The 123,657-nt window shown below is 41.4% G+C and overlaps 1 protein-coding gene and 3 pseudogenes across 7 annotated transcripts; 1 reads left to right on the top strand and 3 right to left on the bottom strand.

Annotated features, from left to right (window-relative positions):
* Positions 1 to 2,449: 2,449 nt before the first annotated feature.
* Positions 2,450 to 67,740, top strand: Efhb (EF hand domain family, member B). 7 transcript variants are annotated; one of them, XM_006523983.3, is made up of 13 exons: positions 2,450 to 3,353; positions 13,161 to 13,223; positions 14,090 to 14,233; positions 16,219 to 16,399; positions 19,929 to 20,039; positions 28,571 to 28,700; positions 38,791 to 38,874; positions 39,505 to 39,572; positions 43,755 to 43,885; positions 52,114 to 52,321; positions 64,137 to 64,349; positions 64,857 to 65,038; positions 66,665 to 67,736. In XM_006523983.3, the coding sequence occupies exons 1-13, from the start codon at positions 2,505 to 2,507 to the stop codon at positions 66,836 to 66,838; spliced, it is 2,538 nt and encodes an 845-aa protein (XP_006524046.1). In that variant the 5' UTR covers positions 2,450 to 2,504; the 3' UTR covers positions 66,839 to 67,736. The 7 variants fall into 7 exon arrangements, 6 of the variants coding, with proteins under 6 accessions (XP_006524046.1, NP_766085.2, XP_017172868.1 ...); NM_172497.3 differs by having other exon boundaries at positions 2,463 to 3,353; positions 43,755 to 43,909; positions 66,665 to 66,895; XR_003952101.1 differs by lacking the exon at positions 66,665 to 67,736 and having other exon boundaries at positions 52,076 to 52,321; positions 64,857 to 66,602.
* Gm51426 lies at positions 53,544 to 53,637 on the bottom strand (annotated as a pseudogene).
* On the bottom strand, positions 103,738 to 105,927 carry Gm9214 (predicted gene 9214; annotated as a pseudogene).
* On the bottom strand, positions 110,713 to 111,312 carry Gm29770 (annotated as a pseudogene).
* Positions 111,313 to 123,657: the final 12,345 nt, after the last annotated feature.

Raw genomic sequence — 123,657 nt, 5'->3', positions numbered from 1 at the left:
CCCTCTGGTGGCAGAGGCACTGATAACCTGGCCTTGAGTGCCTGAGTGTGGACGAGGGGGCCCTGCTCCTTGTCATCTACAGCACTGGGTGAGGTGGAGAACTTACCCTGGTCATGTGGGTGCAGGAGACTTGGAGGGCTGACAACCACCCGTGCACAGATCCAGGGCTTTGGGTTGGCCCACCCCGGAGCCGGTGAAAGGGCCAACCCTGCAGATCCAAAGCTGCAGGATCTCCATGGCACAGGGCAACACCTGGATATCCGCCGAAAGGAGTCCTGGTAAGGATCCAGTGTTGATGGTATAGCAGAAGCCAGAGGTCTCCAACCAGACCAATGACTCATTGCAATAAACATTTGCAAATAAAGATGTGTGGACTAAAGGGTAGACTATGGAACAGACTGTGACCCACTACAGTTATCACGATGGGATATTTTCTATGCTTTGTTTTGTTTTGTCTATTTAAATTTTTTTTCTTTCTTTTGTAAAGGAGGTTGCAAGGGCACAGGGGAGATCTAAGAGAACGGGGAGATGAGTGGGGTTGGGGTGAACGGTGTGAAACTCACAAAGAGTCAATAAAGGAGTTTTTTTTTTTTTTTTTTTTAAAGGAAAGTTATCCATTTGATTTAGATTTTTCCATTTTGGTGGAGTACAGGTTTTTAAAGATTGTCCTTACGATTCTCTTGATTACCTATGTGTTTGTTGTTTGGGGCCTCTTTTCTTTTTTCATTTTTAAACATCATTATTAAATTATTTTATTTATTTACATTCTGTACTGGCTAGTTTTGTGTCAACTTGACACAGCTGGAGTTATCACAGAGAAAGGAGCTTCAGTTGAGGAAATGCCTCCATGAGATCCAGCTGTGGGGCATTTTCTCAATTAGTGATCAAGGGGGAAGGGCCCCTTGTGGGTGGTACCATCTCTGGGCTGGTAGTCTTGGGTTCTATAAGAGAGCAGGCTGAGCAAGCCAGGGGAAGCAAGCCAGTAAAGAACATCACTCCATGGCCTCTGCATCAGCTCCTGCTTCCTGACCTGCTTGAGTTCCAGACCTGACTTCTTTTGGTGGTCAACAGCAATGTGGAAAGTGTAAGCTGAATAAATCCTTTCCTCCCCAGCTTAATTCTTGGTCATGATGTTTGTGCAGGAATAGAAACCCTGGTTAAGGCACATTCCATAAGTTGCCCCCTTCCCGGTTCCCCCTCCTTGAGCTCCCCTTTTTTAATTACATTTCAATTTACTTGGGGTTAGGGCTAGGGTTGCCACTGGGCTCATGTGGAGATCAGAGAACTCTGACAAGGGAGTCAGTATATGAGCCTTGGTGTCTGAACTGAGGGTGTCAGGTTTGTGGAGCTTTTATCCACTGAGCGATCTCCCTGACCCTTCAAGTCATTCTTTAGAGCTGGAGATTTACCTCAGTAGAGATTTACCTCAGTAGAGATTTACCTCAGTAGAGATTTACCTCAGTAGAGATTTACCTCAGTAGAAGAGAGATCACCTGGCACCCCTGAGGTTCTGGATTGATGCCCAATTTCAACGGTAGGGGAGGGAGCATGGGTGCTTATGTGTGATTGTTTTTTGAGCGGTGGGTGGGTGGGTGAGGGTGGTGATTCCGATAGAGGGTCTAACTAAGTAGCCGTTGCTAGTCTAGAGCACCTTTGTAGACCAGGCTAGCCTGGAACTCACAGTGATCCTCTTGCCTCTCTGACTCTGAGCACTGAGATTATAGGCTCTGTGCATTCCAGATCCTTTAGCATTAAGATAACTCCAAGCACTGGAGAGACTTGTGGGAAAGGAAAGACCTAGGAGGAACAATCACTGCAAGATGATTTTCAGTCAGATCACCAGTAAAGAAGCTGATAGCCATGTGTATCTATATCTCCTTCCCTTTCTCTTTCCGAGTTTCTTTTGCCTTAGGCTGACATTGAACTCATGGCTATCCTCCTGCTTCAACCTCCTGAGTTCTGCAACTGCACCATGGTTTACTAAAGCTCAAAATAGGAGTGTATAACTTGGGAAACGGAAGAGAACTTGGCAAACATCAGGTTTAGTATCCACCTGAATGTGCGAGGGAGAAGTTGGGGATTCGGGGTGAACACAGACTGATGCTAGGGAGATGGCTCAGCCTTTGAAAGCTTTCTCCAGGGCCCGCGACTATCTGGCTTTTGTAACTTTTGCACACACACACACTCGCATACACATAAATGAAAATAATATTGAGAGAGAGAGAGAGAGAGAGAGAGAGAGAGAGAGAGGCACGGGGGGGGGGCGGGGGAGCGGAGACAGAGAGGAGAAACAGAGATAGTGAAGGAGCACGAAACAGAAACTGGGATTCTGGGAAAGAAAAGGAGAAGCCAACAGCACGACCAAGAAAGAAAGATGGGCGGGGCGGGTTACAGAGAAGAATTGCTCGCCAAGCCCCGCCCCAAGTCTGTTTCCCAGGTAACGGAATAAACAGACTCCATCCAGTGTCCTAGGCAGGAAGTAGTCTGCACGGAGTACTGGGAGTATGTGTTCGTTTGTGAGAGTGGGGTCCCCCAAACCTTTGCAAACTTCAGCTTCTCCGTTAGAGATGAGTTCCCTGAGAAGGACGAGAGCACCTGAAATCTCGGAACTTGGACTCACCCCAGAGCAAAAGGACGATATAAGAGACAGGGTACTTAGGGGGTCAAAATCTCCCACGGAGCTGGGGTTTGACTTGAGACTAGAACAAGATCGAAAATGGAGAGAGAGGATGGGATCATCAGAAGCAAAATCGCCACCTTGCCATGCTCTTGGAGTAGGATTAGAAAGACATACTATTTCTGGGACACCCACAGAGATGGGTAATTTAGGACTTCACAAAGGCTCTGCCTTCCAGGGATCAAAACCTCTGGGTGTGTTACCAGGAAGAGTGGGGCCAGAAAACAAGGGCCTTCCGCCTCGCCTTCGCTACGGAGGGACACTACACCCTCCTTTCAGCACAGTACATGCAAGTCCGCTGGCGGCAGAGAGCAGAAGGAGGCCTTTAGCCTGGGGTTCTGCTTGGACGGATGCTGTAGTGGAAAAGCAACCTGTTGTAGGTTTGGAACTGAGAAAAGAACCGGAAAAAGAACCCACCTGTGTCGTGATGAACCCCTACCCAGAGATGCCCCCTAAGGAGGTAGACATCGGGTTGCCACAAACTCAGGAATCAGATGAAGCCAAGAATACAGAGCCTCTAATAGGTTTAGTAAGAGAACCTTCTGAATGTCCATTTGCCCAACAACCGGAAGAGAAAAAGGAGCCCGGCAGCACCGAACCCGGAGTGGAGCCTCCAGGGAACATCAGGCCCATATACTCAGGGAAGTTCTTTGATCGGGTGCCTTGCTGGCCAAGTGTAAGTTCATGTTATTGTGTGTGTTTGTTTGTTTCTCCTAGGGTTTCCCCTGGAACTCGTGGATAGCCATGTCTTTCCTGAGATGTTGTAGTAGTGAGGCTGGTTTGTGTTTTTAGAGACAAATAGCAAAGTTTTCATTGGGATTCTGTCGTAGTTAGGGTTGCTATTGCTATGCTGAAACACTATGACCAAAGGCAAGTTGGAGAAGAAAGGATTTATTCAGCTAATGATTTCATATCACAGTTCCTCATCAAAATCAGGACAGGAACTCTCAAGCAGGACAGACACCTAGATGCAGGAGCTGAGGTAGGCCATGCGCAGGTACTGCTTATTGGCTTGCTCTTTGTGGCTTGCTCAGCCTGCTTTCTTATAGAACCCAGGACTATTGGCACAGGAATGGCATCACCCATAATCTGGGACCTCCCCCATAAATCACTAATTAGGAAAATGCCCTACAGGCTTGCCTACAGCTTGATCTTATGGTAGTATTTTCTCAATTTTCTCCTCTTAAATGACCCCAGCTTGTGTCAAATTGACATAAAACTAGCCAGTAAATATTATTTTTAAAGACTGTAGTTATTATTATTAAGAATGCAATTATATTGTTATTTTGTTGTTGTTTGAGACAGGGTTTCTCTGAGTAGCCCTGGGTCTTCTGGACAACTCAGAGATTCATCTGCCTCTGCCTCAGATAACTGGGATTAAAGGTGTATGGCACCACTGCCCACCACCAGTACAGATTCTAACCCTTTTGATACTGGACTCTTTGCAGAAGTTCCTTAGAAGTCTTCTGAGTCCCTGCCTTCCTTCTCTAGGTGCTAGCTTGCTGCCGTTTACACACCTGTGATTTTTTCCTCATTTCCTTCTCTCTCTACCTTTGACTTTTATTTTCTCCCCATTCTCCATCTCCTCAACCCTCTCACACCCTGACACTACCAAGATTTCTCACTTTCATATGGTGAGTGGGGAGAGGCATGTCTTTTATGTTCATTGTTCACTTGGCATTGTCTGTCTTCAGCAAACTCTTGTAGTCATCATTGTGGGAGTCCAGGTCAACATGAGATGGAAAGTGTATGTCCTTTGCTCTGTAGTTTAAGCTTAATCCAGTGGTGGAGACAGGCAATGAAATGAATATTTCACAGGTGTCAAAAGGGAGATTAAAATTTTTTCTTCCTTTATAGAAATGCATTCTTTATCACAAATCTCATAGAAATGCTTTACAAACAGGATAGGCAAAAGGCTTAAGGGAAGAAAGAATCAGAGCTGGGTGTGGTGGGGATCCAAGCACTTGGGTGGGCAAGACAGAGGGATTGTTATGAATCCCATGCTAACTCGGGCTACAAGGTGAGACTCTGCTCAGAAACCGAAACCAAAACCAACCAAACCAAGAAATAAAAGGAAGGTGTCAATTCACAAATCAGTGGAAGACTGGCTGCTTAGCATGCAACGAAGTTCTGTATTCTAGCTATCTGTCTTAGTTAGGGTTTTACTGCTGTGCACAGACACAATGACCAAGGCAACTCTCAGGACAACATTTAATATGGTCTGGCTTATAAGTTCAAAGGTTCAGTCTATTATTATCAAGGCAGGAGCATGGCAGGTATGGTACAGAGGAGCTGAGAGTTCTACATCTTCATCCAAAGGCAGACAGGACAAGACTGACTTCCAGACAGCTAGATCACACTTCCCCCAACAAGGTCACACCTACTCCAGTAAGGGCACACCTCTTTGGGCCAAGTATATTCAAACCACCACAGTACTGCTGCTTCCATTCCTCAGTAATGTTTGGGTATAGTAAATAAGCCACAGGATAACCAAAACTGTTCCTGCTTCACTTTTGTTTTTGAGACAAAGTGTTGTGTTATAGAACCCAGGCTGACTTCATACTTGCTTCACCCCAAAGAAGAAACTGTTTGTTGGGGTTTGGGAATCACCCTCACAAACCACACAAACACTGATTTCAGTCAGACAGGGATGGTTTATTGTACACACACCTAAGACTGATCAATCAGGGCCGTAGCTCAGAATTTGGGGTCTAAGGCTACAACCCGAACGTTTTTCTATGTATTCGGGCCCTTGGCTTCTGTGCTGGTTGGTCTTATGCCAACCTGACACAAGCCACAATTATCTGAAAGGAGTGAACCTCAATTAAAAAAAAATGCCTACAGGGTTGCAGACCCCTTCAGTTCCAGAGCTCGTGTCTCTAGCTGCACATGTAGCAGAAGATGGCCTAGTCGGCCATCACTGGGAAGAGAGGCCCCTTGGTATTGTAAACTTTATATGCCCCAGTACAGGGGAAAGCCAGGGCCAAGAAGCAGGAGTGGGTGGGTAAGGGAGCAGGGCTGGGGGAGGATATAGGGAACTTTCGGAATAGCATTTGAAATGTATATAAAGAAAATATCCAATAAAAAAACTAAAAAAAAAATGCCTCCAGAAGCTTCAGCTGTAAGGCATTTTCTTAGTGATTGATGGGAGAGGGCCCAGCCCATGGCCTCTCCTTCAGCTCCTGCCTCCACGTTGCTGCCCTGTTTGAGTTCCTGTCTTGCTTCCTTGGATGATGATCAGCAATATGGAAGTATAAGTGGAAATAAACCCTTTCCTCTCCAACTTGCATTTTGGTCAGGGTGGTCATGGCGTTTCACTGAAGCAACAAAAACCCTAACAAAGACAGCTTCCAAAGAGCATAGTTTTAAATTATCTATGTCTGCCACCTTCCACTCTTCCATCCACACATTTACCCTTCCTTCCTTTCTTTTTCTTCTTTTCTTTTACTTTTTAATATTTTCTTTTGAGGCAGAGTCTCATCTTACACTGACGTGAAGGCTAGCCTGGAAACTCAGTGATGCTCATGCTTCAGCCTTGCCAGTTGTCAAGATTATAGTTATGAGCTATCATGTAAGCATCTCTCTCCCTCCCTTGCCCTCTCCCCCTCTTTCTCTCTCAGCTTGCTTTCTTATAGAACCCAGGACTACCAGCCAAGGGATGGCACCACCCACAATGGGCCCTCCCACCCTTGATCACTAGTTGAGAAAATGCCTTACAGCTGGATCTCAAGGAGGCATTTCCTCAAGGGATGCTCCTTTCTCTGTGATAACTCCAGCTTGAGTCACGTTGACACACAAAACCAGCCAGTACACCTGTAATCCCAGCTTTCAGGAGGCTGAGGCACAAGGATTGTCACAAATTCAGGCTAGCCTGGATATAGAATGAGAAATTGTCTTGAAAAACAAAAGAAAGCAAAGCAAAGGAATGAGTAGCTAGCAGTGTTTAAACATGGCTAATAAGGCCAACAGAGAGCTGAGTTCTGCACCCTTCTTTGATTTTTTTCCACCAAATTCCATGCTACACACGGTTTTTTCAACATTGAAAAATGGTCTTTTTTCATTATTTAATAAACAAACATTTCACTATAAATGCAAAGTAATTTTGTTTTGTTTGGGATCAGAACCCATGAGGTTGTTTCCACTGAATTATTGCAGAGGCAAGCTTTTATACTTGCTATTTTCAGTTTATGAGCTGCAGAAATATGAATTAAACTATCATAAGAAAGATTAAGCAGAAAAGTTGCACATCATTATAGGCACAGGGGTTCACAGAAAATGAGGGAGCCTCGAAATGATTGTTAGACTCAGGGACTTATTAGCACTTCAACAAAAGAGAGGTTGAGAAGCTGGTCACAGTGGCTCACGTCTATGAATCCCAACTACGTAGGAACCTGAGGTGAGAGGATGGGATGGTAAATTCAGACCAGTTGGGCAATACAGAGATGGGAGAAGGTGGGGGGGGGGAGGATGGAAGAGGCAGTGAGGAAGGAGGAAATAGAAAGAAAGAAAGAGGGAGAGTGAGAGGAGAGAGAGAGAGAGTTAGTTCAAGGAATGATAAATTGTAGAGATGCATCTAGGAAGTATTTAGGGATAAATAATGCAAGACACAGGCTGTTTTGGTAGAGACTGTGTACTTTACCTTGACATAGCCAAGAGGAGTGGTTCTTAATCTTCCTAATGCTGTGACCCTTTAATATAGTTCTTCTTGTTATGGTGGTGACCCCTAACCATAAAATTATTTTCATTGCTATTTCATTACTATAATTTTGCTGTTATGAATCATAATATAAATATCTGATATCTGATATGCAGATGACCACCAAAGGGGTTGTACCGTACAGGCTGAGAACCATTGGCTTAGAGTCACTGTAGAAGGGAATCTCAGGTGAGAAATTGCCCAGATTAGATTGACCTGTAGTACCTGTAGACATTTCTGTAGAGGAATTGTCTTGATTACTAATTGATAGAGGAGGGCCCAGCCCACTGTAGGCGGCATCATTCCCCAGGCAAGTGTTTCTGTGCTGCATAAGAATGCTAAGCATGAGTGAGTGTGCCATCAAGCAGTGTGCTTCTATCGTTTCTTCTGTCTTCTCTTGACTGTGAGTTCCTTCATCAGAGGTGGTGTGTCAAATAGCAGGTAGGTCTGATTGAGTTTCTGCCCCAACTCCCCTTGACAGTGATAGATTGTCACCTGCAAGTGTAAGCCAAATAAATGTGCTACTCCCCTATGTTGATTTTGTTTAGTGTTTTATCACAGCAATAGAATGAAACCAGAAGTGTGTTTCTGCAGGATCATCTGGATGGACTGTCCTCGGGTGCTAAGAGTTGTTCTTGTTGAGTTGTGGGACACTTCATACAAGCAAGTCAAAATCCTACTTGAAGCAGAACGGGACTCATACTATGTCTGTTGGTTCTTGTTAACTTAACTTCAGCTCAAAATTCCATTGCATATTTTTAAGTGATAAAAATATTTTGATATTAAGTGATAAAGATATTTTGATTCTTAGAGGTTTTTTTTTTTTTTTTTTTTTTTTCAGGGTCTTATGAATCTCAGGCTAGTCTTGGAATTTCTAGGTAGCTGAAGATGACTTTAAATATCTAATTCTCGCCGGGCGTTGGTGGCACAGGCCTTTAATCCCAGCACTTGGGAGGCAGAGGCAGGCGGATTTCTGAGTTCGAGGTCAGCCTGGTCTACAGAGTGAGTTCCAGGTCAGCCAAGGGCTCCACAGAGAAACCCTGTCTCGAAAAGCCAAAAAAAAAAAAAAAAAAATATATATATATATATATATATATATATATATTTCTCCTGCCTTTACCTCCCAAGTGCTAATATTGCAGGTGTGCACTACCATGCCTGGTTTGTGCAGTGCTGGTGGTCAAACCCAGAACTTCATGCATGTCTGATTGACTCTCTACCAACTGAGCTATATCTCCAAGTCCCTGTTCTTTTTATTTGTTTTGGACAGGATTTTGCCATTGTAATTCCTGCTGGCCTTGAACTCTTGGGAATACCCCTGTCTCAGGCTCTTGAGTCTGGGATTACAGGAATGACCAGTCATGCTTAGTTTCCAATCCTTTCAGTTTTTAAAAGAGTAATGTGCACAAATGTAAAAATATCATCCACTTTGAAATAGATAAAGGGGAAACAGATATGTGTTGTGGTTTTGGGAGTAGATTCTTTCTAACTTTGCCAAGAGCAGTGGAAGGACAGATAAGACCCAAGTTACAAATAAGTGGGCAAAAGCCAAGTACTATTTGAATCATTCTCTCGAGGAACTACAAGTAACATGCTAGTAAGTATGAAAATATTTTCTGGGCTTCTGTCAGAGTTTGTTCAATTCTAGAGGCTGACACTGGGAAGTATGATTTAGGGACCAGCCTGGGCGACATAAGATCTGTACTTTAAAACAAATTTATTTGAAACACACATATATTTCATACATTTGGAAATGAAATAATTAACAAGTGAAAAAAACGTTAAGATTGTTTTTGTGGCCAAGCATGTTAATGTTTGTAATTCCAGCACCAAGGTGGCAGAGGCAGGAGGACTGCCATAAATTTGAGTGAAATCCTCAGTCAAAAAAGAGAGAGAATAAAAAGCCCGTTGACATTGCACACACTTGTAATCTCTGTGCTGGGGAGGTGGCAGGCAAGAATTAGAAGTTCAAGGTCATCCTGCACTACAAAGCCAGTTCCAGACCTAAACAAACCAGAAAAAGAAACACAGAGTTGTTGTGGGTAGCCCTGGGGCTCATTATATTTGATGTTAATTCCATTCTCCTGTGAGTGGCTGCAAACTAGGAATGAGTCAGCACCCAGGTGATTTCCTGTAAACCTGCTTCCCACCTTAATTTGTAAAATAAAGGAGAGCTCAAGATAGGGCAGATAAAAGGGAAGGTGGAGAGAGAGAGGGAGGAGAAAAATGGAAGAGGGAAAGGGCGCAGAGGAGGAGGAACATGGAGCAGAGAAGCACATGGCCTGGAGAAACCACAAATTCTAAGGGGTCTCATAAGATGTGAAAGATGGTAGTGTAGCAGTAGATCTGCCCAATCTAGGTGCACAGCATGTCTTCATATTAACTGAGTTGTGTTTTCATTGTGGGGGCATGTTTGTGTTGGAGAAATTTACCACAACAAAATGTTGCCCAATATATTGATTTGAACTCAACTAACCTGAGATAAAAATTTACTGCCTCACAACTCCTGAATGGGGGTTGGACAGTAATATAGGCTGCAGCAGGGTGGATTTGAAACTGACTGGGTTTGAGGGGCCTACAGAGAACAGCAGAGAGACATCTACACCTGACAGAACCTTTCTGTGTTTGCTTCCCTGTATCCTTCTCTCCCCACTCTGCCTCCCCCAACCCCAAACAGAGACACAGACAAGGAGTGTCTTTCTACATTCAGTTCTTCCCTGTGAATAAAGAATCAGGAAACAAAGGTACAAAAGGCTCCGGACCATATAATTCATTGATATAAAGAGAGAAATAGAACCTTTTATTAATACTTGAAGATGGGAAATTTCACCTGTGGTTCGGAACTAGATAGGGAATATAAGACACTGACTCCAAGTAGAGAGAGCAGAGATAATCACCTGCTATGAGCTGGTATTAATTAATAGAAGTCTGTGGCTCCAGGTAGAGAGCACAACAGACAGGATGGCTGCTCTAGGCAGAGAGCTTATTATGGGAAATTTCACCTGTGGTTCAGAACCAGATAGGGAATATTCGTCACTGACTCCAAGTAAAGCAGTGATAATCGCCTTCTATGAACAGGTATTAATTAGTAGAAGTCTGTGGCTCCATGTAGAAAACATAACATAAATATTACAATAGGTATTAAATAAATGTCTGTGGCTCAAGGTAGCAAGCACAAGAGAGAGATGGTATAACAGGATTGCTGCTCTAGGCAGAGAGCTTAACAATGAAAAACTATCTGCTTCTTATAGGCAGATATTAGTGGAAGTTTGAATTAATTGTTTTAAAGATGGTATAAAGATATATTGCTCTAATAAGACTTACAGGATACTCATATTCTGTCTAACATGGGCTCCACAGGAATTTTGGGTTTAAATCCTGGTTTGACAAGCTGCCTCTTATAAGCAGATATAGAAAGGAAAGGGAAAAGGGAAAGGGAAAAGGAAAGGAAAGGGGAAAGGATAGGAAAGGGAAGAGGAAAGGATAGGAAAGGGAAGAGGAAAGGAATGGAAAATGGAAAGAAAAGGAAAGTGAAAAGGAAAGGAGAAAGGAAAGGAAAATGGAAGTATGAATCAACTGTTTTAAAGATGGTATGATAAAGTCTGCAGGAGACTCATATTCTGTCTAACGTGGGCTCCACAGGAATTTTGGGTTAATATCCTGACATGACAAATTAGAAAAGCCTAAATAGGTTAAAATGTGTGTGATTTTGAGTATTGTGGTTGTTTTATTGTTCCTCTGGGACAGAAGGCAAGCTCCAGGTTTTCCTGGTTACCGGCTGAAGGATATACTGATTTGGGGAAAAGGTTTTTTCTTTGTGTTTTTGGACAAGGTGATTAAGGTATTTACACCTTCCAGAGTTCTATGGATCAGATTTGATAGAGGGAGACCCCGAGAGAACTAGATTCCAGAGAATCAAACAAAAAGGTTATTTTGATGATACTAAAACTTTGTTTTGAGACTTATATATTACAGAATATACAGCCTTGGTGAATTTCATCATCAGACATGCTGAACTGACCTGCCTGAACTCCTAATGTCTTGGTTTTTCATCTGGATCCAGTCAGGACACAGACATCAGAGACTAATACAATCATTGATATGGCCTTCTTAAGGCCAACCAACTCCCCCATTTCCTTACCCTTCCCAACCTATAATAACTTAGTGGGTTATTATAGGTTGTCTTTGATACTAAAAATTTTGAAGTACAGGGCTTGGACCTTCTATTGCTGTTATTATAAACAGATCTGAGATGTTTAAGCCTGTGAGTTAAGGGCCAAATAGGGAATTCACGGCTCTGAGTTTATTGTTAGGGACTTTTCAGTTATTTTAATTAGAAATGGCTGAGAGTAGGTAACAGAGAACAGTCTAGATTACTTCACAAAGATAGTCGGTTTTCAAAAATGTCAGAAGTCCACAGAATGTGATGTTTAATGATTATTCATTTGTTGTTGAGACTAGTCTGCTCCTCACAGCTTTCCCTATCTTGGATTCAAAGAAGAAACTGAGCATCTTTGAGTTACTCCAGTTGTGGTGAGACAGCCACTAGGCAAGAATTGCCTCATTTCATCTACAGAAATAATGCTGTCCAAAGAAAGGACACAATTATAGGTTAGGACAGCTTGATTCTGACGAGACAGAGTAGGCTAGTCCTTATTATTCCTGTTTCTCTAAGTCTGTCAGATGGCCCTGGCCAATACGCTGAAGACTCATGCTCCAATGTGTTAAAGTAAGGGACTGTCCAAGTGACCAGTGGTCTCTATAAATTGGCTAAGTTTTGGAAGCTATGTTAGGCTTCCTATATATTTTCAGTTAATACCAGTCCTCCTTGGATTTCTGATGGGGTTGAAAAACTACATAGTCTCCTAGCCAACCAAGGCTTTTTACTTTGAGAGGAACAGTTTTGAGAGGATGGTTTTCAGATGGCATCCAATCTAAAGCCAAGACAGCCAGGTGCAGAACTATAGTCTTTTAAGTAAGGATAGATGACAGAGGTTCTATTTAATTAACAAAGATGATGGATTGGGTGTTAGGTCTCTTTTACTTCATAAATCACAAAATAGTAATAGTTATGTTCAATTATATCTGAGATAAAATAGTCTTTTAATTGGAAAGAGGGAAATGTTGTCGATAGCCCTGGGGCTCATTATATTTGATGTTGATTCCATGGAAGAGGGAAAGGACACAGAGAAGGAGGAAGAAGTAGAAAAGCAGAGTAGAAGCACATGGCCTGGAGAAACCACAAATTCTAAGGGGTCCCATAAGATGTGGAAGATGGTAGTGTAGCAGTAGATCTGCCCAATCTAGGTGCACAGCATGTATTCATATTAACTGAGTTGTGTTTTCATTGCCGGGGCCATGTTTGGGTTGGAGAGATTTACCGCAAAACAGTGTTTCCAACAGGTAAGCACTGCGTAATGTCACAGAATTACTGGATGCATTTCTTTTTTTTTTTTTTTTTTTTCCTTTTTTTGATTTTTCGAGACAGGGTTTCTCTGTGTAGCCCTGGCTGTCCTGGAACTCACTCTGTAGACCGGCTGGCCTCGAACTCAGAAATCGGCCTGACTCTGCCTCACAAACGCTGGGATTAAAGGCGTGCGCCACCACGCCCGACTTTACCGGGATGCATTTCTGCTACTTGTTTGTTTACTATCTTTTCAATTGTCCTCTTGTTTTATTTTAGTAGCATTTGTAGCGTTTTAGGTACAGCCCAAGTTTAAAATACATTCCACTCCTTAACCAGGCTTTCTTGACCCTGAAATGATCAACGCTTTTTTTCCCTCTAAGGCAGGAAAAGTTAAGCCAGTTGGATACAGAGTTGCAACCTGTTTGACTGAGAAGCTTCCCAGGGTGAGCACGTCCCAGTCTTCCTGTTTGTTCCTCAAATATGAGTTGTAGGGAGACTAGATTCTCAGCTTTCTTTATGAAAGGGTGCACAGATGTAACGTGTCTAGTTTTGAATCTTTACTATATTTTGGCGTTATCTATTGATCCATATTCATCCAAGAAAATGAAAATGAAAATAAACATTTTTAGTTTACCAAAAATTCTAAGAGTCAATGTATTTCAGTAGGAATTATGGGATACTTGTAACCTGGATGTTTGGGGGGGGGGGGAGCGGGAGGAGGGTAGGGGATGTCTGTGTGACTGTAAGTCACATGTGCGCAGGTCTCCATGGGAGCCAGAAAACGGCATGGCATCTTTGGCACTAGAGTGCTAGATGGTTCTGTGCACCATGTGGGTACAGGGAACCCAACTCAGGGCCCCTGGAAAAGCAACAACTGCTCGTGTAACTACTTAGTCTTTTCCAGTCCCCTACATTATAGTCTTAAAAATGTTTTAAAATTAATTTTTATTTTATGTGTATGAGTGCTTTGCCTGTACTTATGACTGTTCACCAGGTACATACCTGGTGCCCACAGAGGTCAGAATGGATCATCAGATCCCCTGGATCTGGAGTTTCAGAGCAATGAGCCAACATGTGGGTACTGGGACTGAACCTGGGTCCTCTTGCAGGAGCAACAAACGCTCTTATGCACTTAGCCATCTCTTCAGGCCCCCAAACTATAATATTTAAAGTATTTTTTTCCACCAGTAGACACAGTTTAGATGGTGTGTCCTAGTTTTCAGATGCAGGAAGTCATCACTGGCTAGGGAAGCTGAGTTGATATTTTGAAACTCATGATTCATATGTCTCTTTGTCTCACTTTGCCCAGCTAATGACTCCCCCAGAGGCAAAGAAGTATTTCAACTTCAGATATCCACCTGCTGGAGCAGAAAGAGTATTTTATGGCAGAGCAAATGACCCCCAAATTGCACCTTATTTGACACATGGACTAAGATCTAAAATCTCAATACCGGTAAACCTTTCTCTTTTTTTTCCTCCTACATTAATCATTCATTTACGAAGTTAGAAAGTTGTACAAATCAAGGTGTAAGTGAAATTCATAATTACTATGGGTATTTTCCTTCCTCATTCTGGCTTCTAAAAACACTAGTCTTGGGCAATGGGTTGTGTTTTCAAGTAACTAAGGATAGGCGAAGGAAGCAGCAGTTCAAACCCAGAGTTTACTGATCCTCAGATGGGATGAGGCTGCGACATTCCCATTTTCCCAGTAAAGAAAAATGTTGGAATATCTTATTAGCCATTAAGCGAATAGGCCTGCTCCTTTTGCCCAAGGCCCTACAGAGAGCATATATAGATCTTGAGTGGATCAGAAAATATTTGATGCTGACTGCTGGGATATAACTGTCCTCTAATTGCTTATTTATCTACCTTCCTACCTTTCCTTCTATATTTGTTATCTCCTTTTATTTATTTCAGTTTATTAAGTTTATTTATTTAGTTATTTACTGGTGGGGCTAAAGCTGGAACTCGGGGTAATCTGTATTCTGGGTAAACACTACTGTTGAGACCTATCATCAACCCTCTATCTTTTTGTTTAAAAACCTTTTCCCACATTTTGTGCGTGTGTGTGTGTGCGCGCGCGTGTGTACATGTGCTACAGCACCTGTGTGGGGGACAGATGAGAACTTGGGACAGTCAGTTCTTTCCTTCTATCTTGTGATTTCTGGAGACTAAACTCAGATCATCAGCCTTGGCAGCAAGCTCCCTTACCTGCTGAGCCATCTTGGCCATTAAAAAAAATTCATTGATTAATTTTTAGCGTGTGTGTGTGTGCACATGCACGCATGTGTGCACGCACGTATGTGTTTTATGTGTGGGCATGCATGTAGGGACTTAGAGGACAACTTTGTAGAGTTGATTCCCTCTTTCTTTACATGGTTTCTGGGGATCAAAGTTACACTGGCAGGCTCTTGTGGCAGTATTTTTACTTGCTGATCCATGCCTCAGGGCCTTTTCTGTTTTTGAGACAATGTACTATGCCCAGCATCTATCTCTCTTGTCTTTCTCTTCCTGTCTATCTCTCCCCTGCTTTTTGTTTGTTTGTTTGTTTGTTTGAGGCAGTGATTTTTCTACATAGCCATAGCTATCCTGGAACTTGCTTTGTAGACAGGACTGGCCTTGAACTCAGATCCACCTGCCTCTTCCTCCACAGTTCTGGGATTAAAGGCATGTGCCACACCATGCCCAGTGCTTTCTCTCATTTTTATCTTTTGTTATTTGAAGTTTTTAACTCTGTAGTCCAGGTTGGCCTCAATCTTCCTGCCTCTGTTACTTAAGGACTGGGATTACAGTACTGTGTCATTAGGTCTAATCTGGGTTTTATATGTTTGAGAAAGTTGGTGGAAATGATTTTATGTTCTGTGCTTGTCATACGTGTTCTTGAGTATTTGCATCAATAACCTGGAAACTCCTTCCATAAGTCGTTAGCACCACTGTAGGAAAGTTAAATTTATCTGTCTGTGTATGTATGTATGTATGTATGTATGTACATATGTACATACTTAACTATCTATTTACTTAATGCTGGGGATTGAACCCGTGGTCTTGTACCTGTTAGGCAAGTGCTCTATTGCTGAGCTACTTCTCTAGTCCTTTTTTATTTTCTGCTTTGTGGTTAGAACTTACAGCCTCATGAGCACTCCACTACTGAACCATTCTCCATCTGGTCTTGCAATCTTTCTGTAGTTTCATGCCTGCCTGGAGCTTAGTATCCTGGTACTTCAGTTCCCCCAAGAGCTGGGATACAGTCCTAGCTGAAAGTTCTGCATCTGCTTTGTTAAACTTTTCAGTACTGATTTCATTGTCAGTTCATTGGAAGATGAGCACAGCCAATGATGATGGGGGAAATAGCACTTTAATCGTATTTTCTTCTCATTAGAGTTTTAGTTTTCTTACAAATACTGGTTTCGATACATGAACATTCTATAATTTCTTTAGATGGGATCATTGATAAACCCACAGCCCATTACCACGTTTCAACAGAAAATTAAAGACAAAAAAGAATCTATATATTTTAGCCATCAACGAGCACCATTGGGAAAATCTCATGATCAAACACCAGGATTGCCAAAAGGAATGGATGTGATCAACACAACATTAGGGACACCGACTATCAGAGGTAGTAAAAATAAGGGACAGGAGGAGGTGGGAAATACGTCTTATGAAACTGGATTAAATATGTCACTGATATATTTTCTGTTGATGATGTGAAGGATTGTTAGTGATGAAAGATGAACATAGTCTTCACACAAGGTCAGTGGTCTGCTTGGGCCATTCTCTCCTTCTATCTTGTCCTGTTGACAATGACATCACATCCTCTCTGTCCCCTAACTATAATCTCACGTTTGCATTTTTTGCTTTCAGTTTTCTGCTTTTATTTAAATCTATACTTTTTTTTCTACTTAGTGGGTATCTTGCCATGGTACCTGAAGAGTGTCGCACAGAGAGAGATGACTGAAATACTCCAGGTACAAGTAAAAAGATGGTATCATAGCAGGATCTCTCGCTCTCTCTTCCTTTCTTCTTGTATTCCTCCCTCCCTCTCTCCCTTCCCTCTTGTTAATTTTTCTTTACTTTTAGGTTACTTTATGATACTTACTCTCTGCATCAATTGATATAATGATTCACATATCAAAAGAAATACTGTTTCTGTTTGCTTCATTGCATTCCTAAAAGCAAAACAGATCATTATTACCTCCATTGGACATTGGAACCAACTGAGAGAAACCTGTGGGTTTTGCTATTTATTTATTTGTGTGTGTGTGTGTGTGTGTGTTGAGACAATGTGCTCACAGTAGGTAGCCTTGCCTGACTTGGAACTCATTATGTAGACCACACTGATTCTGAAACTTGGAACTCTTGGAGATCCACCTTCCTCTGCCTCTGGAGTACTGGGATGAAAGGCATTGACCACCATTCTTGGCAACCCACAGGATTCTCACTGTGGTCAGAGATCCTGAAGTACAAGCCCACTATGTGCCAGCAACCTTTCTGTCAGAACACTTGAAGAATATTGTTGTCATTAAGTTCAACTAAATGATCTTCCTTGAGTTATTTACTTACTTACTGGGTTTTTCAAGATAAGGTGTCTCCCAGCCTCAGGCTTGCACTTGACCTGTGTGCCCCTACTTTCCAAGCACTGGGATTACAGATGTAAACCACACTGTGGGGTTTGAATTATCATTTAAGATATCTACTGTCTTAGTTAGGGTTTCTATTCCTGGACAAAACATCATGACGAAGAAGCAGTTGGGGAGGAAAGGGTTTATTCAGCTTATACTTTCCACATTGCTGTTGATCACCAAAGGATGCAGGACTGGAACTCAAGCAGGTCAGGAAGCAGGAGCTGATGCAGAGGCCATGGAGGAATGTTACTGGCTTGCTTCCCCTGGCTTGCTTAGCCTGCTCTCTTTTAGAACCCAAGACTACCAGCCCAGAGATGGCCCCACCCACAAGGGGCCTTTCCCCCTTGATCACTAATTGAGAAAATGCCCCACAGCTGGATCTCATGGAGGCACTTCCCCAACTGAAGCTCCTTTCTCGGGAATAACTCCAGCCTGTGTCAAGTTGACACACAAAACTGGCCAGTACATCTACCCAATGAGAGAAACATATCATAATATGTCTTTATATATTAAACATGAACATCTAAAAATCTCCAAGTAAATTTTTTTTTTAAACTTCAAGTAGTACTTTATAGGAAAGTGTTCTCTACTATGGATTGAATCTTGGGCCCTGAGCAAGCTAGTCAAGTCTTCTATCTCTGAGTTGCATCCTCAGTGATCTTTTTACCTTTTGTTTTAAAAACAGGACTCACTGTGTAGCCCAGATAGATCTGGAGCTTCAGACCTTCCAACTCTGTCCTGTGTGGGACAATGCTGTGCGTGCTGATATGTCTACTACACTAGCCTTTTCGTATTATTTGAACATGATTTTTTTCTCTCTTTTTCTTTCCCTCCCTTCCTCCCTTCCTCTCTCTTCCTCTCCCCTTCTCCATCTTACTCCCCGTACCCACTCTCTCTGGATTCATTACATTGCTGGAGATTGGGCCTGGGGTCTCATACAAGTAGGCAGGTAGTCTATCACCAACTTCTGATATCATGAGCTATTAATTCACAGACTTCAGTTCCCGATAGGAAAGCCAAAGAGGGCTGGTGAGATTAACATAGTAATATATATTGATAGATTGATGGGGAGCAGGGAACAGGGAGTGGGGTTACATTTAAAAGATTATTAGGTAACAGCCAGGTACAGTGGCATGTGCCTATAACTCCAGCATTTGGGAAGCAGAGGTAGGAAGATCAGGAGTTTAACGCCACCCTGAGCTACAAGAGACCCTGTTTCAAATAAGAAAACTTTAATAAAAGGTATTGAGTAAGATGGGCATAGTGGTATCCATTATCTGCTATTCTTGATATATAGTTAATGGCAGAATCAACTTAAGGAAGGGCTAATTTGGTTTGAGAGAATACAGTTCATTATGATAAGGAAGGCATGGTAGAGTTCATGGCAGCCAAGACTTGTAGCTGTTACTCTCACATATTCATGGACCAGGAAGTAGAAAATAAGAATGAGACTGAGCTATAACAGCTCAGCATCCTACTTACCTGGCAACCTGTCCAAACTATGCTACCTAGCAGGGTAAGGATTCAAACTCATGCCTGTGAGAAAGACTTTTCATATAAATTGAAATGGAGCATTGTGCCTATAATCCTAGAACTCAAGTGGCTGAGGCAGGACAATCTCAAGTGTGTATGTAAATGTATGTGTGTATGTAAATACACACACACACACACAAACACACACACTCAGATCCTGTCTGAGACACACAGTTTAGTGATGGAGGGAATGTCTTGTATGCATAAAGGCCCACATTCAATCCCCAGCCTTTGAAGAATAGTAAGTGAAACAAGACAACTCACTGTATATGAATTGATAGTTGTGGGAAGAGGAATTTGTTCTTGACTCTTGGAGTTCCCTGTTATCTCTGGCTATGTTGAGAGTGGAGAATCAGATCAAAACAGACTCCATGTTCCTGCTTCAAGTTACAGCTGCCAAAATTTGCACATGTCACACCAGCATTTCTAATTTGGAATTCAGATTTGCTTGCATTAGCCTAGGAAGTTGGGAACAAATATAAGCCAGAAATGTCTAGAGTCTCAGGATGGAGAATTTAATTGGAGTTGGAGCATGGCTGAGGATAACCCAATGACTCTGGTAGAATTCTGATCTTCAGAATTCTCAGAGCTCTACAGCTAAATGATGCATAGACTTATTCTCTCCTCTCCCTATCTCCCTTCCCTCTCCTCCCTTCCTCCTCCTCTTTATTCTCTGTCTCTTTGTCTCTGTCTCTGTCTCTCCTCTCTCTCCCTGCCCCTCTCTTTTAGGGCAGAGTCACATGTAGCCTAGGCTGGCCTCAAATTCACTATGTAGCCCAGGCTATCCTTGAAGTCCTGGTCCTCCTTCCTCCACTATGTACAGCTCATCTTGTTTTTTGCTGATATTTGTTTAATTGGCAATGTGATCTTCCAGGCATTCTGTGTAGCTTATGAACCCATCAGACCAAACTGATGGTCATTGGCTGTAGTTTATATACACAACCAATAGCCAGGAGTCCTTAATGTTGATCTTGTTGATTCTTTCTTCAGAACTGTCTGTTCGTGACACTGTGAATCCATCGAAATCCTTCGAAGATGTGCTTAAAGAAGGACAGGAAGGACATGATTTGTACACTGTCTCTCACAATGATTATTTTGCAGGTAAGTCTCACCCAGTATGAAGCGGGGCTAAGGATGTGAGACTCTCAAATTTGTCAAGAAAAGCACAGCGCATAATGTTCATGAAGTTGGACACCTCATGGATGATGCAGTTGATCCATACACGGCAGTTTACTATCATTCATAGCATCACAAACCATGGTAGACGAACACATCACATTCTTAAAATATATTCTAAAAATATAGCTAGGCAGGATGGTAGGTGATTATAACCCCAGTTCTCAAGAGCTTGAAAGATGATTGTGGGTTTGAGGTTAGCATGGTGTGCATAGTGAAGCTGTATATTTAAAAAAGAAGAATGTAAGCAAGCTAACGAGCAAGTGCCCCAAATGGTGTCATAGACCTCTAATCCCAGCACCCTTGGAGGCCAAGGCAAACAAATCTCTGTGAGTTCCAGGCCACCCTGGGCTATATAGTGAGATCTTGCCTCAAAAATGAATGAATGAATAAATGGATGAAAAGAAATAGTTGGGTATGGTGACTTACTCCTATAGTCTCAGCATTCAGGAAGCTGAGGTAGGAGGGCTGCCAGATGTTTGAGGCCACTTTGTTCTACAGAGAGAATTCTTGCCAGATGTTTGAGGCCACTCTGTTCTACAGGGAGAATTCTAGTTCCCTCTGGGCTAGAGTGAGACTTTGCTTCAAGACCACAAGAACAACAATAAAAGAAATACAGACATATATGTATTATTAAAATGAAAAAAAATCATAGGGAGGTAGTTCATTGGGTAAGGGAGTTTACCATGCAAACCTGGCCACCAGAGTTTAATCCCCAGAACCTACATAAAACAAAACAAAGCAAAGCGAAACACACAAACAGAAATCTGGTGACCAGAGTTTAATCCTCAGAACCCACATAACCCGCTTGAGAGAGCAGAATATGGAAAGTTGTTTTCTGACCTCTGCATGTACACTGGGGTACACTTCCCACCTCATCATGCAAAGGCACAACAATAATAAATAAAGGGCAACATCAGCTGAGAAACGCTGAGGAAACGCTATGTGTACTTATTTTATTTAGTGGCTTTTAGCTTTAGTGATAACTTATTAGAATGTCGGCCCCACCCCTTGCCACATTTAAGAAAGAATCTTCATTGCCTAGGATGCTTTTGAACTCATAGACTTAAGTAATCTTTCCTTCTCAGCCCCCCACCTAGCTAAGACTGGAGGCATGCAACACCAATCTTGGTCAAGTGTGTAGGATTATGAATTGGACAGATTAGGTTCAAATGTATTCATTCCAGAAGAGGGAGTCAGATCTCGTTACGGATGGTTGTGAGCCACCATGTGGCTGCTGGAATTTGAACTCTGGACCTTCAGAAGAACAGTCGGTGCTCTTACCCACTGAGCCATCTCACTAGCTCCCTAGGTTTAAATTTTCATTCACTCATTTTCTGTCTTAGAACTTGAGTAGTTTATACATCCGATCCTCAATCTGTCTTGGTTCTTGAGTGGCATGGTGACCTTGTGTGAGTTGAGTACATGCAAAAAAGCTTAGTTTAGTGCCTAGAACAACCACTATCAGCTTCTTAGTGATCTGGTCTAATAGCCCCACAGTACTAGGATGAGTTTAAGGGTCAACATACATTTTATAGTGCCGTAAAATACATCTGAATTAAAAATATGTCAGTGTAGTCTTGATAGAATAATGAAGTGATTAGACTCTGATTTGGGTCTTGAGAAAGCCCCGTCTGGAGTCTGCTTCTGTCTTCTTAGCTCCTTAATGTGTTCCCAAGGATGGATAGTTTCTACTTCTGTCTTCAACTGCTGCTGTCCTTGGTCACTTGAACACAGTATCCTTCTCCTGCCCTTGACTTCTTGTCTTTTTTTATGACTCATTATCTTTCTCTCTTTGTTTCTATGACCTGCCTTCCTCTCTTTCCTTTATACTTTCTGTCCTCCCACAGTTTTTATGAAAATAACATTTTGTCTAAAATTTAGTATGTAGCTGAAGGCTGCCTTGACCTTCTGATATTCCTGTCTCCAGCTCTCACGTGCTGTGAGTATAGGAATGTGCCACTATACCTGGTTTTGTCAGAATGCTTAATTTGGAGCTGACCAGGATGACTTATGCAGGAGGATACTAGGAGTTCTAGGCTATCCTTAGCTACACAAGACCCTGTTTCAGAATAGCAACAACCTATAACAAAACAGCAACAACAAACGGTAACCATGACTAAATGTGTGTGTGTGTATGTATGTATGTAAATTGGTGAATGCTTTAAAACTATTTAGAGTAGGGCTGAATACGTTGTTTAGTGGGTAAAGTGCTTGCTGTACAAGTATGAGGAGTTGTTTATATCTTCAGAACTGAGTGAAGCTCAGTAGAGTATTGTGGGTCTGTAATTCCGGTTTGTAATGTTCCTGTCAGAACTCAGGCCAGCTAGCCTAGAAAATTGGCAGAAAATAGCAAAGAAACCCTATTTTAACAAAGTAGAAGGAGAAGACCAACATGCCACCTAAGGTTGTCCTCTGCCCTTCATATGATTGCTGACACAGCACACCCACATGCAGGAACACATGGACATATACATGCACATATATCACACACATTATATGCACACTACACACACACAAGAGTATTAAAACTATACCTAGATCAGCTTTAACGGACAAAAATGAAGTCAAAATTGTCTTCATTTGCAGATTTTTATGGAAGGTACATTAGCCTTTTGAAAGTTACATTATCTATATTTCCTTTTTTTATGGTACTAAGGCTTAAACTCATTGCAGAGAATTTGGATATTAAAAATGAAGAAAAAGCAAATGTTACCTTGTAATGTCCTTAGCCCAAGATAACTACAGTTGATAAGCTGAGCATTTTTCTAGCCTTTATCTATTGAATTTAATTGAAGCATCTAGGTTTAGATAAATAGAATCTGACCCTTCATGGTTTCATGGAATCTGATATACATTTAGGATTGGTCACTTAAGTGACTAGAGCAATGATTGAGTGGTTGAAATTGTGCACTACTCTTTCAGGCCAGATTTTGGTTGCGAGCACTCACATTAGGTAGTTCACAACCACTTGTTACTCTGTCTCCAGGGGTATCCCACCCTTATCCGGGCTGCAGGGGCACCTGCCCTCATGCACCCTTACTCCTACATAAATACATAACTAGAATAAAGATAGGTTTCACGTGAGGGCACATGCCTTTAATCCTAGCACCTGGGTGGCAGAAGCAGGAGGAACTTTGAGTTCAAGGCCAGCATGAGCTACATACTGAGTTCCTGGACATCCAGAATGACACAGTAAGATAATAAACAGACAAGCAAACAAGCAGACGAAGCTCAGAAATGTGTTGCTTTAAATAGTACATCAGGGTCAATGTTCAGTGGCAGCAAGATCAGTAAAGTCTTTAAAATGTACTTACTGATGAAATGATAGATACTTCTTGAATAAATATAAACTATATAGATAGTATTCAGAAAGATTTGTCATAGTTTCTAATTTTTTTTTCCTTTTCTTTTTTGAGACAGAGGTTCCCATGTGGTTCAAGCCATCCCCAAACTCACTGTATACTTGGCATTAAATCCTCTTGCCTCAGCCTCCCAAATACTGAGATTACAGGTGTATACCACCATGCCTGGTTTATGTATGTACTTTAGTGTACAATACATATGTATATATACTTCTATATATTCCCACTTAATTTGTTTTGTCCCATGGAATATTTTGTAATATTTTCCATATTATTATCTACATCAGATTTTCCATTATTTTTATTGAAAGGATTTTTTTCATACAGTGTATTCTGATCACAGTTTCTGCTCCCCCAGATCATCCCCATCATCTCGCCCATCAAACGCTGAGCCTTATTTATCTATATATTTAGAAATCAGGCAAATAAAAAACCAAAATCCAGAATAAAAGAAAAAAATAAGGAAAAGGCAAAAGAAACACACAAGTGTGCATGTGCATGTGTGTGCGACACATGCCCCATAAAAACAGAAAAATTTAAACCATAAATTACAAGCACATGACATTAAGATAAAAAATACTCAAACAAGCCCATGCAAGACAAAAGGTCTACAAAAATACTGTAAGTTTGTTTTGTTTTGACCATCTTCTACTGGGCCTGCTTTTAAGTGTGGTCTACATACCTAGTAAGACTCCACTGGAGAAAGCTATTTTTTCCCTTTGCAAGTGGTTGTCAATTGGAGATAATTTCTTGGTTAGGGATGAGAACTCATGTCCACTTCCAACTCTTAGCCCCGGGACTGATGTAGTTTGAACCTGTACGGGCTTTGTGCATGATGCCCCAGTCTCTGTGAGTTTGCATGTCCATCGGTCCTGTTTTGCCTAGAAGAAGACACTGTCATCCACCCCCTCAGACTCTAATGATCTTTCACCCTCCTCTTCTACATAGATCCAGGAGCCCTGAAGAGAAGGGTTTGATGAAGACATCCCACTTAGGTCTGTGTTCCAAAGTCTCTCACTCTCTGTCCATTTGTGGGTCTTTATATTAGTTCCCATCGACTGAAGAGGGTGCCCGATGATGACTGAATGAGACATTGATCTATGGATATAGCACAATGCCATTGGGGGCTATTTTATTGCTTTATTTCTTTGGCAGAACAATAATGTTTGGTTTTACCCTACGCCCATGGCCTTCCTAGTCTCATGTTCTTGGCCACTTGTGCAGTGTCAGGTACTGGTTCTATCTCATGGAGTGGGCCTTTCATCCTCTCAGATGCTGGTGGGTAACTACCACAAGTATTAATGCCACCATTGCACTGGGGTATTATGTGTGCAAGGCAGCACTGTAAATCTCAAGGTTTGTAGCTCGGTTGCTGTTCACCTTTGTCTTTTGGTAGCATGCAGAGTGCCTTCCGGTACTGTGAACACTGGCTAGTAGGGGTAGAGGCTCTTGGTAACCACTAGCTCTACTTCTCAGTGTTCAGTGAGTTGTGTATATTTTCTCTTCGGCAATTGGGCTTTACTGTCAATCTGTGGAGAGCAATCACTAACCTTGGCAATAGCCTGGGTTGTTTTAGGGGTTTCCTTGGGGTCTCTTTGGACAAAAACACAATTAGATGTAACCCATCACTGGAATTGAGGGTTTCATTTAGTGACAAGAGATGTCCAGTTGAGGCTCTGTCTTCCCTGTTATTTGGTGATACCATTTAGATTTCTTTCATATATGTATGTATTTTAAGAAGCTTCTACTGTGTTAGATTTTTATATGGTCCCTCAAATGTCCCTTAATGTCAGTTGTCCATCCCTTACCCTTTTCTCCGTGCCTCCATTTAATTCTCTCATTCAGATCCCCTCTAATCTACCCATAAGTATGTATTCTATTTCCCTGTCCTTGGAAGATCCTCTTCTTCCTCAATTCCTTAGTCTATATTGAACTTCAGTAATTGTATGGACAGTAACTTGACTATTGAAGTCTTAACATCTCAATCTATAAAAGGTGGCTACAGATGATATTTGTCTTTTTGGGTCTATGTTACCTCACCTAGGATGACTTTTTCTAACTCCACCCATGCATTCAAGAATTTCAGCCGGGCGTGGTGGCACATGCCTTTAATCCCAGCACTCGGGAGGCAGAGGCAGGCGGATTTCTAAATTCAAGGCCAGCCTGGTCTACAAAGTGAGTTCTAGGACAGCCAGGGCTACACAGAGAAACCCTGTCTCGAAAAACCAAAACCAACAAACCAACCAACCAACTAACCAACCAACCAACCAACCAACCAACCAACCAAACAAACAAACAAACAAAACAAACAAAAAAAAAGAATTTCATGATTTCATATATTTTTAAATTTTTATTAGATATTTTCTTTTTTTAATTGGGTATCTATTTCATTTACATTTCCAATGCTATCCCAAAAGTTCCCCACACACTCCCCCACCCACTCCCCCACCCACCCACTCCCACTTCTTGGCCCTGGTGTTCCCCTGTACTGAGGCATATAAAGTTTGCAAGACCAAAGGGCGCCTCTTCCCAATGATGGCCAACTAGGCCCTCTTCTGCTACATATGCAACTAGAGACACGAGCTCTGGGGGTACTGATTAGTTCATATTGTTGTTCCACCTATAGGGTTGCAGACCCCTTCAGCTCCTTGAAGACCTTATCTAGCTCTTCCATTGGGGGCCCTGTGTTCCATGCTGTAGATGACTGTGAGCATCTACTTCTGTATTTGCCAGGCACTGGCATAGCCTCACAAGAGACAGATATATCAGGATCCTTTCAGCAAAATCTTGCTGGCATATGCAATAGTGTCTGCATTTGGTGGCTGATTCTGGGATGGATCCCCAGGTGAGGCAGTCTCTAGATGTTCCATCCTTTCGTCTGATTTCATATTTTTAACTGCTGAGTAATATTCCATTGTGTACATGCATCTTATTTTCTTGATCTACTCATCCATTGATGGACATCTAGTCTGTTTCCAGTTACTGGGTATTATAAATAGAGCAGCAATGAACATGGACTAGCACATATCTTTGAAGCAGGATATGGAATCCTTTGGATATATGCCCAAGAGGTGTACTATTTCATGCTTCCTAAAGAATTTCCACATTGATTTTCATAATGACTGTACAAGTTTGCACCCCCAACAACAATGGATGAGTGTTTCCCTTTCCCCACATCCATACCTCTTTCCCCACAAATGATAACTGCATAAATTATCATTTATTTTATTGATCTTGGCCATTTGACTGGTATAAGATGGAATTTCAAAGTTGTTTTGATTTGCATTTCCCTGATGGCTAAGGTTATTGAACATTTCTTTGTTTCTTGACCATTTGTGTTTTATCTTTGATGATGTCCTTACTTCTGTAGTCCAATTTTTAATTGGGTTGTTTCCTTGATGTCCAGGTTTTTTTTTTTCTTTTAGTTCTTTATTCATTTTAGGTATTGGCTCACTATCTGATGATGTACTTGGTAAAGATCTTTCCTCTTGTGTAGCCTGTTCCTTTGTCTGAATGATAAAGTCCTTTGCCATAGAGAAGAGTCCCAATTTCATAAGGTCCTATTTATTAATTGTTGTTTTTAGTGCCTGTGCTATTGGTGTTCTGTTCAGGAAGTCTTTTCCTGTGCCAATGAGTTCAGGACAATTTCTCACTTTCTCTTCTATCCAATAAGGGTATGTGGCCTTATATTCAGGTCCTTGATTGATTTGGAGTCGAGTATTGTATGATATACATACATATGTATGAAACTTTTTGCATTTTACTACATGGCAGCCATCCAGTTTGCCCAGCATTATTTGTCTTTTTTTCTGGCTTCTTTATTATAACTATCAGGTGTCCAAATGTATATGGGATGACATCTGGGTGTCCAATTCAATTCCATTGACCATCGTGTCTGTTTTTATACCAGGACCATGCTAATTTTTATTTCTATAGCTCTGTAATACAACTTGAGATTGGGGGTGGTAATACCTTGTATAGTTCTTTTATTATTTTGATGGGCATTGCATTGAATCTGTACATTGCTTTTGGTAAGATGGCTGTTTCACTATATTAGTTCTACTGATGCATAAGCCACCTTTTGGTGTCTTATTCAATTTCTTTTCTTAATGTCTTAAATTTTTTATTGCATCTTTTACTTTCTTGGTTAAAGCAAGGTGTGTGTCTGTGTGTGTCTGTGTGCGTGCATACATGTGTGAATGTGTGTAAGGTGTTGTTTTCCTGACTTCTTTCTCAGTCTGTTTTGGGTAAATAGGAAGGTCACTGATTTTTCTTTTTGTGTGTGTGTTAACTTTGTATCTTACTACATTGCCAAAAGTGTTTATCATTTGTAGAAGTTTCCTGGTGGAGATTTTAGGGTCTTTTATTCATAAAATCATATTATCTGCAAATAATGCTACTTCTCCATTTCTTCTAAGTTTTCTAGCCTTTTGGAATATAAATTTCTGAAGCATACTAAGATACTTTTTCTAACTTGTACTATATTTAAATGTGCCTACAATAAACTGCCCAGTGTCAGACTGTCAAAGTTTGAACCAGCACTGACTACTGAGGCATTGTGAACCAGATCTCCTTGCCTCATGTGGACAGTCATTCTGTCAGCTCTGGTAGTCACAGATGGTCTCCTCTCCAGTTATTTTTTTAATATTGATTTTTTTTGTATCATTCAGCTTTCTTGAATTCATTTATTAATCTTATCAGTTTTGGGTGATGTCAATGGTTGTTTTGTTTTGCTTAGAGTTTTTTCCTGAAACTTCGTCTCACTATGTGGCTCAGGCAGGCCTGGAACTCCCCATCCTCCTCTCAGCTTCCCATATACTGAGATTACAGACATAAACCACCACATCTTACAAACATGAACACAAGGAGCTCTGTATGTAACATTCTGTGGTGTCCCAGCATGTGCAGGGAAGGGCTTTTGCCATCTGTAGCTGCGTATGAACAGCTGCCTGCATGGGTATGTTCCAGCCTTTGCCCCACGAGTTCTGTGCCAATGAGAAAACAGTGTGCTTTCCCTAAAATAAACTTTTCTCTCTCTCTCTCTGTGTGGCTTAACTCAGAAGTCTTCTTCCATGCTCCTACCACCCACAGGAGAAGCAAAGAATCGAAAATATAACCCGGCAAGCTTCCATAGGTTTAACTTGTATGGAATCCCAACACCTCACTTTAATGATGGGCGCACCATGGCTAAAGCTTTACATTGGCTCCATGAACTACAAATGTAAGTGTGATGAAACCTGGCCTAGAAGTAAGTCTTAGAGATTTAGCTTTTGAACTTAAGTAACTACCTACTTAAAATTCATTTGGAAGAGATACTAAATATGTTGACATGGTTTAATATAACAATAATAGAAAAAATACATCATGCAATGTCTTCACTTTCAACAGGCATTCTTTTTGGCTACCCCAGAGGTTTGTGCTGTTCTTTAAGTTACTTCATGAATCGGTATTATCTATCTATCTATCTATCTATCTATCTATCTATCTATCTATCTATCTATCTATTTATTTATTTTGGTGACAGGATCTCACTCTGAAGTCTATAGTAGCCTAGAATTTGTGTCAATTTGCCACTGCCTCCCAATGTTGGAATTACAGGATTTTATTTACTTTTTGATGTTGCTTTAGGTATTATTTTCATTTTTAAGTGTATGTTTGTGTGTGTGTTTGTATGTGTGCATGTGTGCACATCTCACATACTGAAACATCATCTTCTAGAGCTAGAGTTACAGGTGAGCCACCATATGGGTATGAGGACTCCAAGTCAGGTCCTCTGCAATGGCCATCTTTCCAGCTTCTGTGGTTTTATAGACGTGGTCTTAGCATGATAACCTTGCTGGCCCAGAGCACACTATATATCAAGGCTGGCCACAAACTTGTGGCCAACCTCCTGGCTACCTTGTAAGTGCTGGGATTATAAATATGAGCTGCCATGCCTGGACCATTATTAAGCTCTAATAATTACTTGCAGATTTTGATCTTTTCTTTAGAGAGAGAGAGAGAGAGAGAGAGAGATATTGAGTGTGTGATGTGTTTTTATATGATGTAGCTGGCCTCAGACTTGCTGTTTAGCTTAGGCTGAGCACTTATCTCATGCTTTTCTTAGCAGCCTAAGTTCTGGGGAAAACTGGACTCATTCTATATATAACTTATTCCTTGGAATTTTAAAATGAGGTCCTGAGTTTTTCACCTATGTTATTTTTTATTCTAAGCCAACACACGAATAATGATTATTCTGCAGATATAAAGTTTCCTGGCTCTGAAGATGTACCATGGTGCTAACGCAATTGCCTAGCTATGCCAAAGGCCCTGAGTTTGATTGGGAGTAACACTCTCTCTCTCCTTCTCTCTCTCTCTCTCTCTCTCTCTCTCTCTCTCTCACACACACACACACATACACATTTATATAGGCCCAACATTCAACTAATAAGTATCCTTAGAAGTTCAGAGTTAGTCTGTGTGTGATGAGTCATATCTGTAAACTAGCAGCCCGAGGTAGAAGGATGATAGTGAATTGGCATGCCAGTCTGGGTTATAGTGGGATTCTCCTCCTCCTAAAGGGAGAATTTCTTATCCTCCTTGATCTCTTGTTAACTTGACACACAAATACACCACTGTGAAGCCACAACCTTTCCCTTCTTGTTCATCTCCAAAATCATTTATTAGTATAGACATTACAATATAGGAGTTACAGAGACAAAGTTTGGAGCTGTGACAAAAGGATGGACCATCTAGAGACTGCCATATCCAGGGATCCATCCCACAATCAGCTTCCAAACGCTGACACCGTTGCATACACTAACAAGATTTTGCTGAAAGGACCCAGATATAGCTATCTCTTGTGAGACTATGCCGGGGCCTAGCAAACACATAAGTGGATGCTCACAGTCAGCTATTGGATGGATCACAGGGCTCCCAATGGAGGAGCTAGAGAAAAAAGTACCCAAGGAGCTAAAGGGATCTGCAACCCTATAGGTGGAACAACATTATGAACTAACTAGTACCCCGGAGCTCTTGCCTCTAGCTGCATATGTATCAAAAGATGGCCTAGTCGGCCATCACTGGAAAGAGAGGCCCATTGGACTTGCAAACTTTATATGCCCCAGTACAGGGGAATGCCAGGGCCAAAAAGTGGGAGTGGGTGGGTAGGGGAATGGGGGGGGGAGGGTATGGGGGACTTTTGGGATAGCATTGGAAATGTAAATGAGGAAAATACCTAATAAAAATATTTTAAAAAAGAATTAAAAAAACATTTTACAAACCTAAAAAGTCTTAAAAATTCAAACACTTTAAAAATTCAGTCTCTTAAAAAAGTGCAAAGTCTATTCTAAAATCAAAAGTCTCTCAATTTTGGGCTCATATAAAAACAAACAAACAAACAAACAACTAAAATAAATACCTTCTTATTTCATGGGGGATGAAGCAGTGCACAATCACAATCAGGTCAAAGTAAATCCAAACTCCAATCACATAAACTACTCAGGGTCCAGTATCTGGGATGCATACACGATCTTCTGGGTTCCTTCAAGGGGCTTAGGCTACTTGTCCAGCTCCACTCTCTGCATCACATACTGTTTGTCTTCTCAGCTCTGGCTGACTCCTCTCCACAGCTGCTGCTGTTCTTGGTGGTTGTCCCTTGGTATTAGCATCTCAGAATACTGCTTTTTTTTTTTTTTTTGTTGTTGTTGTTTGTTTCTTCTGCAACTGGGCTTCACATTCACTAGTAGCTTTTCTTGTGCTCTCTTCATGGTGCAAGACCTCAAACTTCTCCATAACCTTCACAATGGCCTCGCCTCTCCTCACAATGCAGAGCCTCAGTTCCTCTCCATGACCCCTTCATACCTTCAAAACCAGTACCTCTGTCCTGGTGGCAGCCCATGTTAAAGGACATAGAAGAAGGAAACTGCTTTTTTGCCTGCTTGCTCTCACTCTTGCTAGCAAGATCATCTACTTGGTTGCTGCTGCATTCCTTCACTGCTATTAAAACCAGTTTCTATGGGATTCCAACATAGATTGAAGATCTGCATCTCTCTAGGAATCCTCCAGGACTCCAGCTCCAGGCTGGGACTGCTGAGCAGCTGTCTGATTCTCAGTTTTCAAAGCACAATACAGGCACTGTTTGCCCATCCAGACTACATCCTGTAAACCAATCTAATAACATCCCTAGAAATACTACCTGGGAGACTCTTAAACATAACAAACTTTGGCTGCCAGCATAAGGTGCAACCTTGGCTGCCTCTGGAGCCCAGCTTCTATGTGCTGACTCTGAGGAAGCGTTTCCCAGAAGATTTCACTACAGTGATGCTGGTTTCCTAGTTACCACCAAATTTTCAGCTCCAGCCGACCAGCATCAATGGTCCCAGCAAAGCAAAGTTTTTACTTCAGTGGCTCTGCTATCTTGTTAAACATAGCTTGTTCTTCAGTCCCAGCTAACGAGAAGCACAGATTCTTGATTTAAAATGGCAAATGATCCTCATAGGGTCGTTTAAGGACTCTTAAAATTTCCCTCTGAAACTTCACAAGCCAGACCTTCGTCATCTGCATTGCTCTTAATATCATTATATTCCAAACTTCCAGCAGAACAAATCATCAAGGTTTGAACACTCAACAATATTTCTAGCCCAAAGTACCAACTATTCCCCAAATCCCCAAATACCCCCACATGTCTTTCACAGCAACACTCCACTTCTGGTATCAATTTTGTCCTAGCTAGGGCTTCTTATGAAATACCATGACCAAAAGCTCCTTAGGGAGAAAAGGTTTATTTGGCTTACATACCCAGAGCCACAGTTCACTTGAGGAAAGCGGAGGAACTCAATCTGGGCAAAACCTGGAGGCAGAAGCCGGTGGAGAATCCATGGAGAAGTGCTGCTTAATTTTCTGCTCCCTCTGGCTTGGTCAGCCTGGTTTCTTATAGAACCACCAACCCTGGAATAGTCCCACCTACAGTGGGCTTGGCCTACTCCAATAAATCACTAATTAAGAAAGAGCCCTATAGGCTTGTCTACAACCAGATATTATGGAAATGCCTTCTTAATTGAGACTTCCCCCTGAGATGACTGTAGCTTGTGTCAAGTCGACATAACGTTATTCACCACACTCCTTTGTGTTAGGGTTCTCTGTAGGATTTTATATGGGTGTTATTAGATTGGTTTATAGCATGTAGTCTGGGTAGGCAAACAGTGCCTGTATTATGCTTGGAAAACTAAGAGACAGCTGCTCAGCAATCCTAACCTGGAGCTGAAGTCCTGGAGAATTCCTGGAGAGATGCTGATCTGCCTCTGTCTCCCAAGTGCTGGGATTAAAGGCATGCACCCCCACTGCCCCGCAGAAATTGTTCGTTTGTTTGTTTGTTTGTTTGTTCGAGACAGGGTTTCTCTGTATAGCCCTGGTTGTCCTGGAACTCACTCTGTAGACCAGGCTGGCCTCGAACTCAGAAATCCGCCTGCCTCTGCCTCCCAAGTACTGGGATTAAAGGCGTGCGCCACCACGCCTGGCTAGAAATTGTTTTTAATAGCAGTGAAGGAGTGCAACGGCAACCAAGTAGATGATCTTGCTAGCAAGAGTGAGGGCAAGTAGGCAAAAATCAGTTTTCTTCTTCCATGTCCTTTTACATGGCCTGCCACCAGAAGGTTGGCCTAGATTTAGAGTAGGTCTTTGTGCTTCAAATAATCTGATTAAAAAAAAAAGAATATTCTTCACAGGATTGTCAGCAGTTTGCCTTGTAGTAGATTCTAGACTCAGCTAAACTGACAAACGAGATTAGCCATCATACTCTCCTATCCAAAAAAATAAAAAATAAAAGTAAAAGGAGAAGGAAGAAGAGGAGATGGTAGATGAGGAGGAGAAGAAAAGAGGCGAGAGGAAGAAGAAGAAAAAGTTGTTGATCAGAGGAAGACTGTTGCAGGTAGTTTTAATAATGAACCACGCTAAATTCAAATTCAGCTAGGCAACAGCGTTGGTGGTCTCACTCACCTCAGTTGCCAGCCCCAAGTGGCAGTTTTGCCCTGCTGCCAAGCTGCTCCGGTCAACCCCCCCCCCTGCTCCCAAGGGTTCTCTCTCTCTCTCTCTCTCTCTCTCTCTCTCTCTCTCTCTCTCCACTTGCTAAGCTGACTGAACCAGTCTTTCCTAGAGCATTCACCCCCTGTGGCTGGCCTGCAGAAAGCTAGCTACCACTCACTCAGATCCCTTTAGCCCCATGAAGTGAAAACACTAGAGACTTATAAACTAGCAGCCAGATTTATTTTTTTTTCAGTTTTTTTTTTTAATTAGGTATTTTCCTCATTTACATTTTCAATGCTATCCCAAAGGTCCCCCATACTCACCCCCCCCAATCCCCTACCCACCCACTCCCCCTTTTTGGCCCTGGCATTCCCCTGTACTGGGGCATATAAAGTTTGCAAGTCCAATGGGCCTCTCTTTGCAGTGATGGCCGACTAGGCCATCTTTTGATACATATGCAGCTAAAGACAAGAGCTCCCGGGTACTGGTTAGTTCATATTGTTGTTCCACCTATAGGGTTGCAGTTCCCTTTAGCTCCTTGGGTAATTTCTCTAGCTCCTCCATTAGGGGCCGTGTGACCCATCCAATAGCTGACTGTGATCATCCACTTCGGTGTTTGCTAGGCCCCGGCATAGTCTCACAAGAGAGAGCTATAACTGGGTCCTTTCAGCGAAATCTTGCTAGTGTATGCAATGGTGTCAGCATTTGGAAGCTGATTATGGGATGGATCCCTGCATATGGCAGTCACTAGATGGTCCATCCTTTCGTCACAGCTCCAAATTTTGTCTCTGTAACTCCTTCTATGGGTGTTTTGTTCCCATTTCTAAGAAAGGGTAAAGTGTCCACACTTTGGTCTTCGTTCTTCTTGAATTTCATACGTTTGGCAAGTTGTATCTTATATCTTGGGTATCCTAAGTTTCTGGGCTATTATCCACTTATCAGTGAGTACATATTGTGGAGTTCCTTTGTGATTGGGTTACTTCACTCAGGATGATACCCTCCAGGTCCATCCATTTGCCTAGGAATTTCATAAATTCATTTTTTTTAAATAGCTGAGTAGTATTCTATTGTGTAAATGTACCACATTTTCTGTATCCATTCCTCTGTTGAGGGGCATCTGGGTTCTTTCCAGCTTCTGGCTTTTATAAACAAGGAACAGCCAGATTTATAATGGTAGATCTCCAACCCCAAAATGCCTGTGCAAAGAACACAAAACTCAATTGATACAAACACAAGTTGCACACTTAGATTGGGCAAATGTACCCTACAACTGCTCTATTGCCCATCTGTGAAATCCCTAGCTACTTGCGGCTCCTCCAGGCCATGTCGTTCTGGTTCATTTTCATCTCCTCCTCCTTCCATATCTCCTCTCCCTCTGTCCTCTAAAACATTCCCCTCTCTAAAACATTCAGCTCCGCCTTTCCCTTCCACTGCCCAATCCCAGGCTCTAGCCTTATCTGACCAATTAAGATTTCACCTGACCTCACCTGAGAACCTGCCTCTGGAGGGAGCGGAAAATACAAACAGCAATCCATAACAGAAGACTGGAAGCTGAAGAGGAAAGGCATGCAGAAGAGAAGATGGTCTGAAGAGGGATGTAGGCAGAGGCAGGAGGGAGGAGGCTTTACCCAAGGACACCCAGCAATACCAGCAGCCAACGAGCACAGGGAAAAGCAAAAAATGGTTTCTCCTTTGGAGGAAATGGGAGTGTGCCATGCCCTGCTCCCAAGTTCCACAGCTGCCGGCAGAGCTCTATAGGAAGGCAGTATACTTGGCTTGCTTTTGAGTGTGTCAGGGCTTTACTCTGCTTTCGGCCCTCTTCAGGGAGCATGAGGCTTTCTAGGTTTCCATAGCCCTAAACCACTTGCATTCCCATAGGCGTCCAACTGCCTACATGCCAGGCTGTGTGTCTGCCTCACTGCTGTGGTGCTGAGTCGCTGCTGGCAAGCTGCTTGGGGGAGGCAAAACACTGTCCGTAATAAGGATCCCAGGGCTTGAGAGATGGCTCAGTGGTTAAGAGCACTGACTGCTCTTCCAAAGGTCCTGAGTTCAAATCCCAGCAACCACATGGTGGCTCACAACCATCTGTAATGGGATCCGATGCCCTCTTCTGGTGTGTCTGAAGACAGCAACAGTGTGCCTACATATAATAAATAAATAAATAAATAAATAAATAAATGAATAAATCCTTAAAAAAAAAAAAGAATCCCAGTTTATGTTTCCCCAAGTGAGAAACAGTGAACTCTGAGAGAGATGCTGTGGTTCCCAGTCACCAGTGTATCCGCTTGCTACAAGCTTATTGCTGGGAGTTAAAAAAATCAGTTGAGAGTCCTTGCATCCCCTCAGGGCATCTTCTCACTGGGAAGATGGGGAAGTCTGAAACCAGGATGGGGCAGAGTCCAGTCTAGTTCCAAGACAGTGCTCAGAATAAGGAGGGGCTGGAAGAGAGAAGGCCTTCTCTAGGAGATGTAGGCCAAGCTCTTGACAAGAAAGCCCTTCCTGAACCCCACAGCCATCCTTAATGAAGGAGATGGTCATTGTTTCTTCAAACTGTTTTATTTGATGGCAAATGTGAATGCATACACCTTACTCAGGGTGAACCAGGGATTAAATATCTTTTGCTGGAAGAAATGCCCAAGAAGGAAAGCTCATTGGCTGAACACTTGGGGCCCTTCTAGATACCTCATTAGCAGGGAGAACTCCAGGTTTTTATTGCCATGTGACTGGTTGTCACAGTCCTCTCAGTGTGGTGCCATGATTAGGTATTCCAGATTAGGTAGTTTGGCAGGGAGCTGGCCTCATCAGTTCTGTGATTCCCTGGGGGGTCTGAGTCTGCATAACTTTACCAGTTCTTCTGCCTGGTGGCATGGTCCACTTGCCCCATATCTACCTTTCTGCCAGTGTTGTTCCTGAAATAACGACAGTTCTTAGCTACAAAGGAAAAGTCTGAAACATTCTCTTTATTTTTAATTCAATCCTATCTTGAACATCATGGGATAGGAATACTTAAGTTCACAGAAAAAGACTTTGAAGCCAGTCATTTGCCTAAGGTCTTGTAGGCCAGAACCTTGGCAGGTTGGCTACAGTAGCTATCCCCTACCCCTGCATGGGCCTAGGGACTCTCATCAAATCTCTATCTGGGAACTGAATCTGGGTCCTCTGCAAGAGCAACAAATGCTCTTACCCACAGAGCCATCTCTCCAGCCCCGCTTTCCATAATTTTAAACATTGTGGGGTTGGCTCCTTATTAGTGATTCTTAAATGGAGACAAAAGCACATAAGCATGTTGGGAATGGGAGGGATGTACTCAGACACTTATCATCCCGAGAGATTCTTTTCTGAGTGGAGCTGGTGTTCTTGACATTGCCATAGAAAAGAATTTCAGTATGACTAGGTGTGAGAAGCAGAATTTGAGTTCATTGCAAGAAATTAAAACATTTAAAAAATTGTGGTATTTGTGTGTGTTGTCTGTGGGGTGTGTGTATGTGTGCATGCATGCATATATGTATTATAGGTGTGTAAGGCTGTCCAGGTACAAATGGAGGTCAGAGGAGGATATTGTCAGGTATTGTTCTCCATCACTTTTCCTTTACTCTTGGGAGACAGCGTCTTTCACTGAAATGGAAAGTCACCACGTTTGGCAGACTAGTAGGCCAAATGGGGCCTATCTCCCCATCCTGCCCAGTGTTCATGGAAGGCATTCATGGCCAGACCAAGCCTTTTCTTATTTGGATGTTGAGAATTTGAAGCCAGATCTCCATGCTTTTTATCCTCTGAGATATTTTTGTAATCCCTAAGAAGATATTTTATAAATATAAACATGGGTTATTAGAAAAAAAGAGGCTCATAGGAAGGAAAGGAAGGTCAATATACATCCAAGTGTGGGTGTGGCCTTGTAAAGAAAGAATCTGGCCTATGTGTCTTAATAATATTTGTATATGTGACTTGGGTAGATTCTGAAGTTCTACCTGGAAGGGTTGCTAAGGGACTGTGTTTCTCTCTCTCCCCTTTCCTCCAAGTAAAAGGATCATGGAACCATGGGGAGCAATGAATAGGACAACAGCAGATAAGTAAAAGCACAGGTCACAAAGGGTGTTCAAGAAGAAAGTGTGTGTGTGTGTGTGAGAGAGAGAGAGAGAGAGATGTGCAGGTAGCCTATGGCAAGCTTGATCCCAAGATATATTTTCATGTAAACATTTATAGTTTTCTTAGAAATTCCAAGACATTCTTTGAAATCATCAGTTTATAACTGGGATAGGAGAAAGGTCTTAAGAGGGGCTTATTATTTATTTTAACACTCTAAGTAAGATAGGTGTAAGGCCGTATACAGTTAGACCTTGAGTGTGATTTCCTATTACTTTAACATTCTTCTTTGAGACATCTCTATTTAAAAGGAACTGGGGTGCTATGTAGTCAAGATTCACAGCACATGCTACTAATTGTGCTGGAACGCTCCATTCCTAGCCAGGGAAAGACTTCACAACCTGACTGTGGAGTGGCAAGCAGCCTTCCCCATAACATATATTCCACATTCCTCATTTTTCTGTCCTGCCTGAAAATATCTTTATATTTTTAAAATTCATATTGCCAAAGTGTTTTCTTTAGCTTGCCCTCCCTTCTCCCATCTTTGTGCTGTGTTCTAGGCAAGTGTTTATTCCCTTAGCTATATTTCCAGACTGTCAGGTCCAAAAGAAACTCTGGATAAGTGTCTAACTGAGGTGCCTGTTATCATGCCAAAGAGACTTCAGGCCTCTAGGCACACTTGGTACCCTCGGCTCCTCTTAACTCTTCTCACCCAGCCCCAATTCTAAACTTCTACAGCTCATGGGCTTCCCTTACCTCAGCTTTTGCTTCTTACATAACCTTGACATTTTGGCCATGTGCTCTCTTGACCTCCTCTCTTTTGGTCTCTTTAGCCTGAACTCTCTTCTCTCCCTCTCTCCTCCCATGTACTGGTTTAGTCTGTGGTTCACGTTTAGTCCACTACTCTCTCTCCCTGCTGTGGACTCTTCCAGATGCCTCTGGCTATACTCTCCCTCATATCTACAATAAAAACGTTCTGCTCAGCCATACCTTAGATTGGTCATACCCCCACTTTATACACAGACCATGCTATATTATCTACCAAAAGAATTTCCATTATAATGCATGTGACAGAAGCATCAATATGTGCAATATTAAATATGGAATGTCTTTTGAGACTTGTTCACTGAGGGTGCAGTTATACCATGATCCTTTTCATTGTGTTTATATTTTGCAGCCAGTGACATTTTAATAATAAAGATACCTGTCAATTTCTCATTTTCTAGGGAAAGAGGAGCGAAAATTGTATCCAAAAGAGTTGATGACTTCAAAGAGAAATTTCAACACAAACTTGGAAAAGTTTTAGACCCGTGAGTTTGAGCCTGAGGCCTTGCCAACTCTCTTGCTTCCATCTGTGTCGTCTGGGTAGGCTTTGTGGCACACACCTGCAATCTTAGTCCTGGGAAGCAGAAGCAGGAGAGTCAGGAGCTCAACATCTCACCCCTATCTATAGTATTGAAATGGAGGCCAATCTGGGCTAAATTGAAAAACCAAATGTTGGGTTGTGTCTTACCAAATTGTTTTTATCAAATAAGAAAATAATTCCTCTGTAGTTCATCAATGGAGTACTTTCACTGCCTACAGCATTTAGGCTTCCTGGAAACCAGTGGACTTGTGTGCATCTGGAGAAGGGGTGGGGAGGGGAGAATTCTGTATAAAGCTTTATTGCTGGGATATCAGAAAAAATTAGTTTGCTTTGAATTCTCTCTCTCTCTCTCTCTCTCTCTCTCTCTCTCTCTCTCTCTCTCTCTCTCGTGGTCTGCATGGAAAACCGTCAGTCACTGTTAATGCAAGTGGACACCAGACTCTTGTGATTATCTTACCTTTGATTTTCCTACTGTGTCTGTAGGAGAGTCTGTGGGTTGTAAAGGACCTAAGGCAAACAACTGTCAGCTTTGGGTGGTCAGGACTTTTTAACTAAAGCTTGTTTTCTCCTATAGCATTGCAGAAACTATGAATGTTCCCCCAGGTCACACATTTGGAAGTTGCCTCCATCCTGAGGAATATGGTAAGTATGGGAGTTTTCTTCAACAAATAAACACATCCCCATGAAAGGAGTGACTTTCTTAGACAAGCCCACACCCAGGCGCTAGGTGTGACTTTCTTTCTGAGAGTCTCTCTTTCCTCTTAACCACCACCATGTTTTAGCCTGTATTAGAATATATGAATTAATCCTGCCCCTAAAATCCCCTTGGATAGCTGTAGGTGCTAGGCTCTTGTTACTTCCCAACTTGCTGCCCCTGGAAACATACTCTTATTTCTGCTGAAAAACATCTCCAGAACGTTATGCTCTTATGTTCACCGTAGATATAGACACATGTGTACACATCAATATATGAATCTTCTCTAGTGCTGGGGATTGAACTTTGAGCCTTGTGTATTCTAGGCACAGCACTGTACCACTAAGCTATGTTACCAGTACCTTGAAGCTTTAGATGTTAAAGATTAAAGCTTTATAACATTAGTGATACATAAGAAAGAATTCTTTTCATATTATGTTTGAACTAATACAGTTTGAAGGCTTTATAATTAATACTTTAAATTGACTTTTATTTAGAAAATAAATCTAAATGTACTAACTCTGAGATAAGGCAGTCTTTAATTTGATTTGAATGCAACACTTATGTCACGCTATGGCAGATCCTTGGTGCTTCTTAAAAATGCAAAATCTGGACTAGCAAAATAACTCAGTGTCAAACCCGAAAACCTGAATTTGGTACCTGAGACTCAGATAGAGGAAGAATCGAGCCAACTCCCAAGAGTTGTTCTTTGATCTTCCCATGAGTGCTATGGTGCACTTGGGAGTGTGTGTGAATACTCATGCTTTGTGCACATGTCCGCTATGCTGCTCCCCATACACAAATAAGTAAGTATATGTACATGTGTGTGCAGGTATCCCCAGAGGTCAGAGGAATGAGTCATAGTGGGTTGTGAGCCATCTGATGCAGGTGCTGGGAATTGATATAAATATTACATATTTATACCATATTACTATCAATAATATTAATATGACAATAGTATACATTAAGTTATATATTTATATATAATATATAAGTTTAACTATAATATATTGTATATAAAATATTAGATATATTAAATTATATCTATAATAATAAATATTGTATATAAAATAAAATATTAGAATAAATAAGAAAATGTTTAAATATTTTAATATTACACTAAATAATTTAATTAAATTATTAAATTAAAGTATTACACATAAATAAAAAAAACACAGATTTTTTTAGGTCACATAACATGTTTACAGAATCAGAAAGTGTTTTATTGTTTGTTTTTGAGGCAGTATTGCAGGCTAGTCTTGAACTCTTTACGTTTTACCTAGACTTCCCAGGCCAGGACTACAGGGAGGCAACACCATGCACAGCAACGTATTTGGTTAACCATGGGACCCAGCTTTAAACACATTTCAACTGGAATGTATCCTACTTAGGCATAATGGTTCATTCTCTGACCCCATCATCTGAGAGACTGAGACAGGATGATGGCTTCAGGCTTGAGAGTATCCTGGGCAATAGAGTGAAAGACCATGTCTTAAAAAATGTTTTTGGTTATTGTTATTTTTTTTCTTATAGTACTGGGGATTGAACTCAGGGCTTTGCACAATGTGAACAAGTGATCTACCACTAAACTATATTCTTAGCCAAGAGAGATCTTGTTTCAAAAATGACACACACACTCAAAACATACACACACACACACACACACACACAAACACAAACACACAGAGAGAGAGAGAGAGAGAGATCATAATCACTCACAACATACACAGACATACAGAGAGAGAGAGAGAGAGAGAGAGAGAGAGAGAGAGAATCATAATCCCTCTGTTGTACCGCCACATAATTAAGAGCCACTCTCATCAGCCAGTCAGCAAAACATCAGCCAATCCATAGATGGCAGAAGACTTGTATGAGGAAGTCTTCTAGCTTGCTCTTAAATTAAAAACAAATAAACAAATAAATAGTTTCTCATGGGTGACCTCCAACTTGCTATATCCCCAAGACAGGCCTTGAACTCCTGACTCTCCTGCTACCCCCATCCACATACTGAGATTACAGAGTTGTGCCAACATGCTGAGCTTTTGTTTTGTTTCAGTTCTATTTCACTGAGTAGCCCAGGCTGACCTCGGCTATATATTAGTTTGCTTTCTATTGCTATGATAAACACCGCGACCGGGAAAAAGGAATTTGGGAAAGACTGCTGTGGAAAGTTGAATGTCTGTGGAAAGCCAGGGCAGGAACTCAGGTCAAGAACCTGGAAAGAAACTGAACCACAGCCCACAGAGGAATACTTCTTAGTGCCTCACTCCCCAAGGCTTGCTCAGCCTGCTTTCTTATACAGAACAAGACCACCTACCCAGAGGTGGTACCACCTGTAGTGGCCTGGGCCCTCCCACATCAATCATCAATCAAAAAAATATCCCACAGACTTGCCTTCAGGTCAATCTACTGGAGACATGTTTTCAGGATTTTTGTTCTTTCAGAGAACTCTAGCTTGTGCCAAGTTGACAAAACATTACCCAGAACAAGGTAGGCGTGGGCTTCACACTTGGCCAAGGCAGTCTTTGTTTTATAAATCATAAAGAACAGAAAGGGCTGGAGTAGAGCTTAGAGGTAGAGCACTTGCTTAGCATGCTTGTGGCTAGGTGGAGTCCTCAACACTGTAAAAATAAAAATAAATGACATACTTCAAAAGGAAACAAATATATTAATTAGTATATTGGATTGCATTGGATTGCTTTTCTTTCTTTCTTTTCTTTTGAGATAGGGTCTTATAGAACTCAGGCTAACTTGAAACTCATATGTAGCCTACCTTGGCCTTGAACTAATGATCTCCCTCATTCAGCCTTGTCTGTAGTGGGATTACATGCGTGATCCACAATGCCTAGTAGATTTTCCATGAGCAGAGCCACAGGAGTGGGGAGATGGCTCTGGAGTAAGGATACTTGCTATGTAAGCCTGAGTGTCTGACTTTGAATCCCTTGCACCTGTGTAGCCAGCCAGGAATGATGCACGTGTTTGTAACGCCAGCATTAGGGGTCGGAGACCTGTAGGTCCTAGGCGCTTTACTGATATCTGTCCTGATAACGTGAGCTGCCTGCCTCCCGAGAGACCTTGGCTTCAGGCAAGAGATGGAAAATGGTAGAAGAAGACACCTGAAGTTCTCCAGCCTCTTGCATGCATTTGCATGGATGTACACACCCATGTATGTACTATACCCTCATAAGAACAAATAAACATACAAACAGAACAAACAAACAAACAAACAAACCAGAAACAGTAACTTGTATTAATTTTTAATAAATCCTGACATGGGGTTGCTTCCCATATCAGTGGTTTATGTTCCCATGTGTAGGAAAGACACACACACACACACACACACACACACACACACACACATCCTTTATATTTTAATATGCCTTAAGTAGCACAAGAGCTGGGCATCTGTCTAACCTCCCTGCTGCTAGAATCCACCTCCCACAGGTAATTCCAGTTTACTACTGTCTATGTTCCATCTTGGCTGCTCTGGACCCAGTTGAGCAGCACTCTGGGCCTCATCCTCTTGGACCCCTTACATGACGATTCTGCTTCTCTTTCCTGCCCACACTTCAGGCACAGCATCTCTCCCCTCTCCTCTTCTCCACATTCTCCTAAGGCATGGGAGATCTCCTCCTCCAATCTTCCTCAAGGTCCCAAGTCCAGAAAACCTAAAAACCCCTCCTCTCTCTTCTCCCCAGTTACTGGCTGTGACATCTTTATTTACCTAATCAGAATTAAGTGGAGGTAGGTTCCCAGACACATTGTGCATACCCTCTCGTGCAAACTAATTTGGGGGACACAGAATTAGAATACAAGTAGCTACAGAACTTTTTAAAAGAGTCAATTGCTTTATTCGCCGTTTTCTACAGAGAAACATTCTGCATAATAGTATCACTGGGTGAGCATGTTGTCCACACTGGTAATCCCAGCATTTAGGAGATTGAAAAGATTACCATGAGTTCAATGAGGCCAGCCTGGGCTACATGAGACCTTGTAGTGGGGAGCATCAGATATAATTGTTTTGTTTGTTCATTCCTAGAGGTTGCTAGGTCTCTCTGCCTCTGTCTCTCTCTTAAAACTCCATGGCCATATTTCAAATTCACATACAAGACTCCCTTTTTCTTCAATAGGAGCTGGCGATCTCATCCATTATAGAAGCCCAGATGAATATCTTCGTGGGAAGGACCACCAGAGAGCCGTGGTTGCAGCTGCTCGCCACCACTTGAAGAAATTTAATCACCAGAACTTTGACACTTTGCAGGTGGCTTTCAGGCACTATGACAAGGCCAGTAGTCTCACAGAGCAAGGGGATTGTGATGCACAGAGGAATCTCAGCAGACTGGTGCAGATGTGGGGGGAGGGTGGTTCAGCAAACTATGGGTCATACGCAGCTCATTACATGTCTTTTAAAGTGATGTTTCCTTGAAACACAGCCATGACTGAGAGGTTTGAAGCATGGTCAGTGACTACACATAAGCAGAACTGATGAAATCTCAGTGTTCTGAGAGCAAGAGCAAGTGTAGCTCTCTGGATCTCTGGGGAACAGTGGACATTCTTATACCTAAGAATACATTGTACCTTCAGTGAATTCATTCATAGAATGCTATTGCCTTGGAGAGTGGGGGCTAGTATCTATCTAAAAGGTGCAAAATCAGTTGGTACCTATCTATCTATCTATCTATCTATCTATCTATCTATCTATCTATCTATCTATTTAGAGATAGGGTCTTTTGTAGTCTAGGCAGGCTCCCCACCCACTGCGTAGCACTTTCTGTCCTTTGCTTCTTCCTCTCAAATGCCAGGATTAAAGGCCTGTGCCACATATCTTGGTTCTTGGAATCTAGCCACTGGCTTTGTGTGTACTACCCAAACATCGTGTCAATTGAACTGCACCTCTAGGCCAAGCTCAATTAATTTTTAAACTACTGTAAATATAATTTATTCATTTAGTTTTGGTGTTGGGGATTGAACCCAGGAATTTATACATGATGTCCTCTGAGCTGCACCCCCATTTCTTTCTTTCTTTTTTTTTGTTGTTGTTGTTTTTTTTTTTTTTTTTTTTTGAGACAGGGTTTCTCTGTGTAGTCCTGGCTGTCCTGGAACTCACTCTGTAGTACAGGCTGACCTTGAACTCAGAAATCCACCTGCCTCTGCCTCTGCCTCCCAAGTGCTGGGATTAAAGGCATGTGCCATCACTGCCTAGCACACCCCCAGTTCCTTGAATGTGCAATTTTTGCCCTCCTCTCTAGGAAGCTCAGAGCCCATTGAATAATTTCAGTGTCGACTTCTTGAGCATTTAAATTTTTTCCATTATTACTTTGCTTTGATTTTCCTCTACTCCCTTTTATGCCTCAGTGTACCTGGTTTTCTAGGCAGTTTAGAAACCATTTAAAGTGTATTTAAAATGATGGTTATTCTTGTAGGATCCAGGGATTGAACTCAGGCACCAGGTCTGGCAAGAGAGTTCCTTTACTCACAGAGCTCTTTGGATAGACCTACCAACCATTTTAGAGTGAATTTAATATCAATACATGCTCAGAATGTGTGCGGATACAGAGTATGATAGTCATTTTAAATTATGAATTTAGCTTTTATTCAAAATTAAACAAGCAAAAATTTAAAGAGTATTTATATACATTATCAAGATAAAAAGAAGTTAATAGAGATAGTCACAAGTTTGCAATAGATACAGAAGAATCTAGGGAAGAATTACAGAAGAATATAAACCATTACAGAAGAATTACAGAAGAATATAAATCATGGTACAGCTTAGTTTTCTGAGATATGAATAAGGTCAAACTAAGATTTGTATCAAGACCACAAGGGAAAAAAAATAAACCTTAAAGGCCTTTAGAAAACCTTAAAAATCTTAGTTGTACATTAATCTTCTCTTCTCCAGATACTTAATGTACTATGTAATTTCCTAAGTACATATATCTTGTCAAGCTATAAGATATCGAGTGTGTGTGTGTGAGAGAGAAAGAGCGAGAGTGAGTGAGAGAGAGAGAGACCTTCACTGCACCTCTCAGATTGACATTGAATTCTGAGTCTTCCTACCTCCCAAGCAGGTGGCAACACATCTGCCTTGCACCTGTCTCTCTTCCTCTCTCTTTCTACCCCTTTTTCCTCTCTCTTCCCTTTCTTCCCACCCTCTCAGTACTGACTCTACTACCGAGCTCCACCCAGAAACCACCATCTTTAGGTGAGAGGAAGAGAAAGAGAAAGAGAAAAAAAAGAGAATAATTTAAAAATGAGAAAAAAGAAATATTCCCACCTTCAATCCTGTATTGAACATGATGTTTGAAAAGTTATTACCTCACCCTTTTTATTTTAAAAATTAATTTAAAATGTCTATGACTTACTTGCTAAGTTATTTAAGAACAACTGCCTTAGTTTTAGGCATGGGAATTGTGTTAAGTGTGTGCTAATGGGTAAAAACACTTCTCATTATCAAAAAAGCATATCACTTAAGTTTGTATTAATTCTAGGCATACACGTTGAACACGAATCATAGTATTCCATGGCTGAGGCAGGAGAATCAAGGTTTTGAGGGCTGTTTAGGGCTGTCCCTGACTCTCCTTAAGGAAGTTATGATGACTACATAGAAGACAACAAATATCTATAAGCCACCACTGCTCAGCGGCATTTCCCCCCCAAAAGCATTTAAAAAAATGGAGGTAGAAGTGAGTCAAGATAGCAGCCCACACCTCTAATCCCAGGACTGGGTAGGCAGGCACAGGCAGATCTCAGGTGAGTTTGAGGTCAGGCTGTCTATATAGCAAGTCCCAGGACAGCTAGGGCAACTTAGACCGTGTCTCAGACAAACACAAGAACAGACAGACAGAAAAGGGTGAGGGGAAGAAAAGAAAATGTAAGTGGGGCTGGAAAGATTGCTCTGTGGTTTTTATAGAAGACCTGACTTCACTTTCCAGGACCTGCAATAGGTGCCTCACAATTACTTTGTACCTCCAGCTCCAGGGCATCAATCTGATGCCGTGTTCTTGGCTCACTGAGCACCTGCATCCAACTTGCACATTCCCTCACATGGGCACATATACATCCTTTAAATTAAAAAAAGGAGAAAACATACTTGATGATTTGGTTTTTAATGAAACTACTGGGTAGCTGTAGTTAACTTCAGTCTCTGCTCTACACTTTGTCTCTGTAACTCCTTCCATGGGTATTTTGTTCCCCATTCTAAGAAGGATTGAAATATCCATACTTTGGTCTTCCTTCTTCTTGAATTTCATGTGTTTTGCAAATTGTATCTTGGGTATTCTAAGTTTCAGGGCTCATATCCACTTATCAGTGAGTGCATATCATGTGTGTTCTTTTGTGATTGAGTTACCTCACTCAGGATGATATCCTCCAGATCCATCTATTTGTCTAAGAATTTCATAAATCCATTGTTTTTAATAGCTGAGTAGTACCCCATTGTGTAAATGTACCATGTTTTCTGTATCCATTCCTCTGTTGAGGGACATCTGGGTTCTTTCCAGCTTCTGGCTACTATAAATAAGGCTGCTATGAACATAGTGGAACATGTGTCCTTATTACTTGTTGAAGCATCTTCTGGATATATGCCCAGGAGTGGTATTGCTGGTTCTTCCAGTAGTACTATGTCCAATTTTCTGAGGAACGGCCAAACTGATTTCCAGAGTGGTTGTACCAGCTTGCAATCCCACCAACAATGGAGGAGTGTTCCTCTTTCTCCACATCCTCGCCAGCATCTGCTGTCACCTGAATTTTTGATCTTAGCCATACTGACTGGTGTGAGGTGGAATCTCAGGGTTGTTTTGATTTGCATTTCCCTGATGACTAATAGAACCCAGGACTACCAGCTCACGGATGGCACCACCCACAATGGGCCCTCCCACCCTTGATTACTAGTTGAGAAAATGTCTCATAGCTGGATCTCATGGAGGCATTTCCTCAACTGAAGCTCCTTTCTCTGTGATAACTCCAGCTTGTGTCAAATTGACACACAAAAACAGCCAGTACAATGGGATTACATTTAACACAGGTTACCCTTGGATTATGAGTCTTCTGTTTCTACTTCCCAAATTGAAATTGCAGGCATGTACTATTATACTAGACTTGAATCTGTTGTAATTATTTAATGTTCTTATGGTAGTATTGGGATGAAACTCAGGTGTCATACCTATTAGACAAGTTCTTAGCCAAAAACCTATACTCCGGCTCTATTTCAGTCCGTTCTAAACAGCTCATGAACATGAATAACAGAATCTGCTGTCCTGGCTAGTCTTATTTTAACTTGACACAAGCTAGAAATATCTGAGAGATGGGAACCTCAATTGAGAAAATGCCTCCATAAGATATAGGACATTTCCTTAATTAGCAATTGATGTGGAAGGGCCCCGCCCATTGTGGCTGGTACCATGGTGGGCCGGTGGTCCTGGGTCCTATAAGAAAGCAGGCTGACTTATTTATAATAGCCAGAAGCTGGAAAGAACCCAGATGACCCTCAACAGAGGAATGGATACAGAAAATGTGGTACATTTACACAATGGAGTACTACTCAGCTATTAAAAAGAATGAATTTATGAAATTCCTAGGCAAATGGATGGACCTGGAGGGCATCATCCTGAGTGAGGTAACCCAATCACAAAGGAACTCACACAATATGTACTCACTGATAAGTGGATATTAGCCCAGAAACTCAGGATACCCAAGATATAAGATACAATTTGCTAAACGCATGAAACTCAAGAATAACGAAGACCAAAGTGTGGACACTTTGCCCCTTCTTAGAAATGGGAACAAAACACCCATGGAAGGAGTTACAGAGACAAAATTTGGAGCTGTGACGAAATGATGGACCATTTAGTGATTGCCATATCCAGGGATCCATCCCATAATCAGCTTCCAAACGCTGACACCATTGCATACACTAACAAGATTTTGCTGAAATGACCCAGATATAGCTGTCTCTTGTGAGACTATGCCGGGACTTAGCAAACACAGAAGTGGATGCTCACAGTCAGCTATTGGATGGGTCACATGGCCCCCAATGGAGGAGCTAGAGAAAGTACCCAAGGAGCTAAAGGGAACTGCAACCCTATAGGTGGAACAACAATATGAACTAACCAGTACCCCGGAGCTCTTGTCTCTAGCTGCATATGTATCAAAAGATGTCCTAGCTGGCCATCACTGCAAAGAGAGGCCCATTGGACTTGCAAGCTTTATATGCCCCAGTACAGGGGAACGCCAGGGCCAAAGAGGGGGAGTGGGTGGGTAAGGGATTGTGGAGGTGGGTATGGGGGACTTTTGGGATAGCATTGGAAATGTAAATGAGGAAAATACTTAATTAAAAAAAAAATAAAAGAAAGAAAGCAGGCTGAGCAAGGCATGGGAACAAGCCAGTAAGCGCACCCCTCAGTGGCCTCTGCATCAGCTTCAAGAAGGTTCCTGACCTTGAGTTACTGTCCTAACTTTCTTTAAAGTTGAACAGTCATATGGAAGCGTAAGCCAGATTAACCCTTTCCTCTTCAAGTTGCCTTTTGGTCATGGTCTTTCGTCTTATCAGTGGAAACCCTAACTATGGCTTCTGCTAGGATGCATAGTCCTTTGCTTTTTAAAAGTTCACATTGAATGCAGTTGTAAGAAATACAGTCCTCTTAATAGTTGCTGATTATCCATGTAAGCCACCAGGCAAGCTCCTTATGATGAAATCACATCACTGCACATTGTTTAATGCTGATGTATCTTTTTTTTTTTTTTAAAGATTTATTTATTTATTATATGTAAGTACACTGTAGCTGTCTTCAGACACACCAGAAGAGGGAGTCAGATCTTGTTACGGATGGTTGTGAGCCACCATGTGGTTGCTGGGATTTGAACTCAGGACCTTCGGAAGAGCAGTCGGGTGCTCTTACCTGCTGAGCCATCTCACCAGCCCTGATGTATCTTTTAAACCATCACCTTTTAATCTGTACAGTGTAGTGTTTGCCATCCCTAAGGGACATTTTACTGAGAAGGCAGTGGATCTAGTGCAGTGGAATCCAAAGCTGTTTAATGCCCAGATTCAGTTTCATAGAAAAAGAATTAAAACAAATCAAACAAACTGTGGTTTCCTAAATGAATATTCTTAGCTTATAAGATTAATTCTATTACTCCTTGAGTGCCTGTTGTCCATTAAGCATCCTTTTGGATAATGTGTAGACTTTTCTGTTTAGGAAACTTAGAATCTGGAGATGATAACAGTAAATTTGAATGACAGCATTACGCTACAACTGGCTTGAGAGAGTGTACTAGTAAAATTGCAACCCTGGTGATATCACCTCGGTGGCTTCAAAATAGCCCCACTGAAGAAAAGAGAATAGCATCTGTTACAAATCAGGCTTCCCCAGGAGTGTGACCATATGTACCGAAGTCTCAACATTTGGGAGCCAGAGGCAGGAAGATTCATGTTAGAGGGTAGCCTGGGTGAGACCCTGTCTAGAAAACCACGACCCAAAGAACAGCAAATGGGCGAAACAACAGTTCCCCTAAAAAATGATATCAGGACTTCTTTATACTACACCTTCTGGAGAGCCATTCGTTGAATAACATAGCACAGCACTGGGTAGGACAGATGAGAGCTCAGAGGGACTCACAGTTGTGACTGGTGATTTTGGCTATTAGCTATTATTGTCCCTGTAATTCATGAAGCCAGTTCTAAGCCATGCTCCCTGACAGCCTCCTACCCCATGATTGGCTTTCCTTGGACTTTGAGTGGCATGATGGTTATTTGGAGTTTAAAGAAAAAGTAGAGACAAGCCTTGTATTAGGCAGAAAAGTTGTCGTTATTGACAGCATCTATTTCAGCTTTCTGGACTTTCTGATTCTGCCATAGCTTCCACATTGTTTTCCTGGCACGGTATCAGGTTTTTGGTTTTTGGTTGACTTGGGCTTGCCATAGAGACTTAAAGGAGTTCACATTAGTCCAGGCCATTTATACCTCAATTGTCAAGGTAATATATGTTAACAATAGAAGGCACAGGGAACTTCTCCAGGGCCACGTTGATTTACTTACAGTTCACTGGGTCTATCTCATTGGGTCGTTTCTGCAGGGGTTTAACTTTCAGCGGCATTATGAATTCAACTCTGGCCATCTATAGCTCCAATAATACTCAATGATTCATTCATTCATCCATAAGTAGTTTCTCTTGACAGATTATCTCCTCTAAGTCTCCCTAAGGGGCCAACACAGTCATATATTCATTTTTCTCTTTAATTTAATTTTCTTTTAGTGCTGGAGATAGAAGTCAGGACCTCCCATATGTGAAGAAAGCACTCTACTCTTGATCTATATGCCAAGTTCAGAGCTTACCTATAGTATCTAGATTTCACTGCCCAAAGCACCAACCCACCACCAGGAGTAGAGGCATGAGATAAAATCTATAGTTCCTCAGCATCATCTCTGAGTGCATCTAAGGCTGGCTTGAAGGAAGGCACCAGTGGCTGAGTGGTTAAGATGTCCTAGTTAATAACTTTCTTCCTTAGCAGACACTAATTCTCTGCCCCCTCCCCCATCTCCCAAATGAACCAAATTTTTCTTTACTCTCCCATCAATTTCCCTCCAATAACACTTAGTGGAGGAACATCTGTCTTTAACTATTATGTTAAAGGAGACTGGGGAGAGGGTGTCCTTCCTTCTTTGGAAGAATGAATCCTAACACTGTCACAATAGGGGTAGACTTGAAGGGTTGGCAGCTTCTTTCTCTTGCTAGTGGGAGTGGCAGCAAACAAACTAGACTTCCTTACACTTTGCATTGTAATCTCATCTCTATTTTCCTCATTAGTAAACAGTGATGTAGAGGACCATTTATTGCCCCGGTGAGACACAGAAGGTGTTTAAAAACTCTGTCGGCATGAAGAATTGTAATGAGCTGTGAGATATGCACAACATTGCTCAACAGAAATGCCAAGCATGTTTTATGACTATGCTGGTTACATCTCAGTGCAAACAGTGTGGCTTAAAGCGTATGATGAAGCTGGATGTTTGAGAACAAGCCTGCCATCCCAGCACCTGGGAGGTAGAGATACAAGGACCATCATTCAAGGCCATTCTCAGTTATATGGCTGATCTTGATGCTGGCCGGACTACATGAGATATTGCCTCAAGGCAACAATAAGATACCAAAATGAGTGAATGAATGAATAAAATAAAACTGGAGAAGAAAAGGGGGATTAAAAAAAGTAGGGGTTGTGAGCACAGCTCACACATGTTAAGTATGTGCAAGGGTCTGGATTCAGTCTCCAGGACCAATAACAAAAAGGTTCTGAGTGTATTCTGCTTATCCCAGGATCACAAACTATAAAGTGTGTCCATCAAATTGACTCAATGAGAATAACTCTTGCTTTACACATATAATATTTGATTACTCTTAGTGGAAGTGGAAATTTGCTGAGTGCATTTGCTAGAGCTATTTATTTTTATTTTTATCAGAGCCTACACTCATCTTACCTTTGCTTCCTGGTTGGCAGAAGGGAGATGGGGTGATTGACAGAGCAGAACTTCATGAAGCTTGTGTCCAAGCCAACCTGCATCTAGACAAGATGCTCCTGGACCATCTGTTTGACTACTGTGACGTGGACCAGGATGGCTTGATCAACTACCTGGAATTTGCCAATTTCCTTAACTGGAAAGACAGAATACCTCTCAAAGAGCATGAGAAGAGGGTCGTTGTTAAAGGTATTTCATTCTTGACAGCTTGCTGAATTTTTAAGTAGATTTTTATATTTCAATAGTTTTTAGGATTTCAACTAACTTTAATATTATATATCCTGGTTAGCTTCAACAGTCAATTCAACATAGCCCAGGGACATCTGAGGGAGTCTTACCAGGAGGATTGCCCAGATGAGATTCTGTGAGAGATTGTCTTGAATGATGATTCATATAAGAGGACCCAGCCCAGTGTGGGCAGCACCATCCCTTTGATAGGCGGATCTGGGCTGTATAAGAAAGCTATATGAGGGGCTGGAGAGATGGCTCAGTGATTAAGAGTATTTACTGCTCTTGCAGAGGAGCTAGGTTCAATTCCCAGTTTTCACATTAGATGGCTCACAGCTTCACATAACTCTAGTTCCAGGGAATTCACTGCCTTCTGGCCTCCATAGGTATCTGCATAAATGTGATATGCTTAAACTTATGCAGCTCCCCACACATACACATAAATAAAAATAATAAGTCTTTTGTTTGAGTGAGAGAAAACAGTTAACCATGTTCCTCCATAGTATCTGGATCCATTTTTGCTTCAGTTCATGCAAAAACTTCCCTCATGGCGAACTGAGACCTGGGGTAGGTAAGCCAAATAAACCCTTTCCCCTTCACGTTGTTTCTGATCATGATATTTATCACAGCAACATAAAGGGAACTGGACAGAATACATACAGGTTTGCTTATGCAGAGGCTGTGTATGGAATGGAAGGAATGAATTTGATCCCATGCAGGGATATGGAAATACATGGCTGAGGGGCAGGGCAACAATGAAACTCTCCCCATTAATTATGTGTGAGATTTGTTAATGAACATGGTTGTTGGGGTGCAACTTTAAGCAGCACTCATGAGTACAGACAAGCCACTTGTCCAGGGACAGCAACTCGGGATAGATTTGACTCTTCAGCCTTGGGAGATCCCTTCTCAGCTGCTATGACTTCGAATTCAACTGCATTAAACTTGGCGAAATCTCACTTCCTTCACACGGGGATGATCTGGTAGCCAGAAAATGTGGACATGGCCCTGAATAGGCCTTCAGCCACAAGGTTCTGATTCTTCAACTTAGTACAGAGAGAAATGGTGCCGAGGTATCTGAACCAGGGCCACTGTGCCCTTGGACTTCCTAAAGGTACCCCACATCCATGTCTTGAACCTAGATTGGAGACAGCAGGATATCAGGGATGCCTATCTTCTGGAAAACTCTCCTGATGGTCCCTTAGGGCAGATCACATAAACAACAGGCTGTATGCATTCCTAGGAATGCTGCTGTTTGCAGCCATTCTACATTGGAGGCATGAAGAGGGGAACCTGACGGCTGCAGAGGAAACTTTATAAAAAAGTTTTAAAATTAGGGTATGTTAGTTATACTCAGTAATGAGCTTCATTGTGACTTTCCGTACATGATAATAATGTATTTAATGATAATTGCCTATTACCCTTTTGTTCACCCTCGTATTCCCGCTAACCTCTCCTTTCCCAACCAGAGGCTTACTTTGCAATGTCTGGTCTTGTATTATTTGATATTGGGACTATGAATTTATAAATTCAAAGTAAATTACCTAGAATCTCAAAACTCAATAGCTCCTCATAAAGGGGTTTGAAAAATCCCATCTTAGTCACATCTCTATATTTAAGAAATTAAGAATATGGGGCTGGAGAGATGGATCAGTGGTTAATAGCACAGACTGCTCTTCCAGAGGTACTGAGTTCAATTCCCAGCAACCACATGGTAGCTCACAACCATCTGTAATGGGATCTGATGCCATCTTCTGGTGTGCCATGAAGACATAAATTTTTTTCCCTTTTTAAAAAAAATTAGATATTTTCTTTATATTTCAAATCCCCTATCCTTCCACCCCGCTACTCCCCAACACATCCACTCCTGCCTCCTGGCCCTGGCAGTCTCTTATAATGGGGCATAGAACTTTCATAGGACCAAGGGCCTCTCGTCCCATTGATGACCGACTAGGCCATCCTTTGCTACATATACAGCTAGAGCCATGAGTCCCACTATGGGTTTTCTTTGATTGGTGGTTTAGTGCCAGGGAGCTCTGGGTGTACTGGTTAGTTCATATCGTTGTTCTTCCTATGGGGCTGCAGACCCCTTCAGCACCTTGGGTACTTTCTCTAGCTCCTTAATTGGGGACTCTCTGCTCCATCCAATGGATGGCTGTGAGCATCCACTTCTGTATTTGTCAGGCACTGGCAGAGCCTCTCAGGAGACAGCTATATCAGGCTCCTGTCAGCAAGCTCTTGTTGGCATCTGTAATAGTATATGGTTTTGGTGGTTGTTTATCGGATGGATCCTCAGGTGGGGCAGGAAGACAGAAATCTTAAGAAAACACAAGAAATTAAGAATATTTGATTTTTAAATTTTTATGTAGGGGCAGGAGAGATGGTTCAGTGCTTAAGAACCCTGGATGCTTTTATAGAAGAGCTGAGTTCAATTTCCAGCACTTATAGGCTTAAAACTTTCTAACTCCAGTTCTAGGGCAGCTGACATCCTTTTCTGGTATCCACAGGGATCAGGCATGCATGTGATGCATAGACATATGCAGAAATATACATACAACAACATAAAAATAAATAATTTTTTCGCATAAAAAATTAAGTGTGGTGGAACATAGTTATGTTTTCCCAACATAGTTTTCCCGACACTGAGGAAGCAAGAGGCAGGAGGATTATGAGTTTGAGGCTGTTCTGAGCTATATAGAGACCGTGTCTCAAAAATGTCCCAAACCAAGTCACACAAAACCCAAAATTCCACAAAAATAAAATGTTATAGTCTTTTGTTTGTTTGTTTTTTCAAAACAGGGTTTCTTTGTGTAGCCTTGTTATCCTAGAGCTAGCTGTGAAGGCCAGGCTGTTCTCGAACTCACAAGAGATCTGTCTGCCTCTGCTTCTTGAGTGCTGGGGTTAAAGGTATGTGCTACCACCACATAGCTAACATTATAGTCTTAACTTTGATCTTTTTGTGGTACTGGGGATTGAATCTAGAGCCTTCTACAGAGTAGGCAAGCACTCTGTCACTGAGTTAATCCCCATTCTCCTTTTTACTTTTTATTTTGAGAGAGTCTCACTAACTTGCCTCGATTTACTAAGTAACTCAGGCAGGATTTGTAATCTTCCTGATTCAGCCTGAGTTTCTGGGATTACAGTTCTGTGTTATCAGGCCTTGTGATTTTTTTTTTTTTATTGGATATTTTCTTTATTTACGTTTCAAATGTTTTCCCTTTCCTAGGTCTCCCCTTCAGAAACCTCCAATCCCATCCCCCCTCCTCCTGCCTCTATGAGGGTGCTCCCCAACACATCCACCCACTTGTCTTCCCACCTTGGCTTTCCCCTACACTGGGGCACAGAACACCCTCAGACCCAAGGGCTGCTCCTCCCAGTCATGTCCAACAAGGCCATCCTCTGCGACATACACAGCTGGAGCCATAGGTCCCTCCCCATGTACACTTTAGTTGGTGGTCCAGTCCCTGGGAATTTGAGAGGGGAGGTTTCTGGCCTGTTGACACTGTTGCTCCCCCCTTGGGGTTGCAAACCTCCTCAGCTCCTTCAGTCCCTTCTGCAACTCCTCCATCGGGGATCCCACGCTAAGTCCAATGGTTGGCTGTGAGCATCCACCTCTGTATTTGTCAGGCACTGGCAGAGCCTCTCAGGAGACAGCTACATCAGGCTCCCATCAGTAAGCACTTCCTGGCATCCACGATAGAATCCGGGTTTGGTGACTGTATATGGGATGGATCCCCAGGTGGGGCAGTCTCTGGATGGGCTTTTCTTTAGTCTCTGCTTTACACTTTGTCTTTATATTTCCTCCTGTGAGTATTTTACTCCCCCTTCTAAGAAGGACTGAAGCATCTACACTTTGGTTTTTCTTCTTGGGCTTCATATGCTCTGTGAATTGAGTCTTGGGTATTCCGAACGTTTGGACTAATATCCACTTATCAGTGAGTACATACCATGTGTGTTCTTTTGTGACTGAGTTACCTCACTCAGGATATTTTCTAGTTCCATCCATTTGTCTGTGAATTTCATGAAGCCATTGGTTTTAATAGCTGAGTAGTATTCTATTGTGTAAATGTACCACATTTTCTGTATCCATTCCTCTGTTGAGGACATCTGGGTTCTTTCCAGCTTCTAGCTATTATAAATAAGGCTGCTATGAACATAGTAGAGCATGTGTCCTTTTTACGTGTTGGAGCATCTTCTGGGTATATGCCCAGGAATGGTATTGCTGGGTCCTCAGGTAGTACTACGTCCAATTTTCTGAGGAACAGCCAAATTGATTTCCAGAGTGGTTGTACCAGCTTGCAATCCCACCAGCAGTGGAGGAGTGTTCCTCTTCCTCCACATCCTAGTCAGCATCTGCTGTCACCTGAGTTTTTGATCTTAGCCATTCTGACTGGTGTGAGGTAGAATCTCAGGGTTGTTTTGATTTGCATTATCCTGATGACTAAGGATGTTGAACAAATCTCTAGATGCTTCTCAACCTTTCCCTCAGTTTCCCCAGTTGAGAATTCTCTGTTTAGCTCTGTTCCCCATTTTTTAATAGGGTTATTTGGTTTTCTGGAATCTATCTTCTTGAGTTCTTTGTATGTATTTGATATTAGCCCTCTATCAGATGCAGCATTGGTAAAGATCTTTTCCCAATCTGTTGGTTGCTATTTTGCCCTATTGACAATGTCCTTTGCGGTACAGAAGCTTTGCAGTTTTATGAGGTTCCATTTGTCGATTGTTGATCTTAGAGCATAAGCCATTGGTGTTCTGTTCAGGAACTTTCCCCCTGTGCCCATGTCTGAGGCTTTTCCCCACTTTCTTTTCTGTTAGTTTCAGTGTATCTGGTTTTATGTGGAGGTCCTTGATCCACTTGGACTTGAACTTTGTACAGGGAGATAAGAATGGATCAATTTGCCTTCTTCTACTTGTTGACTGCCAGTTGAACCTGTATTATTTATTGAGAATGCTGTCATTTTTTTCACTGGATGGTTTTAGCTCCTTTGTCAAAGATCAAGTGACCATAGGCTTGTGGGTTCATTTCTGGATCTTCAGTTCTACTCCATTGATCACCCTGCCTGGCTCTGTACCAATACCATGCAGTTTTTATCACTATTGCTCTGTAGTACAGCTTGAGGTCAGGGATGGTGATTCCCCCAGAAGTTCTTTTATTGTTGAGAATAGTTTTTGCTATCCTGGGTTTTTTGTTATTCCAAATGAATTAGAGAATTGCTCTTTCTAACTCTATGAAAAATTGAGTTGGAATTTTGATGGGGATTGCATTGAATCTATAGACTGCTTTCGGCAAGATAGGCCTGGTGATCTTTAGATTACAGTATTTTCATATTTATATGTTATCTTCTTGCACCACTAAAACCATATAGGTATGTTTTGTTTTGTTTGTTTTGAGATAAGGTTTCCTAAATGTAGCCCTTGATGGTTTGAAACTCAGTTCTAGAACAGGCTAGCCCATGAACTTTCTAATGATATTTCTGGTTTTGGCTCCCACGTGCATGGATTAGAGGTATATATCTATTCTCCCCCACTTTTTGATTATTTATTTATGTTTTGTTACAGTCTCTCTCTACTGTTCCTGTTGGCATAGAAGTCAGCCTCCCGAGTATAGGAGGAAGTGGAGTATAGGTCTGCTCTGGCATACTTGGCTTATGAAGAGAATTAATCTTTTTTCATCAAATATTTGAAAGTATTTCTTTCATATCTTCTCTCTTCTGCCTTTTTTCCTCCTCCTTCTGCCCTGTCTGTGTCTTTTGAGGCAAAGTTTCTCATAGCCCATGTTTGTCCCAAACATTCTATGTAGCTGTGGCAACTCAGACCTCCTGACTTTTCTGCTGCTACCTCCTGAGTGCTGGAATTGCACACATATGTGACTATGCCTGTCCCCCTGACCTCCTCCCCTTGTCCCTTCTTTCTTCTTTCTTGGATAAATTTGGGATGTTTTTAAAAATTCACTTTTATTTTAAATTATGTGTATATGTGCACATCTTCATATAGGTGTATGTTCAAAGCACTCTTGGAGTTCCTAAGAGGGTGTGGGGACCTCAGGAATTGGAGTTACAGGCAGATGACTCTTCTGATGTGGTAATGGGAAGAAAGGGAAGTGAACCACATCCTTTGTAAGACTACAGACTCTTAACCCCTGAGACATCTCTACAATCTCTTGTGGTTTTTGTTTTAGTTGTCTTCAGACACACCAGAAAAGGGCATCAGATCACATTGCAGATGGTTGTGAGCCACCATGTGGTTGCTGGGAATTGAACTCAGGACCTTTGGAAGAACAGTCAGTGCTCTTAACAGTCAGTGCTCTTAACCACTGAGCCATCTCTCCAGTCAGCCCGTAGATTTTGTTATTTTTTAAAGGCAGAATTTCACTATATAGGGCAGTCTAGCTTTGATCTTGAACTAGCAGTAATCCTCCTGCCTTGGCCTCTCAAGTGTTGGGATTATAGTCAAACCCTACCACGCCCAGCTACTTTTTATTTCTTGCTTAAACATTCTTTTTAGATTTGTTTTATGTGTAAGTGTTTTGCCTGCCTGTGTGCATGTGCATCATGTACTTGCCTGGTGACCTTGAGGTCACCGTGGAACTGAAGTTACAGATGGTTGGTTATAAGGTTCCATGTAGGTTCCATGGTATTGAACCTGGATCCTCTGAACAATAAAAGTATTGTCAACTGCTGAACATCTCTCCAGCATCCTCTTTCTTGCTTCAATTATTTTAGCTTTGGCTACTTTTTAAATTTCTCTGAGCTGGCTTGTAGAGGTGAAGTGTGTCAGCATCTATTCAGAGATTTATCATTGGTAATCGGAACCATGTCCCTTGCTCTGATCTAAGACATGGACGGAGCTCTGCAAAGCTTCCCTGTCCCTTAGAGGTTCTGTTGTTGCTATACTGCAGTCAGTGCTCAGATCTACAGCATTTGACTGAGAGCAGGTTTGGCCTGGACAGCATTAGTGATACACAGCCTTTGTGATCAGCTGCCACAGGACCCAAGGGAGGGAGTTTCTTTTTGTTTCTTTGCTCAGGCTTTTTTTTTTTTTTTTAACAGATTTATTTATTTATTATATGTAAGTACACTGTAGCTGTCTTCAGACACTCCAGAAGAGGGAGTCAGATCTCGTTACGGATGGTTGTGAGCCACCATGTGGTTGCTGGGATTTGAACTTCGGACCTTCGGAAGAGCAGTCGGGTGCTCTTACCCACTGAGCCATCTCACCAGCCCCTTTGCTCAGGCTTTTAATATTATCACATCAGTTTATATTAACCATTTAGCTACCAGACGGGTAGAAGAGGTCCAAGGCCACATGGTTCTGCCCAACCTGTGTTCAAAATAACTATCAGTGAACCATTTTTATTGTTTAATGTAGTTTTCAGAACTAGTGTGGTGCCGTGTGCCTGTGACCTTAGCACTTGGGAGGCAGAAGTAGGAAGATAGCTGTAAGTTTGAGACCGGTCTGATAGGATGGTGATTCCTGGCCAGTCAGGGATTCGTGGGAAACCTGTCACAACAAACACAAAAGCAAATCAAAGCCTAGCCGGGTGAAATACACTTACATCCCTACTATTTGGGATGTAAGATACATAGTGAGTTTAAGGCTAGCCTGGGCTAACTGAGACCCTAGCTTCAAACAAACAAAACCAAACAAAAATTTAGCCTTCAATTTTCTCTGGAGTGAGCAGATTCTTTTGTGGTTTGTACAAGTCTATCTTCAGTTTTGCCTAATTTCTTTATGTGGTTCGGATTTCCTAAACCTCCTTCACTCTGAAATTTAGCTTCTTTCCAGGTATTTTAAAAGCAATATAGGTCATTTTCTGAATATCATTCCTCAAAAGCTTTCTGTTTCTAATGTCTCGGGAACAGGTTTGTTTTCCCTTGCTTTTCTAAATGATTGCTTTTTTTCCCCCTCCTAAATGTACAGTTTTATCATCTAAGGTTAGGAGGCCCTAGAGACTGAGTTTGGAGGTTACAGGTTGTATGGTAAATAACAATGTTGCTTTGGCTTCCATTTTTAACACCTGGTTGCTGGGATTAACTTTGAGAAAACTTACTGACATTTTAAAATTTCCCCTCTAGAATGTCTCTCCTCTAAAAGTAATGATGCTGCTATTTCTACTTTTATTCATTGGTGTCTTAGTCAGGGTCTCTATTCCTGCACAAACATCATGACCAAGAAGCAAGTTGGGGAGGAAAGGGTTTATTCGGCTTACACTTCCATACCTCTGTTCATCACCAAAGGAAGTCAGGACTGGAACTCAAGCAGGTCAGAAAGCAGGAGCTGATGCAAAAGCCATGGAGGGATGTTCATTACTGGCTTGCTCAGTCTCTTATAGAACTCAAGACAAACCAGCCCAGAGATGGCACCACCCACAAGGGACCTTTCCCCCTTGATCACTAATTGAGAAAATGCCTTACAGTTGGATCTCATGGAGGCACTTCCCCAACTGAAGCTCTTTCTCTGTGATAACTCCAGCTCGTGTCAAGTTTACACAAAACCAGCCAGTACACTTGGATTGGCCTGTCATTCTGTAAGGCTAAAACTACCCCCCCTCTCCCATTTTGCCTTTCTTGGTGAGTGGACCCTTTCTGTACGGGACACCTTCCTCTTCAGTCATGGAGAATGCTATGGATCATTTTCTCACTTGCCAATATCTCACCAAACACAGTTGTTTCCACCCTCTCAGAAATAGAGGGGCAACATTTTTTTCTTTTCTTTCCCTTTTTGATGTTTTTCATTATAATTTTGTTGTCTTTATGTGTGCGCATGTGTATATGGTTCAGTGGACAACTCTGGGTAGTTGCCTCTCATTTTCTCATGTGGGTCCTAGGGATAGAACTGTGGTCAGGCCTGGAGACAAGCACCTTTACCTGATGGCTCACACATCTCTCTGACCTTTTTATTTTTTAAATTTAAATTAATTTAATTTAAGACATATTCTCACTTTGTAGCCCAGGCTGGCCCCCAAACATGTGACAACCCTCTTGACTCTGATCCTCAAGTGCTAGGAATATAAATATGAGCCACATTTCTTGGTACAACACATGGTAATAGAAAGTAGAGGATTGTTTTCAAACCAAGCAGTTCCTTTATTTTTTATATTATCATCATCATTATTATTATTTGCATTGCAATTCCTTTTTTCATCTCCTGAGTTCATGTACTCTTACATCTGGTCTCTTGTTTTGTTTTTTGAGTCAGAGATGCATTTTGTGGTCCATGCTGGATCCTCCTGCCAGGGCTCCTCAGTATGCTCCATAAGGCCCAATTTATTCACTTATTCCTGGTATTTGATCCTTCCTTCTTTCCTCTCTTCCCTCCCTCCCTCCCTCCCTCCCTCCCTCCCTCCCTCCCTCCCTCCCTCCCTCCCTCCCTCCCTCCCTCCCTCTCTTCTTCCCTCTCTTCTCTCATCCTTCGTTCCTTCTCTCTCCCCTCCCTTTCTCCTCTCCTTTCCTTCCCCTCCCCTCTTTCCCTTCCTCCTTTCTCCCCCTTTTCTTTGAGACAAGGCCTGCCTTTGCTGTCCAGACTTAACCCTAGACTCACAGTACTCCTGCTTTAGTCTCACAGGCCTTTGCCACCTGGAACAATGCTTTCAATGGAGTTCTTTGGGGGCAGGCAGTGGGAGGGTGGTGGGAGATAGTTGAGCAGCCAAGGTTGCCACTGCACATCATGGTCCTCCTGCTTCCTCTTCCTCTGCCATCAGTAGAGTTCTTGAGGATTTTATTATCTAGATTTTAGGGCACATATTTAAGGTGGTGGCTGGTTGGTTCATAGAGGCTCTGATTTTTTGGGTGTGTGTGTGTTTCCCTCCCTCCCTCCTTCTCCCTCCTTTCTTTTTCTTGTTTTATAGTTTTGTTTTTGAGTCAAGGTTTGTTGTTATTTATTCCAGTCTGTTTTAGAATTTGCCCTCCTCTTCCCCATCCCTGTCCCCGCCCCCCCCCCCCAGCCGCCTAGTGCTGGGATTATAGGTCTGTACCACCATGCCCTCATTTTTGTATGCCACATTTTGACTCACGGCTGGATTTCACAGAGGAAAGTACAGTTAAGACCACCTTTCAGTTTTATGGCCAACGACTTTTCAAACCGTGCAGTTTTCTGCCTTTAAAGGTGTCTGTCTGTCTGCCTGTCTTCTTGTCTCTCTTTTACCGGGCTGTCTGGGTAGAGGCTCTGTACCTTTCAAGGCAAGGCAGCCCCCCATATTGTAGATCCGTGGGGTACAGTTCCTTGGAGCTCTCATTTACAACCCCTGCGTGCATTACCCAGCATTCTTCTCTGGCTGTGAAAACATCACAGCGCCCTCAAGTGGTGTCTGTGGAATAGCTAGCGCGTTGAAGGGAAGTCTGAAGTGACTGACTCACAAAGTCACTCTGCTATTTCAATTCTACCTCACATTTGTCTCACCCTTTGGCAGTGGGCTTGGTCTCAGGTGCTAACTGCACCACATGCTTCCGCTGAGCCACCCACAGCCCTGGGCTTTTCTGTGCTCACTAATTTGTAGGAAGTTACTAAGAGAAGCAGAGAGGTGGGGTGGAGGCGGGGCAGCTCACAGTATGTTCTTATCTCTTCTCTGGATGGGCCATACTCTGCCTTCCTAATCCGAGTAAATGTGGGATTATCTTTTTAACTTTTTCATACTGCAGTTGGAAAGATAGTTTGGTGGTGTTGCTCACGAAGAGGACCCAGGATTCCCAGCATCCACATGGTGGCTCACAATCATCTGGAACTTCAGTTCTGGGGGATCTGATGCCTCTTTTGTTTTCTGACAGCACCAGCCACACATCTGATGTCCAGACACATACATAGACACAAAACCAAACCAAACAAACCAACTAAACAAACAAAAACCAGTGACAACCTCCTCCGCAAAACTACAAAGCTCCCCAAACCCCAAAACCCATAAAAACAAATCTAAAAAATAGTTTCTTTTAACACTTACTCTGTGTGTGTGTGCTCACAATGTGTGTCACAGTACGTCCGTGGAGATCAGAGGACAACATACAGCAGCCAAGTCTCTCTCTCCAGCATGTCATTAGGCTTGGTGGCAAGTACCTTTACTGAGCCATCTCCCCAGCTCATGTGTGGAATTTTGATTCCAACTGTGTCTTTCATCTTCACCTAGGGCTCAGTCTTAGGGAAATCGGTGTAGTTCAAGCTAACTGGAGGTTAAGCTTGAGTTAAAGAGAGAACAGAGGAGTCAGTTGAGCGGTGGAGCACGTATCTAGCTTTCATGAGGTTCTGGGTTCTACTGTGGCATTGAAAGAAAAAAAAAGAGAGAGTTCTCTAGTTTTGGTTCTCAGACTGGAAAGATTTCTGTGGTAGAAAGTAAATGGAGCAGCAGAAAGAGATGTGAGGCCATATTGGGGTCACATCTGACATTGGCCTGAGCTTGCTGTTCCACAGTGGAGTATTGGCTCTGGGAACGTGCTTCGTGAGTGCTCATTTCCACCGATAGGAAGACGCTACAAAGGAAATCCATCCTTAAAAACCATTGCATTTATTATTACCATTATCACTATTATTGCTGTTATTAGAGTGTGTGTGCGTGTATGGGGTTGAACATGTCATGGCGTGCATGTGAAGGTCAGAGGATAATTTGAGGGAGTCAGTTTATTCTACCATGTGGCTCCCAGGGCTCTAATGTAGGTTGTCAGGCTTGGTGGCAAGTGGCCAGTGCCTTTACCTACTGAAGCAAATAATCCAGCTTGTTACAGAGCACCAGGCACCAAGAACTGACATCTTCCTGTGCTTTCTTGTCTCCTCCTTTGGGTTTTTCTTAAAGGTAAAAAACCAGACTGTGAAAACGTTACTGATACTAGCATGGGAGAAGCTGAACCAAGTCTCCTGATAAATCCTGAAGACATTGTCCCCAAAGAACCAGGAAGTTCAGAAGAGACTCTCCGGACAATCCAGAGACCAGGTGACAAAGTTTCTCACCAGTATAAGACAACGTCTTCTGAGATCAACGCTGTGGTTGGAGCTGTCCCCTCCATGTGTAAGCATGCCTCATCCCTTGTCCAGTTAATCGATTTGCACATCTGGAAGGGCAGTGTTCCTAGTGTGCTCTTGCAGCGTCCCTAGTTGCTCTCTGCATCTGACTCTAGAGTTTCTCAAGGCCTTATGTTTAACTGTGTATTGTAAGCACCCCGAGGTCTCACGGGTAAGTTTGACCGACCTCTTGACGATGGCCCAAGTTCAAAAGCAATTCTATATTAATAAAACTGAGACAGTCATGGATGAGAATGTTGAATGCTTTCCTAAGCTCAACTTGGATGTCTGTGTTCAAGTATTATTCTCTGGCCTTCAGCCCACCATTTCCTTGGAACCAAGGTGAATACTGCTGTGTTTGGCTACACTCTTCTTTTTATGCAGTGTTTGGATTTTATGCAAGCACATTGTTAGGCTAGCTACATTTCAAGGGGTCTGTGGCCAAGTGTGGCTCATGGCTGCTGTTCTACAGCTGGGTTTCAGGATGTCTTTGTCTCCCTCATTGATGACCTAGGTCACCCCATATTCGGTGTTCCAACCATTCGATCTGACATCTCTGCTCCCCGGATTCGTCGAGTCAGTGACATGAATAACTACGGTGACGAAGGCAATGCTTACTCTCTGCTGCACCCCTCCATCTTCTCCCAGAAAGGTGTATTTGAGAGAGACTTCTTCAAGACAAGGTCAAAGGAAGAGGTACAGAGATCACCTCCAACCTTGGACTTGGCAATGATCACTATTATTTTTGTGACCACGGTTGTTGCTGTTGTCTTTTAATTTTGTTTTTTCGAGATGGCATCCACTGCTTACCCCGCTCTGGCCTGGTACTCACTGTGCAGCCCAGCCCACACTGGCCTACAGGGCTTGGTGGCTTTTCTGTCTCGGCTTCCCAAAGCATTGGGATTGCAGACATGAACAGACATACTTGACTAGTGTCGTATTGACTTGTTTTATTTTGAGACTGAGCTTTGCTAGGTAGCCCGGGCTGAATTTGAAGTCACGATCCTCTTGATTCCTCCTACTGAGTTCAGAGATTACATATTGCTTCTAATCTGATGCACAACATTTATCATCATCATCATTTTTATCATCATCTTGTGTAGTCCAGGCCAGCCTCTGAATCAGCTGCATGGCTGAGGCTGGTTTTGAACTTCTGATCCTCTCACCTCCACCTCCTGAGTGTAGGTATGTGCCTGGCACTTGTGGTGCTGGAGATCAAATCCAGGGTTTGTGCATGATAGGCAAGAGCTTTTTGAGGTAAGCCCCAGCCCTAGCCCCAGCCCCAGGCCATGACTATCAGTTTTGACTTTTCAGAATATAGGATTCTTATCTTTTTAAATTTTTAGATTTATTTAATTATTTTATGTATGTGAGTACATGATAGCTGTCTTCAGACACACCAGAAGAGGGCATCAGATCCCATTACATATGGTTGTGAGCCACCATGTGGTTACTGGGAATTAAACTCAGGACCTCTGGAAGAGCAGTCAGTGCTCTTAACCACTGAGCCATCTCTCTAGCCCGAATATAGGATTCTTGATGAATGATACTTAGTTTGGTTGTAATGTGCTTCAAAGTTTTTTTTCTTTTTCTTCCCTCAGTATATTATATAATTCTTTCCCCCTTCAAACAGGGTCTCACTATGTAGGCCAAGTAGGCCTTCAACTCAAGAGCATCTTTCTGCCTCTGCCTCCCAAGTGATGACAAGCACAGATGACGATGTCCACCTGCTTTTCTTCACTTACATTTACTGAATTTTTATTTTGGGAGTTACATTTTAAAAAATATAATTTATTTATGTGTGTGTGCACATGTGCCTATGTATTTCATGTATGCCTGAGTATGTGTGGATGTCAGAGGACACCTTGAGGGAGTTGGTTCTCTCCTTCTATTATGTGGGATTAGAGAATCAAATTAAGGTCTTGGCAGCCAGCACCTTCGTACCTTTGTTTGTATTTAAAAATAAAAATAAATAAGAATGAGAAAAGGTCTCACTCTACAGTACAGGCTTATCTCAAACTCACTATGTAGCCCAGGCTGGCTTTGAACTTCAACATTCCTGCTTTAGCCTCCCAAGTGCTGGAGCTACAGGAATGCACTCCCACAATGCCTGAAAAGTACTACAACTTTGATATCTACTAATTTCATATGTATGGGCACATATGCATATGTGAACACATGTACTTTTGTGGAGGACCAGTGACTGCCATATTAAATGTTAAAAAGCTTTTTAAAATATATATTTTATTTTATGTACTTAATTTTTAAAATACAAAATTAAAAACATAAATCTTGTTCTGGACTTAAATTCATTGTTTCTAGATTTCAGATATATTAACTAACATTGGAGTCAAGCTTTCTAAGGAAGAATTCGAAAATGTGTGGAATCTTGCTTCAAAAAAACACCAGCGAGGAGAAGTTTGTGTTGAAACTATCAGGAACGTTCTAGATGAGCTACTGCATGCAGACCTCGTCAAGTGTAAAACGGCCATGTGATTGATATTTTTGGGAACTTACACATTTAAGCAAAGCAGATTAAATCTATATTCATCTAAAATGTCCTGGTTTTGCTGTGTGTTGGAACTTGGTCGTTACTTTGGTTTAACTCCTATGCCTGTGGATATGACTTCATCTTCTTGTGAATTCGAAAGCCTTGAAGAAATTGAAGAGTGATGTAGGAGCCTCCTGCTTCGCAGTGGTCAGAGCTTAGAATGATGATGAAAGTTAGTAATGTTTGGCAGGCCTGAGGACACCACCCATATTAGCACCTCTGAGATTTGGTTGTTTTGTGATCCCAAGTTCATACTATTTTGCCTCTAATGCTTTGTTACTGTATTTCAGCTCTGATATGAAAAGATGGTTTCTTAGGGTGCCTTTGGTCTCCAGGACTCCTAAGAGAAGCAGGTTATTGAAAAAGCAGGATGTAGGAAGTAGTCTTAAGACCCAACAATTGCATAATGGCCACTAGCTTACTATTTTCTTACCATTTTTCCACCTCTCTCTGCTTCCTGACTATAGATGCAATCTGAATGATTGCTGTTAATTCAAGACCACCCTGGGCTACATAAGTAACTTCCTGGCTAAGCCTAGGCTACCAAGTGAAACCCTGTTTCAAAAACAAAAACAGAAAAAATATTTTGGAGAAATTTAAGAACTACAGAAAACCCACAGAAGTGTAGTAGCCAAACAGTACACAGTGGTGTGCTAGAGTCTGCCCCTCACAGGCCACAGAGGTCAGGCGTGAGCCTCTCTCTCCAGTACTAGATTAATTGGTAGCTTGTTATGAGATGTGGTGAGATCATTCTATCAAGTAAAACACCAGAATCTACCACCTTCAGTCCTGCCCCAGGAGTTAAGAATTTATCAGGTCACACAACTGCGTATATGTGTATTGCTCATCTGTCCAACCACCTGGCCACACGTGTCAGAGGAAGTTGTCTATATTGTGCTTCATCGCTCAATACAAAGAAAACAGGCCAATGGTACTGGTCTCTCCTCCCTCCCTCCCTCCCTCCCTCCCTCCCTCCCTCCCTCCCTCCCTCCCCCCCTCCCTCAACTCACAGTTCTCACTGTGAAAGTTCCATAATTGGGAAGATTCTGGTGTACAAGTCAGAGTTCTCTAGAGCAACAACTTTTATAATCTATCCATATATACAGAAAGAGGACTTACTGGAATGACTGACAGGCTGCAGTCCAACTAATCCAACAGTGACTGGCTAGGCACAGAAAGTCCAAGAATCTAGTAGTTGCTCAGTCTACAAGGCAGGATGTCTCAGCTAGTTTTCAGTGTTCATGCTATCTATTTCAGTGTACGCTTGAAACCCTGAAGAATTAGGCTGCATTGTCAGGAGAGGAAAGGACTTGCTAGAAATGCAAGGGAGAGCAGGCAAAGAGCAAAGGTTTCCTTCTTCCATTTTCTTACATAGACTTTCAACCGAAGGTGTGGCCTAGGTTAAAGGTGTGTCTTCCTGCCTCAAGATCTGGATAAAGGACATGTGTAATCCTACCTCAAAGGTCTGCATTAGAAGTGCATCTATTTATTTCAAATTGCCTTTCAGATTGTAATATAATTACATTATTTCTCCCTTTCCTTTCTCCCCTACTGTCTTTCCAATTTATGACCTCTTTCCCATTAGGTATTGTTACATATGTATATTTTTAAATATAACCTGTTCAGTCTGTATAATGTATGTTTTCAAGGGTGATTAACTAGTATTGGATAAACAATTGGTGTGCTCTTCCCTGGGGAGGACTTTCCTTCTGCTGTGAGCATCTTAGTGGCCCATAGATTTTTGTGTGAGATTCAAGACTTGTAGTCTTCCTTAGCATGTGTGTTGCTGTCCTGGTTCAGCTCATAATGAGCATAGGACCTTAATACTGGAAAAACTATCAGGTTGTTGAGAAAGTAATGCTAAAAAATTGAACTGAAAGCCCGTGGCTGCAAGTAGATCTTCCCATCATAAGGAGAGCAGAAGCTGGACAGAGAGGAAGCAGAATTTACATATTCTGAGGACCTCAAAATTGTCGTCTGGATGACAATGCCATCGTAAATACCCTATCTAACTTTGATTAACTAGTTCTACCTCTGTATATTTTAACTATACAAAACAATTTGTTATCTTTTGTTAATTTTGTTATTTAACAACTATTTAGCAATTTTTCTTTTTTTAAAGATTTATTTATTTATTATATGTAAGTACACTGTAGTTGTCTTCAGACACCCCAGAGAAGGACATCAGATCCCATTACAGATGGTTGTGAGCCACCATGTGGATGCTGGGATTTGAACTCAGGACCTCTGGGAGAGCAGTCAGTGCTCTTAACCGCTGAGCCATCTCTCCAGCCCTATTTACAATTTTCATTCACTTTATTTTGAATTATAATTTGTCACAGGTGATAAAAATGTACTAGCATATTTATCTATTATACTATGGTTGAAAACCATAAAAACAAAATCTTCTGGCTGAAGAGACAGTTCATCCAACATTGTGTGAGTTTGTAAACCTAGTGCCAGAGAGTGGGGGACAGGCAGAACCCTGGGGCTTATTGCCAACTTAATCAGTAAGCTTTGGGTCCCAGAAATGACTGCCTCAAAAATAGGATAGACAGAACTTGGGGAACAGTAGCTGAGTTGACTGCTGGCTTCTGCATGCATTTACATGTATGTGAGTACTTTCCCTTCTTGCCATCTCTCTCCCTCTCTCTCTCTCTCTCTCTCTCTCTCTCTCTCTCTCTCTCTCTTTCTCTCTCTCTCTCTCCACATCCTTCCCTTTCTCCCTCCCTTCTTCCCTCTTGTGTCCCCATCAAAGCAAGGTATTATTCTGTAGTCTAGGCTGGCTTGGAACTCATGTACCCCAGGTTGGCCTTGACCTAAGAGGAATTCTCCTTCCTTAGCCTCTGGGGTGCTGAGATTGCAGGCATGAACTACCATATTCAATTTTCTTCATCCTTTTCATTCAAAAGTTATCAGGGCTGGCATGATACCTCAGTGGGTAAAGGTACTTGACATGCAAGGTTGGAGACTTGAGCTTAATTTCTGGAACATATGTAAAGTTGAAAGGGGAGAACTCACCCCACAAGCTTGTACTCTGACCTCCATATGTGGGCCATGGCATGTGAGGCATTCTGCTACGCACACACACAACAATACATTTTAAATGTTATTTATTTGTGAAAGTGGTTGCTCATACCTGTGATCTCAGCATTAAGAGATTGAAGCGGGTGGGCTGGAGAGATGGCTCAGCTCAGTGGTTAAGAACATTGACTGTTCTTCCAGGAGTCCTGAGTTCAGTTCCCAGCAATCACATGGTGGCTCACTACCATCTGTAATGGGATTTGATGCCCTCTTATATGCAGGTGTTTATGCAGATAAAGTACTCAAACACATATAATAAATAAATCTTAGAGAGAAGGAGAGAGAGAGAGAGAGAGAGAGAGAGAGAGAGAGAGAGAGAGAGAGAGAGAGAGAGAGAGAGAGGAGAGAGAGAGGAAGGACTGAAACATAAAGACTGAGTCCAAGGCAAACCTGGGCTGAATAGAGACCCTGTCTCAACTAAACAGTTTAAAGTGAGGCAAACTCTTCCAAACCCCTCCCTCCTCCCTTCCCTCATTTTCTTTCTCCTTTCTTTTTCCCTTTCTTCCTCCTTCACCTTCTTCTTCTTTCCTCCTTTCTTTTCCTTTTCTTTATGGAGAACTGATTTTATATAGTCCAGGCTGACCTTGAACTTGTTAGGTAATGAGGATGGCCTTGAACTCCTAGCTCTCCTGTTTCAGTCTTTTGGAATTGCACACCCCCTCCTTTCTTGACTGTCTGTTATGTAGCTTGGGCTGGCTTCCTTGCCAAACTCCCATGATGAGTCTGACTAAATCTGGACAACCTATAATGGGCTGGTGATATTGCCTGACATAGGATATACCTAGTGTTTTAACTAGAATTTATAGTTAGGCGGTACCTGGTACTACAGACCAAAGACTTGCTTCAGACTGTAATTTGCTGTTGGTTTGTTTTTTAAATGTAAACTGCAGTTGACCTTAGTTTCCATGGCTGGATTTGGAACTAGCCCCCCCCCCCCCCCCCCCCCCGTAAGGAGGAGAGACTTTTTTTTTTTTTTTTTTTTGGTTTATTCGAGACAGGGTTTCTCTGTATCTCTCTGGCTATCCTGGAACTCACTCTGTAGACCAGGCTGGTCTTGAACTCAGAAATCCACCTGCCTCTGCCTCCCAAGTGCTGGGATTCAAGGCATGTACCACCACTGTCTGGTGGGGCCGGTTGGGGGGGGGGGAGACACTTTTTAAGGTAGGTAACAATCACTATTCCTGTGGGGTTTACAGCTATGTGAGGAACTGCCTCACTCCCCGTACACATAGTAATAAATAGAATTTACAGAAACTAGAGCAAGAGGATAATCATAACTGTTTTACAATTTTGGGGAGCAGGCAAGGAGTCAGAGTTACTAAACCTTGAGTTTTAGAAATTTAGAATGGGTGCCTAGCACAAATGGAGTTTCCCTCAGCCATCACATTGGCAGTGCCTAGAAGCTCCTTCTGTTTGTCAAAGACCTGTTTGTTGTTAGTGCCTGGCAGATTTCTGGCCAGAAAATCTCCACGCCTCCCTACATTGTCTTTATTAATGTCCTATGCATTGAAACTTTCTAGTTTATCTTTGGTCAAGGTCAGTATCTTTGTTCTTTGCTGATGTCTAATGCTTGCAGAGGCAAACTTGAAGAAGCAGTCTTTGACCTGTGAACCCAGCTAACATGAGCTGTAGCCATCTTTGACGGGGCTTAGTGAAGAGACAGTGACCTTCTAGAAATCAGCTTCAGTGCACACATGGAGTACTGATGTGAGACACTTGCTCTGACTGCGTACTTACTTAGGCTGTGCCAAGGTACGGAGTACTGGGAACTTGAATTTTTTTTCGAACAAAATATGAACGCCTTGTGTCCCATGCTTTTTGCCTTTGAATTAATAAAGAATAGAAAACCACAATTTCAATCAAGCTTCATGCCTCCAGTGGTTTCTAACTCATCATTTAGTGATTTTTCTGCTATTTGCTGCAATGACACACCCTTTCCAAACTATATTTATTCTGATACATAGGGCTGATTTCTTGATTTTAATTGCCGCCAATCATAGTCTCCAGCATAGCACATTCGGCCAGAGCCATGCTTCACTCATTCTAACTGCAGAACATTAATAATTTTGGTTCACCAATCAGACCCCTCCTGGGAGCAAACTGGGAACACTGGATATGAATAATGAATGTGCTATTCCCTGCATTTATGACCTTGTAAAGACATTTAACCTTAAAAGCTGTGACCTTTCAAAATAGAGAGAACTGGAGGTTTAATCAATTTAAAAGTTTTGATGTCTGTGAAAAGGTGTGTTAAGTACCCAGCCTTGTGTTAGCTTTGTAAAAGTTGACTAGAAGGGATCATCAACTTGTAGCTAGCCTTGGGTTCTCCATCTGCTAACATAGCCCGACTCCTTAGCTCACTGTCACCCTTGCCATTCTTATTTTATTAGTGCGTATTTATTGCTGACTCAGATAAATTTGATAATTCTCACTGCTTTTCTGCTCAACTTGTTCTAGGTCTTAAAATCAACCTTTAATTTTTTATTTATTTCTTTTTGTTAAGAATGTACTAAAACTTTTTATTCCATTTATTTATTATTTGTGTGTGTGTGTGAATGTGTGTGAGTGTGTGTGTAAGTGTGTGTGTGTGAGTGTGTGTGTGTGTGTACATGTCTGTAGAGGTCAGGGGACAACTTGTTGGAGACACTTCTCTCTTTCCATCATTGTAGGTCTTAAAGATTGAATTCAAGTCACCAGCCTTCACATCTAATGTCTTTATTCTCTGAGACACCTCACTACCCCTAATTAACAATATTTTAAAAGATTTAAACAAAAGGCAAACAGGGATGGAGGTGGAGCTTGGTTGGTAGAGTTTACATATCTATCTTTAAAAATTAACTTTTTGAGATGGAGTGTCAGGCAACTCAGGCTGGACCTTGAATTCATCATGTAGCCCAGGCTGACCTGAACTTATTTATTTTTTTAAATTTAAACAATTTTTATTAGATATTTTCTTCATTTACATTTCAAATGCTATCCCCAAAGCCCCCTATACCCTCCCCCCACCATGCTCCCCAACACACCCACTCCCACTTCCTGGCCCTGGCATTCCCCTGTATTGGGGCATATAATCTTTGCAAGACCAAGGGCCTCTCTTCCCAATGATGGCTGACTAGGCCATCCTCTGCTACATATGCAGCTAGAGACAAAAGCTCTGGGGGCAGGGGTACTGGTTAGTTCAAATTGTTGTTCCACCTATAGGGTTGCAGATCCATTTAGCTCCTTGGGTACTTTCTCTAGCTCCTCCATTGGGGACCCTGTGTTCCATCCAATAGATGACTGTGAGAATCTACTTTTATATTTGCCAGGCACTGTTATAGTCTCACAAGAGACAGCTATATCAGGGTCATGTCAGCAAAATCTTGCTGGCATATGCAATAGTGTCTGTGTTTGGTGGTTGATTATGGTATAGATCCCCGGATGGGGCAGTTTCTGCATGGTCCTTTCTTCTGTCTCAGCTCCAAACTTTGTCTCTGTAACTCCTTCCATGGGTATTTTGTTCCCCATTCTAAGGAGGGACGAAGTATCCTCACTTTGGTCTTCTTTCTTTTAGAGTTTCATGTGTTTTGCAAATTGTATCTTGGGTATTCTAAGTTTCTGGTTTAATATCCACTTATCAGTGAGTGCATATCATTTGTGTTCTTTTGTGATTGGGTTATCTCACCCAGGATGATATACTCCAGATCCATCCATTTGCCTAAGGATTTCATAAATTCATGTTTTAATAGCTGAGTAGTACTCCATTGTGTAAATGTACCACATTTTCTGTATCCATTCCTCTGTTGAGGGGCATCTGGGTTCTTTCCAGCTTCTGGCTATTATAAATAAGGCTGCTATGAACATAGTGGAGCATGTGTTCTTATTACCAATTGGAACACCTTCTGAATATAAGCCCAGGAGAGGTATTGCTGGATCTTCCAGTAGTACTATGTCCAATTTTCTGAGAAACCGCCAGACTGATTTCCAGAGTGGTTGTACAAACTTGCAATCCCACCAGCAATGGAGGAGTATTCCTCTTTCTCCACATCCTCGCCAGCATCTGCTGTCATCTGAATTTTTGATCTTAGCCATTCTGACTGGTGTGAGATGGAATCTTAGGGCTGTTTTGATTTGCATTTCCCTGATGATTAAGGATGTTGAACATTTTTTCAGGTGCTTCTCAGCCATTCAGTATTCCTCAGTTGAGAATTCTTTGTTTAGCTCTGTACCCCATTTTTAACGGGGTTATTTGATTTTTCTGGAGTCCACCTTCTTTAGATCTTTGTATACATTGGATATTAGTCCCCTATTGAATTTAGGATTGGTAAAAATCCTTTCCCAATCTGTTGGTGGCCTTTTTGTCTTACTGACATTGTCTTTGGCCTTACAGAAGTTTTACAATTTTATCAAGTCCCATTTGTCGATTCTCGATCTTACAGCACAAGCCATTGCCGTTCTGTTCAGGAATTTTCTCCCTGTGCCCATATCTTTGAGGCTTTTCCCCACTTTCTCCTCTATAAGCTTTAGTGTGTCTGGTTTATGTGGAGTTCCTTGATCTACTTAGACTTGAACTTAGTATAAGGTGAAAAGAATGGATCAATTCCCATTCTTCTACATGATAACCACCAGTTAAGCCAGCACCATTTGTTGAAAATGCTGTCTTTTTTCCACTCGATGGTTTTAGCTCCCTTGTCAAAGATGAAGTGACCATAGGTGTGTGGGTTCATTTCTGGGTCTTCAGTTCTGTTCCATTGAGGTACCTGTCTGTCGCTGTACCAGTACCATGCAGTTTTAAAAAATTTATTATTTATTTTTTATTATATATATATATTTTTTTTTGGTTTTTTTTTTTTTTTGAGACAGGGTTTCTCTGTATAGTCCTGGCTGTCCTGAAACTCACTCTGTAGATCAGGCTGGCCTCGAACTCAGAAATCCACCTGCCTCTGCCTCCCAAGTGCTGGGATTAAAGGTGTGTGCCACCACTGCCTGGCCTGCAGTTTTTTTTAAAAAAACACAATTGCTCTGTAGTACAGCTTGAGGTCAGGCATGGTGATTCCCCCAGAGGTTCTTTTATTGTTGAGAATAGTTTTTGCTATCCTAGGTTTTTTTGTTATTCCAGATGAATTTGCAAATTACCCTTTCTAACTCTGTGAACAATTGAGTTGGAATTTTGTTGGGGATTGCATTGAATCTGTAGATTGCTTTTGGCAGGATAGCCATTTTTACTATATTAATCCTGCCAATCCATGAGCATGGGAGATCTTTCTATCTTCTGAGATCTTCTTTAATTTCTTTTTTCAGAGACTTGAAGTTCTTATCATACAGATCTTTCACTTCCTTAGAGTCACACCAAGGTATTTTATATTATTTGTGACTATTGAGAAGGGTGTTGTTTCCCTAATTTCTTTCTCATCCTGTTTATCCTTTGTGTAGAGAAAGGCCATTGACTTGTTTGAGTTAATTTTATATCCAGCTACTTCACCGAAGCTGTTTATCAGGTTTAGGAGTTCTCTGGTGGAATTTTTAGGGTCACTTCTATATACTATCATATCATCTGCAAATAGTGATATTTTGACTTCTTCCTTTCCAATTTGTATCCCCTTGATCTCCTTTTGTTGTCGAATTGCTCTGGCTAGGACTTCAAGTACTTCAAGGTAGGGAGAAAGTGGGCAGCCTTGTCTAGACCCTGATTTTAGTGGGATTGCTTCCAGCTTCTCACCATTTACTTTGATGTTTGCTATTGGTTTGCTGTATATTGCTTTTATTATGTTTAGGTATGGACCTTGAATTCCTGAACTTTCCAAGGCTTTTATCATGAAGGGGTTTGGATTTTGTCAGATGCTTTCTCAGCATCTAAAGAGATGATCATGTGGTCTTTGTCTTTGAGTTTCTTTATATAGTGGATTACCTTGATGTATTTCCGTGTATTAAGCCATCCCTGCATCCCTGGGATGAAGCCTACTTGATCATGATGGATGATCGTTTTGACGTGTTCTTTGACTTGAAGTTATGATCTCTCTGCCTCCCTCTGTTTTAAAGGCATTTATTATTTATTTTATATACATTAGCGTTTTGCTTGGATAGCTGTGTACTCATTCAGTACCCACTTAGGCCAGAAGAGGGCATCAGATCACCCAGAACTGGAGTTACAGTGAGTTGTGACCCATCTCTTAAGGCCCTCTATCCCTTTCTTAAGCAGTAGTTCAAAATCTAATTTTGCCACTGTATTTCTAGAGGAAAATCACATGCTTTTTCTGTGAACTCAGATCCTCCTGTTCCTTCATAAAATGGTAATCATTCTGTATTTTATATAATTAGCTGTAAGTGAGGGCATAGTACAAATTAGACCTAGCCCATTATCTGTAACATTGTGGTTTCTCAAAAAGTGTGAGGGAATTGAGGGACAGTATTCTGATTAAACAGTAATACTTTTAGAGGACTGGAAGAATAAAGAATGGCAGTCATGAAGGTGGAAAAGTTAACCCTCCTCTCTTCTTCCCTGTGCACACTGGGAAACTGGTGATTACTTTTGCAGTTAGGAATTTTTAGTGCCAGCAGACACTTATCTAGTCCTTAGCCAAATGAAGAGTTGAGGAGGGAAATTCCACATGGAGACAAGTAAAGATGAGATCTGATGGAGTAGATAGTTGTCTCTGACAACCTTGACAAGGGCTCTGCTAACACCTGCAGAGGTAGCCAGTGTTTCAAGCAAATGGGCTAATGAAAGATAATTTGTACCTGTTAGAGAAAGTAAGCACAGAATAAATTCTTCAAAAGGCTTTAAAGAAGGAAGACAATGACTTCTAACTGCTCTCCAGAAGTGTCAGAGTCGGCTGGCTGGTGTGGGAAGGAATCTGAAGGCCAGAGAGATAGAAGTGGTAATACAGGAGCCCCAGGAAGAGTCTGAGGATGGGAAAAGGCACTTGGCTGTAAGAGATAGAGATGGAGAAGGCAGATGGTATCAGGACCAAACCACTTACCATCTGAGAGCAGGTAAAACAGAGAGTAAAGGAACACGGGGAAGAAATGCATGTCTCAGTAGGTAGCATTTTTCTCAAGAAAACGAACCGGACTTCTAGACTTCTATATGTGATCAGGAGGGGAGGGGGGAAGGGGAGGGGAGAGGAGGGGAGGGGAGGGGAGGGGAGAGGAGGGGAGAGGAGAGGAGAGGAGGGGAGAGGAGAGAGACAAGGAAAGCAGAGAGATGGGGAGAGGTGGAGAAAATGGGGGGAGAGAGAAGTGGTAGAAAGTGATGCAGGGAGGGGAGAGAGGAGAGGGTGGGAAGGGGGAGAGAAATAGAAGAGGGAGAGAGGGACTCGAGGAGGAAAACAGTCAGAGAAAGGCGAGAGAGAAAAACATATGTAGACCAACAATTCATATTGCATTGAAATTATGAGAAAATATGACTTTAGAAAAATGAATGTACATATTTTTATCATGTGATATACAATCCCTCAACTGCAGATACATTTCTAGTCTAGCTGAATATTAACCCCCAGACCCCAAACATTTTGTCCACGGGCAGATTTACTGTAGATCTTCATTGTTCCTTGTTTCCTCCTCCCTTCCCCGTTGGCTCCCGTCTCTCCCTCCTCTCTCTATTATGTATGTCTATATGACTAATTATTAATTATCTACTTTGGTTCAATATCCTTTTTTGGAAGAATTCTTTTCTTTGAATGGAGGGCCAAAGAGAAGTGCTTCTCTATTTCTAACAGTAGAGGGCACCCTAGCATTTCCAAACTCACCTATGAACCTTAGTTGACTGTATGGAATGGATGCTGTCCGCTCAATTTCTGGTAAAAAGAGCATGCTTAAACTAGAGGAAGGAGACCACTTCACATCACACATGGAAAAATTCAGAGTGACCCAAGAAGTTTATTTAAAAATTATTTATTGGTAGTAGTTAGTGTGAGAATGAACATTTAAAATAAAGCACAGGGGAATAATATCTATCTATCTATCTATCTATCTATCTATCTATCTATCTATCTATCTACCTACCTACCTACCTACACAGAGTCCCCCTGTGTAGCTGGAGCCGGCCTGGGCCTGGAATTCATTATGCAGACCTGGATGGCCTTGAACTCATAATTCTTCTGCATTGATTTTCTGAGTGCTTGGAAATAATGTTTTATAGCACTCAGAACAGCCTTGTTAATAGTAAAATTCATCAAATTGACAAAACCTCCAGCAAGCCACTGTATCTTAGCTCCGGATAACAATGAATTTTTTCACAACATACCAACAATATGGGGAACTTGCTAGAAGTGTTCTGTGGGACAGTTAAGGATACTTTCATTTCATGTAATAATCACTCATGAAAATCCACAGTGGCAGGTATGAAGAGCTGAGCTAGCTAGAGGTTAACACTCTAGTCATAAACTAGAAGGGCATTTTTTTCTCTGATGAAACATTTACAATAATAAACCTGTAAAAAAATAATGGGATCTATTTAAAGCTCATTTATTTCCCAGCTAAGTGGCAATTTCCCATCACTCAAAATGCTAATACTTTGCCCTGAAGCCCTAGAGATAAGCCAACTCATGTATGTTCATTAAAAAAAAAACTGGCTAAAATAAGCAGGTGATTCTGTTTTAATAATATCTGTCCTGCCAGCAATAAGATAGTCTCAGTTGGAAATAAATACATCAACAAACAGATTTTCTTTAAAGCACACAGGGTCTCATAGCATTCCCAAATTAGCCAATTAGCACGATGCTATTGGAAGAGCTAATTAAAAAGTGTGTTTAGAGTAGGAAACGTTTCCTTCGAGTCATCTGGAGCTCAGCTCGCATTCCACCTGTAACCTCACCGCTAGATTCCCCCTTCTGTTCACATGGTGAAGAGTTGTATTAAGTCCACTTTGGAGTGAACTCAGATGCCATGTCAATGTGAAACTCAGCAGTGGACACTTATCCTTTAAACCAGGCATTCCCCACAGCTAGTGGTGTTAGCAACGGTTCACTGGAGGAACAGAACCGGTGGGATGGAAAAAGGGTATGTAAGAATTTATCATTTAACAGTAAAATAGCAGCATCTTTTTGTGTCACACCTGAGGTGGTAAAAACATGGTAGCTGCTTGGTTTTGAGGTCAGTGCCTCAGCAGTTGGGAGAGTCACCACAGCAGCTGTCCCTTACTGCGGAGAATGAATACCTGGAAGTCATTCAGTCTACTAGGCTGGTTGCTTCAGGACTTCCAATCTGTGTTCAAACCCTGACAGGTTCCTAAAGACTTGGCAGTCCTTTGTCCACAGTGGAAGTGTGGGCATTCTGGGCCTGATAGCAGTGAGGGAATTAGTACCATCAGCAACGAGGGAAAATTCGTTCAGTGGCAAGAGGGAAAGACGAGAGTTCATCTTTCTTCTGCTATACTCGCTTCGTCTGGGCTACCAGAAGGTGCCACACACTATCAGCCTGAGTGGCCCAATACCAACATGGCAATCAGAGTACTTCAGGTGAGACTCCCTATTACATATCCTAGTCTGTGACAAGTTGATCATGACAGCCTCTAAATCAGAGGTGGCTAACTAGTCACTTAAGTCACTGTTTATTTCTACAGAACATCCAGTGGTTTGTTCTGTTGGGCATATTTTTATGATGAGAATATTTTGTTCATGGTGAGTTGTCCTTGACCTCTACCCTTGTGCCTGTACACATACATACTTGCTACATCCACTCCAGAAGTGACAAGCGCAACGGGCCCCAAAACCCTGGGTGCTGTCCCGAGGCGAAAAGTTCACGGAAGCTTAGTCTCCTGGAATCGTGGCATCCTGTATAACAAATGCTCCGATGTCCTTGCTTTAGTGGTAAACGGATCTGTGTACTTTCCCTTAATATTGCTTTATTATAAGTGCTCCTAAGGATTGATTTTTTTGACATATAGCTAAGTTAGATTTTAGGCAGTCCTTGATCCGAACCTGGGCATGGATAGCTAACTCACTGCCCTACACAGGAATTTACCATTATCTAGGAAGAAGGAAGTTTGTGATCGAAGGAGGAACCAGAGTAGATACTTAGAACTATAGATAGCTGAGTTACACCCATACACAGTATTTACAATGGCCTAGGGGGAAGGTGGACTATACCATAGACTAGAATAGGAACTATGGCAAGGGCATGAAGCCCTTGTCCCTGGCTTCTAAGTTTAAGCTGACTTTATGTGGGGCTGTTTTTGTTCCCAGTTGTTAACATTGAATTTTATCCCACTTGGTTCCTGCCAGTCCTTCTGTGTTTGCATTCCTCTGTTTTATGTAAGAATCCGGTAACCTCATTGTACCTTGCCAGTGTGTCACCTAACTTCCCTGTTTACTTCTGTATAAAAAGTTTGATGCTTGATTTAACAAATTACATTCAGATCCTGCACACTCTCTCGTGTCTGTCTGTCAATTCCCGCCGACTCTATGCCCATCTGTCTGAACCCCTGATTCCCACGAGTTGAGGGGGGCCGATTAGGCCCAGTCCATGGCACACACACACACACACACACACACACACTAAATACTGTTAAAAAAAGAAAAATTATCAAAAAGGATGAAGCGGTTGAGGTGGATTTGTTATTATATGCATAGGGGTGTCAGTTAAACTCCTGAACAGTTAAACTGTCTTTCCTCTCTTTATGATGTTGTAGAGTCTGTATTGGGCAAGTGTCTGGTATTCATTACAGCTGTTTGTACTTTAGTTGCTCTTCATATTTGTACACCACATTTGTCTTTTCAGGGTGTGGGCTGGGCATGCTCTGTATCCCAAGGCTCTCAGATTGCACCCCGTTGGCGGCTGATCGGTCGGTTCTGGTGGGATGTATCTTTATGCTTGTTTGGACTACGGGAAGTAGCCAAACCTTGAGATCTGCGCAGGAGGATGACTTTATCTTTGTACCTTCAAGATCTCAAGTTTTGATTACCCTGTTGTACACAGCAAGCACACTGCAGCTTTAGTTCCCAATCTCTACAGTAGCGAGGGACAGGTGCGTTGATGAGTGGATTCACGCACTGTTGTCAGGATCAGAAATTTCTTTTTCCCCCTTATTGAAAATAGTTTTTTTTTTCCATGCAATATACTTTGATTATAGTTTTCTCTCCTCTACCTCCTCTGATATTCTTCCCAACTCTCTCTTATCTGAATACATATTCTTTCTGTCCTTAGAAGACAAACAGGCATCTAAAGAATAATAATAAAATACATCAGTATAAAACAAATAAACACAAACAAACAAGAGCCAAAGGAAAAAACACGAGAAACACATGTAGATGCAGGATCACACATATTCATATACAGAGGAATACCATAAAAACACAAAACCAGAAGCCATAAAATATATGCAAAGCACATGTAAGGTTAAAGACAAAACAGAACTCAAAACATTATGAGATAAAGAACTTCCAAAGATACCAGTGAGTATATTTCATGTTGGCCATCTACTTTTGGCAATGGGATCTGCCCTTTTTAAAAAAAAAATTAAAAATTAAAAAATTAATTTTTTTACACTCCATATTTTATTCCCCCACCCCCATCCATCCTCTGACTGTTCACATCCCATACCTCCTCCCCACCCCCTCTCTCCACGTGAATGTCCCCACCCCCCACTCCACCTGACCTCTAAACTCCCTGGGGGCCTCCAGTCTATTGAGGGTTAGGTGCATCATCTCTGAATAAACACAGACCTGGCAGTCTTCTACTCTATGTGTGTTGGTGGTCTCAACACAGCTTACGTATGTTGCCTTTTTGGTGGTCCAGTGTTTGAGAGATCTGGGGAGCCTAGATTAACTGAGACTGCTGGTCCTCCTAAAGGATTGCCCTTCTCCTCAGCTTCTTTCAGCCTTCCCTAATTCAACAACAGGGTTCAACTGTTTCTGTCCATTGGTTGGATGCAAATATCTCCATCTGACTTTTTCAGCTGTTTGTTGGGTCTTCCAGAGTATGGTAATGCTAGGTTCCTTTTTGTGAGCACTCTATAGCCTCGGTAATAGTGTTAGGTCTTAGGACCTCCCTTTGAGCTGGAACCCACTTTGGACCTGTTTCTGGACCTACTTTTCCTGAGGCTCTTCTCCATTTCCATCCCCGTAATTCATGCATGTCCTTTTGGGTCTGAGTTACTTTATTCAGGATGGTATTTTCTAGTTCCATCCATTTGCCTGCAAAACTCAGGATGTCCTCATTCTTAATAGCTGAGTAGTATTCCATTGTGTAAATGTACCAAAGTTTCTGTATCCATTCTTCTGTTGTGGGACATCTGGGTTGTTTCCAGATTCTGGCTATCACAAATAAGGCCACTATGAACATAGTGGAACACGTGCCCCTGTGACATGGTGGGCCATCTTCTGGATATATTCCCAAGAGTGGTATACTGGGTCTTCAGGTAGATATATTTCCAATTTTCTGAGGAACCTCCTGATTGATTTCCAGAGTGGTTGTAGCAGTTTGCAATACCACCAGCAATGGAGGAGTGTCCCTCTTCCTTCACATCCTCTCCAACATGTATTGTCACCTGAGGTTTTGATCTTAGCCATTCTGATTGGTGTAAGGTGGAATCTCAGGGTTGTTTTGATTTGCATTTCTCTGATTACTAAGGACTTTGAAAAATTCTTTAGGTGCTTCTCAGCCATTCGAAATTTCTCAGTTGTGAAATCTCAGTTTAATTCTATACCCCATTTTTTTTTGTTTGTTTGGGTTGTTTGGTTTTTTGGTGATTAGCTTCTTGAGTTCTTTATATATTTTGGATATTAGCCCTCTATTGGATGTGGGGTTAGTGAAGATTTTTTTCCAATCTGGAGGTTGCTGATTTGTCTTATGGACTTATGTCCTTTGCCTTACCAAAGCTTTCCAATTTCATGAGGTCCCATTTATCAATTCTTGACCTTAGAGCATGAGCCATTGGAGTTCTGTTTAGGAAATCCCCCCCCCCCCCCCCGTGCCAATGAGTTCAAGGCTCTTTCCCACTTTTTCTTCAATTAGATTTAGTGTATCTGGTTTTATGTTGAGATCCTTGATCCACTTGGGCTTGAGCTTTGTTCAAGGTGACAAATATCTGTCTATTTTCATTTTTCTACATACAGACAGACAGTTAGACAGCCCATTATTTATTGAAGATGCTTTTTTTTTCCATTGTATATTTTTGGCTTCTTTGTCAAAGATCAAGTGTCTGTAAGTGTGTGGTTTTATTTCTGGGTCTTCAATTCTATTCTATTGATCAAGGTGTCTGTCTCTGTATCAGTGCCATGCAGTTTTTATCACTATTGTTCTGTAGTAAAACTTTAGGTCAGGGCTGGTAATTTCCCCCAGCTGTTCTTTTATTGTTAAGAATTGTTTTTGCTCTTCTGTTTTTTTTTTTTTTTGTCTTTCCAGATGAATTTGAGAATTGCTCTTGTCATGTCTTTGAAGAATTGTGTTGGGATTTTGATAGGGATTGCACTGAATCTATAGATTGCCTTTGGTAGAATTGCCATTTTTACTATGTTAATTCTGCCAATCCATGAGCATGGGAGATCTTTGCATTTTCTGAGACCTTCAATTTCTTTCTTGAGAGACTTGAAGTTATTGTCATACAGGTCTTTCACTTGCTTGGTTAGAATTACCCCAAATTATTTTATACTATTTGTGGCTATTGTGAAGGAAGTTGTTTCCATAATTTCTTTCTCTGCCTATTTATCATTTGTATAAAGGAAGACTACTGGTTTATTTGAGTTAATTTTATATCTGGCCACTTTGCTGAAGTTGTTTATCAGGTGGAGAAGTTCTCTGGTAGAATTTTTGGGGTCACTTATGTATACTATCATATCATCTGCAAATGGTGATACCTTCATTTCTTCTTTGCTAATTTGTATCCCCTTGATCTCTTTTTGTTGTCTTATTGTTCTAGCTAGCACTTCGAGTATTATATTGAATAGATATAGGGAGAGTGGGCATCCTTGTCTTGTCTCCGATTTCAGTGGGATTGCCTCAAGTATGTCTCCATTTAATTTGATATTGGCTGTTGGTTTGCAGTAAGTTGCTTTTATTTTGTTTTTATTATGTTTAGGTATGGGCCTTGAATTCGTGATCTCTCCAATACATTTAACATGAAGAGGTGTTAATTTTGTCAAATGCTTTTTCTGCATTTTAGGAGATGATCATGTGATTCTTTTTCCTTTGAGTTTGTTTATATAGTGGATTATGTTTATGGATTTTTGTATATTAAACAAACCTTACATCCCTGGGCTGAAGCCTACTTGATCATGGTGAATGATGGTTTTGATGTGTTTGCAAGAATTTTATTGAGTATTTTTGCATTGATATTCATAAGCGACTTTGGTCTGAAGTTCTCTTTTTTGGTTGGGTTCCTTGTGTGGTTTAGGTATCAGAGTAATTGTGGCTTTATAGAATGAGTTATGTAGTGTTCCTTCTCTTTCTATTTTATGGAAGAGTTTGTGGAAAATTGGTATCAGGTCTTCCTTGAAGGTCTGGTAGAATACCGCACTAAATCCATCTGGCCCTGGCCTTTCTTGGTTGGGTGGTTTTTAATGACTTCTATTTCCTTGTGTGGTAATGGTCTGTTTAGATAGTTTACCTGCTCTTGATTTAACTTTGGTATGTGGTATCTGTCTAGAAAACCATCTATTTCATCTAGATTTTCCAGTTTTGTTGAGTATAGGCTTTTATAGTAGAATCTGATGTTTTTTTTTTTTTTTTAAATTTCCTCCATTTCTGTTGTTATGTCTCCCTTTTCATTTCTGACTTTGTTAATTTGGATACTGCCTCCTGGCCCTTTAGTTAATTTGGCTAGGGTTTTATCTATCTTGTTGATTCTCTCAAAGAACTAGTTTTTGGTTTTGCTGAATCTTTGTTTTGTTTTCTTTGTTTGTATTTGGTTGATTTTGGCCCCGAGTTTGACTATTTCCTGCCTTTTACTCCTCTTAGGTGAGTTTGCTTCTTTTTGTTCTAGATGTCTCAGGTGTTCAGTTAAGTTGTTAGTGTAAGATCTCTCCAGTTTCTTTACTAGGGCACTTAGTGCTATGAACTTTCCTCTTAACACTGTTTTCACTGTGTCCCATAGTTTGGATATGATGTGTCAATATTTTCATTAAATTCCAGGGAGTCTTTAATTTCTTTCTTTATTTCTTCCCTGACAAAGTTATCAGTGAGTAAAGAGTTGTTTAGTTTTCATGTGTATGTGGGCTTTCTGTATTTTTTGCTGTTCTTGAAGAGTAGTCTTAGGCCATAGTAATCTGATAGGATGCATGGGATTATTTCAATCTTCTTGTATTGGTTGATGGTTGTTTTGTGATTGATTAAATGGTTGATTTTGGAGAAGGTACCATGAGGTGCTGAAAAGAAGGTGTATTCTTTTATTTTAGGGTGACATGTTCTGTAGATATTTGTTAAATCCATTTGGTTCATAACCTCTCTTAGTTTCACTGTGTCTGTTTAATTTCTGTTTCAATGACCTGTCCATTGATAAGAGTAGGGTATTGAAGTCTCCCACTATTATTGTGTGGGGTTCAATGTGTGTTTTGAGCTTTAGTAAAGTTTCTTTTATGAATGTGGGTTTCTCTTGCATTTGGGGCATAGATGTTCAGAATTGAGACTTTCTCTTGGTGGATTTTCCCCTTGATGAATATGAAGTGTCCTTTCCATCATGCCTGATAACTTTTGGTTGAAAGTCTATTTTATTGGATATTAGGGTGGCAATTCCTGCTTGTTTCCTGGGACCACTTGCTTGGGAGAACTTTTTCCATCCTTTTACTCTGAGATAGAGTCTGTTTTTGTTATTAAGGTGTGTTTCTTGCATGCAGCAAAATGCTGGATATTGTTTCCAGTCTGTTAACTTATGTCTTTCTATAGGTGAATTGAGTACATTAATATTCAGAGATATTAAGGAAAGATGACTCTTGGTTCCTGACATGTTTGTTTTTGTAGGTGGCTTTATGTGCTTGTGGTTCTCTCTTTTTGGCTGTGTTGTGAGATGCTTAATATCTTGTCCTTTCATTGGTGTAGGTACCTCCCTTGTGTTGGAGTTTTTCTTCTAGGATCCTCTTAGGTCTGGATTGGTAGATAGATACCATTTAAACTTGGTTTTCTCCTGGAATATTTTGGTTTTTCCATCTATGCTGATTGAGATTTTGCTGGGTATAGTAGCCTGGGCTGGCATTTGTGTTTTCTTAGAGTCTGCCTGACCTCTGATCAGGCTCTTCTGGCTTTCATAGTCTCTGCTGAGAAGCCTGGTGTAATTCTGAGAGGTATGCCTTTGTATGTTACTTGTCCCCTTTGCCTTGCAGCTTTTAATATTCTTTCTTTGTTCTGTGCATTTAGTGTTTTGATTATTATGTGACAAGAGGATTTTCTTTTCTGGTCCCATTTATTTGGTGTTCTATAGGCTTCTTGTACCTTTATGGACATCTCCTTTTTTAGGTTGAGGAAGTTTTCTTCTATAATTTTGTTGAAGACATTTTCAGGTCCTTTGAGCTGGGAATCATTGTTCTCCTCTATTCTGATTATTCTTAATTTTGTTCTTTTCATTGTGTCCTGAATTTCTTGGATGTTTTGGGTTAGGAGTTTTTAATGTTTTGAATTTTATTTGACATTTGTATCAATCTCTTTTATGGTGTCTTCTATACCTGAGATTCTTTCTTCTATTTCTTGCACTCTGTTGATGATACTTACATCTGTAATTTCTGACCTTTTCCCTAGGTTTTCCATTTCCAGGTTTGCCTCCATTTGTGTTTTCTTTATTTTTTCTATTTCTACTTTAGATCTTAGATTGTTTTATTGAATTCCTTCACCTGTTTTCCTGTATTTCTCTCAGTGAGTTATTGATATCCTCCTTAAAAGACTCTATTATCTTCATGAAATAGGATTTTAGGTCAGCTTCCTGATTTTCAGGTGTGTTGTTGTGTTTAGGACTTGCTGTGGTAAGAAACCTGGGTTCTGATGATGCCCACATGTATTGGCTTCTGTTGCTTATGGTCTTGCACTTGCCTTTTGCCATCTGGATATCCCTGGTGTTTTTTAGTATGGGTGACTATACTCTTTTGTCCCTGGGTTGCTTCAGGTCTCCTGGTAGGCCTTCAGCCTTGGCTGTAGCAGACCACCTGTGGGGCCTTCCAACTGGGCGCTCTTCACAGGGGCAGAGAACCTGCCGATCTGTTGGCCTGGCTGCAGTAGATCTCCTGGGAGGCCTTCAGACTCATGGGTTTTTAATGGAGCAGTCAAGCTGTTGTCCAACTGCTCTGAGTGCAGTGGGTCTTCTACTGCTCTGAGTATAGCAGGTCTTTAACTGCTCTGAGTACAGGAGGTCCTCAACTGCTCTGAGTGTAGTGGGTTTTCTAGGGTGGATCAGGTATGGTGTCTTCACTGGAGCAGATCAGCCAAGAGTCTGCCCAGCAAAAAGGACTCGGCAGAAGGAGCAGAAGAAACAGAAGGGGCAGAGTCTGCTCTTAAGAGTGGGTTGTCTTGTACACCCAGTATGGAAATTCCCATCCTTAGAACACTGGGAACCAATTCACCCCAAAATCTATCCATATCATTCTCAGGCATATACCACAGTATGCTTCCTACTACAAGGACACTTGCTCACTATATTCATTGCTGCTCAATTCATAATAATAGTCAGAAGCTGGAAACAATATAGGTGTTCCCCAACAAAAGAATGGATAAAGAAAATGTGGTACATCTACACAATGCAGTGTTGCTCAGCTATTTAAAAAATGACATCATGAAATTTACAGGAAAATGAATGGAGCTAGAAAAAGACATCCTGAATGAGGTGACCCAGACCCAGAAAGATATGGTATGTCTTCACTTATATGTGGATACTATCCATTAAATAAATAACCATGCTGTAATGTATAGGCACAGAGAGGATAGGCATAGAGGTAGGGACTGTGGGAGGCAGGGAGGGGGGCATTGATCTTCCTGGGAGTAGAAATAGATTACTTTATGGATGGACTAGGCTGGAGGGAGTACAGGAATAGAAACATCAGGTAGGAATGGGGAGGGGGAGGAGAGATGGGATTGCGGGAGTGACAACTAGAATTGAGGGACATTTATGAACCCATAGGAAAACATAATGTAGTGGAAACTTCCTAAAATATATAAAGGCAATCCTAATAAAGCCTCCAAGTTATGTGATAGATGGAGTCTCAATTATCCATCTCCTGTCACCAAATAAAGCTTCCAGTGCCAGGTCTGGGTTGCATTCAATTGAATTGTTGGCCAAAGGGGTAAAATGGAAATCCCCAAACAGCCTTGGGATTGCCAAGACAGTGAGTTGCTCTCTGCACACTGACAGTAAAACCCTATTTCTGTAGACAACTCTTATATAACTCATTGAACCTGAAGAGGTAGAGTTGTTACATACATAGAATCTTCATATTCTCTTCCCTGCTGCCTCATGTTCTAGTTAATGTCTTTGGTACATATGGTGCTTGGCAGGCTGGCAAAAGAGAAACACAAACACCAACCTGGATACAAGACCTTTTATTTAGAGTGGAATCCTGTCTGCAAAATATACTGGGGAAATGGCAACACTGACCTTGAGGGAGTAACCAACCAATGTCATTTGACTTAAGGTCCATTTCACAAGATGGAACTCATATAACCCAGAGATCTTTAGGTTAAACAAAATACTACTGGTCTAAAATAATAATAACTCCTAATGATATTCTGCTATACTCATAGATCTGTGCCTTATTCAGCAGCCATCAGCAAAGTACATTCCTCTTGCCACAGATAGAAACAGATGCAGAAACCTACTGCCAGACATTACACAGAGACACAGAAAGAGACCTTGGGACATACAGCTCCAAGAGAGATGTCTCTATCAAATTCCTCCTCTTAAGACTCAGAGAACCCCATGGAAGAGGAAACAGAAGAATGTGGGAGCCAGAGGGGATAGAGGAGACTAAGAAAACAAGGCCCTTTATATCTACTGACCAACGCTCATATGAATTCGCAGAGACTGAAGCAGCAAGCACAGGGCCTGCCTGGGTCTGGACCAGGTCCTCTGCATATATATTACAGTTTACAGTTAAGTGCTTTTATGGGACTCTTAGCATGTGAACAAATGTTTCTCTGATTCTTGTTCCTTCTCTCGGAGCTCTTTTCCTTCTGTTGGTTTACATTGCCCAACTTTAATGTTATTGTTTATGTTTTATCTTATTTTGGTAAAATATTGTATTAAAATACAATTGGGACAGAGATCCTCTAAACATCTTCAATTCTCAGCAATAGATGCCAACTATGGTTGATAGAAATTATACATGTTAAGATAGAAACTGAAGAAATGAAAAAAAAAACCCAGGTATTTTCTGTGGGAGTCACCACAGAGTCCATTATTAGAAAGAAATAAGCAGGTAAAACTTTACAAGCATTTGTGTTAACATAGTAATTGATTTTTATTTCCACAACAATTTATTTCCTTTCCACAATTTTCTATGTTGAAGAAGTTTTCTGTTAATGTACTTAAAAAAAAAAGGGTGGTTTGTATCCCCAATGAGATACAATTCTGATGGAGGCAACTCATGTCTACTTCCATCTGTCAGTTCTGGGACCCTATTTGGCCCGAACCTGTTCAGGCTTTGTGCATGCTGCCCCAGTCTCTCTGAGTTCATATGTGTATTAGTTCTGTTGAACCTAGAAGACGCTGTTTCCTTGGTGTCATCCATTCCCTTGAACTTTTAAGATCTTTCAGCCTCTTCTTCTGTATAGATCCCTGAGCTCTGAGAAGGGTTTGATGAAGACATCCCATTTAGGCCGTGTTCCAAAATCTCTCACTCTCTGCACATTGTTCATCTGTGGATCTCTATATTAGTGGTTGGGTGAGACACTGATCTATGGATATGGCACAATGTCATTAGGAGCCATTCTAATGCTATTTTTGGCAGAATCATATTATTTGGTTTTTCCCTACACCCATGTCCTTCCTAGTCTCAAGTTCTTGGCTATTTGTGCAGTGTCAGGCATGGGTTCTAGCTCATGGAGTGGGCCTTTCATCCACTCAGATGCTGGTAGGTAGCTACCATAAGTATTATGCCACTGTTTCACTAGGGTGTTATGCATGCAAGGCAGCACTCAGGGTTTGTAGCTCTGTTGCTGTTTACCTTTGTCTTTTAGTAGCTTATAGAGTGCCTTCTAGTAACATGAATACTAGCTAGTAGGGGTAAAGGCTCTATGGAGCTGCCAGCTCCATTTCTCCATGTTCATTGAGGTATGAACATGTCTTCAGGAATAGGGATTTACCATCAGTTTGCAGAGAATGAGAGATTTTTTTGTTTTTGTTTTTTTGCCAACAACGCAATTATATGTAACCCATCACTGGTCTTTGCAAATTGATTTTGATTTAACTTTAGGAAGTGGTTCATATTTTGAAAATTATTCATTTTCTTAGATTTTACTATCTTCACAGATCTTAAAAGGACAGTTTTCAACTTCATATGGGGAAAAAAAACCCATGGATAGCTAAAACAATCTTGAAAAATAAATGTACCATCTGGAGGTTTCATAAGTCCTAGTTTCAAGTTGTACTATAGAGCTATAGTAAGAAAAACAAACAAACAAACAAACAAACAAAAGCATGGTATTGGCATAAAACACATACATTGATCGATGGGACTGAAGAATCAGACATAAATCTGAACATATATGGACACCTGATTTTTGATAAAGCCTGAAATAAACACTGGGGAAAAAAGGACAATTAAAAAAAAATGGTGTTGGTCAAACTGGATGTCTGCATATATAAATACGCAAATAGATCTTTGTGCAAAACTCTAGACCAAGTTGACCAAAGACCTCAACATAAAATCAGATACGGGGCTGGAGAGATGGCTCAGCGGTTAAGAGCACTGACTACTCTTCCAAAGGTCCTGAGTTCAAATCCCAGAAACCACATGGTGGCTCACAACCATCCGTAATGAGATCTGACACCCTCTTCTGGAATGTCTGAAGACAGCTATGATGTCCTTACTGTAGTGGTTATTCCTGGTTGTCAACTTGACTATATTTGGAATGAATTACAATCCAGAATTGGAAGGCTCACCAGTGACCCTTATCTGGAGGCTTGGAGATCCTTATCTGGATCTTGGTATGAAGATCTTGAGCCATAGTGGCTATGGATTCCAGAAGATTGAATCTTCGAGTTTAAGGAACACACCTTTAATCTGGGCTACGCCTTTCATCTGGGATTAAAGGTGTGGTGGAACACACCTTTAATCTGGGCTACACCTTCTGCTGGAGACAACATAAGGACATTGGAAGAAGGGAGTCTAGCTCTTGCTCTTGCTCTTGCTCCTTCGCCTGCTTGCTGCGTGAGACTGAGTAACTGCTAGATCCTTGGACTTCCATTCACAGCTGCGACTGAACAATTGGGAATTGGGCTGCCGACTGTAAGTCATCAATAAATTCCTTTACTATCTAGAGACTATCCATAAGTTCTGTGACTCTAGAGAACCCTGACTAATACAGAAGTTAGTACCAGGAGTGGTTCTAGAGTAACAGAAGTACAAAGATGAATCTTTTAAAATACTGGAATTGGCTTGTTGATCCACCAGCACTTTCAACTATTGAAACCTCTCCAGATTCTCTCCCTCCTGGGAGCTCAGAGAATTTTGAAGACCCATGGTTGAAACTATATTCCGAACTTAAAGAAGCTAATGCCCTTGATTTTCTTAATGAATTAGGTGATTCAGTGCACACAATGGGAAGGTCCAGAAGATATGCCCTTCACCAGCTCTATAAGATGCAAATTGGTGAGAGGGGCACCAGCACATTTGAAGGGTTTTGTTCTTTCCCTTTTCCTTGTGCCAGATCTTAGCATTGGAGATGCTTCTGCTCAATTAGATGAATTAAATTCACTGGGTTTAGTTGGATTCCGAGGTAACAAGGGCCAGGTGGCAGCATTGAATCGCCGGAGACAAGGTGATCCTAGTTATTATAATGGACAGCGTAGACAAAAGAATGTTTATAATAACATACCCAGTAATGGTCAGCACAGGAGAGGTGAAATTTATAATGGCATGACTCCCTTGGACCTTTGGTACTGGCTAATCAATCATGGTGTTTCCAGGAATGAAATACATAGGAAGCCTACTGCATATTTGTTTGATCTGTATAAGCAGAAAAATTCTCAAACAAATGAAAGAAAGGCTACATTAGATCGTGGTAAACAGCAATCTCGGCCAGTGAATCAATTTCCAGACTTGAGACAGTTTGCAGATCCGGAACCCCTTGAATGAAGGGGTGGCCAGGTTCCTCTGAGGAAGGATCTTGATAAGACACTCAAAGGTTTTGCTGTTACCCTTTCTCCAGTTCTTCCCCAGAGGGACCTACGGCCTTTTACAAGGGTAACTGTACACTGGGGAAAAGGAAATAATCAGACTTTTCGGGGTCTGCTGGATACTGGTTCTGAGTTGACACTGATCCCAGGGGATCCCAAGAAACATTGTGGCCCTCCAGTTAAAGTAGGAGCTTATGGAGGGCAGGTGATTAATGGAGTTTTGACTGATGTCCGACTCACAGTAGGTCCAGTAGGTCCCCGGACACATCCTGTGGTGATTTCCCCAGTTCCAGAATGTATAATTGGGATAGATATACTCAGAAATTGGCAGAATTCTCATATTGGTTCCCTGAACTGTAGAGTGAGGGCTATTATGGTTGGAAAGGCCAAATGGAAGCCTTTAGAGTTGCCTTTGCCAAAGAAAATAGTGAATCAAAAACAGTATCGTATTCCTGGAGGAATTGCAGAAATTACTGCCACTATCAAGGACTTGAAAGATGCAGGGGTGGTGGTTCCCACCACATCTCCGTTTAACTCTCCTATCTGGCCAGTGCAGAAAACAGATGGATCATGGAGAATGACAGTTGATTATCGAAAACTAAATCAGGTGGTAACTCCAATTGCAGCTGCTGTACCAGATGTAGTTTCGTTACTTGAGCAAATTAACACATCTCCTGGCACCTGGTATGCGGCTATTGATCTGGCAAATGCCTTCTTCTCAGTACCTGTCCATAAGGACCACCAGAAGCAATTTGCTTTCAGTTGGCAAGGCCAACAGTATACCTTCACAGTTTTGCCTCAAGGATATATTAACTCTCCTGCCCTGTGTCATAATTTAGTTAGAAGGGATCTTGATCGTTTGGATGTTCCACAAAATATCACATTGGTGCACTATATTGATGACATTATGCTGATTGGATCAAGTGAGCAGGAAGTAGCAACCACTTTGGACTCATTGGTAACACATATGCGTATCAGAGGATGGGAAATAAATCCAACCAAAATTCAAGGACCATCTACCTCAGTGAAATTCTTAGGAGTCCAGTGGTGTGGGGCATGCAGAGATATTCCTTCTAAGGTGAAAGATAAGTTATTGCACCTGGCCCCTCCTACAACCAAGAAAGAAGCACAACGTTTAGTGGGTCTATTTGGATTCTGGAGACAACACATCCCTCACTTGGGTGTGTTACTTAGGCCTATTTACCAAGTGACTCGGAAAGCTGCTAGCTTTGTGTGGGGCCTGGAACAGGAGAAGGCCCTTCAACAGGTCCAGGCTGCTGTGCAGGCTGCTCTACCACTTGGACCATATGACCCAGCAGACCCGATGGTACTTGAGGTGTCTGTGGCTGATAGAGATGCTGTTTGGAGCCTCTGGCAGGCCCCTGTAGGTGAATCACAGAAAAGACCTTTGGGATTTTGGAGCAAAGCTCTACCATCATCTGCAGACAACTATTCTCCCTTTGAAAAACAGCTCTTGGCCTGCTATTGGGCCTTAGTGGAAACTGAACGTTTGACAATAGGACACCAAGTTACTATGCTACCTGAATTACCCATTCTTACACGCGTTCTCGCGACCGGCCAGGAAAGACGCAGCAAACCAGAATCTTCTGCGGCAAAACTTTATTGCTTACATCTTCAGGAGTAAGAGTGCAAGCCCCCCATTGCTTATATCTTTAGGAGCCAGAGCGCCAGAGCGCCAGAGCGCCAGAGCGCAGAGCGCAGAGCAAGAGCTCTATTGTTTACATCTTTAGGAGCAAGAGAGCAAGCCCCAAGCCCAAAGCGAAAGCGAAACCCCGTCCCTCTTAAGGAGAGTTATCCTTCGCCTAGGACGTATCACTCCCTGATTGGCTGCAGCCCATGGCCGAGTTGTAGTCACGGGGAAGGCAGAGCACATGGGGTGGAGAACTACCTTTGGCACATGCGCAGATTATTTGTTTACCACTTAGAACACAGCTGTCAGCGCCATCTTGTAACGGCGAATGTGGGGGCGGCTTCCCACAGTTCCCCCTTTTCTATTAATAAGAGCAATAGGCCACCCATATTAATGAGAGTGGAGATAGAGGTCAAATCCCCAGTGTGCAGGTAAAGGAGCCGTACACATAACCTCCTCCCAGGCTCATCACCTAGAGGGGTCCTGGTCTGGTCCCGTGTTGTTTTTCCTGGAGGAAGGACACTTGAACACTCAACCTTCTTGAAAGATGACATGTCTCCCTAGAATAGGCTCATATATGCCGCAGAGCCCTTCTACTGCAGTGCTTAGCCGTGCAACTCTCTCGGGCTGCTGAAGCACACTCACTCTGTCCCGTGCAATGAGACTAGCCTCGTGGTGTGCAAGAGCTGAGTGGCCAGCGACCTATTGCTTAAGCATAGATAACCATAAATCAGGGGAAGCACCATGTTCTAGAGCTGCAAGCGCCTGGGCAATAACCACCTTGTCTCTCCTAGTTTGGGCCTTAAGCTTACAGACCAACCAAAGAAGCAACACTAATCCACAGCAAAGTGTATCTCCAAATAATATCAATCCCACCCATTCTTTAAAGAAGGAAAATGCTGAGGAGATCCAATTGGGTAATCCTTTGGTCAGGGACAGGTCCAAGCGCGTGGAGTTGACCTGAAGTCTCAATTCCCGAAGGATCTGTTCAAATTCAGCCGTCCAATTCTGTAACATATACTGAGAAAGACTTTTTGACAAATTAGCTGCCCTAGTAAATTTCTCATACTGAATGGAAGTAACACACAATCCCGGAAACTTTTGTTCACATCCCAGCTGAGCTATTTGCCATAATACATCTAGTTGTTTCTGGACAAGATCTATGAGTTGATTAACCAGCATGAGACCACCCTGTATCTTGACATTAGCTGAGGCCTGTTTATCTATGACTGTAGTCACTGAGGCTGACAAAGTGTTAATGGTGTCAGTCGTCTGGACCTGTCCAGACAGAGCCAAGGCTGTCTGAATCAAGGCCAAACCCAGTTCCTAGTTAGTGGTAAAAAATCAGGGGAATACTTGAGCATTATACATCACCGGCATTGGGAGTGGAAATGTCGACATTATCCCCCAACGCTGCTCTCTCTTTATTATTGACGCCCTGGACATCACCAAGACGAGGGACATCAGTATTCCCTTGGTCAGTCTGGATTTTTCGGGTGAGTCTTTCTGGTATCCAAAATGGGTTGTCTTCATTCTGTGGGAAAACACAAATAGCTCCCCTGGATCTTATCAAAATAGGATCCGGGCCATACCATTTATTATCAAGGACATTTTTCCATTTAACCATCTCATTGGGCCTATCTGGCTCTGAACAATGACGTTCAGCCGCAGTATGGCCATGAGCATCAATATTTAAAAAATTGAGTGTAAAGAGTGCCATAGACACAGACACTCTTGGTACTCGGGGTAGAGTCTCCTCGATTCCCCTCTTCTGTTTTAATAGATAGGATTTGAGGGTGCGAGGCGCACGCTCAACAATACCCTGTCCTTGAGGGTTGTATGGAAGTCCAGTCAGGTGGGTCACGTCCATCTGACGGCAGAACTGCTGGAATTTTTGAGATGTATAAGCTGGTCCATTATCAGTCTTAAGGAGTTTGGGTTTCCCCCAAGCACTCCATGCCTCAAGGCAATGTTGAATCACATGTGAGGCTTTTTCACCTGTTAAAGGTGTGGAAAACATTACACCAGAGCAGGTGTCAATAGAAACATGTAAATATTGATTTCTCCCAAAGGAGGAAATATGCGTGACATCCATTTGCCAGACCTGTAATGGCCTGGCATGAGTAGATAAAATTTGACAACAATCTAAAGGCATTATTAAGTAATCAGAATCACTTTCAGTAGAACCAATCCCTCTGGCAGCTCAAGGAATACCAGAGGAAGGAAAACAGCCATGTAGGCTTGGCAAAATTATTAGTTGAGCTATTCTGTCCCTTTGTGATATAGAAAAGACAACTTGAGGACAAGAACAGAGAACCTGAAGTTCCCCTTTATAATCCTGATCTACAACTCCAGGGTGGACAATAAGACCTTGTAGGCTGCAAGAGCCTGCCTCTGTCTCTCTGGCCACAAAATCTGAGAAGGACTCCTGAGGTCCCTGGACGATCTTTGTTAGTTGTCCAGTGGCTTCACCTGCTCGGGAGAGCGCCTTCCAGGCCCTAATAGCCTTTTCATCTGATTCAGAACTACTAAGAACTGGCTCCTTGAGCTCATCTAGTGATGAGTATAGGCTCCTTCTCCTAGAGACCTCCGCTGATTGATCTTTTTTCTTTTCTTTTTTCTTTTCCTTCCTTCTAATCTCTCCCCAGGTATTCTTACCTGACCTAAACTTTTCCTCGGGTTCAAGACCCGTGGAAAGGCCTGTATACTTATTTTGTGTACCATATTTCCTCTTTGCTCCTACTCTCTCTCCCCGCTTTACTTCTGATAGATTGCCCTGAATTTCATCCAGAATTTTCAGCCCTGCCTTAACCACTTGATAACATGTGAAAAGGAACAAAAAGGCTCCTAACACTAGAAAAAGTTCAAGGCCAAACATACCTTGTAAAGCTATTTCCCACTTTACTTCTGATAGACTGTCTTGAATTTCGTTAGAAAGTTCAAGACCAGACTTACCTTGTAAAGCTATTTCCCACTTTACTTCTGATAGACTGTCTTGAATTTCGTTAGAAAGTTCAAGGCCAGACTTACCTTGTAAAGCTATACTTACGCGTACCCTGTTCCCCAGCTGAAGAGTTCTGAATTCACGCAGTTGAATCCTTCTCAACAGTCTGTTTTGTGGGAACACTTCATTACCACCATTCCCCAGCTGAAGAGTTCTGAATCCACGCTGGATCCTTCTCAACAGTCTGTTTTGCGGGAACCTTTATGACCGTGACCCGCAGTTCTGGTTCCGGAATGAGGAATCTTCCTTGCGCCGGTGATGGTTAACTCCCGTCCCGAGTTTTCTTGACCCGGGTTTTTTCGTCCCGGGTTCTTTCTTCCCGGGTTTTCGGCACTAACTCTTACACGCGTTCTCGTGACCGGCCAGGAAAGACGCAGCAAACCAGAATCTTCTGCGGCAAAACTTTATTGCTTACATCTTCAGGAGTAAGAGTGCAAGCCCCCCATTGCTTACATCTTTAGGAGACAGAGCGCCAGAGCGCCAGAGCGCCAGAGCGCAGAGCAAGAGCTCTATTGTTTACATCTTTAGGAGCAAGAGAGCAAGCCCCAAGCCCAAAGCGAAAGCAAAACCCCGTCCCTCTTAAGGAGAGTTATCCTTCGCCTAGGACGTATCACTCCCTGATTGGCTGCAGCCCATGGCCGAGTTGTAGTCACGGGGAAGGCAGAGCACATGGGGTGGAGAACTACCTTTGGCACATGCGCAGATTATTTGTTTACCACTTAGAACACAGCTGTCAGCGCCATCTTGTAACGGCGAATGTGGGGGCGGCTTCCCACAACCCATCATGAGCTGGGTACTATCAGACCCTGCAAGTCATAAAGTGGGACGCGCACAGCAGCAGTCTATTATCAAATGGAAGTGGTATATACGTGATCGGGCCAGAGCAGGTCCTGAAGGCACAAGCAAGTTACATGAAGAAGTTGCTCAAATGCCTATGGTTTCTACTCCTGTTACAATGCCATCTGCTGCCAAGCATGCGCCTATAGCCTCATGGGGTGTTCCCTATGATCAACTGACCGAAGAGGAGAAGACTAGAGCCTGGTTTACTGATGGCTCTGCACGTTATGCAGGAACCACCCAGAAGTGGACAGCTGCAGCATTACAACCCCTTTCTGGGACAACCCTGAAAGACACAGGTGAAGGAAAATCTTCACAGTGGGCAGAACTTCGGGCAGTACACATGGTATTACAGTTTGTTTGCAAGAAGAAATGGCCAGATGTACGATTATTCACTGACTCATGGGCTGTAGCCAATGGATTGGCTGGATGGTCAGGGACTTGGAAAGATCACAATTGGAAAATTGGTGAGAAAGACATCTGGGGAAGAAGTATGTGGATAGATCTCTCCAAATGGGCAAAGGATGTGAAGATATTTGTGTCCCATGTAAATGCTCACCAAAAGGTGACTTCAGCCGAGGAGGAGTTCAATAATCAAGTGGATAAGATGACCCGTTCTGTGGACAGTCAGCCTCTCTCCCCAGCCATCCCTGTCATTGCTCAATGGGCACATGAACAAAGTGGCCATGGTGGTCGAGATGGAGGTTATGCTTGGGCTCAGCAACACGGGCTTCCACTCACCAAAGCTGACCTGGCTACAGCTGCTGCTGATTGCCAGATCTGCCAACAGCAGAAACCAACACTGAGCCCCAGATATGGCACCATTCCTCGAGGTGACCAGCCAGCAACCTGGTGGCAGGTTGACTACATTGGACCACTTCCTTCGTGGAAAGGACAGCGTTTTGTTCTTACTGGAGTAGATACTTATTCTGATTATGGATTTGCCTTTCCCGCACGTAATGCCTCTGCTAAAACCACCATTCACGGACTGACAGAATGCCTTATCTATCGTCATGGTATTCCACACAGTATTGCTTCTGACCAAGGAACTCATTTCACAGCCAGAGAAGTACGACAGTGGGCCCACGATCATGGAATTCACTGGTCTTACCATGTTCCCCATCATCCTGAAGCAGCTGGGCTGATAGAAAGATGGAATGGCCTTTTGAAGACGCAGTTACAGCGCCAATTAGGTGGTAACAGCTTGGAAGGCTGGGGTAGAGTTCTTCAGAAGGCAGTATATGCTTTGAATCAGCGCTCGATATATGGTACAGTTTCACCCATAGCCAGGATTCATGGGTCCAGGAATCAAGGGGTGGAAAAGGGAATAGTTCCACTTACTATCACTCCTAGTGACCCTCTAGGAAAATTTTTGCTTCCTGTCCCCATATCTCTAGGTTCTGCTGGCTTAGAAGTTTTGGCTCCAGAGAGGGGCGTGCTCCTACCAGGAGCTACAACAAACATTCCATTGAACTGGAAGCTCAGACTTCCCCCTGGTCATTTTGGTTATGATTATGGATTTGCCTTTCCCGCACGTAATGCCTCTGCTAAAACCACCATTCACGGACTGACAGAATGCCTTATCTATCGTCATGGTATTCCACACAGTATTGCTTCTGACCAAGGAACTCATTTCACAGCCAGAGAAGTACGACAGTGGGCCCACGATCATGGAATTCACTGGTCTTACCATGTTCCCCATCATCCTGAAGCAGCTGGGCTGATAGAAAGATGGAATGGCCTTTTGAAGACGCAGTTACAGCGCCAATTAGGTGGTAACAGCTTGGAAGGCTGGGGTAGAGTTCTTCAGAAGGCAGTATATGCTTTGAATCAGCGCTCGATATATGGTACAGTTTCACCCATAGCCAGGATTCATGGGTCCAGGAATCAAGGGGTGGAAAAGGGAATAGTTCCACTTACTATCACTCCTAGTGACCCTCTAGGAAAATTTTTGCTTCCTGTCCCCATATCTCTAGGTTCTGCTGGCTTAGAAGTTTTGGCTCCAGAGAGGGGCGTGCTCCTACCAGGAGCTACAACAAACATTCCATTGAACTGGAAGCTCAGACTTCCCCCTGGTCATTTTGGGCTTCTAATGCCCTTAAACCAACAGGCTAAAAAAGGAATAACAGTGTTAGGAGGGGTGATAGATCCAGATTACCATGGGGAAATTGGATTACCTCTTCACAATGGTGGTAAGCAAGATTATGTCTGGAGTGTAGGAGATCCCTTAGGGCGTCTCTTAGTACTACCATGTCCTGTGATTAAAGTCAATGGGAAACTACAACAGCCTAATCCAAGCAGGATGACAAAGGACACAGACCCATCAGGAATGAAGGTATGGGTCAATCCTCCAGGAAAAGAGCCAAGACCTGCTGAGGTGCTGGCTGAAGGAGAAGGAAATACAGAATGGATAGTAGAGGAAGGTAGTTATAAATACCAATTAAGGCCACGTAACCAGTTGCAGAAACGAGGATTATAAAGTAATATGAATACCCACTGTATATTTACAAATGCGTTTGCGATTGTACGAGGGATAGTTATATCATGTTAGGCGTATTCACAACCTTGTTATTGTTTCACGTGAACATGAGATATTATTTGTGTCAAGTTGACAAGGGGTGGATTGTAGTGGTTATTCCTGGTTGTCAACTTGACTATATTTGGAATGAATTACAATCCAGAATTGGAAGGCTCACCAGTGACCCTTATCTGGAGGCTTGGAGATCCTTATCTGGATCTTGGTATGAAGATCTTGAGCCATAGTGGCTATGGATTCCAGAAGATTGAATCTTCGAGTTTAAGGAACACACCTTTAATCTGGGCTACGCCTTTCATCTGGGATTAAAGGTGTGGTGGAACACACCTTTAATCTGGGCTACACCTTCTGCTGGAGACAATATAAGGACATTGGAAGAAGGGAGTCTAGCTCTTGCTCTTGCTCCTTCACCTGCTTGCTGCGTGAGACTGAGTAACTGCTAGATCCTTGGACTTCCATTCACAGCTGAGACTGAACAATTGGGAATTGGGCTGCCGACTGTAAGTCATCAATAAATTCCTTTACTATCTAGAGACTATCCATAAGTTCTGTGACTCTAGAGAACCCTGACTAATACACCTTACATATAACAAATAAATAAATCTTAAAAAAAGTTAAAAAAAATCAGATACACTGAACCCAATGCAAGAGAAAATGGGTGAATAGCTTTTAATAAATTGGCACAGGAAAACACTTTCTGAACAGAACACTGATATTGCAGACATTAAGATCAACAATTAGTTAATGAGACCTTATGAAACTTGTAGGAGGAGGAGCTGATACTAAAATCTGGTTCCGTAATTATTTCTTGATTATGTCAATAAAGACTGCAGAAGCTAATCCCTGGGCAAAAGAAAAAAAAGTGGGAATTTTGGGTCCCAGGAGGAAGAGGAGGGAAAGAGATAGAGAGAGAGGCTTTTCAGCCAGGCTTTTGGGGGAGGAGCACAAACCATGTAAGGCCTTCGGTCACTGGAGGAATTCTAACATAGGGTAGCTGATTAGTTTAGGGCTATAGATTCTGAGTCCATCAATTGTGTTATCTGGCTGGTTTTAAAATATTAAGGCTATCTGGTGTTTTCCATCCACAGCAACTCAGGTGGGCAAGAGGAAAGGGCGTAGCCTGGGCGGTTGTAAGAAGATTGGCAGAGCTAGCCGCTGGGTGGTTGGTCAGTGTAGAGTGATTGCAACTCTTGGTGTTCATGGGAAATGTGTGAGCTGGCGGTTTGACAGAGCTGTGTGAGATCAGAGCAACTTGGCAAAGCTAGCTATGGGGGCTGGGTGAGATGGCCGTTGGCAGTGCTTGATCTCAGAGCATAGTGCTGGCCATGGCACCGAGCAAGGAGCAAGCAGGAATTTAAAATTACATGCAACAGAAACTGAAAAGCTTTTGTAAGGCAAAGGATATCATCACTTGGACAAAGTGGCAACCTATAGAATGGAAAAAGAGATACATATTTTTTATCTACTCCACGTCTGACAGAAGACTAAAATCCGAAATATATAATTAACTCAAGAAAAGTAGATATCCAAAAACCAATAATCCAATTAAAAATGAGGTTCAGATATCAACAGAGAAATATGCATAGAAGAAACTCAAATGGCTGAGAAATAAAGAAAATGTTCAATGTTCTTAGCCATCAGGGTAATGCAAATAAAATATTTTTGAGAGTTTATCTTAGGTTTGTCAGGATGCCTAAGATCAATAACACAAATGACAGGTCATGGTGGCAACCATGTGAAGCAAGGGGAACACTTCTTCATTGCTAGTGGGACTGCAAACTTGTTTATGACTATGGAAATCAATATGGCAGTTCCTCAGATAACTGGGAATTGATTTACCTCAAGACCCAAGCATACCACATTGAGCATATATCCAAAAGATGTTCCGTTCTACTACAAGGACACTTGTTCAACCATGTTCATGTAGCCAGATACCAGAAACAACCTGGATGTCCTTAAACCAAAGACTAGATAAAATGTGATACATTTACAGAATGGAGCTTAACTCAGTTGTTAAAAGAATGACATGAAATTTGCAGGCAAATGGATGGAATTAGAAAACGTCATTCAGACTGAGACAACCCAAACCCAAAAAGACAAATCTGATATATATTTACTTATAAGTGAATATTAGCTGTTAAATAAATGATAACCAAGCTACAGTTTGTAGACCCAGAGAGGGTAGATAAAGAGGGTGGGCTTAGGGGGGATATCCCTGGGCCGGCAAATAGAATAGATTTTATGGTTAGACTGAGAGTGGGTGGAGATAGGAGGTAGAAGTGTAAGGTGGATGGAGGGAAAGAATATGGCAAGAGCCAGCTGGAATTAGGGGGCACTTGTGGGGTGGTATGGAAACCTATTATAGTGGAAACTTTGTAGAATCTATGAAGGTGACTCTAATGAGGACTCCAAGGAATCAGGAATATGGAGTCTTAATAGACCATCTTTTGGAGTCAGGCAAGGCTTTCAGTGAAGGGATTGGGTTACTCTCAGCTGAGTTGTTGCTTTAGGAGACCCCATAAAAATCTTCTAACAACCCAGGGGTATGCTAAGACAAAGGTTGCTCTCCACAAACCGAGGCAGTGCCCCATTGCTGAAGACAACATCCACATAACTCATTGAACACACAGAAGTCAAGTTGGTGCCTACCTGTAGCCTTAACCCCTTCTAGTCTATTTGGTGCAAGAAGGTACTCTGTAGGCTACCAAAGAGGAAATGTGGACACCAACCCAACTAACCACAAAATCTTTGACCTAAAAACCTGTCCTGCCTGCAAAATATGCTAGAGCAATGGTGGCACAGAAATTGTGGGAGTAGCCAAACAATGTCTGATTTGACTTAAGGCCTACTCCATGAGAAAGAACCCATGCCTGACATTGCATGGGTAACTATGAACCAGAGACTAGATGGCACAGAGACCTAGGGAAAAATCAATTATGACTGGTCTAAAAAAAAGAATACAATGATTCCTAATGGTACCCTGCTATACCCATAGATCAGTGCTTGATCATCAGAGAGGCTTCCTCCAGCAGCAGATGGGAACAGATGCAGAGTTCCACAGCAAGACAGCATTTGGAGAGCAAATCTAAAGCGGAGCTCTTCATCAAATCTCTCCCCTCTGTGTTCAGGGAATCCTGAAGAAGAGAAGGTAGAAAGGTGGTAAGAGTCAGAGGGGATAGAGAATACTATCAGAACACTCCCCTCTGAATCAACTAAGCAAGGCTCATATGAGCTCACAGAGACTGAAGCAGCAAGCACAGGGTCTACCTGGGTCAACACCAGATCCTCTGCATATATGTATACACACACACACACACACACACACACACACACACACACACACACAGTAACTTAGTACTTTTATGGAACTCCTGACTGTGAGAATGAGTGAGTCTCTGATTCTTTTGCCTGCTCTTTAGATTCTTTTCCTTCTGTTGGGTTGTCAGGTCCAATTTCAATATGAAAGGTTTTTTTTTTTTTTTTTTTTTTTTTTTTTGTGTGTGTGTGATAAAATTTGTTTTATGGAAGTATTTAAAAGTAAAATACTATCATCATAGTAAAGACTAAAAGATCCTAAAGGTGATAAAGTTTCTTTTTAAAGGGTACTGGGGAGGCGGGAAGCTGGGCAAAGTCAGTCCAGGCGCAAGGCAGATTGCCTCAGTATGTAAACTGCCTGCGGTCTGCTGGCTTCTTACTGATGTGTTTTAAGATCTTGGACTTCTCCACTTTCTTTGTTTTCTGGTAGCCGAATCCCCCACCACTGCCTCTCTTCTTAAGCTTGCCATCATGGCTGCTCACATTCAGATCAACAAAAGGAGGGACCTTAAAACCAAAAGACAGAGCAACCTGAGGCAAATTTAAGTTGTTCACATTGAAGATCTGCTTGAGAGAGTGAGAGTCATATGCTCGTATGTAGGATTTGTATGCTTCCTAGGCAGACTTGTGGAGAAAGTAGTTCTTTTCGATCAGTTTTTCCAGCTGAGATTGGATATCAGAAACTTTAGACCAGGAGAAGTCAAACTGATTCAATGGAACCTTGAACTGTTTCAAGTAACGAAGGAAACCCAACTCTTCAGGGCTCAGGAAGAGCAGGGCGTGCCCTCTTCCATTCAGGCCCCTGGCTGTTCTACCGACACGATGAATGTATTCCTTGGGGTCATCCGGACGGTCGTACTGAACAATCCAGTCCACTTCAGGGATGTCCAGCCCTCTGGATGCCACATCAGTACACAGCAGTATTCCCGAATCCGCGTTGCAGAACTGGAAGAACGTGGTTGTTCGCTTATTTTGCTTTTGCTTTCCATGGATGGCCAAGACGGGAAGGTCAATGTAGTTCAACAGCTCATAGTGGTGTTTCACAGACATACAAGATGAAAAGAAGACCACCACTTTCTTCTTCCGGTTCTTCTTAAGGAATGTGAAAAGCAGAAGGAGCCTCTTCTCAGAGGGACAAACAACATAGCCCTGCTCAAGGCCATCCACTGTGGCAACCTCTTTGTCGTCGTCAACACCCACGTACAATGGCTCCTTTTTCAGAGAAATTCTTGCCAAGTCTTCAACTTTTCGAGTTTGTGTGGCAGAAAAGAACATGGTTTGCCTACGTGCTGGCAAAAGTTTAATAATTTGTTTTAATTCTTCTTCAAATCCAACATCCAAGATACGGTCAGCCTCATCAATAACCAGACACTGCAGGTTCTTGTACATAAACCCTGGCGTGTTCTGCATGTGGTCCAGGAGCCGGTCGGGCGTGGCCACGATGATGTTGATCCCATTGAGGAGCTTCTGCACTTCAGCAGACCTGTTGCTGCCGCCCATGATCAGCCCATACGTGTGAACGTGGTGCGTCATCAGCTCCTTGAGAACACCAAAGGTCTGCATGGCCAGTTCTCTGGTAGGAGAGAGAATCAGGACTCCTGTTCCATTCCTGGGCATGAACTTCAACTTGACAATGAGCTCGATCACAAGGATGAGGAAAGTGAGGGTTTTGCCACTGCCGGTTTTCGCAGCCTTCCAGAAGTGGCCTGATATTTTTTTGGTTGGATCACAGTCATGTGTTTGAAGCCCATTTCTTCTATGGCATTCAGGGTGTTCTCATTGACGAGATTAGACAAGGAAGCAAATGAAGTGTCCTCAAAAGCACCTGTCAGTCCTAGGGGCAGGCTGGGCACCTAGCTGTCATTTGCCTTTTTCACATCATCTTCTGGTTCCTCACAGGCCTCAGCACTTTCTTCAGTTTTTGCTTTTTTTTGTATCAGGCCCGGCATCATTTGCCATTTTCCTCTTTTTCCTCTTTTTCTTTTTTACTTCTGAATCAGGAGGCGGTGTTGGTGCTGCTTTTCCGTTGGCTAAAGTCGTAAGTTTCTGGGGTGACTTTTTAACTTTGGCATTTTCCAAGGTCTTCTCAGGCATGCCTCCACTTTGTGCTTCTGCTGAGTCCACAGCCACAGAACGTTTCAGGGCCCTTTTCGCTTTTCCACCTTTTCCTGTTTCTTTAGGCCCATCTCCATTTTGAGGTTGGGACAGGCTCATGCCTGATGCTTCTTGCAGCTTCAGGTTCCACTGCCGCAGCTTGGCGTTCCGCTTCTCGATCTTCTTGCGCAGGAGTTTCATCTGTAGCTGCGACATCTTGCCAGGCCGCCCAGCCATCTGTACAGAGCGACAGATGCACGTGCACAGTTGCAAGTCGGAAGTGTAACCAATATGAAAGTTTTTGCTTTATCTTATTAGATTTTGTGTTGTCCTATTTTGGCTGTTACATTTTAGAAGCCTGTTATTTTCTTATGAAAGACAGAAATGGAGTGGATATGGAGGAAGGGAGAGGAGGGGAGGAAGTAGGAAAAACAGAGGCAGGGGAAACTATAATCAGCATATATCATATGAGAAGAGAATCTATTTTTAATTAAAAAAATAAGGTGGAGAGTGATAGAGGAAGATGCCTGAGTTTGATCTTCGACATCTACATGCATGTGCACATACGACAGTTATTTTGGGAACTTTAAAAGCTTTGTCTGAAGTTAGAGTTTGTGCTTTATTTATACTTATAAAATTTTGGTGGCAGATTGTGGGATCTGAAAGTTGTCAGACAGGGACTTATAAGCAGTAAAATGAGAGAGTGTAGTTTTTTTTTTCTACCAGCCAGGCATGAGAGACATTAGAGTAGATAATGAAAGGCTTCAAGAGATCATCTATGTACATGGGAACATATATCAAGTTATGAGGCTGGTTGGCAGGGTGCAGAGGAATGGAGGGAACCATGGGATGTGAGTTATCACCTATGATCCATTGAATGATCATAAGGTAGCTGTGCTGCTCATGGAAAGACAGATTTCCAGTTAGAGGGTATGGGGAAATAAGGCATAGACTGCTCTTTAAGGATAGAATAGCTTCAAAATAGCTGTTCTCAGATTATCTGCTGGAACTGGGCACTAGGTCAGAGGCATCGTGCTTGCTCATCATGTGTAAGGTCTCGGGTTCAATTCTAAAATCACAAAAATACACTAAAACATGAGCTATCAATCAGGCAAATGTACCCTTTGTAGCTAAGGAATATAGATGGAAATAACTACGTTATTGAATTCAACATCAATAAAAGAAAAAATTATTGGTAATCCCTTTATGATGTTATTGAGAGAAACCCATCATGACTTAATGGTTGCCTGTGCCAAAAATGTTTAACTTGAGTTAAATACTTTAAGCAGTATTAAAAATTAAAAATATTAAATGTTTGTGTATGTGTGTGTGTGTGTGTGTGTATGTATGGAATTACACCTATAATAGCATGTCCATGGAAGTCAGAGCACAACGTTGTGGAGTCAGTACTCTCCTTCTACCTTTGCTTGGGTTCCAGGAATTGCATTAGGTTGCCATGATGCATGACAGCACCTTTACTTGCCATCTCATTGGTCTCCTGATTTCTCTTTTACTTTCCCCCTCACCTGTCATTTCCCATCCATAATGATGCTAATTACCCCCTAAATAGCACCTAGGTTATTTCACTTATTTAACTGAAATACATTGTGCTGATGATATAAATGTGCTTCCATTTTAGGCTTTTTACAACTCGAAGGCTGGGCCTTGTGTATTCTGAGAACATTTAAAAATTCCAATATAAATACATAGGTTGATAAAGTAAATAAGTATATTAAAATAGAATTATTAAACCTCAAGAATATTGTGATACAACATACATGGTTTTAATGGTACATTAAAACGATATTGTATGTGGTAGATTTAAACTGTCATAGTTGAAAGTAATGAGCATAAATTAGCAGAAATGTTTGGGGAACTTGCCATATTCTAATTGTGACATGAAAATTGCTGATTTTCTATTTCTATAGTCTTTATGTGCTGCAAATAGTACTGGGGCTTATTCACTATATTTACAAGGATGAGTTAAAATTCAGTTAGATGTTATAAAAATTGAAGTATAGTATTTTTTTCATTTAATAGGTGTACTTGTTATAGACTCAGAGTCAAGAATCCTATATCTAGTAAATAAACAATGTAGGGTGTCTGCATAGTCAAAGCTCCCATGACCATAGCCAGTCTTTAAGGAGAAATGAAATGTTTTACTTTGTTTACTCTTTGAAGAAAGAACAAAAATTACAAAGGTTCAGGGAGCATGTGATTCCACATCACACTTTTTATGAAAGAACACAGTAGGACCTCAACATTATGATAATGTTGGGTAGCAAAACTGGTTTAAATGAATAAAAATATAAAGAAAACCCCTCAAATCTTGAAAAAATATGGTTGAATTGTGTTATGGTTTAGATGATAAACGTTACCCTCTTAGTTCGTGTGTTGAACACATTGTCCCTGTATGCTGGTGATGGTTTGAAACTGAGCCAAGCCACTTTTTAATGTAGCCTTTAAGTTGTTCTTTACCTTGTGCTGCAATATTCTGAAAAAGCAATGAGATAGCTACTTTTAGTTGTCAACTTAACTACATCTGGAATTAACTAAAACAAAATTGACCGACTATGCCTGTGATTTTTTCCCCCTTAATTAAATCATTTGAGGTGGGAAGATATATTTCTAATCCAGATCTTTAGAGATATGACTATGCAGCTTTAATATTCAGTCTTTCTGGTGGCAACCTATTGCCACCTGTTTGCTCTTTCACTAAGAAGTTCATTTTTTAAAGATTTATTTATTTATTTATTTATTTAATGTCTATGAGTATACTTTAGCTGTCTTCAACCACACAAGAAGAGGACATTGAGTCCCATTACAGATAGTTATGAGCCACCATGTGGTTGCTGGTAATTGAACTTAGGACCTCTGGAAGAAAGAAGCTCATTCTTTAAAGGCATCGGTGCTCACTCTTTGGGATACTGGTGTACACTGATGACCAGATGAGACATGTAGATTTAGGACTGAATAGCTTGTGGATTCTTGGACCCTCTATTGGTAGACAGCCATTGTTGGACTGGCTGAAATACAGCCTGTAAGCCATTTTAATACATCACGTTTATATGTACACACATACTTAAACATATATAAGTATATAATAAACATACATACATATGCATGTACATACATACATGCATGTACATACATACAAGCACATACATATGCACACACAAATATACACATGAGGACAGAGAAAGAGAAAGAAAAAGAGAGAAATATTTTTTCTTAATTTTTTAATATTTAAATTCATTTTATACATCAAACATAATAATATTGAGTATTTTGAGAATCAAATAATACATAAAAATTTGCTCAACTTTTATATTTATATCCATTCCTACTCTAAAAATATCATTAATGAATATTTAATACTATCCATAACTGAGGAGCCTATATCTAATTTGAATACTGAATTGTTTCAAAACATACAAAATATTCTTTGGAGATTAAGCCTAGTAAAAGAGCATAGAATATTAAAAATGAATCATTAAGAAATATACTTAAAAGCCCTTATACGTTACCACCTGACATAGTAAGAGAGTATTTAAAATGCATCATATATCTGTGTACATTGTCTAACAATCAATTTCCTTAAAAAAGATTATCAGTATTTCTAGGAGAGAAATTATGTTATTAGTAAGTATATTTTTAAAATTTCAATTAGCAAAAAAAAAGTTAAACATTAAAAAATGCTAACTTCAAGCACAAGGAGAAAAATTGTCAATAATATTTCCATGATGTTTTTAGAACATGATTTTAATATTTTCAACTGTTTATATTCAACAAACGGAATAATTATTTTAAAATATATTTTGTTGTTATATCTCCCTTTTCGTTTCTGATTTTGTTAATTTGGATACTGTCTCTGTGTCCTCTAGTTAGTCTGGCTAAGGGTTTATCTATCTTGTTGATTTTCTCTAAGAAAAAACTAACTTCTGGTTTTGTTGATTCTTTGTATAATTATTTTTGTTTCTATTTGGTTTGATTATTTCCTGCCGTCTACTCCTCTTGTATTTGATTCTTTTTGTTCTAGAGCTTTCAGGTGTGCTGTCAAGTCAGTAGTGTAAGCTCTCTCCAGTTTCTTTTCGGAGGCACGCAGAGCTATGAGTTTTCCTCCCACCACTGCTTTCATTGTGTCCTATACGTTTTGGTATGATGTGTCTTCATTTTCATTAAATTCTAAAAAGCCTTTAATTTCTTTATTTCTTTCTTTCTTGACCGAGTTATTATTGAGTATGGTGTTGCTCAGCTTACATGTGTATGCTTTCTGTTGTTTTTGTTATTTAAGACCAGCCTTAGTCTGTGGTGATTTGAGAGAGTGGGTGGGATTATTTCCATCTTCTTGTATCTGTTGAGGCCTGTTTTGTGACCATTCAGTTTTGGAGAAGGTGCCATGAGGTGTGAGAAATGTTCTATAAATCTTTAGGATGAAATGTTCTATAAATATCTGTTAGATCCATTTGGCTCATAACTTCTGTTAGTCTCACTGTGTCTCTGTTTAGTTTTTGTTTCCATGATCTGTCCATTGCTGAGAGTGGGGTGCTAAAGTCTCTTGCTATTATGGTGTGAGGTACAATGTGTACTTTGAACTTTAGTGAAGTTTCTTTGATGAGCATAGTGCCCTTGCATTTGGAGCATAGATGTTCAGAATTGAGAGTTCATCTTGGTAGATTTTTCCTTTGAGCCGTATGAAATGTCTTTCCTTATCTTTTTTTGATAACTTTTGGTTGAGAGTTGACTTTATTCGATATTAGAATGGCTATTCCAGCTGGTTTCTTGGGACCATTTGCTTGGAAAATTGTTTTCCAACCTTTTACTCTGAGGTAGTGTCTGCCTTTGTCACTGAGGTGTGTTCCTGTATGCAGCAAAATGCTGGGTCCTATTTATGTATCCAGTCTGTTAGTCTATGTATTTTTTTTTTTTTTTTACAGAACATTTCTTTATTTTTCACTGAGACTTTCCCAGAGGCTATGACTAACCTTGTCCCCACCCCACCCCCCACGAAGGGTTAGTGCACTCACTGCTTAAAGCAGACTCGGACAGTTTCAAGGACCGGAACCAACCTTAAATGGCAAAAATGTTTTCTATTTGTATTATCATAAAAATGTTTAAGTAAAAAAATGAAAGTAAAGGAGCAAAGGGCCACGGTGGCTTCAGAGTGACAAGATCATTCACGGTTCATGTCAGACATTCAATTTTGGCTTGAGTGTAACAACGTTGAAACAGGATCGCTATCATACAAAAGGTTCACTACAGCACGCTTTATGTACCTGTTCCAAGTCCACCCCCAGCCCCAATGCTTCCGACTCAATTACTTCCCAGCCTGTTGGGCCTGCGGACGGAGGAGCACGTAGATCTTCTCTTTGATCCAGTCTTTGTTATACGGCTGGTATGTCTGTGTATCAGCTCGGTAAACCAGACAGCTGAGGTCTGCCAGATCGTCAATAAAATCAAACAACTGACTGATATCGTATGTGATGGAAGGGCTGTTGGGATTCATCATCTTCAGATGTTCTTCATACATTTTACAAACACCTTCCATGCACTCATTCACAGACTCATAGTCAGCATAAATCCTGCCCTCTGGCCTCTTGGTAGGCTGTACCAGCAAAATGGTGTGAGACATCGCGCCAAATGCTCTTGCTGCAGCTGCCGCTAACACCTCTGCAGTCTATGTATTTTTATTGGGGAATTGAATCCATTGATGTTAAGAGATATTAAAGAAAAGTGATTGTTAATTCCTGTTATTTTTGTTGTTAGAGGTGGAATTATGTTTGTGTGGCTATTTCCTTTTGGGTTTGTTGAAAGATTATTTTCTTGATTTTTCTAGGTTGTAGTTTCCCTCCTTGTGTTGATGTTTTCCATCTATTATCCTTTGTAGGGCTGGATTTATCGAAAGATATTGTGTAAATTTGGTTTTGTCATGGAATATCTTGGTTTCTCCATCATGGTAATTGAGAATTTTGCTGGTTATAGGAGCCTGGGCTAGCATTTGTGCTCTCTTCAGGTTGTATGCCATGTGCCCAGGGTTTTCTAGCTTTCATAGTCTCTGGCAAGAAGTCTGGCGTAACTCTGATGGGTCTGTCTTTATATGTTGCTTGACTTTTTCCCTTACTGCTCTTAATATTCTTCCTTTGTTTTGTGCATTTGATGTTTTGATTATTATTTGATGGGAGGAATTTCTTTTCTGGTTCAGTCTATTTGCAGTTCTGTAGGCTTCTTTTATGTTTATGGGCATCTCTTTCTTTAGGTTAGGGAAGCTTTCTTCTATAATTTTGTTGAAGATATTTATTGGCCCTTTGATTTGGGAATCTTCACTGTCTTCTATACCTATTATCTTTAGGTTTTGTTTTGTCATTGCGTCCCAGATTTCCTGAATGTTTTGTGTTAGGATCTTTTTGCATTTCTCATTTTCTTTGACTGTTGTGTAAATGTTTTTATGGTATCTTCTGCCCCTGAGATTCTCTCTTCTATTTCTTGTATTCTATTGATGATGCTTGCATCTCTTACTCCTGTCTCTTTCCTAGCTTTTCTAACTCCAGGGTTGTCTCCCTTTGTGATTTCTTTGTTTCTATTTCCATTTTTAGATCTTGGATGATTTTGCTCATTTACTTCACCTGTTTGATTGTGTTTTCCTGTAAATCTCTAAGGGATTTTTGTGTTTCCTCTTTAAGGGCTTTTAGCTGTTTACCTGTGTTCTTCTGCATTTCTTTAAGTAAGTTATTTATGTCTTTATTAAAGTCCTCTATCACCATCATGAGAAGTGATTTTTAGATCGAAATCTTGCTTTTCTGGTGTGATGGTATATCCAGGACTTCCTATGGTGGGAGAATTGGGTTCTGACGATGCCAAGTAACCTTGGTTTTGTTGCTTATGTTCTTACTCTTGCCTCTCGCCATCTGATTATCTCTAGTGCTACTTGCCCTCTGACTGGAGTCTGTCCTTCCCGTGATTCTGATTGTGTCAGAACTCCTCAGAGTTCAGCTATCTCTGTGATCCTGTGATTCCTTGATCCTATGATCCTGAGATCCTGGGTGTGTCAGGACTCCTTTGAGTCAAGCTGCCTCTGGAACCTTGAGATCCTGGTGTGACCAAGCTCCTGTGATCCTATGATCCTGTGATCTTGTGGACCTGGGCCTGTTAGAGTGCCTGGGAGTGGAGCTTTTTCTGAGTGTTGTGGGACTGGCTATGGAGTTAGCACTTAAGGTCTGCTCAGGGCACGTCTGATCCTATGATCCTGGGCATGTTAGAGCACCTGGGAGTGGAGTTTGCTCTGAGTGTTGTGGGACTGACTGTGGAGTTTGCTCCCAAGGTCTGTTCAGGGCACTGTCCCAGACCGAAAGGAACCTGTGCCACTGGTTGGGTGGAGTTCCTGAGTGCCCAGGTCCCTCTGATTCCAGTTACTTCCCGTGTTGGGGCAGCTGTTGTGTCCTCCTCACCTCTGGTCCTATGATCCTGGGAGTGTTGGAGCTTCTGGGATTGGATCTTCCTCTGGGTTTTGTGAGACTGGCTACAGAGTATGCGCCCAAATTCTGGTCAGAGCCAAGAGATTTATTTTATAGGTTCTGTTCCTCTAGAGAACTCTGTCTGACTAATACATCAATTTAAGGGAGAGGAGGTTTATTGAGCTCACAGTTTCTGATTATAGCCATCATTGTAGTAAAGTCAGGGAAGCAGGGACTTGAAGCAACTGATAATTGCATCCAGAGTCAAGAGATGAGAATATTAAATTAGAGAATACATGCTCATGTTTAGTTTACCTTCTTCACTCTGATAGAATGTAGAATCCTTTACCCAGGAAGTGCTGACACTCATAGAAGACCGGTCTTTTTCCCTTAATTAACATAAACATAATCCTTCATAGTTATATTCACAGATGAACTTAATTTAGGACATACCTCATTAAGACTCGTGTCCCTGGATGATTCCCTGGAATGTCAAATGGATGAATAAAACTAACCACTACAGATAAATTTCCACAGCAACCAAGAGTTGAGTAACAGATTAATTTAAAGGACCAAACTGAATCTTCATAAATACGAATTAATTTTTAATATAGTGTGTTTTGGGAACTCTGCAGATGTTAATATCATTTTTCTATACATGTCTTTTAAAACAGTATAATCTCTGGGAGGTGTTGAGCCTAATCTTTCTCTCCTTCTCCTCTTCTTCCTTCTCTTTCTTGTTCTTCTTTCTGTTCTTTTTCATCACCATCTTTGTCTTCTTTTATTCCTTCTTCTCTTCCTCTTCCTCTTCTTCCTTTTCCTTCTTCAACAGTGTTTCACTGTGCAATTTCAGATGAGTTTCAAATTGCAATCCTCCTGCCTTAGCCTGTGGAATGCCTTGTGACAGGTATGTATCACCATATCTATCTGATAGATCCCAATCTCGTTGATGCAGATGAGATCTTTTTTTATTGTAAAATAGTTTGTTATAATGATAGTGAGAAGTACAAAGATACCTACTTGTAAATATAATCTTATTTTATTGCCGTTACATAGGGAAGAACATCATTTATGTAGGGCTTTATGCAAACACTCTATCACTGCATCCCTAGCTCAGTGGATCCAACACATTTTGTAACATAGAGCAGTACTATGTAAAATACACTTGTAGTTTCTGTTCTTGTTTATTTTATTCTTTTTTTTTTTCATTTGATGCCAATTATTTCATTGAGTCAAAGTTCAACAAGGGTCCTAAAGGCTCTTATTAGGACAGAAGACATTTAGGAGGCAATTTTCTAGTGGATTATTTTCCTAGAAGTGGTTTAGAGCAGTGATTTCAAAGTCAAAGCTTGGAAAGTTAGTGTAAGTGGACCATAGACTATATGCATACATAAATGGACTAAGGATAAGTCTACACATATATATGTGCATGTACACAAATCCTGTTTAATTTGCCTCTCATCCATGAATGGGAAGCCATTGTTTGAAAGTATGATAATGTAGATTCTCTAGGTATTTGGAAGAAAAATAGCAAAATTGGATCTGACTTCTCTACATATCTTCACTGGACTGATATTTGGACTTTACTCCTTTACACCTGTCTCTTGTCTGTGTAATACTATTTTCTTCATGCCACTTAGGAACCTCACCTATCTCTTATAACCTACTGTCATTGTTGAGTTGGTGATTATGACAGTGTTTCTACATACTGTTTAGATAATGAAGACAAAACAGGCCTGGGTAGCCTTGTCAGGAGAAAAATAAAAAAAAAATCAGGAAACATTTTAACTTCATGTGCGGCTGTGTTTGGTTTATAGCAAGAACACCATAAAGACTAGGAAGGGTTGCCTGCACTGCAGCTCTTAAAGATTTTGCTCAATGTGTTGTGGTGTGTCTACCAGAAAGGACTGCTCAGACATGGATTTAAGCTAGTAGAAAGTCTGTATTATCAGGTCATTGACTATCCTGTGTGTTCAGGATCCTGGTGTAGCGACAAGCCTTTCTCAGGTTTATCTTTTCATTGCAAAAAACTACATCTTAGATTGATATATTTCAGTTAACGAGAACAGTTAGCCAGAAGCAGAATTACAGAAGCCAAAAAACCAAGGTTACTACATTTAGAGACTTTTCAAGAACAATGTACTTTGATGAAAAAGTATTTGTTTTCATTTTTGCAGGAGGTACTGCCTTCATACTGAGTTTTATGGTCTAAATGGTACTTCCATCATAGAGTTAGTTGTGTAAAGGTATGAGGGTCTAATAAGGTCTGGAGTCCTATTAGATAATCCTTATAAAATACTAGCAAATCAAATGCAGCAGTGGATCAGAAAGATCATTCACCAAGGCTTGTGAGATGGCTCGTTGAGTAAGAGTGTTTGCTGCTCTTGCAGAGGACAATAGTTCTGTTCCCAGTATTCATCAGGAAGCACACACACACACACACACACACACACACACACACATGAACACAGACATATAAGCAAAAATAAAACAAATCTTTAAGAAAGATTATTCACTGTAATCAAGTGGGATCCATTCTAGAAATACAATGGTAGTTTAATATAGACAAGAAATATGGAACACCACTGTAGCACAATGTTACAACCACATGGTCATTCCAATAGCGTGAAAAAGACTTTTTGAGAAAATTCAGCATCCCTTTATGATAAAAACTCTTAGAAAATTAGGTCATGAATGAAGTTGTATATCCACCATTATAATTTAATCTTTGAAGAAAAAGATTTTGGCATTTCCTTTAAGATAAAAAATCTATTCACTAAAACCAAAATTTACTTCTATTCAACACAATACAGGATGTCTGATCTAGAACAATCAGGGTAAAGCAAAAGGAAACTCAACAAAATTGAAAAGTAGGAAACCAAAATTATATATCTCAGCAGATGACATGATCGTGCATACAGAAAAATTTATAAATGTCACCAAAATACTAATAGAACTAGTAATTAGTGAATTCAGAAAATTTTCAAGATACAAAAATCAATATCCAAAGACATACTAGTTGGGATAATAAAGCAACGAATAAAATGTAGTGTGTGTTTAAAGCATCTACTTAAATATTAATGAGTATTATTTTTGGTGAGAGAAAGGAGCCAGGTGATGTATGTAGTTAAACTACAGTGGCCAGCCTGCTGTACAGAGAGGTGCCCAATTCAGAGGAGAAAACCCACTCTTCTACAGCTTTCAACTTTCCAATGTTTGTACATCCCCTAGTTTCCATTCTTTCACTCTTTCTATAGAAGAGAATGCTATGTTAACTGAGTAGTTTCCACATCATTTAAACTAAGCAGTGTATTCTTTGTACACAGAGGATAGAAGCTTACCGGGTAGCTATACAAGTGTGTCTATGTGCAAATATATCACTAAGTTGTATACGTACAACTTTATAATATTATCTTTTGAAAGTTTCAATTGTCAGGAAAGACTGTAGCAGGTGACTAGTGTTCTTGCTAACATTTGGGGATACATTAAACTTTAGGGTAGAAATGCCCCAAAGCATTTCATAGTTTGCCTCCTAAAATTTCTTACGAATATAGCTCATCTGAAATGTTAATTCATAGAAAATGGTGATTGCATTGATTGTTTATCTTTTGTTGCTGTGAAAAAAAATCCCTGACAAAAGCAACCTGGAGAAGAAAGGGGTTTACTTTAGCTTATAGTTCCAGGTCACAGTCTATCATTGAGAGAGGCCCAGGTAGAATGCAACAAGAAACTGGAAGTAGAAACTATGCAGGGATGTTATTTGCTGGCTTGCTAGCTGTGATGGTTTGTACATGCTCATCCCTCTTGGAGTACGTGTGTCACTGTGGATGTAGGTTATAAGACTCTTATTCTAGCTGCCTGGAAGTCAGTCTTCCACTAGCAGCCTTCAGATGAAGACATAGAACTCTCAGCTCCGCCTGCGCCATGCCTGCTTAGATGCTGCCATGCTACTGCCTTGATGATAATGGAGTGAACCTGTGAACCTGTAAGCCAGCCCCGTTAAATGTTGTCTTTATAAGAGTTGCACTGGTCATGGTGTCTGTTCATAGCAGTAAAACCCTAACTAAGACACTAGTAGATTCATGTTTAGCTAGCTTTCTAGTCCCAAGTCACGTGCTTAGGGAGTGGTGTTCACAGTGGGCTGGATGTTTGTAAATCAATTAACAGTCAAGCCTAACTCCACAGACACGCCATAGGTCAATTAGAGGTAGACAATTCCTTATTTAAGGCTTTCTTCACAGATAACTCTAGGCTCTATTAAACTGACAATGAAAGCTAACCAGGACAATGATCATTTGATTATGATATCAATTGGATGAACGTGATGATACCCTACTTGGCTTCTAGGGATTAAAGTCAAGGCTTCAGACATATTAGGCATGTGCTCTATCACTGAGCTATGCTGTCAGGCTGAGATTTACTTTGGAAATGGAAATGGGACTGAGTATAAGACAGCGTGATTTGTAGTAATCACTCATTGAACATGAGTGACTAAAGAGAAGAATCTGAGATCTTTGAAAGTCTGGAATGTATAGGATCTGTCCCGGTTGAGAAAGGGCACCATTGTTACAGAAATTACTCCTTACTGGCAGTTCTGACACAGATGTTTCTTTGAAAAGTCTTTTCTGATGGCCTCAATGATGACCTCTTTGAGATGATTTATCTCGACTTTAATCAGCATCTTTACAGCAGTTGTAACTGTGAAGGCCCCAATGCTTGACCTCCTGCTTTTCATCTATTAGTTCCACACCAGGGATGTGGTTACAAGGGCTTCCACTAACTCAAGTGTTAGAGAAATGTTCCCAGGCCTGTGCACATCAGAGCTTCTTTTTATCTTGAAGTGGTTGGCTGACAAGGTTATGTCTGTGTTCTTATGCAAATATGGCAATCACGAGTTTGCAGATATATGTTCTGAGGATGGTTCTAGATGCCCAGTTTGCCTACTTATATGAGATAAAGAGAAAAAAGTAGCTCATGTGGCTAGAGAGATGGCATAGTGGATAAGAACACTTGCTCCTTCTGTGGAAGATTTGAGTTTGATTTCCAGCACTATGTCAGGCAGCTTACAACCATTTGTAATTTTAGCTCTAGAGGATGTGATTATGCTGACCTCTGCACATGAAAATTCACACACACACACACACACACACACACACACACACACACACACACACACACAGACACACACACACACACACGCACACACACAAATGAAAAATAAAAATAAATGCACACACTGGAATTCTCTTCTGTTTGTAATCATGGGAGTTAAATGACATTACTTTCTTTTTCTACAGTGGCTCTCTGCCTCCCACTTTCTTTCTTTTTTTTTCTTCTTTCTTTCTTTCCTTTTTTTTTTTTTTTTTTTTTTACATTTTTACTGTCATTGTTTATTACTGTTTGGCTACATTCTCTATAACCTTCACTTTCTTTATAGAGTCATTAATGTTTACAAAGACTTTTTCATTATTTTCAAGTTATATAGTTAATAATGTACAGATAATGCCAGAAGGTGGCTTTTAAAACAACACTGTAAAAGCCAGTAAACCATTAATCTCTATTCTGCTTCTAACCTCTGTGTGTCTCTTCTTACAAACATGGTGGTCATCTTTATAATGCAGTCTTTCATATGTGCCAGCCCTTTAAATTCTTATTTTTAAATAATTTGAGATTTAAAAATGTTACAAAAATAATTCGGAGGCTGGGTGCATGCCTGAAATCTCAGCAATTAGGAAGATGAAATATGATTGTCACAAACTTAAGACCCCTTCTCAAAAATGAAAACCCAAACCAAGACAAATAACACTATGAAAAATAAAAAGCATAAACAAAATGAGAACATAAACAAAACAACACAAAAGAATAGATAGCAAAATGGCAGATTATGAAACTCCAGCTTTCAGTTCTATACTAAAACCAAAAACCAAAAACAAACCAACCACCAACAACGCCAAAAAAGATCAAGACACAGCTATTGCACTTATGAACTCATTAAAGCTGTCACTATCAAGGTCACTATCAGATGGATCCTTTCAACAGTCCATCATGGATATGGGGAGGCCCATGAAGATCCACATTTCTGTCTGTAGTTGGTGTCAGATATGTAATTTTCTTCAACCATGTACCCACTGAGAAGTCATTCTTATTTTAGTAAGTAATCTCCTACCCACACTTGGGTAAGAACCTAAATGTAGTAGAACATACACACAAAGATTTGAAAGTGGGACAAGGACTTAATCATAAGAAGAGTTTCAGTGGGAGATGCAAAGAGATCAAAGCACAAAGGGGGGTGGAAAATGATCAATTGATCATTATATCAATGTATGAGACTGTCAATCAAAAACCAAAAACAATGTTCAAATTAACTATTGTGATGAGAAGAGTTCTAGGAGATCCCAGAAGTGCATCATGGGACTACACTGAACGACAAGTGTGTCAACAATGAGGAAGCAGAGATTGTGAATTAGGAAATATTATGTTTGTATTGACCCAAGCTCTTGCTACAGAGTAACTCTGACATGTGTGAACTCAAACTGCTGGAGATATCTGTTGCTCCCATGGAGCTCCCATGTTCTTTAGATCAGGAGCTCTAAGTCCTCCATCTTCCCCCCACTGGAGCTGGAACTTCCTCTATACAAACAAACCCTGATGAGACTGACTATGTGTACCTACATCTAGGACCTTGTAGCTAATACCGGTGGTGTTTAGTACTCATTTGGTGCTAAATCTTCAAGTGCAAACAGAAAACAGAGAGTGAGAAGGAAGTGAATGGAGACTATATAGACCCAAATGCGAATGGTGTTTTCTAGTTCCGTCCATTTGGCCAAGAATTTCATGAATTCATTGTTTTTAATAGCTGAGTAGTACTCCATTGTGTAAATGTATCACATTTTCAGTATCTATTCCTCTGTTGAGGGACATGTGGGTTCTTTCCAGCTTGTGGCTATTATAAATAAGGCTGCCATGAACATAGTGGACCCTGATATAGCTATCTCTGGTGAGGCTATGCCAGTGCCTGGCAAATACAGAAATGGATGCTCATAGTCAGCTATTGGATGGAACACAGGGTCCCCAATGGAGGAGCTAGAGAAAGTACCCATGGAGCTGAAGGGGTTTGGAGCCCCATAGGAGGAACAACAATATGAACTAACCAGTACCCCAAAGCTCCCTGGGACTAAACCACCAATCAAAGAGAACACATGGTGGGACTCATGGTTCTAGCTGCATATGTAGCAGAGGATGTCCTAGTCAGTCATCAATGGGAGGAGAGGCCCTTGGTCCTGTGAAGGTTATATGACCCAGTATAGGGGAATGCCAGGGCCAGGAAACTGGAGTGGGTGGGTTGGGGAGCAGGGGGAGGGAGGGAGGGGATAGGGGATTTTCAGAGGGGAAACTAGGAAATTTAAAATGTAAATTAAGTTAACATCTAATAAAAACAACAAAATGACCTTAAAACCAAATTTTTTAAAAATGTATTTAATGTAGGAATGTTCTGCATATACATCCTCAGGCCACAAGAGAACATCAGATCCTCTTATAGATGGTTGTGAGCCAACATGTGGCTGCTGGAATTGAACTCAGGACCTCAGTGAGTTTAGATTTAATGAAAATGAAGGCACAACATATCCAAACTAATGGATCACAATGCAAGCAGTGGTTAGAGGAAAACTCATAGCTCTGAGTGCCTCCAAAAAGAAACTGGAGAGACCATACACTAGCTGCTTAACAGCACATCTGAAAGCTCTAGAACAAAAAAGTAACAAATACACCCAAGAGGAGTAGGTGGCAGGAAATATTCAAACTCAGGGCTGCAGTCAACCAAGTAGAAACAAAAAGCACTATGCAAAGAATCAACAAAACCAGGAGCTGGTTCTTTGGGAAAATTAACGAGATAGATAAACCCTTAGCCAGACTAACCAGAGGCCACAGAGACACTATCTAAATTAACAAAATCATAAACGACGGAGACTTAACAACGAAATATATCTTAAAAGATTTTTTCTGTTTGTTAAATGTTAACAGTTGAAAATATTAAAATCATGTTCTAAAACATCATGGTAATATTATTAATAATTTTCTTTCTGTTCTTGAAGTTAGCATTTTCTTAATGTTTAACTTTTTTTTTGCTATTTTGAGAATTTTAAAATATACTTACTGATAAAATAATTTCTCTCTTAGAAACACTGATAATCTTTTTTTAAGTAAACTGATTGTTAGACAATGTACACAGTTATATAATGTGTTTTAAATACGCTCTCGCTATGTCAGGTGGTATCATATAAGGGCTTTTGAATATATTTCTTAATGATTCATTTTTAACATTTTATGCTCTTTTACTATGCTTAATTCCCAAAGAATATTTTGTATGTTTTGAAACAATTCAGTATTTAACGTTAGATATAGGATTCTCAGTTAAGGGTAGTATTAGATATTCATTAATGACATTTTAGAGTAGGAAAGGATATGAATATAAAAGTTGAACAAATTTTTATGTATATTAGATTCTCAAAATACTCAATATTATAATGTTTGATGTATAAAATACATATAAATAATAAAAATAAGGAAAAAAGTAACACATAGATTAAAAAATGTATTTAATGTAAGAATGTTCTGCATATACATCTGCAGGGCACAAGAGGGCATCAGATCCTCTTATAGATAGTTGTGAGCCACCATGTGGCTGCTAGAATTGAACTGAGGACCTCAGCCAGTGCTCTTAATGCTTAGCGATCTCACCAACTGCTTAAAGCCAAATGATATAAAGATGATAGAGGTCCTTAAAGAGGAAGTAAAAAATTATTTAAAAAAGTCAAAGAGATACTACTCAGCTATTAAAAACAATGAATTTATGAAATTCTTGGGCAAATGGATGGACCTGGAGGATATCATCCTGAGTGAAGTAACCCAATCACAAAAGAAGTCACTTGATATGCACGCACTGATAAGTGGATATTAGCTCAGAAACCTAGAATACCTAAGATACAATTTCCAAAACACAAGAAAATAAAGAAGAAGGAAGGCCAACATGTGGATACTTCATTCCTCCTTAGAATAGGGAACAAAATACCCATGGAAGGAATTACAGAGACAAAGTTTGGAGCTAAGATGAAAGGATGGACCATCCAGAGACTACCCCACCTGGGGATCCATCCCATAATCAGCCACCAAACCCAGACACTATTGTATATGCCAGCAAGATTTTGCTGAAAGGACCCTGATATAGCTATCTCTTGTGAGGCTATGCCAGTGCCTGGCAAATGCAGAAGTGGATGCTCACAGTCATCTATAGGATGGAATACAGGGCCCCCAATGGAGGAGCTAGAGAAAGTACCCAAGGAACTGAAGGGGTCTGCAACTTTAAGAGGTCCCATTTGTTGATTCTTGATCTTACAGCATAATCTATTGGTGTTCTGATCATGAGAATTTCCTCCGTGCCCATGTGTTCTAGGCTCTTCCCCACTTTCTCTCCTATTAGTTTCAGTGTATCCAGTTTTATGTCGATGTTCTTGATCCACTTGGACTTGAGCATTGTACAAGGAGATAAGAATGGATCAATTTGCATCCTTCTTTTTTTTTTCTTTCCATTTTTTATTAGGTATTTAGCTCATTTACATTTCCAATGCTATACCAAAAGTCCCCCATACCCACCCACCCCCACTCCCCTACCCGCCCACTCCCCCTTTTTGGCCCTGGCGTTCCCCTGTTCTGGGGCATATAAAGTTTGTGTGTCCAATGGGCCTCTCTTTCCAGTGATGGCCGACTAGGCCATCTTTTGATACATATGCAGCTAGAGTCAAGAGCTCCGGGGTACTGGTTAGTTCATAATGTTGATCCACCTATAGGGTTAATTTGCATCCTTCTACATGTTGACTTTCAGTTGAACCAGCACCATTTGTTGAAAATGCTGTCTTTTTTCCACTGGATGGTTTTTGTTCCTTTTTCAAAGATCAAGTGACCATAAGTGTGTGGGTTCATTTCTGGGTCTTCATTTATATTCCATTGATCTTCCTCCCTGTATCTGTACCATTAACATGCAGGCTTTTTTTTTTTTTAAATCACTATTGCTCTGTAATAAAGCTTGAGGTCAGGGATAGTGATTGCTCCAGAAGTTCTTTTATTGTGGATAATGGTTTTCACTATTTTGGCTTTTTTGTTATTCCAAACGAATTTCCAAATTGCTCTTTCTAACTCTATGAAGAATTGATTTGGAATTTTGATGGGGATTGCACTGAATCTGTAGGTTGCTTTCGGCAAGGTGGCCATTTTTACTATATTAATCCTGCCAATCCAAGAGCATTGGGAGATCTTTTCATCTTCTGAAGTCTTCAATTTCTTTTTTCAGAGACTTAAAGTTTTTGTCATACAAATCTTTCACTTGCTTGGTTAGAGTCACACCAAGGTGTGTAATATTATTTATGACTATTGTGAACGGTGTCGCTTCCCTAATTCCTTTCTCAGGGTATTTATCCTTTGAGTAGAGGAAGGCTATTGATTTGTTTGAGTTAATTTTATATCCAGGTACTTTGCTGAATTTGTTTATCAGGTTTAGGAGTTCTTTGGT

Source organism: Mus musculus, chromosome 17 (assembly GCF_000001635.26).
Source record: "Mus musculus strain C57BL/6J chromosome 17, GRCm38.p6 C57BL/6J".
In the NCBI taxonomy this organism is placed as follows: domain Eukaryota; kingdom Metazoa; phylum Chordata; class Mammalia; order Rodentia; family Muridae; genus Mus; species Mus musculus.
This window is presented reverse-complemented; position numbering and strand designations above follow the sequence as displayed.

Excerpts from the sequence above, each read along its gene's own strand:
- Efhb (NM_172497.3), top strand. The coding sequence starts at position 2,505 with ATGTGTTCGTTTGTGAGAGTGGGGTCCCCCAAACCTTTGCAAACTTCA. Across the intron at positions 39,573-43,754 it reads CCTCCATCCTGAGGAATATG|GAGCTGGCGATCTCATCCAT; the intron begins GTAAGTATGGGA and ends TTTCTTCAATAG. Across the intron at positions 65,039-66,664 it reads AGACAAGGTCAAAGGAAGAG|ATTTCAGATATATTAACTAA; the intron begins GTACAGAGATCA and ends CATTGTTTCTAG.